Raw genomic sequence first — 112,678 nt, 5'->3', positions numbered from 1 at the left:
CTTGGCTAATGTGTCTTGGCTAAGGTGTCTTGGCTAAGGTGTCTTGGCTAATGTGTCTTGGCTAAAGTGTTTTGGCTAATGTGTCTTGGCTAAGGTGTCTTGGCTAATGTGTCTCGGCTAAGGTGTCTTGGCTAAGGTGTCTTGGCTAAGGTGTCTTGGCTAATGTGTCTCGGCTAAGGTGTCTTGGCTAAAGTGTCTTGGCTAATGTGTCTCGGCTAAGGTGTCTTGGCTAAGGTGTCTTGGCTAAGGTGTCTTGGCTAAGGTGTCTTGACTAAGGTGTCTTGGCTAAGGTGTCTTGGCTAAGGTGTCTTGGCTAAGGTGTCTTGGCTAATGTGTCTTGGCTAAAGTGTCTTGGCTAATGTGTCTTGGCTAAGGTGTCTTGGCTAATGTGTCTCGGCTAAGGTGTCTTGGCTAAGGTGTCTTGGCTAAGGTGTCTTGGCTAATGTGTCTCGGCTAAGGTGTCTTGGCTAAAGTGTCTTGGCTAATGTGTCTCGGCTAAGGTGTCTTGGCTAAGGTGTCTTGGCTAAGGTGTCTTGGCTAAGGTGTCTCTGCTAATGTGTCTCGGCTAAGGTGTCTTGGCTAATGTGTCTCGGCTAAGGTGTCTTGGCTAAGGTGTCTTGGCTAAGGTGTCTTGGCTAAGGTGTCTTGGCTATTGTGTCTTGGCTAATGTGTCTCGGCTAAGGTGTCTTGGCTAAGGTGTCTTGGCTAAGGTGTCTTGGCTTATGTGTCTCGGCTAAGGTGTCTTGGCTAATGTGTCTTGGCTAATGTGTCTCGGCTAAGGCTAAGGTGTCTTGGCTAATGTGTCTTGGCTAAGATGCTTGGCTAAGGTGTCTTGGCTAAGGTGTCTTGGCCAAGGTGTCTTGGCTAAGGTGTCTTGGCTAATGTGTCTCGGCTAATGTGTCTCGGCTAAGGTGTCTTGGCTATTGTGTCTTGGCTAATGTGTCTTGGCTAATGTGTCTTGGCTAATGTGTCTTGGCTAAGGTGTCTAGGCTAAGGTGTCTTGGCTAATGTGTCTTGGCTAAGGTGTCTTGGCTAAGGTGTCTTGGCTAATGTGTCTCGGCTAATGTGTCTTGGCTAATGTGTCTTGGCTAATATGTCTTGGCTAATGTGTCTCGGCTAAGGTGTCTTGGCTAATGTGTCTTGGCTAATGTGTCTCGGCTAAGGCTAAGGTGTCTTGGCTAATGTGTCTTGGCTAAGATGCTTGGCTAAGGTGTCTTGGCTAAGGTGTCTTGGCTAAGGTGTCTTGGCTAAGGTGTCTTGGCTAATGTGTCTCGGCTAATGTGTCTCGGCTAAGGTGTCTTGGCTATTGTGTCTTGGCTAAGGTGTCTTGGCTAATGTGTCTTGGCTAAGGTGTCTTGGCTAAGGTGTCTTGGCTAAGGTGTCTTGGCTAATGTGTCTTGGCTAAAGTGTCTTGGCTAAGGTGTCTTGGCTAAGGTGTCTTGGCTAATGTGTCTCGGCTAAGGTGTCTTGGCTAATGTGTCTTGGGTAATGTGTCTTGGCTAATGTGTCTTGGCTAAGGTGTCTTGGCTAAGGTGTCTTGGCTAAGGTGTCTTGGCTAAGGTGTCTTGGCTAAGGTGTCTTGGCTAATGTGTCTTGGCTAATGTGTCTTGGCTAAGGTGTCTTGGCTAAGGTGTCTTGGCTAATGTGTCTCGGCTAAAGTGTCTTGGCTAAGGTGTCTTGGCTAAGGTGTTTTGGCTAATGTGTCTCGGCTAAGGTGTCTTGGCTAATGTGTCTTGGCTAATGTGTCTTGGCTAAGGTGTCTTGGCTTATGTGTCTTGGCTAAGGTGTCTTGGCTAATGTGTCTCGGCTAAGGTGTCTTGGCTAATGTGTCTTGGCTAATGTGTCTCGGCTAAGGCTAAGGTGTCTTGGCTAAGGTGTCTTGGCTAAGATGCTTGGCTAAGGTGTCTTGGCTAAGGTGTCTTGGCTAAGGTGTCTTGGCTAATGTGTCTTGGCTAAGGTGTCTTGGCTAAGGTGTCTTGGCTAAGGTGTCTTGGCTAATGTGTCTCGGCTAATGTGTCTCGGCTAAGGTGTCTTGGCTATTGTGTCTTGGCTAAGGTGTCTTGGCTAATGTGTCTTGGCTAAGGTGTCTTGGCTAAGGTGTCTTGGCTTAGGTGTCTTGGCTAATGTGTCTTGGCTAAAGTGTCGTGACTAATGTGTCTTGGCTAAGGTGTCTTGGCTAATGTGTCTCGGCTAAGGTGTCTTATCTAAGGTGTCTTGGCTAAGGTGTCTTGGCTAATGTGTCTCGGCTAAGGTGTCTTGGCTAAAGTGTCTTGGCTAATGTGTCTCGGCTAAGGTGTCTTGGCTAAGGTGTCTTGGCTAAGGTGTCTTGGCTAAGGTGTCTTGGCTAAGGTGTCTTGGCTAAGGTGTCTTGGCTAAGGTGTCTTGGCTAAGGTGTCTTGGCTAATGTGTCTTGGCTAAAGTGTCTTGGCTAATGTGTCTCGGCTAAGGTGTCTTGGCTAAAGTGTCTTGGCTAATGTGTCTCGGCTAAGGTGTCTTGGCTAAGGTGTCTTGGCTAAGGTGTCTTGGCTAAGGTGTCTTGGCTTAGGTGTCTTGGCTATTGTGTCTTGGCTAAGGTGTCTTGGCTAAGGTGTCTTGGCTAAGGTGTCTTGGCTAATGTGTCTTGGCTAAGGTGTCTTGGCTAATGTGTCTCGGTTAAGGTGTCTTGGCTAAGGTGTCTTGGCTAAGGTGTCTTGGCTAAGGTGTCTTGGCTAATGTGTCTTGGCTAAGGTGTCTTGGCTAATGTGTCTCGGCTAAGGTGTCGTGGCTAAGGTGTCTTGGCTAAGGTGTCTAGGCTAAGGTGTCTCGGCTAAGGTGTCTTGGCTAAGGTGTCTTGGCTAAGGTGTCTTGGCTATTGTGTCTTGGCTAATGTGTCTCGGCTAAGGTGTCTTGGCTAATGTGTCTCGGCTAAGGTGTCTTGGCTTAAGTGTCTTGGCTAATGTGTCTCGGCTAAGGTGTCTTGGCTAAGGTGTCTTGGCTAATGTGTCTTGGCTAAGGTGTCTTGGCTAATGTGTCTCGGCTAAAGTGTCTTGGCTAATGTGTCTTGGCTAAGGTGTCTTGGCTAATGTGTCTCGGCTAAGGTGTCTTGGCTAAGGTGTCTTGGCTAATGTGTCTTGGCTAAGGTGTCTTGGCTAATGTGTCTCGGCTAAGGTGTCTTGGCTAAAGTGTCTTGGCTAATGTGTCTCGGCTAAGGTGTCTTGGCTAAGGTGTCTTGGCTAAGGTGTCTTGGCTAAGGTGTCTTGGCTAAGGTGTCTTGGCTAATGTGTCTCGGCTAAGGTGTCTTGGCTAAGGTGTCTTGGCTAAGGTGTCTTGGCTAAGGTGTCTTGGCTAAGGTGTCTTGGCTAAGGTGTCTTGGCTAAGGTGTCTTGGCTAAGGTGTCTTGGCTAATGTGTCTCGGCTAAGGTGTCTTGGCTAAGGTGTCTTGGCTAAGGTGTCTTGGCTAATGTGTCTTGGCTAAGGTGTCTTGGCTAAGGTGTCTTGGCTAAGGTGTCTTGGCTAAGGTGTCTTTGCTAATGTGTCTCGGCTAAGGTGTCTTGGCTAAGGTGTCTTGGCTAAGGTGTCTTGGCTAAGGTGTCTTGGCTAAGGTGTCTTGGCTAATGTGTCTCGGCTAAAGTGTCTTGGCTAAGGTGTCTTGGCTAAGGTGTCTTGGCTAAGGTGTCTTGGCTAAGGTGTCTTGGCTAAAGTGTCTTGGCTAAGGTGTCTTGGCTAAGGTGTCTTGGCTAATGTGTCTTGGCTAATGTGTCTTGGCTAATGTGTCTTGGCTAAGGTGTCTTGGCTAAGGTGTCTTGGCTAAGGTGTCTTGGCTAATGTGTCTTGGCTAAGGTGTCTTGGCTAATGTGTCTTGGCTAATGTGTCTTGGCTAATGTGTCTTGGCTAAGGTGTCTTGGCTAATGTGTCTTGGCTAAGGTGTCTTGGCTAAGGTGTCTTGGCTAATGTGTCTCGGCTAAAGTGTCTTGGCTAAGGTGTCTTGGCTAAGGTGTCTTGGCTAAGGTGTCTTGGCTAATGTGTCTTGGCTAATGTGTCTTGGCTAATGTGTCTTGGCTAAGGTGTCTTGGCTAAGGTGTCTTGGCTAAGGTGTCTTGGCTAATGTGTCTTGGCTAATGTGTCTTGGCTAAGGTGTCTTGGCTAAGGTGTCTTGGGTAATGTGTCTTGGCTAATGTGTCTCGGCTAAGGTGTCTTGGCTATTGTGTCTTGGCTAAGGTGTCTTGGCTAAGGTGTCTTGGCTAAGGTGTATTGGCTAAGGTGTCTTGGCTAATGTGTCTCGGCTAAGGTGTATTGGCTAAGGTGTCTTGGCTAATGTGTCTTGGCTAAGGTGTCTTGGCTAATGTGTCTCGGCTAAGGTGTCTTGGCTAAGGTGTCTTGGCTAAGGTGTCTTGGCTAAGGTGTCTTGGCTAATGTGTCTCGGCTAAGGTGTTTTGGCTAAGGTGTCTTGGCTAAGGTGTCTTGGCTAATGTGTCTTGGCTAAGGTGTCTTGGCTAAGGTGTCTTGGTTTATGTGTCTCGGCTAAGGTGTCTTGGCTAATGTGTCTCGGCTAAGGTGTCTTGGCTAAAGTGTCTTGGCTAATGTGTCTCGGCTAAGGTGTCTTGGCTTAGGTGTCTTGGCTAAGGTGTCTTGGCTAATGTGTCTCGGCTAAGGTTTCTTGGCTAAGGTGTCTTGGCTAAGGTGTCTTGGCTAAGGTGTCTTGGCTAATGTGTCTTGGCTAAGGTGTCTTGGCTAATGTGTCTTGGCTAAGGTGTCTTGGCTAATGTGTCTTGGCTAAGGTGTCTTGGCTAAGGTGTCTTGGCTAATGTGTCTCGGCTAATGTGTCTTGGCTAAGGTGTCTTGGCTAAGGTGTCTTGGCTAAGGTGTCTTGGCTAAGGTGTCTTGGCTAAGGTGTCTTGGCTAATGTGTCTCGGCTAAGGTGTCTTGGCTAAAGTGTCTTGGCTAATGTGTCTCGGCTAAGGTGTCTTTGCTAATGTGTCTTGGCTAAGGTGTCTTGGCTAAGGTGTCTTGGCTAAGGTGTCTTGGCTAAGGTGTCTTGGCTAAGGTGTCTTGGCTAAGGTGTCTTGGCTAAAGTGTCTTGGCTATTGTGTCTTGGCTAAGGTGTCTTGGCTAAGGTGTCTTGGCTAAGGTTTCTTGGCTAAGGTGTCTTGGCTTAGGTGTCTTGGCTAAGGTGTCTTGGCTAAGGTGTCTTGGCTAAGGTGTCTTGGCTAAGGTGTCTTGGCTAAGGTGTCTTGGCTAATGTGTCTTGGCTAAGGTGTCTTGGCTAAGGTGTCTTGGCTAAGGTGTCTTGGCTAAGGTGTCTTGGCTAAGGTGTCTTGGCTAAGGTGTCTTGGCTAATGTGTCTTGGCTAAGGTGTCTTGGCTAAGGTGTCTTGGCTAATGTGTCTTGGCTAAGGTGTCTTGGCTAAGGTGTCTTGGCTAAGGTGTCTTGGCTAATGTGTCTTGGCTAAGGTGTCTTGGCTAAGGTGTCTTGGCTAAGGTGTCTTGGCTAAGGTGTCTTGGCTAAGGTGTCTTTGCTAAGGTGTCTTGGCTAAGGTGTCTTGGCTAATGTGTCTCGGCTAAGGTGTCTTGGCTAAGGTGTCTTGGCTAATGTGTCTTGGCTAAGGTGTCTTGGCTAATGTGTCTTGGCTAAGGTGTCTTGGCTAAGGTGTCTTGGCTAATGTGTCTTGGCTAAGGTGTCTTGGCTAAGGTGTCTTGGCTAAGGTGTCTTGGCTAAGGTATCTCGGCTAAAATGTCTTGGCTAAAATGTCTTGGCTAAGGTGTCTTGGCTAAGGTGTCTTGGCTAAGGTGTCTTGGCTAAGGTGTCTTGGCTAAGGTGTCTTGGCTAAGGTGTCTTGGCTAATGTGTCTCGGCTAAGGTGTCTTGGCTATTGTGTCTTGGCTAAGGTGTCTTGGCTAAGGTGTCTTGGCTAAGGTGTCTTGGCTAAGGTGTCTTGGCTAAGGTGTCTTGGCTAATGTGTCTCGGCTAAAGTGTCTTGGCTAAGGTGTCTTGGCTAAGGTGTCTTGGCTAAAGTGTCTTGGCTAAGGTGTCTTGGCTAAGGTGTCTTGGCTAATGGGTCTCGGCTAAAGTGTCTTGGCTAAGGTGTCTTGGCTAAGGTGTCTTGGCTAAGGTGTCTTGGCTAGGGTGTCTTGGCTAAGGTGTCTTGGCTAAGGTGTCTTGGCTAAGGTGTCTTGGCTAAGATGTCTTGGCTGATGTGTCTTGGCTAAGGTGTCTTGGCTAAGGTGTCTTGGCTTAGGTGTCTTGGCTAAGGTGTCTTGGCTAATGTGTCTTGGCTAAGGTGTCTTGGCTAAGGTGTCTTGGCTTATGTGTCTTGGCTAAGGTGTCTTGGCTAAGGTGTCTTGGCTAAGGTGTCTTGGCTAATGTGTCTTGGCTAATGTGTCTTGGCTAAGGTGTCTTGGCTAATTTGTCTTGGCTAAGGTGTCTTGGCTAATGTGTCTTGGCTAAGGTGTCTTGGTTAAGGTGACTTGGCTAATGTGTCTTGGCTAATGTGTCTTGGCTAAGGTGTCTTGGCTAATGTGTCTTGGCTAAGGTGTCTTGGCTTATGTGTCTTGGCTTATGTGTCTTGGCTAAGGTGTCTTGGCTAAGGTGTCTTGGCTAAGGTGTCTTGGCTTATGTGTCTTGGCTAAGGTGTCTTGGCTAAGGTGTCTTGGCTAATGGGTCTCGGCTAAAGTGTCTTGGCTAAGGTGTCTTGGCTAAGGTGTCTTGGCTAAGGTGTCTTGGCTAGGGTGTCTTGGCTAAGGTGTCTTGGCTAAGGTGTCTTGGCTAAGGTGTCTTGGCTAAGATGTCTTGGCTGATGTGTCTTGGCTAAGGTGTCTTGGCTAAGGTGTCTTGGCTTAGGTGTCTTGGCTAAGGTGTCTTGGCTAATGTGTCTTGGCTAAGGTGTCTTGGCTAAGGTGTCTTGGCTAAGGTGACTTGGCTAAGGTGTCTTGGCTAATGTGTCTTGGCTAATGTGTCTTGGCTAAGGTGTCTTGGCTAAGGTGTCTTGGCTAAGGTGTCTTGGCTAATTTGTCTTGGCTAAGGTGTCTTGGCTAATGTGTCTTGGCTAAGGTGTCTTGGTTAAGGTGACTTGGCTAATGTGTCTTGGCTAATGTGTCTTGGCTAAGGTGTCTTGGCTAATGTGTCTTGGCTAAGGTGTCTTGGCTTATGTGTCTTGGCTTATGTGTCTTGGCTAAGGTGTCTTGGCTAAGGTGTCTTGGCTAAGGTGTCTTGGCTTATGTGTCTTGGCTAAGGTGTCTTGGCTAAGGTGTCTTGGCTAAGGTGTCTTGGCTAATGTGTCTTGGCTAATGTGTCTTGGCTAAGGTGTCTTGGCTAAGGTGTCTTGGCTAATATGTCTTGGCTAATGTGTCTTAGCTAATGTGTCTTGGCTAATGTGTCTCGGCTAAAGTGTCTTGGCTAAGGTGTCTTGGCTAAGGTGTCTTGGCTAAGGTGTCTTGGCTAATGTGTCTTGGCTAATGTGTCTCGGCTAATGTGTCTTGGCTAATGTGTCTCGGCTAATGTGTCTCGGCTAAATTGTCTTGGCTAAGGTGTCTTGGCTAAGGTGTCTTGGCTAAGGTGTCTTGGCTAAGGTGTCTTGGCTAAGGTGTCTTGGCTAAGGTGTCTTGGCTAATGTGTCTCGGCTAAGGTGTCTTGGCTATTGTGTCTTGGCTAAGGTGTCTTGGCTAAGGTGTCTTGGCTAAGGTGTCTAGGCTAAGGTGTCTTGGCTAATGTGTCTTGGCTAAGGTGTCTTGGCTAAGATGTCTTGGCTAAGGTGTCTTGGCTAAGGTGTTTTGGCTAAGGTGTCTTGGCTAATGTGTCTTGGCTAATGTGTCTTGGCTAATGTGTCTTGGCTAAGGTGTCTTGGCTAAGGTGTCTTGGCTAAGGTGTCTTGGCTAATGTGTCTTGGCTAAAGTGTCTTGGCTAAGGTGTCTTGGCTAATGTGTCTCGGCTAAGGTGTCTTGGCTAAGGTGTCTTGGCTAAGGTGTCTTGGCTAAGGTGTCTTGGCTAAGGTGTCTTGGCTAAAGTGTCTCGGCTAAGGTGTCTTGGCTAAGGTGTCTTGGCTAAGGTGTCTTGGCTAATGTGTCTTGGCTAAGGTGTCTTGGCTAAGGTGTCTTGGCTAAGGTGTCTTGGCTAAGGTGTCTTGGCTAAGGTGTCTTGGCTAAGGTGTCTTGGCTAATGTGTCTCGGCTAAGGTGTCTTGGCTAAGGTGTCGTGGCTAATGTGTCTTGGCTAATGTGTCTTGGCTAAGGTGTCTTGGCTAAGGTGTCTTGACTAAGGTGTCTTGGCTAATGTGTCTTGGCTAAGGTGTCTTGGCTAATGTGTCTCGGCTTATGTGTCTTGGCTAATGTGTCTTGGCTAAGGTGTCTTGGCTAAGGTGTCTTGGCTAAGGTGTCTTGGCTAAGGTGTCTCGGCTATTGTGTCTTGGCTAATGTGTCTTGGCTAATGTGTCTTGGCTAAGGTGTCTTGGCTAAGGTGTCTTGGCTAAGGTGTCTTTACTAAGGTGTCTTGGCTAAGGTGTCTTGGCTAAGGTGTCTTGGCTAAGGTGTCTTGGCTAATGTGTCTCGGCTAAGGTGTCTTGGCTAATGTGTCTTGGCTAATGTGTCTTGGCTAAGGTGTCTTGGCTAAGTTGTCTTGGCTAAGGTGTCTTGGCTAAGTTGTCTTGGCTAATGTGTCTCGGCTTATGTGTCTTGGCTAAGGTGTCTTGGCTAAGGTGTCTTGGCTAATGTGTCTTGGATAATGTGTCTTGGCTAAGGTGTCTTGGTTAAGGTGTCTTGGCTAATGTGTCTTGGCTAAAGTGTCTTGGCTTAGGTGTCTTGGCTAATGTGTCTCGGCTAAGGTGTCTTGGCTAAGGTGTCTTGGCTAATGTGTCTTGGCTAAGGTGTCTTGGCTAAGGTGTCTTGGCTAATGTGTCTTGGCTAAAGTGTCTTGGCTAAGGTGTCTTGGCTAAGGTGTCTTGGCTAAGGTGTCTTGGCAAATGTGTCTCGGCTAATGTGTCTTGGCTAAAGTGTCTTGGCTTAGGTGTCTTGGCTAATGTGTCTCGGCTAAGGTGTCTTGGCTAAGGTGTCTTGGCTAATGTGTCTTGGCTAAGGTGTCTTGACTAAGGTGTCTTGGCTTATGTGTCTTGGCTAAGGTGTCTTGGTTAAGGTGTCTTGGCTAATGTGTCTTGGCTAAAGTGTCTTGGCTTAGGTGTCTTGGCTAATGTGTCTCGGCTAAGGTGTCTTGGCTAAGGTGTCTTGGCTAATGTGTCTTGGCTAAGGTGTCTTGGCTAAAGTGTCTTGGCTATTGTGTCTTGGCTAAGGTGTCTTGGCTAAGGTGTCTTGGCTAAGGTGTCTTGGCTAAGGTGTCTTGGCAAATGTGTCTCGGCTAATGTGTCTTGGCTAAGGTGTCTTGACCAAGGTGTCTTGGCTAATGTGTCTTGGCTAAGGTGTCTTGGCTAAGGTGTCTTGGCTAATGTGTCTTGGCTAAAGTGTCTTGGCTAATGTGTCTCGGCTAAAGTGTCTTGGCTAAGGTGTCTTGGCTAAGGTGTCTTGGCTAAGGTGTCTTGGCTAAGGTGTCTTGGCTAAGGTGTCTTGGCTAATGTGTCTCGGCTAAGGTGTCTTGGCTAAGGTGTCTTGGCTAAGGTGTCTTGGCTAATGCGTCTTGGCTAATGTGTCTTGGCTAAGGTGTCTTGGCTAAGGTGTCTTGGCTAAGTTGTCTTGGCTAAGGTGTCTCGGCTAATGTATCTTGGCTAAGGTGTCTTGGCTAAGGTGTCTTGGCTAATGTGTCTTGGCTAATGTGTCTTGGCTAAGGTGTCTTGGCTAAGGTGTCTTGGCTAATGTGTCTTGGCTAAAGTGTCTTGGCTTAGGTGTCTTGGCTAATGTGTCTCGGCTAAGGTGTCTTGGCTAAGGTGTCTTGGCTAATGTGTCTTGGCTAAGGTGTCTTGGCTAAGGTGTCTTGGCTAAGGTGTCTTGGCTAAGGTGTCTTGGCTAAGGTGTCTTGGCTAATGTGTCTCGGCTAATGTGTCTTGGCAAAGGTGTCTTGACCAAGGTGTCTTGGCTAATGTGTCTTGGCTAAGGTGTCTTGGCTAAGGTGTCTTGGCTAATGTGTCTTGGCTAAAGTGTCTTGGCTAATGTGTCTCGGCTAAAGTGTTTTGGCTAAGGTGTCTTGGCTAAGGTGTCTTGGCTAAGGTGTCTTGGCTAAGGTGTCTTAGCTAAGGTGTCTTGGCTAAGGTGTCTTGGCTAAGGTGTCTTGGCTAAGGTGTCTTGGCTAATGTGTCTCGGCTAAGGTGTCTTGGCTAAGGTGTCTTGGCTAAGGTGTCTTGGCTAATGTGTCTTGGCTAATGTGTCTTGGCTAAGGTGTCTTGGCTAAGGTGTCTTGGCTAAGTTGTCTTGGCTAAGGTGTCTCGGCTAATGTATCTTGGCTAAGGTGTCTTGGCTAATGTGTCTTGGCTAAGGTGTCTTGGCTAAAGTGTCTTGGCTAAGGTGTCTTGGCTAAGGTGTCTTGGCTAAGGTGTCTTGGCTAAGGTGTCTTGGCTAAGGTGTCTTGGCAAATGTGTCTCGGCTAATGTGTCTTGGCTAAGGTGTCTTGACCAAGGTGTCTTGGCTAATGTGTCTTGGCTAATGTGTCTTGGCTAAGGTGTCTTGGCTAAAGTGTCTTGGCTAAGGTGTCTTGGCTAAGGTGTCTTGGCTAAGGTGTCTTGGCTAAGGTGTCTTGGCTAAGGTGTCTTGGCTAATGTGTCTCGGCTAAGGTGTCTTGGCTAAGGTGTCTTGGCTAAGGTGTCTTGGCTAATGTGTCTTGGCTAATGTGTCTTGGCTAAGGTGTCTTGGCTAAGTTGTCTTGGCTAAGGTGTCTCGGCTAATGTATCTTGGCTAAGGTGTCTTGGCTAAGGTGTCTTGGCTAATGTGTCTTGGCTAATGTGTCTTGGCTAAGGTGTCTTGGCTAAGGTGTCTTGGCTAAGGTGTCTCGGCTAAGGTGTCTTGGCTTATGTGTCTTGGCTTATGTGTCTTGGCTAAGGTGTCTTGGCTAAGGTGTCTTGGCTAATGTGTCTCGGCTGAGGTGTCTTGGCTAATGTGTCTCGGCCAAGGTGTCTTGGCTAAAGTGTCTTGGCTAAGGTGTCTTGGCTAATGTGTCTTGGCTAATGTGTCTCGGCTAAGGTGTCTTGGCTATGGTGTCATGGCTAAGGTGTCTTGGCTAAGGTGTCTTGGCTAAGGTGTCTTGGCTAAGGTGTCTTGGCTAATGTGTCTCGGCTAAGGTGTCTCGGCTAAGGTGTCTTGGCTAAGGTGTCTTGGCTAAGGTGTCTTGGCTAAGGTGTCTTGGCTAATGTGTCTCGGCTAAGGTGTCTCGGCTAAGGTGTCTTGGCTAAGGTGTCTTGGCTAATGTGTCTTGGCTAATGTGTCTTGGCTAATGTGTCTCGGCTAAGGTGTCTTGGCTAATGTGTCTCGGCTAAGGTGTCTTGGCTAATGTGTCTCGGCTAAGGTGTCTTGGCTAATGTGTCTCGGCTAAGGTGTCTTGGCTAAGGTGTCTTGGCTAAGGTGTCTTGGCTAAGGTGTCTTGGCTAAGGTGTCTTGGCTAAGGTGTCTTGGCTAAGGTGTCTTGGCTAAGGTGTCTTGACTAATGTGTCTTGGCTAAGGTGTCTTGGCTAAGGTGTCTTGGCTAATGTGTCTCGGCTAAGGTGTCTTGGCTAAGGTTTCTTGGCTAATGTGTCTCGGCTAAGGTGTCTTGGCTAAAGTGTCTTGGCTAAGGTGTCTTGGCTAATGTGTCTTGGCTAATGTGTCTCGGCTAAGGTGTCTCGGCTAATGTGTCTCGGCTAATGTGTCTCGGCTAAGGTGTCTTGGCTAAGGTGTCTTGGCTAAGGTGTCTTGGCTAATGTGTCTTGGCTAAGGTGTCTTGGCTAAGGTGTCTTGGCTAAGGTGTCTTGGCTAATGTGTCTTGGCTAATGTGTCTCGGCTAAGGAGTCTTGGCTAATGTGTCTCGGCTAAGGTGTCTTGGCTAATGTGTCTTGGCTAATGTGTCTTGGCTAATGTGTCTTGGCTAAGGTGTCTTGGCTAAGGTGTCTTGGCTAATGTGTTTTGGCTAATGTGTCTTGGCTAAGGTATATTGGCTAATGTGTCTCGGCTAAGGTGTCTCGGCTAAGGTGTCTTGGCTAAGGTATCTTGGCTAATGTGTCTTGGCTAAGGTGTCTTGGCTAAGGTGTCTTGGCTAAGGTGTCTTGGCTAATGTGTCTCGGCTAAGGTGTCTTGGCTAAGGTGTCTTGGCTAATGTGTCTCGGCTAAGGTGTCTTGGCTAAGGTGTATTGGCTAAGGTGTTTCGGCTAATGTGTCTTGGCTAAGGTGTCTTGGCTAAGGTGTCTTGGCTAATGTGTCTTGGCTAAGGTGTCTTGGCTAAGGTGTCTTGGCTAAGGTGTCTTGGCTAATGTGTCTTGGCTAATGTATCTTGCCTAAAGTGTCTTGGCTAAGGTGTCTTGGCTAAGGTGTCTTGGCTAATGTGTCTTGGCTAATGTGTCTTGGCTAATGTGTCTCGGCTTAGGTGTCTCGGCTAATGTGTCTCGGCTAATGTGTCTCGGCTAAGGTGTCTTGGCTAAGGTGTCTTGGCTAAGGTGTCTTGGCTAATGTGTCTTGGCTAAGGTGTCTTGGCTAAGGTGTCTTGGCTAATGTGTCTCGGCTAAGGTGTCTCGGCTAAGGTGTCTTGGCTAAGGTGTCTTGGCTAATGTGTCTCGGCTAAGGTGTCTTGGCTAATGTGTCTTGGCTAATGTGTCTTGGCTAATGTGTCTCGGCTAATGTGTCTTGGCTAAGGTGTCTTGGCTAATGTGTCTTGGCTAATGTGTCTTGGCTAAGGTGTCTTGGCTAATGTGTCTTGGCTAAAGTGTCTTGGCTAAGGTGTCTTGGCTAAGGTGTCGTGGCTAAGGTGTCTTGGCTAATGTGTCTTGGCTTAGGTGTCTTGGCTAGTGTGTCTTGGCTAAGGTGTCTTGGCTAATGTGTCTCGGCTAAGGTGTCTTGGCTAATGTGTCTTGGCTAAGGTGTCTTGGCTAAGGTGTCTTGGCTAAGGTGTCTTGGCTAAGGTGTCTTGGCTAATGTGTCTTGGCTAAGGTGTCTCGGCTAAGGTGTCTTGGCTAAGGTGTCTTGGCTAATGTGTCTCGGCTAAGGTGTCTTGGCTAAAGTGTCTTGGCTAAGGTGTCTTGGCTAATGTTTCTTGGCTAATGTGTCTCGGCTTAGGTGTCTTGGCTAATGTGTCTTGGCTAATGTGTCTTGGCTAATGTGTCTCGGCTAAGGTGTCTTGGCTAAGGTGTCTTGCCTAAGGTGTCTTGGCTAATGTGTCTTGGCTAATGTGTCTCGGCTAAGGTGTCTTGGCTAATGTGTCTCGGCTAAGGTGTCTTGGCTAAAGTGTCTTGGCTAAGGTGTCTTGGCTAATGTGTCTCGGCTAAGGTGTCTTGGCTAAGGTGTCTTGGCTAATGTGTCTTGGCTAATGTGTCTCGGCTAATGTGTCTCGGCTAAGGTGTCTTGGCTAAGGTGTCTTGGCTAAGGTGTCTTGGCTAATGTGTCTTGGCTAAGGTGTCTTGGCTAAGGTGTCTTGGCTAAGGTGTCTTGGCTAAGGTGTCTTGGCTAATGTGTCTCGGCTAAGGTGTCTTGGCTAAGGTGTCTTGGCTAATGTGTCTCGGCTAAGGTGTCTTGGCTAAAGTGTCTTGGCTAAGGTGTCTTGGCTAATGTGTCTTGGCTAATGTGTCTCGGCTAAGGTGTCTTGGCTAATGTGTCTTGGCTAAGGTGTCTTGGCTAATGTGTCTCGGCTAAGGTGTCTTGGCTAAGGTGTCTTGGCTAAGGTGTCTTGGCTAATGTGTCTTGGCTAATGTGTCTCGGCTAAGGTGTCTTGGCTAATGTGTCTCGGCTAAGGTGTCTTGGCTAAAGTGTCTTGGCTAAGGTGTCTTGGCTAATGTGTCTCGGCTAAGGTGTCTTGGCTAATGTGTCTTGGCTAAGGTGTCTTGGCTAATGTGTCTTGGCTAATGTGTCTTGGCTAATGTGTCTTGGCTAAGGTGTCTTGGCTAAGGTGTCTTGGCTAATGTGTCTTGGCTAAGGTGTCTTGGCTAAGGTGTCTTGGCTAAGGTGTCTTGGCTAATGTGTCTTGGCTAATGTGTCTCGGCTAAAGTGTCTTGGCTAATGTGTCTTGGCTAAGGTGTCTTGGCTAATGTGTCTTGGCTAAGGTGTCTTGGCTAAGGTGTCTTGGCTAAGGTGTCTTTTCTAATGTGTCTCGGCTAAGGTGTCTTGGCTAATGTGTCTTGGCTAAGGTGTCTTGGCTAAGGTGTCTTGGCTAAGGTGTCTTGGCTAATGTGTCTTGGCTAAGGTGTCTTGGCTAATGTGTCTTGGCTAAGGTGTCTTGGCTAAGGTGTCTTTTCTAATGGGTCTTTGCTAAGGTGTCTTGGCTAAGGTGTCTTGGCTAATGTGTCTTGGCTAAAGTGTCTTGGCTAATGGGTCTTGGCTAAAGTGTCTTGGCTATTGTGTCTCGGCTAAGGTGTCTTGGCTAAGGTGTCTTGGCTAATGTGTCTCGGCTAAGGTGTCTTGGCTAAAGTGTCTTGGCTAAGGTGTCTTGGCTAATGTGTCTTGGCTAAGGTGTCTTTGCTAAGGTGTCTTGGCTAAGGTGTCTTGGCTAAAGTGTCTTGGCTAAGGTGTCTCGGCTAAGGTGTCTTGGCTAAGGTGTCTTGGCTAATGTGTCTTGGCTAATGTGTCTTGGCTAATGTGTCTCGGCTAAGGTGTCTTGGCTAATGTGTCTTGGCTAAGGTGTCTTGGCTAAGGTGTCTTGGCTAATGTGTCTTGGCTAAAGTGTCTTGGCTAATGGGTCTTGGCTAAAGTGTCTTGGCTAAGGTGTCTTGGCTAAGGTGTCTTGGCTAGAGTGTCTTGGCTAATGTGTCTTGGCTAAGGTGTCTTGGCTAATGTGTCTTGGCTAAGGTGTCTCGGCTAAGGTGTCTTGGCTAATGTGTCTTGGCTAATGTGTCTCGGCTAAGGTGTCTTGGCTAAGGTGTCTTGGCTAATGTGTCTCGGCTAAGGTGTCTTGGCTAAAGTGTCTTGGCTAAGGTGTCTTGGCTAATGTGTCTTGGCTAAGGTGTCTTTGCTAAGGTGTCTTGGCTAAGGTGTCTTGGCTAAAGTGTCTTGGCTAAGGTGTCTCGGCTAAGGTGTCTTGGCTAAGGTGTCTTGGCTAATGTGTCTTGGCTAAGGTGTCTTGGCTAATGTGTCTCGGCTAAGGTGTCTTGGCTAAGGTGTCTTGGCTAATGTGTCTTGGCTAAAGTGTCTTGGCTAATGGGTCTTGGCTAAAGTGTCTTGGCTAATGTGTCTTGGCTAATGTGTCTTGGCTAAAGTGTCTTGTCTAATGAGTCTTGGCTAAGGTGTCTTGGCTAAGGTGTCTTGGCTAAGGTGTCTTGGCTAAGGTGTCTTGGCTAAGGTGTCTTGGCTAAGGTGTCTCGGCTAAAGTGTCTTGGCTAAGGTGTCTTGGCTAAAGTGTCTCGGCTAAGGTGTCTTGGCTAAGGTGTCTTGGCTAATGTGTCTTGGCTAAGGTGTCTTGGCTAAAGTGTCTTGGCTAATGTGTCTTGGCTAAGGTGTCTTGGCTAATGTGTCTCGGCTAAAGTGTCTTGGCTAATGTGTCTTGGCTAATGTGTCTTGGCTAAGGTGTCTTGGCTAATGTGTCTCGGCTAAGGTGTCTTGGCTAAGGTGTCTTGGCTAATGTGTCTTGGCTAAAGTGCCTTGTCTAAGGTGTCTTGGCTAATGTGTCTTGGCTAAGGTGTCTTGGCTAAAGTGTCTTGGCTAATGTGTCTTGGCTAAGGTGTCTTGGCTAATGTGTCTCGGCTAAGGTGTCTTGGCTAAGGTGTCTTGGCTAAGGTGTCTTGGCTAAGGTGTCTTGGCTAAAGTGTCTTGGCTAATGTGTCTTGGCTAAGGTGTCTTGGCTAATGTGTCTCGGCTAAGGTGTCTTGGCTAAGGTGTCTTGGCTAAAGTGTCTCGGCTAAAGTGTCTTGGCTAAGGTGTCTTGGCTAAAGTGTCTCGGCTAAGGTGTCTTGGCTAAGGTGTCTCGGCTAAGGTGTCTTGGCTAAGGTGTCTTGGCTAATGTGTCTCGGCTAAGGTGTCTTGGCTAAGGTGTCTTGGCTAAAGTGTCTCGGCTAAAGTGTCTTGGCTAAGGTGTCTTGGCTAAAGTGTCTCGGCTAAGGTGTCTTGGCTAAGGTGTCTTGGCTAATGTGTCTTGGCTAAGGTGTCTTGGCTAAAGTGTCTTGGCTAATGTGTCTTGGCTAAGGTGTCTTGGCTAATGTGTCTCGGCTAAGGTGTCTTGGCTAAGGTGTCTTGGCTAATGTGTCTTGGCTAAGGTGTCTTGGCTAATGTGTCTCGGCTAAGGTGTCTTGGCTAAGGTGTCTTGGCTAATGTGTCTTGGCTAAAGTGTCTTGGCTAATGGGTCTTGGCTAAAGTGTCTTGGCTAATGTGTCTTGGCTAATGTGTCTTGGCTAAAGTGTCTTGTCTAATGAGTCTTGGCTAAGGTGTCTTGGCTAAGGTGTCTTGGCTAAGGTGTCTTGGCTAAGGTGTCTTGGCTAAGGTGTCTTGGCTAAGGTGTCTCGGCTAAAGTGTCTTGGCTAAGGTGTCTTGGCTAAAGTGTCTTGGCTAATGTGTCTCGGCTAAGGTGTCTTGGCTAATGTGTCTTGGCTAAGGTGTCTTGGCTAAAGTGTCTTGGCTAATGTGTCTTGGCTAAGGTGTCTTGGCTAATGTGTCTCGGCTAAGGTGTCTTGGCTAATGTGTCTTGGCTAATGTGTCTTGGCTAATGTGTCTTGGCTAAGGTGTCTTGGCTAATGTGTCTCGGCTAAGGTGTCTTGGCTAAAGTGTCTTGGCTAAGGTGTCTTGGCTAATGTGTCTCGGCTAAGGTGTCTTGGCTAATGTGTCTTGGCTAAGGTGTCTTGGCTAATGTGTCTCGGCTAAGGTGTCTTGGCTAAGGTGTCTTGGCTAAGGTGTCTTGGCTAATGTGTCTTGGCTAATGTGTCTCGGCTAAGGTGTCTTGGCTAATGTGTCTTGGCTAAGGTGTCTTGGCTAAAGTGTCTTGGCTAATGTGTCTTGGCTAAGGTGTCTTGGCTAATGTGTCTCGGCTAAAGTGTCTTGGCTAATGTGTCTTGGCTAATGTGTCTTGGCTAATGTGTCTTGGCTAAGGTGTCTTGGCTAATGTGTCTCGGCTAAGGTGTCTTGGCTAAAGTGTCTTGGCTAAGGTGTCTTGGCTAATGTGTCTCGGCTAAGGTGTCTTGGCTAATGTGTCTTGGCTAAGGTGTCTTGGCTAATGTGTCTCGGCTAAGGTGTCTTGGCTAAGGTGTCTTGGCTAAGGTGTCTTGGCTAAGGTGTCTTGGCTAAGGTGTCTTTTCTAATGGGTCTTTGCTAAGGTGTCTTGGCTAATGTGTCTTGGCTAAGGTGTCTTGGCTAAGGTGTCTTGGCTAATGTGTCTTGGCTAAGGTGTCTTGGCTAATGTGTCTTGGCTAAGGTGTCTTTTCTAATGGGTCTTTGCTAAGGTGTCTTGGCTAAGGTGTCTCGGCTAATGTGTCTTGGCTAAGGTGTCTTGGCTAAGGTGTCTTGGCTAATGTGTCTTGGCTAAGGTGTCTTGGCTAATGTGTCTAGGCTAAAGTGTCTTGGCTAATGTGTCTTGGCTAAGGTGTCTTGGCTAAGGTGTCTTGGCTAATGTGTCTTGGCTAATGTGTCTTGGCTAATGTGTCTCGGCTAAAGTGTCTTGGCTAAGGTGTCTTGGCTAATGTGTCTTGGCTAAGGTGTCTTGGCTAAGGTGTCTTGGCTAAGGTGTCTTGGTTAAGGTGTCTTGGCTAATGTGTCTTGGCTAAGGTGTCTTGGCTAAGGTGTCTTGGCTAAGGTGTCTTGGCTAAGGTGTCTTGGCTAATGTGTCTTGGCTAATGTGTCTTTGCTAAGGTGTCTTGGCTAAGGTGTTTTGGCTAAGGTGTCTTGGCTAAGGTGTCTTGGCTAAGGTGTCTTGGCTAATGTGTCTTGGCTAAGGTGTCTCGGCTAAGGTGTCTTTTCTAATGGGTCTTTGCTAAGGTGTCTTGGCTAATGTGTCTTGGCTAAGGTGTCTTGGCTAAGGTGTCTTGGCTATTGTGTCTTGGCTAAGGTGTCTTGGCTAAGGTGTCTTGGCTAAGGTGTCTTGGCTAATGTGTCTTGGCTAAGGTGTCTTGGCTAAGGTGTCTTGGCTAATGTGTCTTTGCTAAGGTGTCTTGGCTAAGGTGTCTTGGCTAAAGTGTCTTGGCTAAGGTGTCTTGGCTAAGGTGTCTCGGCTAAGGTGTCTTGGCTAAGGTGTCTTGGCTAATGTGTCTTGGCTAAGGTGTCTTGGCTAATGTGTCTCGGCTAAGGTGTCTTGGCTAATGTGTCTTGGCTAAGGTGTCTTGGCTAATGTGTCTTGGCTAAGGTGTCTTGGCTAAAGTGTCTTGGCTAAGGTGTCTTGGCTAATGTGTCTTGGCTAAGGTGTCTTGGCTAATGTGTCTTGGCTAAGGTGTCTTGGCTAAGGTGTCTTGGCTAAGGTGTCTTGGCTAAGGTGTCTTGGCTAAGGTGTCTTTTCTAATGGGTCTTTGCTAAGGTGTCTTGGCTAATGTGTCTTGGCTAAGGTGTCTTGGCTAAGGTGTCTTGGCTCAAGTGTCTTGGCTAAGGTGTCTTGGCTAAGGTGTCTTGGCTAAGGTGTCTTGGCTAATGTGTCTTGGCTAAGGTGTCTTGGCTAAGGTGTCTTGGCTAATGTGTCTTTGCTAAGGTGTCTTGGCTAAGGTGTCTTGGCTAAAGTGTCTTGGCTAAGGTGTCTTGGCTAAGGTGTCTCGGCTAAGGTGTCTTGGCTAAGGTGTCTTGGCTAATGTGTCTTGGCTAAGGTGTCTTGGCTAATGTGTCTCGGCTAAGGTGTCTTGGCTAATGTGTCTTGGCTAAGGTGTCTTGGCTAAGGTGTCTTGGCTAATGTGTCTTGGCTAAAGTGTCTTGGCTAATGGGTCTTGGCTAAAGTGTCTTGGCTAATGTGTCTTGGCTAATGTGTCTTGGCTAAGGTGTCTTGGCTAATGTGTCTCGGCTAATGTGTCTTGGCTAAGGTGTCTTGGCTAAGGTGTCTTGGCTAAGGTGTCTTGGCTAATGTGTCTCGGCTAAAGTGTCTTGGCTAATGTGTCTTGGCTAAGGTGTCTTGGCTAATGTGTCTTGGCTAAGGTGTCTTGGCTAATGTGTCTTGGCTAAGGTGTCTTGGCTAAGGTGTCTTTTCTAATGGGTCTTTGCTAAGGTGTCTTGGCTAAGGTGTCTCGGCTAATGTGTCTTGGCTAAGGTGTCTTGGCTAAGGTGTCTTGGCTAATGGGTCTTGGCTAAAGTGTCTTGGCTAATCTGTCTTGGCTAAGGTGTCTTGGCTAAGGTGTCTTGGCTAATGTGTCTCGGCTAAGGTGTCTTGGCTAAGGTGTCTTGGCTAATGTGTCTCGGCTAAGGTGTCTTGGCTAAAGTGTCTTGGCTAAGGTGTCTTGGCTAATGTGTCTTGGCTAAGGTGTCTTTGCTAAGGTGTCTTGGCTAAGGTGTCTTGGCTAAAGTGTCTTGGCTAAGGTGTCTCGGCTAAGGTGTCTTGGCTAAGGTGTCTTGGCTAATGTGTCTTGGCTAAGGTGTCTTGGCTAATGTGTCTTGGCTAAGGTGTCTTGGCTAAGGTGTCTTGGCTAAGGTGTCTTGGCTAAGGTGTCTTGGCTAAGGTGTCTTGGCTAATGTGTCTTGGCTAAAGTGTCTTGGCTAATGGGTCTTGGCTAAAGTGTCTTGGCTAATGTGTCTTGGCTAATGTGTCTTGGCTAAGGTGTCTTGGCTAAGGTGTCTTGGCTAAGGTGTCTTGGCTAATGTGTCTTGGCTAAAGTGTCTTGGCTAATGGGTCTTGGCTAAAGTGTCTTGGCTAATGTGTCTTGGCTAATGTGTCTTGGCTAATGTGTCTTGGCTAAGGTGTCTTGGCTAATGAGTCTTGGCTAAGGTGTCTTGGCTAAGGTGTCTTGGCTAATGTGTCTTGGCTAAGGTGTCTTGGCTAATGTGTCTTGGCTAAAGTGTCTTGGCTAATGTGTCTTGGCTAAGGTGTCTTGGCTAATGTGTCTCGGCTAAGGTGTCTTGGCTAAAGTGTCTTGGCTAAGGTGTCTTGGCTAAAGTGTCTTGGCTAAGGTGTCTTGGCTAATGTGTCTTGGCTAAAGTGTCTTGGCTAAGGTGTCTTGGCTAAGGTGTCTTAGCTAAGGTGTCTTGGCTAAGGTGTCTTTTCTAATGTGTCTTTGCTAAGGTGTCTTGGCTAAGGTGTCTTGGCTAAGGTGTCTTGGCTAAGGTGTCTTGGCTAATGTGTCTTGGCTAAAGTGTCTTGGCTAATGGGTCTTGGCTAAAGTGTCTTGGCTAATGTGTCTTGGCTAATGTGTCTTGGCTAAGGTGTCTTGGCTAATGTGTCTTGGCTAAGGTGTCTTGGCTAAAGTGTCTTGGCTAATGTGTCTTGGCTAAGGTGTCTTGGCTAATGTGTCTTGGCTAAGGTGTCTTGGCTAAAGTGTCTTGGCTAATGTGTCTTGGCTAAGGTGTCTTGGCTAATGTGTCTCGGCTAAAGTGTCTTGGCTAATGTGTCTTGGCTAAGGTGTCTTGGCTAATGTGTCTTGGCTAATGTGTCTTGGCTAAAGTGTCTTGGCTAAGGTGTCTTGGCTAAGGTGTCTTAGCTAAGGTGTCTTGGCTAATGTGTCTTGGCTAAGGTGTCTTGGCTAAGGTGTCTTGGCTAATGTGTCTTGGCTAAAGTGTCTTGGCTAATGGGTCTTGGCTAAAGTGTCTTGGCTAATGTGTCTTGGCTAATGTGTCTTGGCTAAGGTGTCTTGGTTAATGAGTTTTGGCTAAGGTGTCTTGGCTAAGGTGTTTTGGCTAATGTGTCTCGGCTAATGTGTCTTGGCTAAGGTGTCTTGGCTAAAGTGTCTTGGCTAATGTGTCTTGGCTAAGGTGTCTTGGCTAATGTGTCTCGGCTAAGGTGTCTTGGCTAAAGTGTCTTGGCTAAAGTGTCTTGGCTAAGGTGTCTTGGCTAAGGTGTCTTAGCTAAGGTGTCTTGGCTAAGGTGTCTTTTCTAATGTGTCTTGGCTAAGGTGTCTTGGCTAAAGTGTCTTGGCTAAGGTGTCTCGGCTAAGGTGTCTTGGCTAAGGTGTCTTGGCTAATGTGTCTTGGCTAAGGTGTCTTGGCTAAGGTGTCTTGGCTAATGTGTCTCGGCTAAGGTGTCTTGGCAAATGTGTCTTGGCTAAGGTGTCTTGGCTAATGTGTCTCGGCTAAAGTGTCTTGGCTAATGTGTCTTGGCTAAGGTGTCTTGGCTAATGTGTCTTGGCTAAAGTGTCTTGGCTAAGGTGTCTTGGCTAATGTGTCTTGGCTAATGTGTCTTGGCTAATGTGTCTTGGCTAAAGTGTCTTGGCTAATGGGTCTTGGCTAAAGTGTCTTGGCTAATGTGTCTTGGCTAATGTGTCTTGGCTAAGGTGTCTTGGCTAATGAGTCTTGGCTAAGGTGTCTTGGCTAAGGTGTCTTGGCTAATGTGTCTTGGCTAAGGTGTCTTGGCTAAAGTGTCTTGGCTAATGTGTCTTGGCTAAGGTGTCTTGGCTAATGTGTCTCGGCTAAAGTGTCTTGGCTAATGTGTCTTGGCTAAGGTGTCTTGGCTAATGTGTCTTGGCTAAAGTGTCTTGGCTAAGGTGTTTTGGCTAATGTGTCTCGGCTAATGTGTCTCGGCTAAGGTGTCTTGGCTAAAGTGTCTTGGCTAAGGTGTCTTGGCTAAAGTGTCTTGGCTAAGGTGTCTTGGCTAATGTGTCTTGGCTAAAGTGTCTTGGCTAAGGTGTCTTGGCTAAAGTGTCTTGGCTAAGGTGTCTTGGCTAATGTGTCTTGGCTAAAGTGTCTTGGCTAAGGTGTCTTGGCTAAGGTGTCTTAGCTAAGGTGTCTTGGCTAAGGTGTCTTTTCTAATGTGTCTTTGCTAAGGTGTCTTGGCTAAGGTGTCTTGGCTAAGGTGTCTTGGCTAAGGTGTCTTGGCTAATGTGTCTTGGCTAAAGTGTCTTGGCTGATGGGTCTTGGCTAAAGTGTCTTGGCTAATGTGTCTTGGCTAATGTGTCTTGGCTAAGGTGTCTTGGCTAATGAGTCTTGGCTAAGGTGTCTTGGCTAAAGTGTCTTGGCTAATGTGTCTTGGCTAAGGTGTCTTGGCTAATGTGTCTTGGCTTAGGTGTCTTGGCTAAAGTGTCTTGGCTAATGTGTCTTGGCTAAGGTGTCTTGGCTAATGTGTCTCAGCTAAAGTGTCTTGGCTAATGAGTCTTGGCTAAGGTGTCTTGGCTAAAGTGTCTTGGCTAATGTGTCTTGGCTAATGAGTCTTGGCTAAGGTGTCTTGGCTAAAGTGTCTTGGCTAAGGTGTCTTGGCTAAGGTGTCTTAGCTAAGGTGTCTTGGCTAAGGTGTCTTTTCTAATGTGTCTTTGCTAAGGTGTCTTGGCTAATGTGTCTTGGCTTAGGTGTCTTGGCTAAGGTGTCTTGGCTAATGTGTCTCAGCTAAAGTGTCTTGGCTAATGAGTCTTGGCTAAGGTGTCTTGGCTAAAGTGTCTTGGCTAATGTGTCTTGGCTAATGAGTCTTGGCTAAGGTGTCTTGGCTAAAGTGTCTTGGCTAAGGTGTCTTGGCTAAGGTGTCTTAGCTAAGGTGTCTTGGCTAAGGTGTCTTTTCTAATGTGTCTTTGCTAAGGTGTCTTGGCTAATGTGTCTTGGCTTAGGTGTCTTGGCTAAGGTGTCTTGGCTAATGTGTCTTGGCTAAAGTGTCTTGGCTAATGGGTCTTGGCTAAAGTGTCTTGGCTAATGTGTCTTGGCTAATGTGTCTTGGCTAAGGTGTCTTGGTTAATGAGTTTTGGCTAAGGTGTCTTGGCTAAGGTGTTTTGGCTAATGTGTCTCGGCTAATGTGTCTTGGCTAAGGTGTCTTGGCTAAAGTGTCTTGGCTAATGTGTCTTGGCTAAGGTGTCTTGGCTAATGTGTCTCGGCTAAGGTGTCTTGGCTAAAGTGTCTTGGCTAAAGTGTCTTGGCTAAGGTGTCTTGGCTAAGGTGTCTTAGCTAAGGTGTCTTGGCTAAGGTGTCTTTTCTAATGTGTCTTGGCTAAGGTGTCTTGGCTAAAGTGTCTTGGCTAAGGTGTCTCGGCTAAGGTGTCTTGGCTAAGGTGTCTTGGCTAATGTGTCTTGGCTAAGGTGTCTTGGCTAATGTGTCTTGGCTAAGGTGTCTTGGCTAATGTGTCTCGGCTAAGGTGTCTTGGCAAATGTGTCTTGGCTAAGGTGTCTTGGCTAATGTGTCTCGGCTAAAGTGTCTTGGCTAATGTGTCTTGGCTAAGGTGTCTTGGCTAATGTGTCTTGGCTAAAGTGTCTTGGCTAAGGTGTCTTGGCTAATGTGTCTTGGCTAATGTGTCTTGGCTAATGTGTCTTGGCTAAAGTGTCTTGGCTAATGGGTCTTGGCTAAAGTGTCTTGGCTAATGTGTCTTGGCTAATGTGTCTTGGCTAAGGTGTCTTGGCTAATGAGTCTTGGCTAAGGTGTCTTGGCTAAGGTGTCTTGGCTAATGTGTCTTGGCTAAGGTGTCTTGGCTAAAGTGTCTTGGCTAATGTGTCTTGGCTAAGGTGTCTTGGCTAATGTGTCTCGGCTAAAGTGTCTTGGCTAATGTGTCTTGGCTAAGGTGTCTTGGCTAATGTGTCTTGGCTAAAGTGTCTTGGCTAAGGTGTTTTGGCTAATGTGTCTCGGCTAATGTGTCTCGGCTAAGGTGTCTTGGCTAAAGTGTCTTGGCTAAGGTGTCTTGGCTAAAGTGTCTTGGCTAAGGTGTCTTGGCTAATGTGTCTTGGCTAAAGTGTCTTGGCTAAGGTGTCTTGGCTAAAGTGTCTTGGCTAAGGTGTCTTGGCTAATGTGTCTTGGCTAAAGTGTCTTGGCTAAGGTGTCTTGGCTAAGGTGTCTTAGCTAAGGTGTCTTGGCTAAGGTGTCTTTTCTAATGTGTCTTTGCTAAGGTGTCTTGGCTAAGGTGTCTTGGCTAAGGTGTCTTGGCTAAGGTGTCTTGGCTAATGTGTCTTGGCTAAAGTGTCTTGGCTGATGGGTCTTGGCTAAAGTGTCTTGGCTAATGTGTCTTGGCTAATGTGTCTTGGCTAAGGTGTCTTGGCTAATGAGTCTTGGCTAAGGTGTCTTGGCTAAAGTGTCTTGGCTAATGTGTCTTGGCTAAGGTGTCTTGGCTAATGTGTCTTGGCTTAGGTGTCTTGGCTAAAGTGTCTTGGCTAATGTGTCTTGGCTAAGGTGTCTTGGCTAATGTGTCTCAGCTAAAGTGTCTTGGCTAATGTGTCTTGGCTAAGGTGTCTTGGCTAATGTGTCTTGGCTAATGTGTCTTGGCTAAAGTGTCTTGGCTAAGGTGTCTTGGCTAAGGTGTCTTAGCTAAGGTGTCTTGGCTAAGGTGTCTTTTCTAATGTGTCTTTGCTAAGGTGTCTTGGCTAATGTGTCTTGGCTAAGGTGTCTTGGCTAAGGTGTCTTGGCTAATGTGTCTTGGCTAAAGTGTCTTGGCTAATGGGTCTTGGCTAAAGTGTCTTGGCTAATGTGTCTTGGCTAATGTGTCTTGGCTAAGGTGTCTTGGCTAATGAGTCTTGGCTAAGGTGTTTTGGCTAATGTGTCTCGGCTAAGGTGTCTTGGCTAAGGTGTCTTGGCTAATGTGTCTTGGCTAATGTGTCTTGGCTAAAGTGTCTTGGCTAATGTGTCTTGGCTAAGGTGTCTTGGCTAATGTGTCTCGGCTAAGGTGTCTTGTCTAAAGTGTCTTGGCTAAGGTGTCTTGGCTAAGGTGTCTTGGCTAATGTGTCTCGGCTAAGGTGTCTTGGCTAAAGTGTCTTGGCTAAGGTGTGTTGGCTAAGGTGTCTTAGCTAAGGTGTCTTGGCTAAGGTGTCTTGGCTAATGTGTCTTTGCTAAGGTGTCTTGGCTAAGGTGTCTTGGCTAAAGTGTCTTGGCTAAGGTGTCTCGGCTAAGGTGTCTTGGCTAAGGTGTCTTGGCTAATGTGTCTTGGCTAAGGTGTCTTGGCTAATGTGTCTTGGCTAAGGTGTCTTGGCTAATGTGTCTCGGCTAAGGTGTCTTGGCTAATGTGTCTTGGCTAAGGTGTCTTGGCTAATGTGTCTTGGCTAAAGTGTCTTGGCTAATGTGTCTTGGCTAATGTGTCTTGGCTAATGTGTCTTGGCTAAGGTGTCTTGGCTAAAGTGTCTTGGCTAATGGGTCTTGGCTAAAGTGTCTTGGCTAATGTGTCTTGGCTAATGTGTCTTGGCTAAGGTGTCTTGGCTAATGAGTCTTGGCTAAGGTGTCTTGGCTAATGTGTCTTGGCTAAGGTGTCTTGGCTAAAGTGTCTTGGCTAATGTGTCTTGGCTAAGGTGTCTTGGCTAATGTGTCTCGGCTAAAGTGTCTTGGCTAATGTGTCTTGGCTAAGGTGTCTTGGCTAATGTGTCTTGGCTAAAGTGTCTTGGCTAAGGTGTTTTGGCTAATGTGTCTCGGCTAATGTGTCTTGGCTAAGGTGTCTTGGCTAAAGTGTCTTGGCTAATGTGTCTTGGCTAAGGTGTCTTGGCTAATGTGTCTCGGCTAAGGTGTCTTGGCTAAAGTGTCTTGGCTAAGGTGTCTTGGCTAAGGTGTCTTTTCTAATGTGTCTTTGCTAAGGTGTCTTGGCTAAGGTGTCTTGGCTAAAGTGTCTTTGCTAAGGTGTCTCGGCTAAGGTTTCTTGGCTAAGGTGTCTTGGCTAATGTGTCTTGGCTAAGGTGTCTTGGCTAATGTGTCTTGGCTAAGGTGTCTTGGCTAAGGTGTCTTGGCTAAGGTGTCTTGGCTAATGTGTCTTGGCTAAGGTGTCTTGGCTAATGTGTCTTGGCTAAGGTGTCTTGGCTAAGGTGTCTTGGCTAATGTGTCTTGGCTAAAGTGTCTTGGCTAAGGTGTCTTGGCTAATGTGTCTTGGCTAATGTGTCTTGGCTAATGTGTCTTGGCTAAGGTGTCTTGGCTAATGAGTCTTGGCTAAGGTGTCTTGGCTAATGTGTCTTGGCTAATGTGTCTTGACTAAGGTGTCTTTTCTAATGGGTCTTTGCTAAGGTGTCTTGGCTAATGTGTCTCGGCTAAGGTGTCTTGGCTAATGTGTCTTGGCTAATGTGTCTTGGCTAAGGTGTCTTTGCTAATGTGTCTCGGCTAAGGTGTCTTGGCTAATGTGTCTTGGCTAAGGTGTCTTGGCTAATGTGTCTTGGCTAAGGTGTCTTGGCTAAAGTGTCTTGGCTAATGTGTCTTGGCTAAAGTGTCTTGGCTAAGGTGTCTTGGCTAATGTGTCTTGGCTAAGGTGTCTTGGCTAATGTGTCTTGGCTAAGGTGTCTTTTCTAATGGGTCTTTGCTAAGGTGTCTTGGCTAAGGTGTCTTGGCTTATGTGTCTTGGCTAAGGTGTCTTGGCTAATGTGTCTCAGCTAAGGTGTCTTGGCTAATGTGTCTTGGCTAAAGTGTCTTGGCTAAGGTGTCTTGGCTAATGTGTCTTGGCTAAAGTGTCTTGGCTAAGGTGTCTTGGCTAATGTGTCTCGGCTAAGGTGTCTTGGCTAATGTGTCTTGGCTAAGGTGTCTTGGCTAATGTGTCTTGGCTAAGGTGTCTTGGCTAATGTGTCTTGGCTAAGGTGTCTTGGCTAATGTGTCTTGGCTAAGGTGTCTTGGCTAAGGTGTCTTTTCTAATGGGTCTTTGCTAAGGTGTCTTGGCTAAGGTGTCTTGGCTAATGTGTCTTGGCTAATGTGTCTTGGCTAAGGTGTCTTGGCTAATGTGTCTCGGCTAAGGTGTCTTGGCTAATGTGTCTTGGCTAAGGTGTCTTGGCTAATGTGTCTCGGCTAAGGTGTCTCGGCTAATGTGTCTTGGCTAAGGTGTCTTGGCTAATGTGTCTCGGCTAAGGTGTCTTGGCTAAAGTTTCTTGGCTAATGTGTCTCGGCTAATGTGTCTCGGCTAAAGTGTCTTGGCTAAGGTGTCTTGGCTAAGGTGTCTTGGCTAATGTGTCTTGGCTAATGTGTCATGGCTAATGTGTCTTGGCTAAGGTGTCTTGGCTAATGTGTCTTGGCTAAGGTGTCTTGGCTAATGTGCCTTGGCTAAAGTGTCTTGGCTAATGTGTCTTGGCTAAAGTGTCTTGGCTAATGTGTCTTGGCTAATGTGTCTTGGCTAAGGTGTCTTGGCTAATGAGTCTTGGCTAAGGTGTCTTGGCTAATGTGTCTTGGCTAAGGTGTCTTGGCTAAGGTGTCTTTTCTAATGGGTCTTTGCCAAGGTGTCTTGGCTAATGTGTCTCGGCTAAAGTGTCTTGGCTAAGGTGTCTTTTCTAATGTGTCTCGGCTAAGGTGTCTTGGCTAATGTGTCTTGGCTAATGTGTCTCGGCTAAGGTGTCTTGGCTAATGTGTCTTGGCTAATGTGTCTTGGCTAAGGTGTCTTGGCTAATGTGTCTCGGCTAAGGTGTCTTGGCTAATGTGTCTTGGCTAAGGTGTCTTGGCTAAGGTGTCTTGGCTAATGTGTCTTGGCTAAAGTGTCTTGGCTAATGGGTCTTGGCTAAAGTGTCTTGGCTAATGTGTCTTGGCTAATGTGTCTTGGCTAAGGTGTCTTGGCTAATGAGTCTTGGCTAAGGTGTCTTGGCTAAAGTGTCTTGGCTAATGTGTCTTGGCTAAGGTGTCTTGGCTAATGTGTCTTGGCTAAGGTGTCTTGGCTAAAGTGTCTTGGCTAATGTGTCTTGGCTAAGGTGTCTTGGCTAATGTGTCTCGGCTAAAGTGTCTTGGCTAATGTGTCTTGGCTAATGTGTCTTGGCTAATGTGTCTCGGCTAAGGTGTCTTGGCTAATGTGTCTCGGCTTAGGTGTCTTGGCTAAAGTGTCTTGGCTAAGGTGTCTTGGCTAATGTGTCTCGGCTAAGGTGTCTTGGCTAATGTGTCTTGGCTAAGGTGTCTTGGCTAATGTGTCTCGGCTAAGGTGTCTTGGCTAAGGTGTCTTGGCTAAGGTGTCTTTTCTAATGGGTCTTTGCTAAGGTGTCTTGGCTAAGGTGTCTCGGCTAATGTGTCTTGGCTAAGGTGTCTTGGCTAAGGTGTCTTGGCTAATGTGTCTTGGCTAAGGTGTCTTGGCTAAGGTGTCTTGGCTAAGGTGTCTTTTCTAATGGGTCTTTGAACAGCTTCGCGAAATTTCGGATCGATTTTTTGTTGCGATATTTACCAAACAGGTTGTAGTTTTTCGAGGTTCCAAAATGTAAGAGGATTTATTCCATTTTTCTAGCCCTATTTATAAGTTTTTTCATGAGTGTTCCTATCGTGAGAGACCATCTCACTACTCACTATTTTCTCACTACTCACTTGACGAAACTAGCTTTCGTCAAATGGCCCTCTTGACGTCTACGCGTCAACATACTCCCCCCCATGACAGAACGTCATAAAGAAAACAAAACAAGTTACACGTGCTACTAAGCAGACGGCTTCGCAACAGGTAACAGACAAATTTTAGTTACTGGACGCGTAATTATACCTTTCGCCGTTTTCAGCTTCACTACACGCGTAAGCTGATCCTCTCCGGGATGTATTTCGACAATGCGTGCGAGGGGCCATCGGGTGATGGGAAGCGAATCGTCCACTAGGATGACCAGTCTGCCAGGTACTATCTCACTACGATTCACCACCTTGTTATCCTTCTGCATCTCCTGCAGATATTCTGTTGCCCAATGCTTCCAGAAGCGTTGAACAAGCAATTGCCAGCTCTGCAATTCGTCTAACGTGTAGGCCTTCAAGCGGGTGTAGTCGGGAACAGGCACCGCATGCATCGACGTGCCAATAAGGAAGTGCGCAGGAGTAAGCGCCGCCAGATCATTCGGGTCATCCGTCAGCGGCAACAAAGGACGCGAGTTCATTGCCGCTTCTATCTGCTGCAGAATGGTGCAGTACCCTTCATACGACAGCCTCGAACTGCCTAGGTGCCGATAGAGATGTCGTTTGGCCGTCTTTACCGCGGCTTCCCACAATCCACCGAAATGTGGGGCCTTAGGTGGGGTAAAGTGCCAAGTGATACCCAAGTCGGAACATTTGGATGCGATGACGTTTTGTAGCTGTTCGTTCTGAAACAATTCAAACAGTTCATTAAGTTCGTGTGCTGCACCCTCAAAGTTTTTCCCATTATCCGAGTGTATATCAGATGGTAATCCGCGCCGGGATGTAAACCGATGCAAAGCGGCCAAGAATCCTGCAGTGGTGAGATCGCCAACCAGCTCCAGGTGAACCGCCTTGGTTGAAAAGCACACGAACACACACAAGTAACATTTAGTGGCAGCAGCTCTCTTGTGTGTTGGTTTGAGGTAAAACGGCCCGGCGTAGTCCACTCCGGTTACGGAGAACGGCCGGCTTGGGGTGATGCGTTGGTACGGGAGTTGTCCCGTTTGTTGTTGCGTAAGCGACGGATCTTGTCGTATGCAACGAAAACAATTCCTTACTATTCCTTTCACTAGACGTCGTCCGTCGAGTGGCCAATACTCCTCTCGTATCTGGGAAAGCAATAGTCTTCCCCCGCCATGCATAAGCTTTTCGTGGTAGTGGACTGCGATGAGATGAGCTAGCTTATGGTTCTTGGGGAGCACGATGGGATGCTTAGACTGGTAAGGAAGCTGTGCAAGCTTCAAACGCCCTCCCACTCGTACTATTCCTTCTTCGTCGAGAAATGGATTCAACCGTCTTAGAGGTGAGTGTTTTCCCACGGTTTCTCCTATTTTCAGTAGTCGGATTTCCGATGAAAACTCGTCTTGCTGCGCCAGTTTGCATAGTACGATTTTCGCTGCTTCGATGAACTTGGGTGTAATCGACAATGCAGCGGAGGTAAACGGTGCTGACGGTTGCGTACGTATCTTGTGTTTTGTGTTGTGTATAAAACGTGTGCAGTATGCGATTATGCGTAACAATTTGGTATATGACGACGACAAATTGAACCAAGGGTGAATGGTATGTATATTGGCGACTGCAGCACTCACCTGACGAGTTTCCATATCCGTTTCAGTAGCCAGTGATGGATTCGAAATAGGCCAGTTAGAGGCAGGTAAAGCCAACCAATCGGGACCACAACGCCACATCGAACTTTTCAGCATCTCAGCTGCGGACATCCCTCGGGACACCAGGTCTGCAGGATTCGATGTACCGGGAATGTGCTTCCATTGTCGGGGATGCGAATAATTCTGGATCTCAGCAACACGATTCGCCACGAATGTTTTCCAGGTGTTGGGTGGAGACGCAATCCAGTTTAGCGTCACAGTTGAATCCGACCAGAAAACCGATTCGGTCGCATCGATTTTCATCGCCCGTCGAACACGATGATGCAGATGTACTGCTAGCACGGCTGCGCAAAGCTCCAATCTCGGTAACGTAACACGTTTCAGTGGAGCCACCCGAGATTTCGACGCGAGCAGAGTCACTCGTACCTGTGCCTGCTGGTCCTCACAACGAGCGTAAATACAGGCACCATATGCAACCTCTGACGCGTCTGCAAATATATGGAACTGTATTTCAGAGTTAGGTAAAAGCACATAACGTTCACTTTTGAAGTCAGCCAAATCCTTCCAGTCGTCAGTAACCGATTTCCATTTGTTGCAGATATGTGCAGGAACCGGATCATCCCACCCGATTTTCTGCAGCCACAACTCCTGCATCAGCAGTTTCGCGCGTATGATGACTGGAGCGATCAACCCAAGAGGATCAAACATTCGAGCAATGTTTGACAATATGGACCGCATGGTGATGCTGGTGGTTTCCATTGTTACCGTCGACTCGAAACACAAAACGTCGAGTTCGGGCTTCCAAGCGATGCCAAGTGCCTTTACCGTCTCGTTCGGCGCAAACTGCAGCGATGACTGTGTGCCGATGTGTTCCACTGGTAAACCGGTAAGCAAGTCCAAACAGTTGGATGTCCACTTTCTGAGCTCAAACCCTCCCTTGGATAGCAACTCAGATAGCTGCTGACGAAGCTTGCGAGCTTCATCCACGCTGTTGGCTCCACCAATGAAGTCGTCAACGTAGAAATTGTGTTTCAGCGCAGGTGTAGCAAGTGGATAATCAGCACCTTCATCTTCCGCCAGCTGCAACAATGTACGAGTGGCCAAGAACGATGATGGAGACAAACCATATGTCACAGTATTCAACTCGTACAATTCAATCGGCGAATGCGGTGAGAAGCGGAAGAAGAGGCGAACCAATTTTCGATCATCGGGATGCAAAATGACTTGCCGATACATTTTTGCAATATCAGCTACAACAGCGATCTTGTAGGTACGAAAACGAAGAATGATGTCGATGAGTTCATCCTGAATTATGGGTCCAACCCGTAAAGCTTCATTCAGTGAATGTCCAGTCGACGTTTTAGCTGAGCCATCAAACACAACTCTAACCTTTGTAGTGGTACTTGATGCATTAAAAACTGGATGGTGTGGTAAATAATAAGCAGCTGTATCGTCACATTCAGTGCTTATACGAGACATGTGCCCCAGTTCCAAATACTCCTTCATGAACGTTTGATATGATTCTCGAAGTGCAGGATCGCGTTCCAATCTCCGCTCAAGAAGCTCGAAACGACGGATGGCCTGTAATCTAGAAAGGCCGAACTTTTGATCGAAGTCAGGCTGCTTTGGTAGGCGTACAATATATCTGCCGGTGTCGTCACGTTTGGTAGTGGTCTTGTAAAGGGTTTCACAATACCGTTCATCCGGTGAGTATGCGTCATTCACCGTTAAATCTTCTAATTGCCAAAATCGTTGTAGCGACTCCTCCAAAGATGCCATACAGACGACCCTATACGAAGCGTTGGAAACGGTTTTAGGTGCAGAACTTCCAACGGACGTTGCGCCGCTCACTACCCAACCAAAGACACTATTTATCATGACGGGTAGATGAGGTGCTGGATGGAACTGAGATGCATTCTCGAAAACTGTATGGTAATGACGAGCGCCAAGAATGATGTCAACGGGGGCAGCTTTATCGAACAACGGATCTGCTAAAGCGAAACCAGGTGGTATGGTCCAATCGTTGCGGTCAATATCGCGCGTCGGAATATTCGCAATCAAATTGTCTACGATCAACAACTCGGTGTTCACCGTAAACGAACTGGATCTAGAGACAATCTGGGCGTGTACGGATTCACGTACTGTTTTTGTAGATTGCCCAGCTCCAACAATAGTAATGTTCACATTACTTTTCTTTAAACGTAGCCGATGAGCGAGTCGATCGCTTATTAGATTCGGCTGCGATGCGCTGTCCAACAGCGCTCGCGCAGGATGAGCTATTCCGAAATCATCAATAATGTTGATCAACGCAGTTTGGAGTAAGACCTGCTCGGGTGCTTGCTGCAAAGCTGCTGCAAAAGTGCGTTGTGCGTTGTTGGTGGCTGTGTGATCTCTAGTGGTGTCGGGTGTGTGGTGCGGAAGTGCAGTAGTACTAGTGGTGTTGTGTACGTAGTGCAATTTCGTGTGGTGTGCCGCATTACAGTAACGGCATTTGTGCGGCGATGGGCAATCACGAGCCCTGTGATTCTCTCGCAGACAATTCAAACATAAACGCGCGGACATGGTAAAACGGTGACGCTCCTTCGGGTCCATCCCTTCGAATTGCGGGCATTTAAAAAGATAGTGCGCGGATTTGCATAACGTACAATTTGGCGTTTCATTTGATGTCGAAGCAAAACTGGCTTGGCGTGAAAAGGACATTCTCGGTGAGTGACTCAGGTCATGAACCTGTGACGTATGACGGTTGTTTACTAACAACGTCTCCAATACACGCATACGACGGTGAAGGAACGAAATTAAACTATCGTAACTCGGATCGGCGTTATTTGATGCGTGCTCTTCCCAATCGCGTAAGGTGATTATTGGGAGTTTAGTGCATAACAGATGCTCAAGAATGCTACCCCAAGTGTCCGTGTCTTCTCCCAAGTGCTGTAGAATCTTTTTATGCCGCTCAAATTCATCCACAAGATGGTGCAGTGTTGAAACGCTTTCCTTCTGGGCAGCAGGAATGGCAAACATTGCTTGCAAATGGCGTTTTCGCAGCAAATACTCGTTTGAGTATCGCTCGGTTAGCGTGTTCCATGCTAACTCATAATTAGCTGCACTTATGGTGATAGATTCTATCACTTGAGCCGCTTCACCTTTAACCGCGGCGCGCAAATAATGGAACTTTTGTATTGCCGGCAAATCTATGTTTGCGTGTATCAGGCACTCAAAGGTATCGCGGAATGTCAACCATTGCATATAATCTCCCGTGAATTCGGGCAGTGCAATAGTGGGTAGTTTGATGCCCTTTAACGGATTCAATCCGGTGCTCGTTTGTGGGATCGGAACTTGTTCTGATGGTAACTTAATCTGTAACTGCGATTGTACGTAGATCAGCCTATTCTCGAAATTCTCCCTTAGAGCAGCATTTTGCGCTATTTCTTCTGCAGTGGCAGCAGAATCTTCCAAACCTTGCTGAACACTTTCTAGATCAAGGCATAGCTTCTCGAACCTTTTTACACGTATTTCCACCTCTGCTTGGTCCCGTTCAGGAACGAAATCCTCCAAAAACTTCTCGTACCGCGAAAGAGACACCAACAAAATTGTCCGTCGGGACGCCAAGACAACGGGTTGCACGGGCATTGCGTAAGTGACTATGAGTGCGTGGGATTGACAGTGTTTTGCGTGCGGCGGCAAAATCAGCTGTGCGTTTCACAAAATCACGACGAATGTGATACGAAAGCAGGAAACGATGTTACGGTAACGGTGTGATGATCGAAATTCGCGATTAAAAACCAGGAGCAAGTACCATCCTGGTCACGGCACCATGAACAGCTTCGCGAAATTTCGGATCGATTTTTTGTTGCGATATTTACCAAACAGGTTGTAGTTTTTCGAGGTTCCAAAATGTAAGAGGATTTATTCCATTTTTCTAGCCCTATTTATAAGTTTTTTCATGAGTGTTCCTATCGTGAGAGACCATCTCACTACTCACTATTTTCTCACTACTCACTTGACGAAACTAGCTTTCGTCAAATGGCCCTCTTGACGTCTACGCGTCAACAGTCTTTGCTAAGGTGTCTCGGCTAAGGTGTCTTGGCTAAGGTGTCTTGGCTAAGGTGTCTTGGCTAAGGTGTCTTGGCTAATGTGTCTTGGCTAAGGTGTCTTGGCTAATGTGTCTCGGCTAAAGTGTCTTGGCTAATGTGTCTTGGCTAAGGTGTCTTGGCTAAGGTGTCTTGGCTAAGGTGTCTCGGCTAAGGTGTCTTGGCTAAGGTGTCTTTTCTAATGGGTCTTTGCTAAGGTGTCTTGGCTAATGTGTCTTGGCTAAGGTGTCTTGGCTAAGGTGTCTTGGCTAAGGTGTCTTGGCTAATGTGTCTTGGCTAAGGTGTCTTGGCTAACGTGTCTTGGCTAAAGTGTCTTGGCTAAGGTGTCTTTTCTAATGGGTCTTTGCTAAGGTGTCTTGGCTAAGGTGTCTCGGCTAATGTGTCTTGGCTAAGGTGTCTTGGCTAAGGTGTCTTGGCTAATGTGTCTTGGCTAAGGTGTCTTGGCTAATGTGTCTCGGCTAAAGTGTCTTGGCTAATGTGTCTCGGCTAAAGTGTCTTGGCTAATGTGTCTTGGCTAAGGTGTCTTGGCTAAGGTGTCTTGGCTAATGTGTCTTGGCTAATGTGTCTTGGCTAATGTGTCTCGGCTAAGGTGTCTTGGCTAAGGTGTCTTGGCTAAGGTGTCTTGGCTAATGTGTCTCGGCTAAGGTGTCTTGGCTAAAGTGTCTTGGCTAAGGTGTCTTGGCTAATGTGTCTTGGCTAAGGTGTCTTTGCTAAGGTGTCTTGGCTAAGGTGTCTTGGCTAAAGGGTCTTGGCTAAGGTGTCTCGGCTAAGGTGTCTTGGCTAAGGTGTCTTGGCTAATGTGTCTTGGCTAAGGTGTCTTGGCTAATGTGTCTCGGCTAAGGTGTCTTGGCTTATGTGTCTTGGCTAAGGTGTCTTGGCTAAGGTGTCTTGGCTAATGTGTCTTGGCTAAAGTGTCTTGGCTAATGGGTCTTGGCTAAAGTGTCTTGGCTAATGTGTCTTGGCTAATGTGTCTTGGCTAAGGTGTCTTGGCTAATGAGTCTTGGCTAAGGTGTCTTGGCTGAAGTGTCTTGGCTAATGTGTCTTGGCTAAGGTGTCTTGGCTAATGTGTCTTGGCTAAGGTGTCTTGGCTAAAGTGTCTTGGCTAATGTGTCTTGGCTAAGGTGTCTTGGCTAATGTGTCTTGGCTAAGGTGTCTTGGCTAATGTGTCTTGGCTAAGGTGTCTTGGCTAATGTGTCTTGGCTAAAGTGTTTTGGCTAAGGTGTTTTGGCTAAGGTGTCTTGGCTAATGTGTGTTGGCTAATGTGTCTTGGCTAAAGTGTCTTGGCTAATGTGTCTTGGCTAAGGTGTCTTGGCTAATGTGTCTCGGCTAAGGTGTCTTGGCTAAAGTGTCTTGGCTAAGGTGTCTTGGCTAAAGTGTCTTGGCTAAGGTGTCTTGGCTAATGTGTCTTGGCTAAAGTGTCTTGGCTAAGGTGTCTTGGCTAAGGTGTCTTAGCTAAGGTGTCTTGGCTAAGGTGTCTTTTCTAATGTGTCTTTGCTAAGGTGTCTTGGCTAAGGTGTCTTGGCTAAGGTGTCTTGGCTAAGGTGTCTTGGCTAATGTGTCTTGGCTAAAGTGTCTTGGCTAATGGGTCTTGGCTAAAGTGTCTTGGCTAATGTGTCTTGGCTAATGTGTCTTGGCTAAGGTGTCTTGGCTAATGTGTCTTGGCTAAGGTGTCTTGGCTAAAGTGTCTTGGCTAATGTGTCTTGGCTAATGTGTCTTGGCTAATGTGTCTTGGCTAAGGTGTCTTGGCTAAAGTGTCTTGGCTAATGTGTCTTGGCTAAGGTGTCTTGGCTAATGTGTCTCGGCTAAAGTGTCTTGGCTAATGTGTCTTGGCTAAGGTGTCTTGGCTAATGTGTCTTGGCTAATGTGTCTTGGCTAAAGTGTCTTGGCTAAGGTGTTTTGGCTAAGGTGTCTTAGCTAAGGTGTCTTGGCTAATGTGTCTTGGCTAAGGTGTCTTGGCTAAGGTGTCTTGGCTAAGGTGTCTTGGCTAAAGTGTCTTGGCTAATGGGTCTTGGCTAAAGTGTCTTGGCTAATGTGTCTTGGCTAATGTGTCTTGGCTAAGGTGCCTTGGTTAATGAGTCTTGGCTAAGGTGTCTTGGCTAAGGTGTTTTGGATAATGTGTCTCGGCTAATGTGTCTTGGCTAAGGTGTCTTGGCTAAAGTGTCTTGGCTAATGTGTCTTGGCTAAGGTGTCTTGGCTAATGTGTCTCGGCTAAGGTGTCTTGGCTAAAGTGTCTTGGCTAAAGTGTCTTGGCTAAGGTGTCTTGGCTAAGGTGTCTTAGCTAAGGTGTCTTGGCTAAGGTGTCTTTTCTAATGTGTCTTTGCTAAGGTGTCTTGGCTAAGGTGTCTTGGCTAAAGTGTCTTGGCTAAGGTGTCTCGGCTAAGGTGTCTTGGCTAAGGTGTCTTGGCTAATGTGTCTTGGCTAAGGTGTCTTGGCTAATGTGTCTTGGCTAAGGTGTCTTGGCTAATGTGTCTCGGCTAAGGTGTCTTGGCAAATGTGTCTTGGCTAAGGTGTCTTGGCTAATGTGTCTTGGCTAATGTGTCTTGGCTAAGGTGTCTTGGCTAATGTGTCTTGGCTAAAGTGTCTTGGCTAAGGTGTCTTGGCTAATGTGTCTTGGCTAATGTGTCTTGGCTAATGTGTCTTGGCTAAAGTGTCTTGGCTAATGGGTCTTGGCTAAAGTGTCTTGGCTAATGTGTCTTGGCTAATGTGTCTTGGCTAAGGTGTCTTGGCTAATGAGTCTTGGCTAAGGTGTCTTGGCTAAGGTGTCTTGGCTAATGTGTCTTGGCTAAGGTGTCTTGGCTAAAGTGTCTTGGCTAATGTGTCTTGGCTAAGGTGTCTTGGCTAATGTGTCTCGGCTAAAGTGTCTTGGCTAATGTGTCTTGGCTAAGGTGTCTTGGCTAATGTGTCTTGGCTAAAGTGTCTTGGCTAAGGTGTTTTGGCTAATGTGTCTCGGCTAATGTGTCTCGGCTAAGGTGTCTTGGCTAAAGTGTCTTGGCTAAGGTGTCTTGGCTAAAGTGTCTTGGCTAAGGTGTCTTGGCTAATGTGTCTTGGCTAAAGTGTCTTGGCTAAGGTGTCTTGGCTAAAGTGTCTTGGCTAAGGTGTCTTGGCTAATGTGTCTTGGCTAAAGTGTCTTGGCTAAGGTGTCTTGGCTAAGGTGTCTTAGCTAAGGTGTCTTGGCTAAGGTGTCTTTTCTAATGTGTCTTTGCTAAGGTGTCTTGGCAATTGTGTCTTGGCTAAGGTGTCTTGGCTAAGGTGTCTTGGCTAATGTGTCTTGGCTAAAGTGTCTTGGCTAATGGGTCTTGGCTAAAGTGTCTTGGCTAATGTGTCTTGGCTAATGTGTCTTGGCTAAGGTGTCTTGGCTAATGAGTCTTGGCTAAGGTGTCTTGGCTAAAGTGTCTTGGCTAATGTGTCTTGGCTAAGGTGTCTTGGCTAATGTGTCTTGGCTAAGGTGTCTTGGCTAAAGTGTCTTGGCTAATGTGTCTTGGCTAAGGTGTCTTGGCTAATGTGTCTCAGCTAAAGTGTCTTGGCTAATGTGTCTTGGCTAAGGTGTCTTGGCTAATGTGTCTTGGCTAATGTGTCTTGGCTAAAGTGTCTTGGCTAAGGTGTCTTGGCTAAGGTGTCTTAGCTAAGGTGTCTTGGCTAAGGTGTCTTTTCTAATGTGTCTTTGCTAAGGTGTCTTGGCTAATGTGTCTTGGCTAAGGTGTCTTGGCTAAGGTGTCTTGGCTAATGTGTCTTGGCTAAAGTGTCTTGGCTAATGGGTCTTGGCTAAAGTGTCTTGGCTAATGTGTCTTGGCTAATGTTTCTTGGCTAAGGTGTCTTGGCTAATGAGTCTTGGCTAAGGTGTTTTGGCTAATGTGTCTCGGCTAAGGTGTCTTGGCTAAGGTGTCTTGGCTAAAGTGTCTTGGCTAATGTGTCTTGGCTAAGGTGTCTTGGCTAATGTGTCTCGGCTAAGGTGTCTTGGCTAAAGTGTCTTGGCTAAGGTGTCTTGGCTAAGGTGTCTTGGCTAATGTGTCTCGGCTAAGGTGTCTTGGCTAAAGTGTCTTGGCTAAGGTGTCTTGGCTAAGGTGTCTTAGCTAAGGTGTCTTGGCTAAGGTGTCTTTTCTAATGTGTCTTTGCTAAGGTGTCTTGGCTAAGGTGTCTTGGCTAAAGTGTCTTGGCTAAGGTGTCTCGGCTAAGGTGTCTTGGCTAAGGTGTCTTGGCTAATGTGTCTTGGCTAAGGTGTCTTGGCTAATGTGTCTTGGCTAAGGTGTCTTGGCTAATGTGTCTCGGCTAAGGTGTCTTGGCTAATGTGTCTTGGCTAAGGTGTCTTGGCTAATGTGTCTTGGCTAAAGTGTCTTGGCTAATGTGTCTTGGCTAATGTGTCTTGGCTAATGGGTCTTGGCTAAAGTGTCTTGGCTAATGTGTCTTGGCTAATGTGTCTTGGCTAAGGTGTCTTGGCTAATGAGTCTTGGCTAAGGTGTCTTGGCTAAGGTGTCTTGGCTAATGTGTCTTGGCTAAGGTGTCTTGGCTAAAGTGTCTTGGCTAATGTGTCTTGGCTAAGGTGTCTTGGCTAATGTGTCTCGGCTAAAGTGTCTTGGCTAATGTGTCTTGGCTAAGGTGTCTTGGCTAATGTGTCTTGGCTAAAGTGTCTTGGCTAAGGTGTTTTGGCTAATGTGTCTCGGCTAATGTGTCTTGGCTAAGGTGTCTTGGCTAAAGTGTCTTGGCTAATGTGTCTTGGCTAAGGTGTCTTGGCTAATGTGTCTCGGCTAAGGTGTCTTGGCTAAAGTGTCTTGGCTAAGGTGTCTTGGCTAAGGTGTCTTTTCTAATGTGTCTTTGCTAAGGTGTCTTGGCTAAGGTGTCTTGGCTAAAGTGTCTTTGCTAAGGTGTCTCGGCTAAGGTGTCTTGGCTAAGGTGTCTTGGCTAATGTGTCTTGGCTAAGGTGTCTTGGCTAATGTGTCTTGGCTAAGGTGTCTTGGCTAAGGTGTCTTGGCTAAGGTGTCTTGGCTAATGTGTCTTGGCTAAGGTGTCTTGGCTAATGTGTCTTGGCTAAGGTGTCTTGGCTAAGGTGTCTTGGCTAATGTGTCTTGGCTAAAGTGTCTTGGCTAAGGTGTCTTGGCTAATGTGTCTTGGCTAATGTGTCTTGGCTAATGTGTCTTGGCTAAGGTGTCTTGGCTAATGAGTCTTGGCTAAGGTGTCTTGGCTAATGTGTCTTGGCTAATGTGTCTTGACCAAGGTGTCTTTTCTAATGGGTCTTGGCTAATGTGTCTTGGCTAATGTGTCTCGGCTAAGGTGTCTTGGCTAATGTGTCTTGGCTAATGTGTCTTGGCTAAGGTGTCTTTGCTAATGTGTCTCGGCTAAGGTGTCTTGGCTAATGTGTCTTGGCTAAGGTGTCTTGGCTAATGTGTCTTGGCTAAGGTGTCTTGGCTAAAGTGTCTTGGCTAATGTGTCTTGGCTAAAGTGTCTTGGCTAAGGTGTCTTGGCTAATGTGTCTTGGCTAAGGTGTCTTGGCTAATGTGTCTTGGCTAAGGTGTCTTTTCTAATGGGTCTTTGCTAAGGTGTCTTGGCTAAGGTGTCTTGGCTTATGTGTCTTGGCTAAGGTGTCTTGGCTAATGTGTCTCAGCTAAGGTGTCTTGGCTAATGTGTCTTGGCTAAAGTGTCTTGGCTAAGGTGTCTTGGCTAATGTGTCTTGGCTAAAGTGTCTTGGCTAAGGTGTCTTGGCTAATGTGTCTCGGCTAAGGTGTCTTGGCTAATGTGTCTTGGCTAAGGTGTCTTGGCTAATGTGTCTTGGCTAAGGTGTCTTGGCTAATGTGTCTTGGCTAAGGTGTCTTGGCTAATGTGTCTTGGCTAAGGTGTCTTGGCTAAGGTGTCTTTTCTAATGGGTCTTTGCTAAGGTGTCTTGGCTAAGGTGTCTTGGCTAATGTGTCTTGGCTAAAGTGTCTTGGCTAAGGTGTCTTGGCTAATGTGTCTCGGCTAAGGTGTCTTGGCTAATGTGTCTTGGCTAAGGTGTCTTGGCTAATGTGTCTCGGCTAAGGTGTCTCGGCTAATGTGTCTTGGCTAAGGTGTCTTGGCTAATGTGTCTCGGCTAAGGTGTCTTGGCTAAAGTTTCTTGGCTAATGTGTCTCGGCTAATGTGTCTTGGCTAAAGTGTCTTGGCTAAGGTGTCTTGGCTAAGGTGTCTTGGCTAATGTGTCTTGGCTAATGTGTCATGGCTAATGTGTCTTGGCTAAGGTGTCTTGGCTAATGTGTCTTGGCTAAGGTGTCTTGGCTAATGTGCCTTGGCTAAAGTGTCTTGGCTAATGTGTCTTGGCTAAAGTGTCTTGGCTAATGTGTCTTGGCTAATGTGTCTTGGCTAAGGTGTCTTGGCTAATGAGTCTTGGCTAAGGTGTCTTGGCTAATGTGTCTTGGCTAAGGTGTCTTGGCTAAGGTGTCTTTTCTAATGGGTCTTTGCTAAGGTGTCTTGGCTAATGTGTCTCGGCTAAAGTGCCTTGGCTAAGGTGTCTTGGCTAATGTGTCTTGGCTAAGGTGTCTTGGCTAAGGTGTCTTGGCTAATGTGTCTTGGCTAAAGTGTCTTGGCTAAGGTGTCTTGGCTAATGTGTCTTGGCTAATGTGTCTTGGCTAATGTGTCTTGGCTAAGGTGTCTTGGCTAATGAGTCTTGGCTAAGGTGTCTTGGCTAATGTGTCTTGGCTAATGTGTCTTGACCAAGGTGTCTTTTCTAATGGGTCTTGGCTAATGTGTCTTGGCTAATGTGTCTCGGCTAAGGTGTCTTGGCTAATGTGTCTTGGCTAATGTGTCTTGGCTAAGGTGTCTTTGCTAATGTGTCTCGGCTAAGGTGTCTTGGCTAATGTGTCTTGGCTAAGGTGTCTTGGCTAATGTGTCTTGGCTAAGGTGTCTTGGCTAAAGTGTCTTGGCTAATGTGTCTTGGCTAAAGTGTCTTGGCTAAGGTGTCTTGGCTAATGTGTCTTGGCTAAGGTGTCTTGGCTAATGTGTCTTGGCTAAGGTGTCTTTTCTAATGGGTCTTTGCTAAGGTGTCTTGGCTAAGGTGTCTTGGCTTATGTGTCTTGGCTAAGGTGTCTTGGCTAATGTGTCTCAGCTAAGGTGTCTTGGCTAATGTGTCTTGGCTAAAGTGTCTTGGCTAAGGTGTCTTGGCTAATGTGTCTTGGCTAAAGTGTCTTGGCTAAGGTGTCTTGGCTAATGTGTCTCGGCTAAGGTGTCTTGGCTAATGTGTCTTGGCTAAGGTGTCTTGGCTAATGTGTCTTGGCTAAGGTGTCTTGGCTAATGTGTCTTGGCTAAGGTGTCTTGGCTAATGTGTCTTGGCTAAGGTGTCTTGGCTAAGGTGTCTTTTCTAATGGGTCTTTGCTAAGGTGTCTTGGCTAAGGTGTCTTGGCTAATGTGTCTTGGCTAAAGTGTCTTGGCTAAGGTGTCTTGGCTAATGTGTCTCGGCTAAGGTGTCTTGGCTAATGTGTCTTGGCTAAGGTGTCTTGGCTAATGTGTCTCGGCTAAGGTGTCTCGGCTAATGTGTCTTGGCTAAGGTGTCTTGGCTAATGTGTCTCGGCTAAGGTGTCTTGGCTAAAGTTTCTTGGCTAATGTGTCTCGGCTAATGTGTCTCGGCTAAAGTGTCTTGGCTAAGGTGTCTTGGCTAAGGTGTCTTGGCTAATGTGTCTTGGCTAATGTGTCATGGCTAATGTGTCTTGGCTAAGGTGTCTTGGCTAATGTGTCTTGGCTAAGGTGTCTTGGCTAATGTGCCTTGGCTAAAGTGTCTTGGCTAATGTGTCTTGGCTAATGTGTCTTGGCTAATGTGTCTTGGCTAATGTGTCTTGGCTAAGGTGTCTTGGCTAATGAGTCTTGGCTAAGGTGTCTTGGCTAATGTGTCTTGGCTAAGGTGTCTTGGCTAAGGTGTCTTTTCTAATGGGTCTTTGCTAAGGTGTCTTGGCTAATGTGTCTCGGCTAAAGTGCCTTGGCTAAGGTGTCTTGGCTAATGTGTCTCGGCTAAGGTGTCTTGGCTAATGTGTCTTGGCTAATGTGTCTCGGCTAAGGTGTCTTGGCTAATGTGTCTTGGCTAATGTGTCTTGGCTAATGTGTCTTGGCTAATGTGTCTCGGCTAAGGTGTCTTGGCTAATGTGTCTTGGCTAAGGTGTCTTGGCTAAGGTGTCTTGGCTAATGTGTCTTGGCTAAAGTGTCTTGGCTAATGGGTCTTGGCTAAAGTGTCTTGGCTAATGTGTCTTGGCTAATGTGTCTTGGCTAAGGTGTCTTGGCTAATGAGTCTTGGCTAAGGTGTCTTGGCTAAGGTGTCATGGCTAAAGTGTCTTGGCTAATGTGTCTTGGCTAAGGTGTCTTGGCTAATGTGTCTTGGCTAAGGTGTCTTGGCTAAAGTGTCTTGGCTTATGTGTCTTGGCTAAGGTGTCTTGGCTAATGTGTCTCGGCTAAAGTGTCTTGGCTAATGTGTCTTGGCTAATGTGTCTTGGCTAATGTGTCTCGGCTAAGGTGTCTTGGCTAATGTGTCTCGGCTTAGGTGTCTTGGCTAAAGTGTCTTGGCTAAGGTGTCTTGGCTAATGTGTCTCGGCTAAGGTGTCTTGGCTAATGTGTCTTGGCTAAGGTGTCTTGGCTAATGTGTCTCGGCTAAGGTGTCTTGGCTAAGGTGTCTTGGCTAAGGTGTCTTTTCTAATGGGTCTTTGCTAAGGTGTCTTGGCTAAGGTGTCTCGGCTAATGTGTCTTGGCTAAGGTGTCTTGGCTAAGGTGTCTTGGCTAATGTGTCTTGGCTAAGGTGTCTTGGCTAAGGTGTCTTGGCTAAGGTGTCTTTTCTAATGGGTCTTTGCTAAGGTGTCTCGGCTAATGTGTCTTGGGTAAGGTGTCTTGGCTAAGGTGTCTTGGCTAAGGTGTCTTGGCTAATGTGTCTTGGCTAAGGTGTCTTGGCTAATGTGTCTCGGCTAAAGTGTCTTGGCTAATGTGTCTTGGCTAAGGTGTCTTGGCTAAGGTGTCTTGGCTAAGGTGTCTCGGCTAAGGTGTCTTGGCTAAGGTGTCTTTTCTAATGGGTCTTTGCTAAGGTGTCTTGGCTAATGTGTCTCGGCTAAGGTGTCTTGGCTAAGGTGTCTTGGCTAAGGTGTCTTGGCTAATGTGTCTTGGCTAAGGTGTCTTGGCTAACGTGTCTTGGCTAAGGTGTCTTGGCTAAGGTGTCTTTTCTAATGGGTCTTTGCTAAGGTGTCTTGGCTAAGGTGTCTCGGCTAATGTGTCTTGGCTAAGGTGTCTTGGCTAAGGTGTCTTGGCTAATGTGTCTTGGCTAAGGTGTCTTGGCTAATGTGTCTCGGCTAAAGTGTCTTGGCTAATGTGTCTCGGCTAAAGTGTCTTGGCTAATGTGTCTTGGCTAAGGTGTCTTGGCTAAGGTGTCTTGGCTAAGGTGTCTTGGCTAAGGTGTCTTGGCTAATGTGTCTCGGCTAAGGTGTCTTGGCTAAAGTGTCTTGGCTAAGGTGTCTTGGCTAATGTGTCTTGGCTAAGGTGTCTTGGCTAAGGTGTCTTGGCTAAGGTGTCTTGGCTAAAGGGTCTTGGTTAAGGTGTCTCGGCTAAGGTGTCTTGGCTAAGGTGTCTTGGCTAATGTGTCTTGGCTAAGGTGTCTTGGCTAATGTGTCTCGGCTAAGGTGTCTTGGCTAATGTGTCTTGGCTAAGGTGTCTTGGCTAAGGTGTCTTGGCTAATGTGTCTTGGCTAAAGTGTCTTGGCTAATGGGTCTTGGCTAAAGTGTCTTGGCTAATGTGTCTTGGCTAATGAGTCTTGGCTAAGGTGTCTTGGCTGAAGTGTCTTGGCTAATGTGTCTTGGCTAAGGTGTCTTGGCTAATGTGTCTTGGCTAAGGTGTCTTGGCTAAAGTGTCTTGGCTAAGGTGTCTTGGCTAAGGTGTCTTGGCTAAAGTGTCTTGGCTAATGTGTCTTGGCTAAGGTGTCTTGGCTAAGGTGTCTCGGCTAATGTGTCTTGGCTAAGGTGTCTTGGCTAAGGTGTCTTGGCTAATGTGTCTTGGCTAAGGTGTTTTGGCTAATGTGTCTCGGCTAAGGTGTCTTGGCTAAGGTGTCTTGGCTAAGGTGTCTTTTCTAATGGGTCTTTGCTAAGGTGTCTCGGCTAATGTGTCTTGGGTAAGGTGTCTTGGCTAAGGTGTCTTGGCTAAGGTGTCTTGGCTAATGTGTCTTGGCTAAGGTGTCTTGGCTAATGTGTCTCGGCTAAAGTGTCTTGGCTAATGTGTCTCGGCTAAGGTGTCTTGGCTAAGGTGTCTTGGCTAAGGTGTCTTGGCTAAGGTGTCTTTTCTAATGGGTCTTTGCTAAGGTGTCTCGGCTAATGTGTCTTGGGTAAGGTGTCTTGGCTAAGGTGTCTTGGCTAAGGTGTCTTGGCTAATGTGTCTTGGCTAAGGTGTCTTGGCTAAGGTGTCTTGGCTAAGGTGTCTTTTCTAATGGGTCTTTGCTAAGGTGTCTCGGCTAATGTGTCTTGGGTAAGGTGTCTTGGCTAAGGTGTCTTGGCTAAGGTGTCTTGGCTAATGTGTCTTGGCTAAGGTGTCTTGGCTAATGTGTCTCGGCTAAAGTGTCTTGGCTAATGTGTCTTGGCTAAGGTGTCTTGGCTAAGGTGTCTTGGCTAAGGTGTCTCGGCTAAGGTGTCTTGGCTAAGGTGTCTTTTCTAATGGGTCTTTGCTAAGGTGTCTTGGCTAATGTGTCTCGGCTAAGGTGTCTTGGCTAAGGTGTCTTGGCTAAGGTGTCTTGGCTAATGTGTCTTGGCTAAGGTGTCTTGGCTAACGTGTCTTGGCTAAGGTGTCTTGGCTAAGGTGTCTTTTCTAATGGGTCTTTGCTAAGGTGTCTTGGCTAAGGTGTCTCGGCTAATGTGTCTTGGCTAAGGTGTCTTGGCTAAGGTGTCTTGGCTAATGTGTCTTGGCTAAGGTGTCTTGGCTAATGTGTCTCGGCTAAAGTGTCTTGGCTAATGTGTCTCGGCTAAGGTGTCTTGGCTAATGTGTCTTGGCTAAGGTGTCTTGGCTAAGGTGTCTTGGCTAATGTGTCTTGGCTAATGTGTCTTGGCTAATGTGTCTCGGCTAAGGTGTCTTGGCTAAGGTGTCTTGGCTAAGGTGTCTTGGCTAATGTGTCTCGGCTAAGGTGTCTTGGCTAAAGTGTCTTGGCTAAGGTGTCTTGGCTAATGTGTCTTGGCTAAGGTGTCTTGGCTAAGGTGTCTTGGCTAAGGTGTCTTGGCTAAAGGGTCTTGGCTAAGGTGTCTCGGCTAAGGTGTCTTGGCTAAGGTGTCTTGGCTAATGTGTCTTGGCTAAGGTGTCTTGGCTAATGTGTCTCGGCTAAGGTGTCTTGGCTAATGTGTCTTGGCTAAGGTGTCTTGGCTAAGGTGTCTTGGCTAATGTGTCTTGGCTAAAGTGTCTTGGCTAATGGGTCTTGGCTAAAGTGTCTTGGCTAATGTGTCTTGGCTAATGTGTCTTGGCTAAGGTGTCTTGGCTAATGAGTCTTGGCTAAGGTGTCTTGGCTGAAGTGTCTTGGCTAATGTGTCTTGGCTAAGGTGTCTTGGCTAATGTGTCTTGGCTAAGGTGTCTTGGCTAAAGTGTCTTGGCTAAGGTGTCTTGGCTAAGGTGTCTTGGCTAAAGTGTCTTGGCTAATGTGTCTTGGCTAAGGTGTCTTGGCTAAGGTGTCTCGGCTAATGTGTCTTGGCTAAGGTGTCTTGGCTAAGGTGTCTTGGCTAATGTGTCTTGGCTAAGGTGTTTTGGCTAATGTGTCTCGGCTAAGGTGTCTTGGCTAAGGTGTCTTGGCTAAGGTGTCTTTTCTAATGGGTCTTTGCTAAGGTGTCTCGGCTAATGTGTCTTGGGTAAGGTGTCTTGGCTAAGGTGTCTTGGCTAAGGTGTCTTGGCTAATGTGTCTTGGCTAAGGTGTCTTGGCTAATGTGTCTCGGCTAAAGTGTCTTGGCTAATGTGTCTTGGCTAAGGTGTCTTGGCTAAGGTGTCTTGGCTAAGGTGTCTCGGCTAAGGTGTCTTGGCTAAGGTGTCTTTTCTAATGGGTCTTTGCTAAGGTGTCTTGGCTAATGTGTCTCGGCTAAGGTGTCTTGGCTAAGGTGTCTTGGCTAAGGTGTCTTGGCTAATGTGTCTTGGCTAAGGTGTCTTGGCTAACGTGTCTTGGCTAAGGTGTCTTGGCTAAGGTGTCTTTTCTAATGGGTCTTTGCTAAGGTGTCTTGGCTAAGGTGTCTCGGCTAATGTGTCTTGGCTAAGGTGTCTTGGCTAAGGTGTCTTGGCTAATGTGTCTTGGCTAAGGTGTCTTGGCTAATGTGTCTCGGCTAAAGTGTCTTGGCTAATGTGTCTCGGCTAAAGTGTCTTGGCTAATGTGTCTTGGCTAAGGTGTCTTGGCTAAGGTGTCTTGGCTAATGTGTCTTGGCTAATGTGTCTTGGCTAATGTGTCTCGGCTAAGGTGTCTTGGCTAAGGTGTCTTGGCTAAGGTGTCTTGGCTAATGTGTCTCGGCTAAGGTGTCTTGGCTAAAGTGTCTTGGCTAAGGTGTCTTGGCTAATGTGTCTTGGCTAAGGTGTCTTGGCTAAGGTGTCTTGGCTAAGGTGTCTTGGCTAAAGGGTCTTGGCTAAGGTGTCTCGGCTAAGGTGTCTTGGCTAAGGTGTCTTGGCTAATGTGTCTTGGCTAAGGTGTCTTGGCTAATGTGTCTCGGCTAAGGTGTCTTGGCTAATGTGTCTTGGCTAAGGTGTCTTGGCTAAGGTGTCTTGGCTAATGTGTCTTGGCTAAAGTGTCTTGGCTAATGGGTCTTGGCTAAAGTGTCTTGGCTAATGTGTCTTGGCTAATGTGTCTTGGCTAAGGTGTCTTGGCTAATGAGTCTTGGCTAAGGTGTCTTGGCTGAAGTGTCTTGGCTAGTGTGTCTTGGCTAAGGTGTCTTGGCTAATGTGTCTTGGCTAAGGTGTCTTGGCTAAAGTGTCTTGGCTAAGGTGTCTTGGCTAAGGTGTCTTGGCTAAAGTGTCTTGGCTAATGTGTCTTGGCTAAGGTGTCTTGGCTAAGGTGTCTCGGCTAATGTGTCTTGGCTAAGGTGTCTTGGCTAAGGTGTCTTGGCTAATGTGTCTTGGCTAAGGTGTTTTGGCTAATGTGTCTCGGCTAAGGTGTCTTGGCTAAGGTGTCTTGGCTAAAGTGTCTTGGCTAATGTGTCTTGGCTAATGTGTCTTGGCTAATGTGTCTCGGCTAAGGTGTCTTGGCTAAAGTGTCTTGGCTAAGGTGTCTTGGCTAAAGTGTCTTGGCTAAGGTGTCTTGGCTAAGGTGTCTTTTCTAATGTGTCTTTGCTAAGGTGTCTTGGCTAAGGTGTCTTTGCTAAAGTGTCTTGGCTAAGGTGTCTCGGCTAAGGTGTCTTGGCTAAGGTGTCTTGGCTAATGTGTCTTGGCTAAGGTGTCTTGGCTAATGTGTCTTGGCTAAGGTGTCTTGGCTTATGTGTCTCGGCTAAGGTGTCTTGGCTAATGTGTCTTGGCTAAGGTGTCTTGGCTAATGTGTCTTGGCTAATGTGTCTTGGCTAAGGTGTCTTGGCTAATGTGTCTTGGCTAAAGTGTCTTGGCTAATGTGTCTTGGCTAATGTGTCTTGGCTAATGTGTCTTGGCTAATGTGTCTTGGCTAATGTGTCTTGGCTAAAGTGTCTTGGCTAAAGTGTCTTGGCTAAGGTGTCTTGGCTAATGTGTCTTGGCTAAGGTGTCTTGGCTTATGTGTCTCGGCTAAGGTGTCTTGGCAAATGTGTCTTGGCTAAGGTGTCTTGGCTAATGTGTCTTGGCTAATGTGTCTTGGCTAAGGTGTCTTGGCTAATGTGTCTTGGCTAAAGTGTCTTGGCTAAGGTGTCTTGGCTAATGTGTCTTGGCTAAGGTGTCTTGGCTAATGTGTCTTGGCTAAGGTGTCTTGGCTAATGTGTCTCGGCTAAGGTGTCTTGGCTAATGTGTCTTGGCTAATGTGTCTTGGCTAAGGTGTCTTGGCTAAAGTGTCTTGGCTAAGGTGTCTCGGCTAAGGTGTCTTGGCTAAGGTGTCTTGGCTAATGTGTCTTGGCTAAGGTGTCTTGGCTAATGTGTCTTTGCTAAGGTGTCTTGGCTAAGGTGTCTTTGCTAAAGTGTCTTGGCTAAGGTGTCTTGGCTAATGTGTCTTGGCTAAAGTGTCTTGGCTAATGTGTCTTGGCTAATGTGTCTTGGCTAATGTGTCTTGGCTAATGTGTCTTTGCTAAGGTGTCTTGGCTAAGGTGTCTTTGCTAAAGTGTCTTGGCTAAGGTGTCTCGGCTAAGGTGTCTTGGCTAAGGTGTCTTGGCTTATGTGTCTCGGCTAAGGTGTCTTGGCAAATGTGTCTTGGCTAAGGTGTCTTGGCTAATGTGTCTTGGCTAATGTGTCTTGGCTAAGGTGTCTTGGCTAATGTGTCTTGGCTAAAGTGTCTTGGCTAATGTGTCTTGGCTAATGTGTCTTGGCTAATGTGTCTTGGCTAATGTGTCTTTGCTAAGGTGTCTTGGCTAAGGTGTCTTTGCTAAAGTGTCTTGGCTAAGGTGTCTCGGCTAAGGTATCTTGGCTAAGGTGTCTTGGCTTATGTGTCTCGGCTAAGGTGTCTTGGCAAATGTGTCTTGGCTAAGGTGTCTTGGCTAATGTGTCTTGGCTAATGTGTCTTGGCTAAGGTGTCTTGGCTAATGTGTCTTGGCTAAAGTGTCTTGGCTAAGGCGTCTTGGCTAATGTGTCTTGGCTAAGGTGTCTTGGCTAATGTGTCTTGGCTAAGGTGTCTTGGCTAATGTGTCTCGGCTAAGGTGTCTTGGCTAATGTGTCTTGGCTAAGGTGTCTTGGCTAAGGTGTCTTGGCTAATGTGTATTGGCTAAAGTGTCTTGGCTAATGGGTCTTGGCTAAAGTGTCTTGGCTAATGTGTCTTGGCTAATGTGTCTTGGCTAAGGTGTCTTGGCTAATGAGTCTTGGCTAAGGTGTCTTGGCTGAAGTGTCTTGGCTAATGTGTCTTGGCTAAGGTGTCTTGGCTAATGTGTCTTGGCTAAGGTGTCTTGGCTAAAGTGTCTTGGCTAAGGTGTCTTGGCTAAGGTGTCTTGGCTAAAGTGTCTTGGCTAATGGGTCTTTGCTAAGGTGTCTTGGCTAAGGTGTCTCGGCTAATGTGTCTTGGCTAAGGTGTCTTGGCTAAGGTGTCTTGGCTAATGTGTCTTGGCTAAGGTGTTTTGGCTAATGTGTCTCGGCTAAGGTGTCTTGGCTAAGGTGTCTTGGCTAAAGTGTCTTGGCTAATGTGTCTTGGCTAATGTGTCTTGGCTAATGTGTCTCGGCTAAGGTGTCTTGGCTAAAGTGTCTTGGCTAAGGTGTCTTGGCTAAAGTGTCTTGGCTAAGGTGTCTTGGCTAAGGTGTCTTTTCTAATGTGTCTTTGCTAAGGTGTCTTGGCTAAGGTGTCTTTGCTAAAGTGTCTTGGCTAAGGTGTCTCGGCTAAGGTGTCTTGGCTAAGGTGTCTTGGCTAATGTGTCTTGGCTAAGGTGTCTTGGCTAATGTGTCTTGGCTAAGGTGTCTTGGCTTATGTGTCTCGGCTAAGGTGTCTTGGCAAATGTGTCTTGGCTAAGGTGTCTTGGCTAATGTGTCTTGGCTAATGTGTCTTGGCTAAGGTGTCTTGGCTAATGTGTCTTGGCTAAAGTGTCTTGGCTAATGTGTCTTGGCTAATGTGTCTTGGCTAATGTGTCTTGGCTAATGTGTCTTGGCTAAAGTGTCTTGGCTAATGGGTCTTGGCTAAAGTGTCTTGGCTAATGTGTCTTGGCTAATGTGTCTTGGCTAAGGTGTCTTGGCTAATGAGTCTTGGCTAAGGTGTCTTGGCTAAGGTGTCTTGGCTAATGTGTCTTGGCTAAGGTGTCTTGGCTAAAGTGTCTTGGCTAATGTGTCTTGGCTAAGGTGTCTTGGCTAATGTGTCTCGGCTAAAGTGTTTTGGCTAATGTGTCTTGGCTAAGGTGTCTTGGCTAATGTGTCTCGGCTAAAGTGTCTTGGCTAAGGTGTTTTGGCTAATGTGTCTCGGCTAAGGTGTCTTGGCTAAGGTGTCTTGGCTAAGGTGTCTTGGCTAATGTGTCTTGGCTAAGGTGTCTTGGCTAATGTGTCTCGGCTAAGGTGTCTTGGCTAAAGTGTCTTGGCTAAGGTGTCTTGGCTAAGGTGTCTTTTCTAATGTGTCTTTGCTAAGGTGTCTTGGCTAAGGTGTCTTGGCTAAAGTGTCTTGGCTAAGGTGTCTCGGCTAAGGTGTCTTGGCTAAGGTGTCTTGGCTAATGTGTCTTGGCTAAGGTGTCTTGGCTAATGGGTCTTGGCTAAAGTGTCTTGGCTAATGTGTCTTGGCTAATGTGTCTTGGCTAAGGTGTCTTGGCTAAGGTGTCTTGGCTAAGGTGTCTTGGCTAATGTGTCTTGGCTAAGGTGTCTTGGCTAATGTGTCTTGGCTAAGGTGTCTTGGCTAAGGTGTCTTGGCTAATGTGTCTTGGCTAAAGTGTCTTGGCTAAGGTGTCTTGGCTAATGTGTCTTGGCTAATGTGTCTTGGCTAATGTGTCTTGGCTAAGGTGTCTTGGCTAATGAGTCTTGGCTAAGGTGTCTCGGCTAATGTGTCTTGGCTAATGTGTCTTGACTAAGGTGTCTTTTCTAATGGGTCTTGGCTAAGGTGTCTTGGCTAATGTGTCTCGGCTAAGGTGTCTTGGCTAATGTGTCTTGGCTAATGTGTCTTGGCTAAGGTGTCTTTGCTAATGTGTCTCGGCTAAGGTGTCTTGGCTAATGTGTCTTGGCTAATGTGTCTTGACTAAGGTGTCTTTTCTAATGGGTCTTTGCTAAGGTGTCTTGGCTAATGTGTCTCGGCTAAGGTGTCTCGGCTAAGGTGTCTTGGCTAATGTGTCTTGGCTAATGTGTCTTGGCTAAGGTGTCTTTGCTAATGTGTCTCGGCTAAGGTGTCTTGGCTAATGTGTCTTGGCTAAGGTGTCTTGGCTAATGTGTCTTGGCTAAGGTGTCTTGGCTAAAGTGTCTTGGCTAATGTGTCTTGGCTAAAGTGTCTTGGCTAAGGTGTCTTGGCTAATGTGTCTTGGCTAAGGTGTCTTGGCTAATGTGTCTTGGCTAAGGTGTCTTTTCTAATGGGTCTTTGCTAAGGTGTCTTGGCTAAGGTGTCTTGGCTTATGTGTCTTGGCTAAGGTGTCTTGGCTAATGTGTCTCAGCTAAGGTGTCTTGGCTAATGTGTCTTGGCTAAAGTGTCTTGGCTAAGGTGTCTTGGCTAATGTGTCTTGGCTAAAGTGTCTTGGCTAAGGTGTCTTGGCTAATGTGTCTCGGCTAAGGTGTCTTGGCTGATGTGTCTTGGCTAAGGTGTCTTGGCTAATGTGTCTTGGCTAAGGTGTCTTGGCTAATGTGTCTTGGCTAAGGTGTCTTGGCTTATGTGTCTTGGCTAAGGTGTCTTGGCTAAGGTGTCTTTTCTAATGGGTCTTTGCTAAGGTGTCTTGGCTAAGGTGTCTTGGCTAATGTGTCTTGGCTAAAGTGTCTTGGCTAAGGTGTCTTGGCTAATGTGTCTCGGCTAAGGTGTCTTGGCTAATGTGTCTTGGCTAAGGTGTCTTGGCTAATGTGTCTCGGCTAAGGTGTCTCGGCTAATGTGTCTTGGCTAAGGTGTCTTGGCTAATGTGTCTCGGCTAAGGTGTCTTGGCTAAAGTTTCTTGGCTAATGTGTCTCGGCTAATGTGTCTCGGCTAAAGTGTCTTGGCTAAGGTGTCTTGGCTAAGGTGTCTTGGCTAATGTGTCTTGGCTAATGTGTCATGGCTAATGTGTCTTGGCTAAGGTGTCTTGGCTAATGTGTCTTGGCTAAGGTGTCTTGGCTAAGGTGTCTTGGCTCAGGTGTCTTGGCTAATGTGTCTCGGCTAAGGTGTCTTGGCTAATGTGTCTTGGCTAAGGTGTCTTGGCTAAGGTGTCTTGGCTTATGTGTCTTGGCTAAAGTGTCTTGGCTAATGTGTCTTGGCTAAAGTGTCTTGGCTAATGTGTCTTGGCTAATGTGTCTTGGCTAAGGTGTCTTGGCTAATGAGTCTTGGCTAAGGTGTCTTGGCTAATGTGTCTTGGCTAAGGTGTCTTGGCTAAGGTGTCTTTTCTAATGGGTCTTTGCTAAGGTGTCTTGGCTAATGTGTCTCGGCTAAAGTGTCTTGGCTAAGGTGTCTTGGCTAATGTGTCTCGGCTAAGGTGTCTTGGCTAATGTGTCTTGGCTAATGTGTCTCGGCTAAGGTGTCTTGGCTAATGTGTCTTGGCTAATGTGTCTTGGCTAATGTGTCTTGGCTAATGTGTCTCGGCTAAGGTGTCTTGGCTAATGTGTCTTGGCTAAGGTGTCTTGGCTAAGGTGTCTTGGCTAATGTGTCTTGGCTAAAGTGTCTTGGCTAATGGGTCTTGGCTAAAGTGTCTTGGCTAATGTGTCTTGGCTAAGGTGTCTTGGCTAAGGTGTCTTGGCTAATGAGTCTTGGCTAAGGTGTCTTGGCTAAAGTGGCTTGGCTAATGTGTCTTGGCTAAGGTGTCTTGGCTAAGGTGTCTTGGCTAATGTGGCTTGGCTAATGTGTCTTGGCTAATGTGTCTCGGCTAAGGTGTCTTGGCTAATGTGTCTCGGCTAAGGTGTCTTGGCTAAAGTGTCTTGGCTAAGGTGTCTTGGCTAATGTGTCTCGGCTAAGGTGTCTTGGCTAATGTGTCTTGGCTAAGGTGTCTTGGCTAATGTGTCTCGGCTAAGGTGTCTTGGCTAAGGTGTCTTGGCTAAGGTGTCTTTTCTAATGGGTCTTTGCTAAGGTGTCTTGGCTAAGGTGTCTCGGCTAATGTGTCTTGGCTAAGGTGTCTTGGCTAAGGTGTCTTGGCTAATGTGTCTTGGCTAAGGTGTCTTGGCTAAGGTGTCTTGGCTAAGGTGTCTTTTCTAATGGGTCTTTGCTAAGGTGTCTTGGCTAATGTGTCTTGGCTAAGGTGTCTTGGCTAAGGTGTCTTGGCTAAGGTGTCTTGGCTAATGTGTCTTGGCTAAGGTGTCTTGGCTAATGTGTCTCGGCTAAAGTGTCTTGGCTAATGTGTCTTGGCTAAGGTGTCTTGGCTTAGGTGTCTTGGCTAAGGTGTCTTGGCTAAGGTGTCTTTTCTAATGGGTCTTTGCTAAGGTGTCTTGGCTAATGTGTCTTGGCTAAGGTGTCTTGGCTAAGGTGTCTTGGCTAAGGTGTCTTGGCTAATGTGTCTTGGCTAAGGTGTCTTGGCTAATGTGTCTTGGCTAAGGTGTCTTGGCTAAGGTGTCTTTTCTAATGGGTCTTTGCTAAGGTGTCTTGGCTAAGGTGTCTCGGCTAATGTGTCTTGGCTAAGGTGTCTTGGCTAAGGTGTCTTGGCTAATGTGTCTTGGCTAAGGTGTCTTGGCTAATGTGTCTCGGCTAAAGTGTCTTGGCTAATGTGTCTCGGCTAATGTGTCTTGGCTAATGTGTCTCGGCTAAGGTGTCTTGGCTAAGGTGTCTCGGCAAAGGTGTCTTGGCTAAAGTGTCTTGGCTAAGGTGTCTTGGCTAAGGTGTCTTGGCTAAGGTGTCTTGGCTAATGTGTCTTGGCTAAGGTGTCTCGGCTAATGTGTCTTGGCTAAGGTGTCTTGGCTAAGGTGTCTTGGCTAAGGTGTCTTGGCTAATGTGTCTTGGCTAATGTGTCTTGGCTAAGGTGTCTTGGCTAATGTGTCTTGGCTAAAGTGTCTTGGCTAATGGGTCTTGGCTAATGTGTCTTGGCTAAGGTGTCTTGGCTAAGGTGTCTTGGCTAATGTGTCTTGGCTAAAGTGTCTTGGCTAATGGGTCTTGGCTAAAGTGTCTTGGCTAATGTGTCTTGGCTAATGTGTCTTGGCTAAGGTGTCTTGGCTAATGAGTCTTGGGTAAGGTGTCTTGGCTGAAGTGTCTTGGCTAATGTGTCTTGGCTAAGGTGTCTTGGCTAATGTGTCTTGGCTAAGGTGTCTTGGCTAAAGTGTCTTGGCTAATGTGTCTTGGCTAAGGTGTCTTGGCTAATGTGTCTTGGCTAAGGTGTCTTGGCTAATGTGTCTTGGCTAAGGTGTCTTGGCTAATGTATCTTGGCTAAAGTGTCTTGGCTAAGGTGTTTTGGCTAATGTGTCTCGGCTAAGGTGTCTTGGCTAAGGTGTCTTGGCTAAAGTGTCTTGGCTAATGTGTCTTGGCTAATGTGTCTTGGCTAATGTGTCTCGGCTAAGGTGTCTTGGCTAAAGTGTCTTGGCTAAGGTGTCTTGGCTAAAGTGTCTTGGCTAAGGTGTCTTGGCTAAGGTGTCTTTTCTAATGGGTCTTTGCTAAGGTGTCTTGGCTAATGTGTCTTGGCTAAGGTGTCTTGGCTAAGGTGTCTTGGCTAAGGTGTCTTGGCTAATGTGTCTTGGCTAAGGTGTCTTGGCTAATGTGTCTTGGCTAAGGTGTCTTGGCTAAGGTGTCTTTTCTAATGGGTCTTTGCTAAGGTGTCTTGGCTAAGGTGTCTCGGCTAATGTGTCTTGGCTAAGGTGTCTTGGCTAAGGTGTCTTGGCTAATGTGTCTTGGCTAAGGTGTCTTGGCTAATGTGTCTCGGCTAAAGTGTCTTGGCTAATGTGTCTCGGCTAATGTGTCTTGGCTAATGTGTCTCGGCTAAGGTGTCTTGGCTAAGGTGTCTCGGCAAAGGTGTCTTGGCTAAAGTGTCTTGGCTAAGGTGTCTTGGCTAAGGTGTCTTGGCTAAGGTGTCTTGGCTAATGTGTCTTGGCTAAGGTGTCTCGGCTAATGTGTCTTGGCTAAGGTGTCTTGGCTAAGGTGTCTTGGCTAAGGTGTCTTGGCTAAGGTGTCTTGGCTAAGGTGTCTTGGCTAATGTGTCTTGGCTAAAGTGTCTTGGCTAATGTGTCTCGGCTAAGGTGTCTTGGCTAATGTGTCTTGGCTAAGGTGTCTTGGCTAAGGTGTCTTGGCTAATGTGTCTTGGCTAAAGTGTCTTGGCTAATGGGTCTTGGCTAAAGTGTCTTGGCTAATGTGTCTTGGCTAATGTGTCTTGGCTAAGGTGTCTTGGCTAATGAGTCTTGGGTAAGGTGTCTTGGCTGAAGTGTCTTGGCTAATGTGTCTTGGCTAAGGTGTCTTGGCTAATGTGTCTTAGCTAAGGTGTCTTGGCTAAAGTGTCTTGGCTAATGTGTCTTGGCTAAGGTGTCTTGGCTAATGTGTCTTGGCTAAGGTGTCTTGGCTAATGTGTCTTGGCTAAGGTGTCTTGGCTAATGTATCTTGGCTAAAGTGTCTTGGCTAAGGTGTTTTGGCTAATGTGTCTCGGCTAAGGTGTCTTGGCTAAGGTGTCTTGGCTAAAGTGTCTTGGCTAATGTGTCTTGGCTAATGTGTCTTGGCTAATGTGTCTCGGCTAAGGTGTCTTGGCTAAAGTGTCTTGGCTAAGGTGTCTTGGCTAAAGTGTCTTGGCTAAGGTGTCTTGGCTAAGGTGTCTTTTCTAATGTGTCATTGCTAAGGTGTCTTGGCTAAGGTGTCTTGGCTTAAGTGTCTTGGCTAAGGTGTCTCGGCTAAGGTGTCTTGGCTAAGGTGTCTTGGCTAATGTGTCTTGGCTAAGGTGTCTTGGCTAATGTGTCTTGGCTAAGGTGTCTTGGCTAATGTGTCTCGGCTAAGGTGTCTTGGCAAATGTGTCTTGGCTAAGGTGTCTTGGCTAATGTGTCTTGGCTAATGTGTCTTGGCTAAGGTGTCTTGGCTAATGTGTCTTGGCTAAAGTGTCTTGGCTAATGTGTCTTGGCTAATGTGTCTTGGCTAATGTGTCTTGGCTAATGTGTCTTGGCTAATGTGTCTTGGCTAAAGTGTCTTGGCTAATGGGTCTTGGCTAAAGTGTCTTGGCTAATGTGTCATGGCTAATGTGTCTTGGCTAAGGTGTCTTGGCTAATGAGTCTTGGCTAAGGTGTCTTGGCTAAGGTGTCTTGGCTAATGTGTCTCGGCTAAAGTGTTTTGGCTAATGTGTCTTGGCTAAGGTGTCTTGGCTAATGTGTCTCGGCTAAAGTGTCTTGGCTAAGGTGTTTTGGCTAATGTGTCTCGGCTAAGGTGTCTTGGCGAAGGTGTCTTGGCTAAAGTGTCTTGGCTAATGTGTCTTGGCTAAGGTGTCTTGGCTAATGTGTCTCGGCTAAGGTGTCTTGGCTAAAGTGTCTTGGCTAAGGTGTCTTGGCTAAGGTGTCTTTTCTAATGTGTCTTTGCTAAGGTGTCTTGGCTAAGGTGTCTTGGCTAAGGTGTCTTGGCTAAGGTGTCTCGGCTAAGGTGTCTTGGCTAAGGTGTCTTGGCTAATGTGTCTTGGCTAAGGTGTCTTGGCTAATGTGTCTTGGCTAAGGTGTCTTGGCTAAGGTGTCTTGGCTAAGGTGTCTTGGCTAATGTGTCTTGGCTAAGGTGTCTTGGCTAATGTGTCTTGGCTAAGGTGTCTTGGCTAAGGTGTCTTGGCTAATGTGTCTTGGCTAAAGTGTCTTGGCTAAGGTGTCTTGGCTAATGTGTCTTGGCTAATGTGTCTTGGCTAATGTGTCTTGGCTAAGGTGTCTTGGCTAATGAGTCTTGGCTAAGGTGTCTTGGCTAATGTGTCTTGGCTAATGTGTCTTGACTAAGGTGTCTTTTCTAATGGGTCTTTGCTAAGGTGTCTTGGCTAATGTGTCTCGGCTAAGGTGTCTTGGCTAATGTGTCTTGGCTAATGTGTCTTGGCTAAGGTGTCTTTGCTAATGTGTCTCGGCTAAGGTGTCTTGGCTAATGTGTCTTGGCTAAGGTGTCTTGGCTAATGTGTCTTGGCTAAGGTGTCTTGGCTAAAGTGTCTTGGCTAATGTGTCTTGGCTAAAGTGTCTTGGCTAAGGTGTCTTGGCTAATGTGTCTTGGCTAAGGTGTCTTGGCTAATGTGTCTTGGCTAAGGTGTCTTGGCTAATGTGTCTTGGCTAAGGTGTCTTTTCTAATGGGTCTTTGCTATGGTGTCTTGGCTTAGGTGTCTTGGCTTATGTGTCTTGGCTAAGGTGTCTTGGCTAATGTGTCTCAGCTAAGGTGTCTTGGCTAATGTGTCTTGGCTAAAGTGTCTTGGCTAAGGTGTCTTGGCTAATGTGTCTTGGCTAAAGTGTCTTGGCTAAGGTGTCTTGGCTAATGTGTCTCGGCTAAGGTGTCTTGGCTAATGTGTCTTGGCTAATGTGTCTTGGCTAATGTGTCTTGGCTAAGGTGTCTTGGCTAATGTGTCTTGGCTAAGGTGTCTTGGCTAATGTGTCTTGGCTAAGGTGTCTTGGCTAAGGTGTCTTTTCTAATGGGTCTTTGCTAAGGTGTCTTGGCTAAGGTGTCTTGGCTAATGTGTCTTGGCTAAAGTGTCTTGGTTAATGTGTCTTGGCTAATGTGTCTCGGCTAAGGTGTCTTGGCTAATGTGTCTTGGCTAATGTGTCTTGGCTAAGGTGTCTTGGCTAATGTGTCTCGGCTAATGTGTCTTGGCTAAGGTTTCTTGGCTAAGGTGTCTTGGCTAATGTGTCTTGGCTAAAGTGTCTTGGCTAATGTGTCTTGGCTAAAGTGTCTTGGCTAAGGTGTCTTGGCTAATGTGTCTTGGCTAAGGTGTCTTTTCTAATGGGTCTTTGCTAAGGTGTCTTGGCTAAGGTGTCTTGGCTTATGTGTCTTGGCTAAGGTGTCTTGGCTAATGTGTCTCAGCTAAGGTGTCTTGGCTAATGTGTCTTGGCTAAAGTGTCTTGGCTAAGGTGTCTTGGCTAATGTGTCTCAGCTAAGGTGTCTTGGCTAATGTGTCTTGGGTAATGTGTCTCAGCTAAGGTGTCTTGGCTAATGTGTCTTGGCTAAAGTGTCTTGGCTAAGGTGTCTTGGCTAATGTGTCTCAGCTAAGGTGTCTTGGCTAATGTGTCTTGGCTAATGTGTCTTGGCTAAAGTGTCTTGGCTAATGTGTCTTGGCTAAAGTGTCTTGGCTAAGGTGTCTTGGCTAATGTGTCTTGGCTAAGGTGTCTTTTCTAATGGGCCTTTGCTAAGGTGTCTTGGCTAAGGTGTCTTGGCTTATGTGTCTTGGCTAAGGTGTCTTGGCTAATGTGTCTCAGCTAAGGTGTCTTGGCTAATGTGTCTTGGCTAAAGTGTCTTGGCTAAGGTGTCTTGGCTAATGTGTCTCAGCTAAGGTGTCTTGGCTAATGTGTCTTGGCTAAAGTGTCTTGGCTAAGGTGTCTTGGCTAATGTGTCTTGGCTAAAGTGTCTTGGCTAAGGTGTCTTGGCTAATGTGTCTCGGCTAAGGTGTCTTGGCTAATGTGTCTTGGCTAAGGTGTCTTGGCTAATGTGTCTCGGCTAAGGTGTCTTGGCTAATGTGTCTTGGCTAAGGTGTCTTGGCTAATGTGTCTTGGCTAAGGTGTCTTGGCTAAGGTGTCTTTTCTAATGGGTCTTTGCTAAGGTGTCTTGGCTAAGGTGTCTTGGCTAATGTGTCTTGGCTAAAGTGTCTTGGCTAAGGTGTCTTGGCTAATGTGTCTCGGCTAAGGTGTCTTGGCTAATGTGTCTTGGCTAAGGTGTCTTGGCTAATGTATCTCGGCTAAGGTGTCTCGGCTAATGTGTCTTGGCTAAGGTGTCTTGGCTAATGTGTCTCGGCTAAGGTGTCTTGGCTAAAGTTTCTTGGCTAATGTGTCTCGGCTAATGTGTCTCGGCTAATGTGTCTTGGCTAAGGTGTCTTGGCTAAGGTGTCTTGGCTAATGTGTCTTGGCTAATGTGTCATGGCTAAGGTGTCTTGGCTAAGGTGTCTTGGCTAATGTGTCTTGGCTAAGGTGTCTTGGCTAAGGTGTCTTGGCTCAGGTGTCTTGGCTAATGTGTCTCGGCTAAGGTGTCTTGGCTAATGTGTCTTGGCTAAGGTGTCTTGGCTAAGGTGTCTTGGCTAATGTGTCTTGCCTAAAGTGTCTTGGCTAATGTGTCTTGGCTTATGTGTCTTGGCTAATGTGTCTTGGCTAATGTGTCTTGGCTAAGGTGTCTTGGCTAATGAGTCTTGGCTAAGGTGTCTTGGCTAATGTGTCTTGGCTAAGGTGTCTTGGCTAAGGTGTCTTTTCTAATGGGTCTTTGATAAGGTGTCTTGGCTAATGTGTCTCGGCTAAAGTGTCTTGGCTAAGGTGTCTTGGCTAATGTGTCTCGGCTAATGTGTCTTGGCTAATGTGTCTTGGCTAATGTGTCTCGGCTAAGGTGTCTTGGCTAATGTGTCTTGGCTAATGTGTCTTGGCTAATGTGTCTTGGCTAATGTGTCTTGGCTAAGGTGTCTTGGCTAATGTGTCTTGGCTAAGGTGTCTTGGCTAAGGTGTCTTTTCTAATGGGTCTTTGCTAAGGTGTCTTGGCTAATGTGTCTCGGCTAAAGTGTCTTGGCTAAGGTGTCTTGGCTAATGTGTCTCGGCTTATGTGTCTTGGCTAATGTGTCTCGGCTAAGGTGTCTTGGCTAAAGTGTCTTGGCTAAGGTGTCTTGGCTAAGGTGTCTTTTCTAATGTGTCTTGGCTAAGGTGTCTTGGCTAAGGTGTCTTGGCTAATGTGTCTTGGCTAATGTGTCATGGCTAAGGTGTCTTGGCTAAGGTGTCTTGGCTAATGTGTCTTGGCTAAGGTGTCTTGGCTAAGGTGTCTTGGCTCAGGTGTCTTGGCTAATGTGTCTCGGCTAAGGTGTCTTGGCTAATGTGTCTTGGCTAAGGTGTCTTGGCTAAGGTGTCTTGGCTAAGGTGTCTTGGCTAATGTGTCTTGGCTAAAGTGTCTTGGCTAAGGTGTCTTGGCTAATGTGTCTCGGCTAAAGTGTCTTGGCTAAGGTGTCTTTTCTAATGGGTCTTTGCTAAGGTGTCTTGGCTAAGGTGTCTTGACTAATGTGTCTCGGCTAAGGTGTCTTGGCTAATGTGTCTCGGCTAAGGTGTCTTGGCTAATGTGTCTTGGCTAAGGTGTCTTGGCTAATGTGTCTTGGCTAATGTGTCTTGGCTAATGTGTCTTGGCTAAAGTGTCTTGGCTAATGTGTCTTGGCTAATGTGTCTTGGCTAAGGTGTCTTGGCTAATGAGTCTTGGCGTAGGTGTCTTGGCTAATGTGTCTTGGCTAAGGTGTCTTGGCTAAGGTGTCTTTTTAAATGGGTCTTTGCTAAGGTGTCTTGGCTAATGTGTCTCGGCTAAAGTGTCTTGGCTAAGGTGTCTTGGCTAATGTGTCTCGGCTAAGGTGTCTTGGCTAATGTGTCTTGGCTAAGGTGTCTTGGCTAATGTGTCTTGGCTAAGGTGTCTTGGCTAAGGTGTCTTGGCTAAGGTGTCTTGGCTAATGTGTCTTGGCTAAGGTGGCTTCGCTATTGTGTCTCGGCTAAAGTGTCTTGGCTAATGTGTCTTGGCTAAGGTGTCTTGGCTAAGGTGTCTTGGCTAAGGTGTCTTGGCTAAGGTGTCTTGGCTAATGTGTCTTGGCTAAGGTGTCTTGGCTAATGTGTCTTGGCTAAGGTGTCTCGGGTAAAGTGTCTTGGCTAAGGTGTCTTGGCTAAGGTGTCTTGGCTAATGTGTCTTGGCTAAGGTGTCTCGGCTAAGGTGTCTTGGCTAATGTGTCTTGGCTAAGGTGTCTTGGCTAAGGTGTCTTGGCTAATGTGTCTTGGCTAAAGTGTCTTGGCTAAGGTGTCTTGGCTAAGGTGTCTCGGCTAATGTGTCTTGGCTAAGGTGTCTTGGCTAATGTGTCTTGGCTAATGTGTCTTGGCTAATGTGTCTTGGCTAAGGTGTCTTGGCTAAGGTGTCTTGGCTAATGTGTCTCGGCTAAGGTGTCTTGGCTAATGTGTCTTGGCTAAGGTGTCTTGGCTAAGGTGTCTTGGCTAATGTGTCTCGGCTAATGTGTCTTGGCTAATGTGTCTTGGCTAATGTGTCTTGGCTAATGTGTCTTGGCTAAGGTGTCTTGGCTAAGGTGTCTTGGCTAAGGTGTCTTGGCTAAGGTGTCTTGGCTAAGGTGTCTTGGTTAATGTGTCTTGGCTAAGGTGTCTTGGCTAATGTGTCTCGGCTAAAGTGTCTTGGCTAATGTGTCTTGGCTAAGGTGTCTTGGCTAAGGTGTCTTGGCTAAGGTGTCTTGGCTAAGGTGTCTTGGCTAATGTGTCTCGGCTAAGGTGTCTTGGCTAATGTGTCTTGGCTAAGGTGTCTTGGCTAAGGTGTCTTTTCTAATGTGTCTTTGCTAAGGTGTCTTGGCTAAGGTGTCTTGGCTAATGTGTCTTGGCTAAAGTGTCTTGGCTAAGGTGTCTCGGCTAAGGTGTCTTGGCTAAGGTGTCTTGGCTAATGTGTCTTGGCTAAGGTGTCTTGGCTAAAGTGTCTTGGCTAAGGTGTCTTGGCTAATGTGTCTCGGCTAAGGTGTCTCGGCTAAGGTGTCTTGGCTAATGTGTCTTGGCTAAGGTGTCTTGGCTAAGGTGTCTTGGCTAATGTGTCTTGGCTAAAGTGTCTTGGCTAAGGTGTCTTGGCTAATGTGTCTCGGCTAAGGTGTCTTGGCTAAGGTGTCTTGGCTAAGGTGTCTTGGCTAATGTGTCTTGGCTAAGGTGTCTTGGCTAAGGTGTCTCGGCTAAGGTGTCTTGGCTAATGTGTCTTGGCTAATGTGTCTTGGCTAAGGTGTCTTGGCTAAGGTGTCTTGGCTAATGTGTCTTGGCTAATGTGTCTTGGCTAATGTGTCTTGGCTAATGTGTCTTGGCTAAGGTGTCTTGGCTAATGTGTCTCGGCTAAAGTGTCTTGGCTAAGGTGTCTTGGCTAATGTGTCTCGGCTTAGGTGTCTTGGCTTATGTGTCTTGGCTAAGGTATCTTGGCTAAGGTGTCTTGGCTAATGTGTCTCGGCTAAGGTGTCTCGGCTAAGGTGTCTTGGCTAAGGTGTCTTGGCTAAGGTGTCTTTTCTTATGTGTCTTTGCTAAGGTGTCTTGGCTAAGGTGTCTTGGCTAATGTGTCTTGGCTAAAGTGTCTTGGCTAAGGTGTCTTGGCTAATGTGTCTCGGCTAATGTGTCTTGGCTAAGGTGTCTTGGCTAAGGTGTCTTGGCTAATGTGTCTCGGCTAAAGTGTCTTGGCTAATGTGTCTCGGCTAATGTTACTTGTCTAAGGTGTCTTGGCTAATGTGTCTTGGCTAAGGTGTCTTGGCTAATGTGTCTTGGCTAATGTGTCTTGGCTAATGTGTCTTGGCTAAGGTGTCTTGGCTAAGGTGTCTTGGCTAAGGTGTCTTGGCTAATGTGTCTCGGCTAAGGTGTCTCGGCTAAGGTGTCTTGGCTAAGGTGTCTTGGCTAAGGTGTCTTGGCTAATGTGTCTTGGCTAAGGTGTCTTGGCTAAGGTGTCTCGGCTAAGGTGTCTTGGCTTATGTGTCTTGGCTAATGTGTCTTGGCTAAGGTGTCTTGGCTAAGGTGTCTTGGCTAAGGTGTCTTGGCTGATGTGTCTTGGCTAATGTGTCTTGGCTAATGTGTCTTGGCTAATGTGTCTTGGCTAAGGTGTCTTGGCTAATGTGTCTCGGCTAAAGTGTCTTGGCTAAGGTGTCTTGGCTAATGTGTCTCGGCTTAGGTGTCTTGGCTTATGTGTCTTGGCTAAGGTGTCTTGGCTAATGTGTCTTGGCTAATGTGTCTTGGCTAAGGTGTCTTGGCTAAGGTGTCTTTTCTAATGTGTCTTTGCTAAGGTGTCTTGTCTAAGGTGTCTTGGCTAATGTGTCTTGGCTAAGGTGTCTTGGCTAATGTGTCTTGGCTAAGGTGTCTTGGCTAAGGTGTCTTGGCTAACGTGTCTTGGCTAAGGTGTCTCGGCTAAGGTGTCTTGGCTAATGTGTCTTGGCTAAGGTGTCTTGGCTAAGGTGTCTCGGCTAAGGTGTCTTGGCTAAGGTGTCTTGGCTAATGTGTCTTGGCTAAGGTGTCTTGGCAATTGTGTCTTGGCTAAGGTGTCTTGGCTAAGGTGTCTTGGCTAAGGTGTCTTTACTAATGTGTTTTGGCTAAGGTGTCTTGGCTAAGGTGTCTTGGCTAAGGTGTCTTGGCTAAGGTGTCTTGGCTAATGTGTCTTGGCTAAGGTGTCTTGGCTAATGTGTCTTGGCTAAAGTGTCTTGGCTAAGGTGTCTTGGCTAAGGTGTCTTGGCTAAGGTGTCTTGGCTAATGTGTCTTGGCTAAGGTGTCTTGGCTAATGTGTCTTGGCTAATGTGTCTTGGCTAAGGTGTTTTGGCTAAGGTGTCTTGGCTAAGGTGTCTTGGCTAAGGTGTCTTGGCTAAGGTGTCTTGGCTAAGGTGTCTTGGCTAAGGTGTCTTGGCTAATGTGTCTTGGCTAAGGTGTCTCGGCTAAGGTGTCTTGGCTAATGTGTCTTGGCTAAGGTGTCTTGGCTAAGGTGTCTTGGCTAATGTGTCTTGGCTAAAGTGTCTTGGCTAAGGTGTCTTGGCTAATGTGTCTCGGCTAAGGTGTCTTGGCTAATGTGTCTTGGCTAAGGTGTCTTGGCTAATGTGTCTTGGCTAAGGTGTCTTGGCTAAGGTGTCTTGGCTAAGGTGTCTTGGTTAATATGTCTTGGCTAAGGTGTCTTGGCTAAGGTGTCTTGGCTAAGGTGTCTTGGCTAATGTGTCTTGGCTAATGTGTCTTGGCTAAGGTGTCTTGGCTAAGGTGTCTTGGCTAAGGTGTCTTGGCTAATGTGTCTTGGCTAAGGTGTCTTGGCTAAGGTGTCTTGGCTAATGTGTCTTGGCTAAGGTGTCTTGGCTAATGTGTCTTGGCTAAGGTGTCTTGGCTAAGGTGTCTTGGCTAAGGTGTCTTGGCTAATGTGTCTCGGCTAAGGTGTCTTGGCTAAGGTGTCTTGGCTAATGTGTCTTGGCTAAGGTGTCTTGGCTAATGTGTCTTGGCTAATGTGTCTTGGCTAAGGTGTCTTGGCTAATGTGTTTTGGCTAAGGTGTCTTGGCTAAGGTGTCTTGGCTAAGGTGTCTTGGCTAAGGTGTCTTGGCTAATGTGTCTCGGCTTAGGTGTCTTGGCTAATGTGTCTTGGCTTATGTGTCTTGGCTTAGGTGTCTTGGCTAATGTGTCTTGGCTAATGTGTCTTGGCTAATGTGTCTTGGCTAAGGTGTCTTGGCTAATGTGTCTTGGCTAATGTGTCTCGGCTAAGGTGTCTTGGCTAAGGTGTCTTGGCTAAGGTGTCGTTTCTAAGGTGTCTTGGCTAAGGTGTCTTGGCTAATGTGTCTTGGCTAAGGTGTCTTGGCTAAGGTGTCTTGGCTAAGGTGTCTTGGCTAATTTGTCTTGGCTAAGGTGTCTTGGATAAGGTGTCTTGGCTAATGTGTCTCGGCTAAGGTGTCTTGGCTAATGTGTCTTGGCTAAGGTGTCTTGGCTAAGGTGTCTTGGCTAAGGTGATTGGCTAATGTGTCTTGGCTGAAGTGTCTTGGCTAATGTGTCTTGGCTAAGGTGTCTCGGCTAAGGTGTCTTGGCTAATGTGTCTTGGCTAAGGTGTCTTGGCTAAGGTGTCTTGGCTAATGTGTCTTGGCTAAGGTGTCTTGGCTAATGTGTCTTGGCTAAGGTGTCTTGGCTAATGTGTCTTGGCTAAGGTGTCTCGGCTAAGGTGTCTTGGCTAATGTGTCTTGGCTAAGGTGTCTTGGCTAAGGTGTCTTGGCTAATGTGTCTTGGCTAATGTGTCTCGGCTAATGTGTCTTGGCTAAGGTGTCTTGGCTAAGGTGTCTCGGCTAAGGTGTCTTGGCTAATGTGTCTTGGCTAATGTGTCTCGGCTAATGTGTCTTGGCTAAGGTGTCTTGGCTAAGGTGTCTTGGCTAATGTGTCTTGGCTAAGATGCTTGGCTAAGGTGTCTTGGCTAATGTGTCTTGGCTAAGGTGTCTTGGCTAATGTGTCTCGGCTAAGGTGTCTTGGCTAAAGTGTCTTGGCTAAGGTGTCTTGGCTAATGTGTCTCGGCTAAGGTGTCTTGGCTAAGGTGTCTTGGCTAAGGTGTCTTGGCTAAGGTGTCTTGGCTAAGGTGTCTTGGCTAAGGTGTCTTGGCTAAGGTGTCTTGGATAATGTGTCTTGGCTAATGTGTCTTGGCTAAGGTGTCTTGGCTAAGGTGTCTTGGTTAATGTGTCTTGGCTAAGGTGTCTCGGCTAATGTGTCTTGGCTAAGGTGTCTTGGCTAAGGTGTCTTGGCTAAGGTGTCTTGGCTAATGTGTCTTGGCTAATGTGTCTTGGCTAATGTGTCTTGGCTAATGTGTCTTGGCTAAGGTGTCTTGGCTAATGTGTCTCGGCTAAGGTGTCTTGGCTAAGGTGCCTTGGCTAAGGTGTCTTTGCTAATGTGTCTTGGCTAAGGTGTCTTGGCTAATGTGTCTTGGCTAATGTGTCTTGGCTAAGGTGTCTTGGCTAATTTGTCTTGGCTAAGGTGTCTTGGCTAAGGTGTCTCGGCTAAGGTGTCTTGGCTAATGTGTCTTGGCTAATGTGTCTTGGCTAAGGTGTCTTGGCTTAGGTGTCTTGGCTAATGTGTCTTGGCTAATGTGTCTTGGCTAAGGTGTCTTGGCTAAGGTGTCTTTGCTAAAGTGTCTTGGCTAATGTGTCTTGGCTAAGGTGTCTTGGCTAATGTGTCTTGGCTAATGTGTCTTGGCTAATGTGTCTTGGCTAAGGTGTCTTGGCTAAGGTGTCTTGGTTAAGGTGTCTTGGCTAAGGTGTCTTGGCTAAGGTGTCTTGGCTAAGGTGTCTTGGCTAAGGTGTCTTGGCTAATGTGTCTTGGCTAATGTGTTTTGGCTAATGTGTCTTGGCTAAGTTGTCTTGGCTAATGTGTCTCGGCTAAGGTGTCTTGGCTAAGGTGTCTTGGCTAATGTGTCTTGGCTAAGGTGTCTTGGCTAAGGTGTCTTGGCTAAGGTGTCTTGGCTAAAGTGTCTTGGCTAATGTGTCTCGGCTAAGGTGTCTTGGCTAATGTGTCTTGGCTAATGTGTCTTGGCTAATGTGTCTTGGCTAAGGTGCCTTGGCTAATGTGTTTCGGCTAAGGTGTCTTGGCTAAGGTGTCTTGGCTAATGTGTCTTGGCTAAGGTGTCTTGGCTAAGGTGTCTTGGCTAATGTGTCTTGGCTAATGTGTCTTGGCTAAGGTGTCTTGGCTAAGGTGTCTTGGCTAATGTGTCTTGGCTAATGTGTCTTGGCTAAGGTGTCTTGGCTAAGGTGTCTTGGCTAAGGTGTCTTGGCTAATGTGTCTTGGCTAATGTGTCTTGGCTAAGGTGTCTTGGCTAAGGTGTCTTGGCTAAGGTGTCTTGGCTAAGGTGTCTTGGCTAAGGTGTCTTGGCTAATGTGTCTCGGCTAAGGTGTCTTGGCTAAAGTGTCTTGGCTAATGTGTCTCGGCTAAGGTGTCTTGGCTAATGTGTCTCGGCTAAGGTGTCTCGGCTAATGTGTCTTGGCTAAGGTGTCTTGGCTAAGGTGTCTTGGCTAAGGTGTCTCGGCTAAGGTGTCTTGGCTAAGGTGTCTTGGGTAAGGTGTCTTGGCTAAGGTGTCTTGGCTAATGTGTCTCGGCTAAGGTGTCTTGGCTAAGGTGTCTTGGCTAATGTGTCTCGGCTAAGGTGTCTCGGCTAATGTGTCTTGGCTAAGGTGTCTTGGCTAAGGTGTCTTGGCTAAGGTGTCTCGGCTAAGGTGTCTTGGCTAAGGTGTCTTGGCTAATGTGTCTCGGCTAAAGTGTCTTGGCTAAGGTGTCTCGGCTAAGGTGTCTTGGCTAATGTGTCTTGGCTAAGGTGTCTTGGCTAAGGTGTCTTGGCTAAGGTGTCTTGGCTAAGGTGTCTTGGCTAATGTGTCTTGGCTTAGGTGTCTTGGCTAATGTGTCTTGGCTAAGGTGTCTTGGCTAATGTGTCTTGGCTAAGGTGTCTCGGCTAAGGTGTCTTGGCTAAGGTGTCTTGGCTAAGGTGTCTTGGCTAAGGTGTCTTGGATAAGGTGTCTTGGCTAAGGTGTCTTGGCTAATGTGTCTCGGCTAAGGTGTCTTGGCTAAGGTGTCTTGGCTAAGGTGTCTTGACTAAGGTGTCTTGGCTAAGGTGTCTTTGCTAATGTGTCTTGGCTAAGGTGTCTTGGCTAATGTGTCTTGGCTAATGTGTCTTGGCTAATGTGTCTTGGCTAATGTGTCTTGGCTAAAGTGCCTTGGCTAAGGTGTCTTTGCTAATGTGTCTTGGCTAAGGTGTCTTGGCTAATGTGTCTTGGCTAATGTGTCTTGGCTAAGGTGTCTTGGCTAATGTGTCTTGGCTAAGGTGTCTTGGCTAAGGTGTCTCGGCTAAGGTGTCTTGGCTAATGTGTCTCGGCTAATGTGTCTTGGCTAAGGTGTCTTGGCTGAGGTGTCTTGGCTAATGTGTCTTGGCTAAGGTGTCTTGGCTAAGGTGTCTTGGCTAAGGTGATTTGGCAAAAGTGTCTTGGCTAATGTGTCTTGGCTAAGGTGTCTTGGCAAAAGTGTCTTGGCTAATGTGTCTCGGCTAAGGTGTCTTGGCTAATGTGTCTTGGCTAATGTGTCTTGGCTAATGTGTCTTGGCTAAGGTGTCTTGGCTAATGTGTCTTGGCTAATGTGTCTCGGCTAAGGTGTCTTGGCTAAGGTGTCTTGGCTAATGTGTCTTGGCTAAGGTGTCTTGGCTAATGTGTCTTGGCTAATGTGTCTTGGCTAAGGTGTCTTGGCTAAGGTGTCTTGGCTAAGGTGTCTTGGCTAATGTGTCTTGGCTAAGGTGTCTTGGCTAATGTGTCTTGGCTAATGTGTCTTGGCTAAGGTGTTTTGGCTAAGGTGTCTTGGCTAAGGTGTCTTGGCTAAGGTGTCTTGGCTAAGGTGTCTTGGCTAAGGTGTCTTGGCTAAGATGTCTTGGCTAATGTGTCTTGGCTAAGGTGTCTCGGCTAAGGTGTCTTGGCTAATGTGTCTTGGCTAAGGTGTCTTGGCTAAGGTGTCTTGGCTAATGTGTCTTGGCTAAAGTGTCTTGGCTAAGGTGTCTTGGCTAATGTGTCTCGGCTAAGGTGTCTTGGCTAATGTGTCTTGGCTAAGGTGTCTTGGCTAATGTGTCTTGGCTAAGGTGTCTTGGCTAAGGTGTCTTGGCTAAGGTGTCTTGGTTAATATGTCTTGGCTAAGGTGTCTTGGCTAAGGTGTCTTGGCTAAGGTGTCTTGGCTAATGTGTCTTGGCTAATGTGTCTTGGCTAAGGTGTCTTGGCTAAGGTGTCTTGGCTAAGGTGTCTTGGCTAATGTGTCTTGGCTAAGGTGTCTTGGCTAAGGTGTCTTGGCTAATGTGTCTTGGCTAAGGTGTCTTGGCTAATGTGTCTTGGCTAAGGTGTCTTGGCTAAGGTGTCTTGGCTAAGGTGTCTTGGCTAATGTGTCTCGGCTAAGGTGTCTTGGCTAAGGTGTCTTGGCTAATGTGTCTTGGCTAAGGTGTCTTGGCTAATGTGTCTTGGCTAATGTGTCTTGGCTAAGGTGTCTTGGCTAATGTGTTTTGGCTAAGGTGTCTTGGCTAAGGTGTCTTGGCTAAGGTGTCTTGGCTAAGGTGTCTTGGCTAATGTGTCTCGGCTTAGGTGTCTTGGCTAATGTGTCTTGGCTTATGTGTCTTGGCTTAGGTGTCTTGGCTAATGTGTCTTGGCTAATGTGTCTTGGCTAATGTGTCTTGGCTAAGGTGTCTTGGCTAATGTGTCTTGGCTAATGTGTCTCGGCTAAGGTGTCTTGGCTAAGGTGTCTTGGCTAAGGTGTCGTTTCTAAGGTGTCTTGGCTAAGGTGTCTTGGCTAATGTGTCTTGGCTAAGGTGTCTTGGCTAAGGTGTCTTGGCTAAGGTGTCTTGGCTAATTTGTCTTGGCTAAGGTGTCTTGGATAAGGTGTCTTGGCTAATGTGTCTCGGCTAAGGTGTCTTGGCTAATGTGTCTTGGCTAAGGTGTCTTGGCTAAGGTGTCTTGGCTAAGGTGATTGGCTAATGTGTCTTGGCTGAAGTGTCTTGGCTAATGTGTCTTGGCTAAGGTGTCTCGGCTAAGGTGTCTTGGCTAATGTGTCTTGGCTAAGGTGTCTTGGCTAAGGTGTCTTGGCTAATGTGTCTTGGCTAAGGTGTCTTGGCTAATGTGTCTTGGCTAAGGTGTCTTGGCTAATGTGTCTTGGCTAAGGTGTCTCGGCTAAGGTGTCTTGGCTAATGTGTCTTGGCTAAGGTGTCTTGGCTAAGGTGTCTTGGCTAATGTGTCTTGGCTAATGTGTCTTGGCTAATGTGTCTTGGCTAAGGTGTCTTGGCTAAGGTGTCTCGGCTAAGGTGTCTTGGCAAATGTGTCTTGGCTAATGTGTCTCGGCTAAGGTGTCTTGGCTAATGTGTCTTGGCTAAGGTGTCTTGGCTAAGGTGTCTCGGCTAAGGTGTCTTGGCTAAAGTGTCTTGGCTAAGGTGTCTTGGCTAATGTGTCTCGGCTAAGGTGTCTTGGCTAAGGTGTCTTGGCTAAGGTGTCTTGGCTAAGGTGTCTCGGCTAAGGTGTCTTGGCTAAGGTGTCTTGGCTAAAGTGTCTTGGCTAAGGTGTCTTGGCTAATGTGTCTCGGCTAAGGTGTCTTGGCTAATGTGTCTTGGCTAAGGTGTCTTGGCTAATGTGTCTTGGCTAAGGTGTCTTGGCTAATGTGTCTTGGCTAATGTGTCTTGGCTAATGTGTCTTGGCTAATGTGTCTCGGCTAAGGTGTCTTGGCTAGTGTGTCTTGGCTAAGGTGTCTTGGCTAATGTGTCTTGGCTAAGGTGTCTTGGCTAAGGTGTCTTGGCTAAGGTGTCTTGGCTAATGTGTCTAGCCTAAGGTGTCTTGGCTAATGTGTCTTGGCTAAGGTGTCTTGGCTAATGTGTCTCGGCTAAGGTGTCTCGGCTAATGTGTCTTGGCTAAGGTGTCTTGGCTAATGTGTCTTGGCTAAGGTGTCTTGGCTAATGTGTCTCGGCTAATGTGTCTTGGCTAATGTGTCTTGGCTAAGGTGTCTTGGCTAATGTGTCTTGGCTAATGTGTCTTGGCTAAGGTGTCTTGGCTAATGTGTCTCGGCTAAGGTGTCTCGGCTAATGTGTCTTGGCTAAAGTGTCTTGGCTAATGTGTCTTGGCTAAAGTGTCTTGGCTAATGTGTCTTGGCTAATGTGTCTCGGCTAAGGTGTCTTGGCTAATGTGTCTTGGCTAAGGTGTCTTGGCTAATGTGTCTTGGCTAAGGTGTCTCGGCTAAGGTGTCTTGGCTAAAGTTTCTTGGCTAATGTGTCTCGGCTAATGTGTCTCGGCTAAAGTGTCTTGGCTAAGGTGTCTTGGCTAAGGTGTCTTGGCTAATGTGTCTTGGCTAATGTGTCATGGCTAAGGTGTCTTGGCTAAGGTGTCTTGGCTAATGTGTCTTGGCTAAGGTGTCTTGGCTAAGGTGTCTTGGCTCAGGTGTCTTGGCTAATGTGTCTCGGCTAAGGTGTCTTGGCTAATGTGTCTTGGCTAAGGTGTCTTGGCTAAGGTGTCTTGGCTAATGTGTCTTGGCTAAAGTGTCTTGGCTAATGTGTCTTGGCTAAAGTGTCTTGGCTAATGTGTCTTGGCTAATGTGTCTTGGCTAAGATGTCTTGGCTAATGAGTCTTGGCTAAGGTGTCTTGGCTAATGTGTCTTGGCTAAGGTGTCTTGGCTAAGGTGTCTTGGCTAAGGTGTCTTGGCTAAGGTGTCTTGGCTAATGTGTCTCGGCTAAGGTGTCTCGGCTAAGGTGTATTGGCTAAGGTGTCTTGGCTAAGGTGTCTTGGCTAATGTGTCTTGGCTAAGGTGTCTTGGCTAAGGTGTCTCGGCTAAGGTGTCTTGGCTAATGTGTCTTGGCTAATGTGTCTTGGCTAAGGTGTCTTGGCTAAGGTGTCTTGGCTAAGGTGTCTTGGCTAATGTGTCTTGGCTAATGTGTCTCGGCTAATGTGTCTTGGCTAATGTGTCTTGGCTTAGGTGTCTTGGCTAATGTGTCTCGGCTAAGGTGTCTTGGCTAATGTGTCTTGGCTAAGGTGTCTTGGCTAATGTGTCTCGGCTAAGGTGTCTTGGCTAAAGTGTCTTGGCTAAGGTGTCTTGGCTAATGTGTCTCGGCTAAGGTGTCTTGGCTAAGGTGTCTTGGCTAAGGTGTCTTGGCTAAGGTGTCTTGGCTAAGGTGTCTTGGCTAAGGTGTCTTGGCTAAGGTGTCTTGGATAATGTGTCTTGGCTAATGTGTCTTGGCTAAGGTGTCTTGGCTAAGGTGTCTTGGTTAATGTGTCTTGGCTAAGGTGTCTCGGCTAATGTGTCTTGGCTAAGGTGTCTTGGCTAAGGTGTCTTGGCTAAGGTGTCTTGGCTAAGGTGTCTTGGCTAATGTGTCTTGGCTAATGTGTCTTGGCTAATGTGTCTTGGCTAATGTGTCTTGGCTAAGGTGTCTTGGCTAATGTGTCTCGGCTAAGGTGTCTTGGCTAAGGTGTCTTGGCTAAGGTGTCTTTGCTAATGTGTCTTGGCTAAGGTGTCTTGGCTAATGTGTCTTGGCTAATGTGTCTTGGCTAAGGTGTCTTGGCTAATTTGTCTTGGCTAAGGTGTCTTGGCTAAGGTGTCTCGGCTAAGGTGTCTTGGCTAATGTGTCTCGGCTAATGTGTCTTGGCTAAGGTGTCTTGGCTTAGGTGTCTTGGCTAATGTGTCTTGGCTAATGTGTCTTGGCTAAGGTGTCTTGGCTAAGGTGTCTTTGCTAAAGTGTCTTGGCTAATGTGTCTTGGCTAAGGTGTCTTGGCTAATGTGTCTTGGCTAATGTGTCTTGGCTAATGTGTCTTGGCTAAGGTGTCTTGGCTAAGGTGTCTTGGTTAAGGTGTCTTGGCTAAGGTGTCTTGGCTAAGGTGTCTTGGCTAAGGTGTCTTGGCTAAGGTGTCTTGGCTAAGGTGTCTTGGCTAATGTGTCTTGGCTAATGTGTCTTGGCTAAGTTGTCTTGGCTAATGTGTCTCGGCTAAGGTGTCTTGGCTAAGGTGTCTTGGCTAATGTGTCTTGGCTAAGGTGTCTTGGCTAAGGTGTCTTGGCTAAGGTGTCTTGGCTAAAGTGTCTTGGCTAAGGTGTCTCGGCTAAGGTGTCTTGGCTAAAGTGTCTTGGCTAAGGTGTCTTGGCTAAGGTGCCTTGGCTAATGTGTTTCGGCTAAGGTGTCTTGGCTAAGGTGTCTTGGCTAATGTGTCTTGGCTAAGGTGTCTTGGCTAAGGTGTCTTGGCTAATGTGTCTTGGCTAATGTGTCTTGGCTAAGGTGTCTTGGCTAATGTGTCTTGGCTAATGTGTCTTGGCTAATGTGTCTTGGCTAAGGTGTCTTGGCTAAGGTGTCTTGGCTAAGGTGTCTTGGCTAAGGTGTCTTGGCTAATGTGTCTTGGCTAATGTGTCTTGGCTAAGGTGTCTTGGCTAAGGTGTCTTGGCTAATGTGTCTTGGCTAAGGTGTCTTGGCTAAGGTGTCTTGGCTAATGTGTCTCGGCTAAGGTGTCTTGGCTAAAGTGTCTTGGCTAATGTGTCTCGGCTAAGGTGTCTTGGCTAATGTGTCTCGGCTAAGGTGTCTCGGCTAATGTGTCTTGGCTAAGGTGTCTTGGCTAAGGTGTCTTGGCTAAGGTGTCTCGGCTAAGGTGTCTTGGCTAAGGTGTCTTGGGTAAGGTGTCTTGGCTAAGGTGTCTTGGCTAATGTGTCTCGGCTAAGGTGTCTTGGCTAAGGTGTCTTGGCTAATGTGTCTCGGCTAAGGTGTCTCGGCTAATGTGTCTTGGCTAAGGTGTCTTGGCTAAGGTGTCTTGGCTAAGATGTCTCGGCTAAGGTGTCTTGGCTAAGGTGTCTTGGCTAATGTGTCTCGGCTAAGGTGTCTTGGCTAAGGTGTCTTGGCTAAGGTGTCTTGGCTAAGGTGTCTTGGCTAAGGTGTCTTGGCTAAGGTGTCTCGGCTAAGGTGTCTTGGCTAAGGTGTCTTGGGTAAGGTGTCTTGGCTAAGGTGTCTTGGCTAATGTGTCTCGGCTAAGGTGTCTCGGCTAATGTGTCTTGGCTAAGGTGTCTTGGCTAAGGTGTCTTGGCTAAGATGTCTCGGCTAAGGTGTCTTGGCTAAGGTGTCTTGGCTAATGTGTCTCGGCTAAGGTGTCTTGGCTAAGGTGTCTTGGCTAAGGTGTCTTGGCTAAGGTGTCTTGGCTAAGGTGTCTTGGCTAATGTGTCTTGGCTTAGGTGTCTTGGCTAAGGTGTCTTGGCTAATGTGTCTTGGCTAAGGTGTCTTGGCTAAGGTGTCTTGGCTAAGGTGTCTCGGCTAAGGTGTCTTGGCTAAGGTGTCTTGGCTAAGGTGTCTTGGCTAAGGTGTCTTGGGTAAGGTGTCTTGGCTAAGGTGTCTTGGCTAATGTGTCTCGGCTAAGGTGTCTTGGCTAAGGTGTCTTGGCTAAGGTGTCTTGACTAAGGTGTCTTGGCTAAGGTGTCTTTGCTAATGTGTCTTGGCTAAGGTGTCTTGGCTAATGTGTCTTGGCTAATGTGTCTTGGCTAATGTGTCTTGGCTAATGTGTCTTGGCTAAAGTGCCTTGGCTAAGGTGTCTTTGCTAATGTGTCTTGGCTAAGGTGTCTTGGCTAATGTGTCTTGGCTAATGTGTCTTGGCTAAGGTGTCTTGGCTAATTTGTCTTGGCTAAGGTGTCTTGGCTAAGGTGTCTCGGCTAAGGTGTCTTGGCTAATGTGTCTCGGCTAATGTGTCTTGGCTAAGGTGTCTTGGCTGAGGTGTCTTGGCTAATGTGTCTTGGCTAAGGTGTCTTGGCTAAGGTGTCTTGGCTAAGGTGATTTGGCAAAAGTGTCTTGGCTAATGTGTCTTGGCTAAGGTGTCTTGGCTAAAGTGTCTTGGCTAATGTGTCTCGGCTAAGGTGTCTTGGCTAATGTGTCTTGGCTAATGTGTCTTGGCTAATGTGTCTTGGCTAAGGTGTCTTGGCTAATGTGTCTTGGCTAATGTGTCTCGGCTAAGGTGTCTTGGCTAAGGTGTCTTGGCTAATGTGTCTTGGCTAAGGTGTCTTGGCTAATGTGTCTTGGCTAATGTGTCTTGGCTAAGGTGTCTTGGCTAAGGTGTCTTGGCTAAGGTGTCTTGGCTAATGTGTCTTGGCTAAGGTGTCTTGGCTAATGTGTCTTGGCTAATGTGTCTTGGCTAAGGTGTTTTGGCTAAGGTGTCTTGGCTAAGGTGTCTTGGCTAAGGTGTCTTGGCTAAGGTGTCTTGGCTAAGGTGTCTTGGCTAAGGTGTCTTGGCTAATGTGTCTTGGCTAAGGTGTCTCGGCTAAGGTGTCTTGGCTAATGTGTCTTGGCTAAGGTGTCTTGGCTAAGGTGTCTTGGCTAATGTGTCTTGGCTAAAGTGTCTTGGCTAAGGTGTCTTGGCTAATGTGTCTCGGCTAAGGTGTCTTGGCTAATGTGTCTTGGCTAAGGTGTCTTGGCTAATGTGTCTTGGCTAAGGTGTCTTGGCTAAGGTGTCTTGGCTAAGGTGTCTTGGTTAATATGTCTTGGCTAAGGTGTCTTGGCTAAGGTGTCTTGGCTAAGGTGTCTTGGCTAATGTGTCTTGGCTAATGTGTCTTGGCTAAGGTGTCTTGGCTAAGGTGTCTTGGCTAATGTGTCTTGGCTAAGGTGTCTTGGCTAAGGTGTCTTGGCTAATGTGTCTTGGCTAAGGTGTCTTGGCTAATGTGTCTTGGCTAAGGTGTCTTGGCTAAGGTGTCTTGGCTAATGTGTCTCGGCTAAGGTGTCTTGGCTAATGTGTCTCGGCTAATGTGTCTTGGCTAAGGTGTCTTGGCTGAGGTGTCTTGGCTAATGTGTCTTGGCTAAGGTGTCTTGGCTAAGGTGTCTTGGCTAAGGTGATTTGGCAAAAGTGTCTTGGCTAATGTGTCTTGGCTAAGGTGTCTTGGCAAAAGTGTCTTGGCTAATGTGTCTCGGCTAAGGTGTCTTGGCTAATGTGTCTTGGCTAATGTGTCTTGGCTAATGTGTCTTGGCTAAGGTGTCTTGGCTAATGTGTCTTGGCTAATGTGTCTCGGCTAAGGTGTCTTGGCTAAGGTGTCTTGGCTAATGTGTCTTGGCTAAGGTGTCTTGGCTAATGTGTCTTGGCTAAGGTGTCTTGGCTAAGGTGTCTTGGCTAATGTGTCTTGGCTAAGGTGTCTTGGCTAATGTGTCTTGGCTAATGTGTCTTGGCTAAGGTGTTTTGGCTAAGGTGTCTTGGCTAAGGTGTCTTGGCTAAGGTGTCTTGGCTAAGGTGTCTTGGCTAAGGTGTCTTGGCTAAGGTGTCTTGGCTAATGTGTCTTGGCTAAGGTGTCTCGGCTAAGGTGTCTTGGCTAATGTGTCTTGGCTAAGGTGTCTTGGCTAAGGTGTCTTGGCTAATGTGTCTTGGCTAAAGTGTCTTGGCTAAGGTGTCTTGGCTAATGTGTCTCGGCTAAGGTGTCTTGGCTAATGTGTCTTGGCTAAGGTGTCTTGGCTAATGTGTCTTGGCTAAGGTGTCTTGGCTAAGGTGTCTTGGCTAAGGTGTCTTGGTTAATATGTCTTGGCTAAGGTGTCTTGGCTAAGGTGTCTTGGCTAAGGTGTCTTGGCTAATGTGTCTTGGCTAATGTGTCTTGGCTAAGGTGTCTTGGCTAAGGTGTCTTGGCTAATGTGTCTTGGCTAAGGTGTCTTGGCTAAGGTGTCTTGGCTAATGTGTCTTGGCTAAGGTGTCTTGGCTAATGTGTCTTGGCTAAGGTGTCTTGGCTAAGGTGTCTTGGCTAAGGTGTCTTGGCTAATGTGTCTCGGCTAAGGTGTCTTGGCTAAGGTGTCTTGGCTAATGTGTCTTGGCTAAGGTGTCTTGGCTAATGTGTCTTGGCTAATGTGTCTTGGCTAAGGTGTCTTGGCTAATGTGTTTTGGCTAAGGTGTCTTGGCTAAGGTGTCTTGGCTAAGGTGTCTTGGCTAAGGTGTCTTGGCTAATGTGTCTCGGCTTAGGTGTCTTGGCTAATGTGTCTTGGCTTATGTGTCTTGGCTTAGGTGTCTTGGCTAATGTGTCTTGGCTAATGTGTCTTGGCTAATGTGTCTTGGCTAAGGTGTCTTGGCTAATGTGTCTTGGCTAATGTGTCTCGGCTAAGGTGTCTTGGCTAAGGTGTCTTGGCTAAGGTGTCGTTTCTAAGGTGTCTTGGCTAAGGTGTCTTGGCTAATGTGTCTTGGCTAAGGTGTCTTGGCTAAGGTGTCTTGGCTAAGGTGTCTTGGCTAATTTGTCTTGGCTAAGGTGTCTTGGATAAGGTGTCTTGGCTAATGTGTCTCGGCTAAGGTGTCTTGGCTAATGTGTCTTGGCTAAGGTGTCTTGGCTAAGGTGTCTTGGCTAAGGTGATTGGCTAATGTGTCTTGGCTGAAGTGTCTTGGCTAATGTGTCTTGGCTAAGGTGTCTCGGCTAAGGTGTCTTGGCTAATGTGTCTTGGCTAAGGTGTCTTGGCTAAGGTGTCTTGGCTAATGTGTCTTGGCTAAGGTGTCTTGGCTAATGTGTCTTGGCTAAGGTGTCTTGGCTAATGTGTCTTGGCTAAGGTGTCTCGGCTAAGGTGTCTTGGCTAATGTGTCTTGGCTAAGGTGTCTTGGCTAAGGTGTCTTGGCTAATGTGTCTTGGCTAATGTGTCTTGGCTAATGTGTCTTGGCTAAGGTGTCTTGGCTAAGGTGTCTCGGCTAAGGTGTCTTCGCAAATGTGTCTTGGCTTATGTGTCTCGGCTAAGGTGTCTTGGCTAATGTGTCTTGGCTAAGGTGTCTTGGCTAAGGTGTCTCGGCTAAGGTGTCTTGGCTAAAGTGTCTTGGCTAAGGTGTCTTGGCTAATGTGTCTCGGCTAAGGTGTCTTGGCTAAGGTGTCTTGGCTAAGGTGTCTTGGCTAAGGTGTCTCGGCTAAGGTGTCTTGGCTAAGGTGTCTTGGCTAAAGTGTCTTGGCTAAGGTGTCTTGGCTAATGTGTCTCGGCTAAGGTGTCTTGGCTAATGTGTCTTGGCTAAGGTGTCTTGGCTAATGTGTCTTGGCTAAGGTGTCTTGGCTAATGTGTCTTGGCTAATGTGTCTTGGCTAAAGTGTCTTGGCTAATGTGTCTCGGCTAAGGTGTCTTGGCTAGTGTGTCTTGGCTAAGGTGTCTTGGCTAATGTGTCTTGGCTAAGGTGTCTTGGCTAAGGTGTCTTGGCTAAGGTGTCTTGGCTAATGTGTCTAGCCTAAGGTGTCTTGGCTAATGTGTCTTGGCTAAGGTGTCTTGGCTAATGTGTCTCGGCTAAGGTGTCTCGGCTAATGTGTCTTGGCTAAGGTGTCTTGGCTAATGTGTCTTGGCTAAGGTGTCTTGGCTAATGTGTCTCGGCTAATGTGTCTTGGCTAATGTGTCTTGGCTAAGGTGTCTTGGCTAATGTGTCTTGGCTAATGTGTCTTGGCTAAGGTGTCTTGGCTAATGTGTCTCGGCTAAGGTGTCTCGGCTAATGTGTCTTGGCTAAAGTGTCTTGGCTAATGTGTCTTGGCTAAAGTGTCTTGGCTAATGTGTCTTGGCTAATGTGTCTCGGCTAAGGTGTCTTGGCTAATGTGTCTTGGCTAAGGTGTCTTGGCTAATGTGTCTTGGCTAAGGTGTCTCGGCTAAGGTGTCTTGGCTAAAGTTTCTTGGCTAATGTGTCTCGGCTAATGTGTCTCGGCTAAAGTGTCTTGGCTAAGGTGTCTTGGCTAAGGTGTCTTGGCTAATGTGTCTTGGCTAATGTGTCATGGCTAAGGTGTCTTGGCTAAGGTGTCTTGGCTAATGTGTCTTGGCTAAGGTGTCTTGGCTAAGGTGTCTTGGCTCAGGTGTCTTGGCTAATGTGTCTCGGCTAAGGTGTCTTGGCTAATGTGTCTTGGCTAAGGTGTCTTGGCTAAGGTGTCTTGGCTAATGTGTCTTGGCTAAAGTGTCTTGGCTAATGTGTCTTGGCTAAAGTGTCTTGGCTAATGTGTCTTGGCTAATGTGTCTTGGCTAAGATGTCTTGGCTAATGAGTCTTGGCTAATGTGTCTTGGCTAATGTGTCTTGGCTAAGGTGTCTTGGCTAAGGTGTCTTGGCTAAGGTGTCTTGGCTAAGGTGTCTTGGCTAATGTGTCTCGGCTAAGGTGTCTCGGCTAAGGTGTCTTGGCTAAGGTGTCTTGGCTAAGGTGTCTTGGCTAAGGTGTCTTGGCTAATGTGTCTTGGCTAAGGTGTCTTGGCTAAGGTGTCTCGGCTAAGGTGTCTTGGCTAATGTGTCTTGGCTAATGTGTCTTGGCTAAGGTGTCTTGGCTAAGGTGTCTTGGCTAAGGTGTCTTGGCTAATGTGTCTTGGCTAATGTGTCTTGGCTAATGTGTCTTGGCTAATGTGTCTTGGCTTAGGTGTCTTGGCTTATGTGTCTTGGCTAAGGTGTCTTGGCTAATGTGTCTTGGCTAATGTGTCTTGGCTAAGGTGTCTTGGCTAAGGTGTCTTTTCTAATGTGTCTTTGCTAAGGTGTCTTGGCTAAGGTGTCTTGGCTAATGTGTCTTGGCTAAGGTGTCTTGGCTAATGTGTCTTGGCTAAGGTGTCTTGGCTAAGGTGTCTTGGCTAATGTGTCTTGGCTAAGGTGTCTCGGCTAAGGTGTCTTGGCTAATGTGTCTTGGCTAAGGTGTCTTGGCTAAGGTGTCTTGGCTAAGGTGTCTTGGCTAATGTGTCTTGGCTAAGGTGTCTTGGCTAATGTGTCTTGGCTAAGGTGTCTTGGCAAATGTGTCTTGGCTAATGTGTCTCGGCTAAGGTGTCTTGGCTAATGTGTCTTGGCTAAGGTGTCTTGGCTAATGTGTCTCGGCTAAGGTGTCTTGGCTAAAGTGTCTTGGCTAAGGTGTCTTGGCTAATGTGTCTCGGCTAAGGTGTCTTGGCTAAGGTGTCTTGGCTAAGGTGTCTTGGCTAAGGTGTCTCGGCTAAGGTGTCTTGGCTAAGGTGTCTTGGCTAAAGTGTCTTGGCTAAGGTGTCTTGGCTAATGTGTCTCGGCTAAGGTGTCTTGGCTAATGTGTCTTGGCTAAGGTGTCTTGGCTAATGTGTCTTGGCTAAGGTGTCTTGGCTAATGTGTCTTGGCTAAGGTGTCTTGGCTAAGGTGTCTTAGCTAAGGCGTCTTTTCTAATGGGTCTTTGCTAAGGTGTCTTGGCTAAGGTGTCTTGGCTAATGTGTCTTGGCTAAAGTGTCTTGGCTAAGGTGTCTTGGCTAATGTGTCTCGGCTAAGGTGTCTTGGCTAATGTGTCTTGGCTAAGGTGTCTTGGCTAATGTGTCTTGGCTAAGGTGTCTTGGCTAAGGTGTCTTGGCTAAGGTGTCTTGGCTAATGTGTCTTGGCTAAGGTGTCTTCGCTATTGTGTCTCGGCTAAAGTGTCTTGGCTAATGTGTCTTGGCTAAGGTGTCTTGGCTAATGTGTCTCGGCTAAGGTGTCTTGGCTAATGTGTCTTGGCTAAGGTGTCTCGGGTAAAGTGTCTTGGCTAATGTGTCTTGGCTAAGGTGTCTCGGGTAAAGTGTCTTGGCTAAGGTGTCTTGGCTAAAGTGTCTTGGCTAAGGTGTCTTGGCTAATGTGTCTCGGCTAAGGTGTCTTGGCTAATGTGTCTTGGCTAAGGTGTCTTCGCTATTGTGTCTCGGCTAAAGTGTCTTGGCTAATGTGTCTAGCCTAAGGTGTCTTGGCTAATGTGTCTTGGCTAATGTGTCTTGGCTAATGTGTCTCGGCTAATATGTCTTGGCTAAGGTGTCTTGGCTAAGGTGTCTTGGCTAATGTGTCTTGGCTAATGTGTCTTGGCTAAGGTGTCTTGGCTAATGTGTCTCGGCTAAGGTGTCTCGGCTAATGTGTCTTGGCTAAAGTGTCTTGGCTAATGTGTCTTGGCTAAAGTGTCTTGGCTAATGTGTCTTGGCTAATGTGTCTCGGCTAAGGTGTCTTGGCTAATATGTCTTGGCTAAGGTGTCTTGGCTAATGTGTCTTGGCTAAGGTGTCTCGGCTAAGGTGTCTTGGCTAAAGTTTCTTGGCTAATGTGTCTCGGCTAATGTGTCTCGGCTAAAGTGTCTTGGCTAAGGTGTCTTGGCTAAGGTGTCTTGGCTAATGTGTCTTGGCTAATGTGTCATGGCTAAGGTGTCTTGGCTAAGGTGTCTTGGCTAATGTGTCTTGGCTAAGGTGTCTTGGCTAAGGTGTCTTGGCTCAGGTGTCTTGGCTAATGTGTCTCGGCTAAGGTGTCTTGGCTAATGTGTCTTGGCTAAGGTGTCTTGGCTAAGGTGTCTTGGCTAATGTGTCTTGGCTAAAGTGTCTTGGCTAATGTGTCTTGGTTAAAGTGTCTTGGCTAATGTGTCTTGGCTAATGTGTCTTGGCTAAGGTGTCTTGGCTAATGAGTCTTGGCTAAGGTGTCTTGGCTAATGTGTCTTGGCTAAGGTGTCTTGGCTAAGGTGTCTTGGCTAAGGTGTCTTGGCTAAGGTGTCTTGGCTAATGTGTCTTGGCTAAAGTGTCTTGGCTAAGGTGTCTTGGCTAATGTGTCTCGGCTAAGGTGTCTTGGTTAATGTGTCTTGGCTAATGTGTCTCGGCTAAGGTGTCTTGGCTAATGTGTCTTGGCTAATGTGTCTTGGCTAATGTGTCTTGGCTAATGTGTCTTGGCTAAGGTGTCTTGGCTAATGAGTCTTGGCTAAGGTGTCTTGGCTAATGTGTCTTGGCTAAGGTGTCTTGGCTAAGGTGTCTTTTCTAATGGGTCTTTGCTAAGGTGTCTTGGCTAATGTGTCTCGGCTAAAGTGTCTTGGCTAAGGTGTCTTGGCTAATGTGTCTCGGCTAAGGTGTCTTGGCTAATGTGTCTCGGCTAAGGTGTCTTGGCTAAAGTGTCTTGGCTAAGGTGTCTTGGCTAAGGTGTCTTTTCTAATGTGTCTTGGCTAAGGTGTCTTGGCTAAGGTGTCTTGGCTAATGTGTCTTGGCTAATGTGTCATGGCTAAGGTGTCTTGGCTAAGGTGTCTTGGCTAATGTGTCTTGGCTAAGGTGTCTTGGCTAAGGTGTCTTGGCTCAGGTGTCTTGGCTAATGTGTCTCGGCTAAGGTGTCTTTTCTAATGTGTCTTGGCTAAGGTGTCTTGGCTAAGGTGTCTTGGCTAATGTGTCTTGGCTAAAGTGTCTTGGCTAAGGTGTCTTGGCTAATGTGTCTCGGCTAAAGTGTCTTGGCTAAGGTGTCTTATCTAATGGGTCTTTGCTAAGGTGTCTTGGCTAAGGTGTCTTGGCTAATGTGTCTTGGCTAAAGTGTCTTGGCTAAGGTGTCTTGGCTAATGTGTCTCGGCTAAGGTGTCTTGGCTAATGTGTCTCGGCTAAGGTGTCTTGGCTAATGTGTCTTGGCTAAGGTGTCTTGGCTAAGGTGTCTTGGCTAATGTGTCTTGGCTAATGTGTCTTGGCTAATGTGTCTTGGCTAAAGTGTCTTGGCTAATGTGTCTCGGCTAATGTGTCTTGGCTAAGGTGTCTTGGCTAATGAGTCTTGGCTAAGGTGTCTTGGCTAATGTGTCTTGGCTAAGGTGTCTTGGCTAAGGTGTCTTTTTAAATGGGTCTTTGCTAAGGTGTCTTGGCTAATGTGTCTCGGCTAAAGTGTCTTGGCTAAGGTGTCTTTTTAAATGGGTCTTTACTAAGGTGTCTTGGCTAATGTGTCTCGGCTAAAGTGTCTTGGCTAAGGTGTCTTGGCTAATGTGTCTCGGCTAAGGTGTCTTGGCTAATGTGTCTTGGCTAAGGTGTCTTGGCTAATGTGTCTTGGCTAAGGTGTCTTGGCTAAGGTGTCTTGGCTAAGGTGTCTTGGCTAAGGTGTCTTGGCTAAGGTGTCTTCGCTATTGTGTCTCGGCTAAAGTGTCTTGGCTAATGTGTCTTGGCTAAGGTGTCTTGGCTAAGGTGTCTTGGCTAAGGTGTCTTGGCTAAGGTGTCTTGGCTAATGTGTCTCGGCTAAGGTGTCTTGGCTAATGTGTCTTGGCTAAGGTGTCTCGGGTAAAGTGTCTTGGCTAAGGTGTCTTGGCTAAGGTGTCTTGGCTAATGTGTCTTGGCTAAGGTGTCTTGGCTAAGGTGTCTTGGCTAATGTGTCTTGGCTAAGGTGTCTCGGCTAAGGTGTCTTGGCTAATGTGTCTTGGCTAAGGTGTCTTGGCTAAGGTGTCTTGGCTAATGTGTCTTGGCTAAAGTCTCTTGGCTAAGGTGTCTTGGCTAATGTGTATCGGCTAATGTGTCTTGGCTAAGGTGTCTTGGCTAATGTGTCTTGGCTAATGTGTCTTGGCTAATGTGTCTTGGCTAAGGTGTCTTGGCTAAGGTGTCTTGGCTATGTGTCTCGGCTAAGGTGTCTTGGCTAATGTGTCTTGGCTAAGGTGTCTTGGCTAAGGTGTCTTGGCTAATGTGTCTCGGCTAATGTGTCTTGGCTAATGTGTCGTGGCTAATGTGTCTTGGCTAAGGTGTCTTGGCTAATGTGTCTTGGCTAAGGTGTCTTGGCTAATGTGTCTTGGCTAAGGTGTCTTGGCTAAGGTGTCTTGGCTAAGGTGTCTTGGTTAACGTGTCTTGGCTAAGGTGTCTTGGCTAATGTGTCTCGGCTAAAGTGTCTTGGCTAAGGTGTCTTGGCTAATGTGTCTTGGCTAATGTGTCTCGGCTAATGTGTCTTGGCTAAGGTGTCTCGGCTAAGGTGTCTTGGCTAATGTGTCTTGGCTAATGTGTCTCGGCTAATGTGTCTTGGCTAATGTGTCTTGGCTAAGGTGTCTTGGCTAATGTGTCTTGGCTTATGTGTCTCGGCTTATGTGTCTCGGCTAAGGTGTCTTGGCTAATGTGTCTTGGCTAAGGTGTCTTGGCTAATGTGTCTCGGCTAAGGTGTCTTGGCTAAAGTGTCTTGGCTAAGGTGTCTTGGCTAATGTGTCTCGGCTAAGGTGTCTTCGCTATTGTGTCTCGGCTAAAGTGTCTTGGCTAATGTGTCTTTGCTAAGGTGTCTTGGCTAAGGTGTCTTGGCTAATGTGTCTTGGCTAAAGTGTCTTGGCTAAGGTGTCTCGGCTAAGGTGTCTTGGCTAAAGTGTCTTGGCTAATGTGTCTTGGCTAAGGTGTCTTGGCTAAAGTGTCTTGGCTAAGGTGTCTTGGCTAATGTGTCTCGGCTAAGGTGTCTTGGCTAATGTGTCTTGGCTAATGTGTCTTGGCTAATGTGTCTTGGCTAAGGTGTCTTGGCTAAGGTGTCTTGGCTAAGGTGTCTTGGCTAAGGTGTCTTGGCTAATGTGTCTCGGCTAAGGTGTCTCGGCTAAGGTGTCTTGGCTAAGGTGTCTTGGCTAATGTGTCTTGGCTAAGGTGTCTTGGCTAAGGTGTCTCGGCTAAGGTGTCTTGGCTAATGTGTCTCGGCTAAGGTGTCTTGGCTTATGTGTCTTGGCTAAGGTGTCTTGGCTAAGGTGTCTTGGCTAAGGTGTCTTGTCTAAGGTGTCTTGGCTAATGTGTCTCGTCTAAGGTGTCTTGGCTAATGTGTCTTGGCTAAGGTGTCTTGGCTAATGTGTCTTGGCTAATGTGTCTTGGCTAAGGTGTCTTGGCTAAGGTGTCTTTTCTAATGTGTCTTTGCTAAGGTGTCTTGGCTAAGGTGTCTTGGCTAAGGTGTCTTGGCTAATGTGTCTTGGCTATAGTGTCTTGGCTAAGGTGTCTCGGCTAAGGTGTCTTGGCTAAGGTGTCTTGGCTAATGTGTCTTGGCTAAGGTGTCTTGGCTAAAGTGTCTTGGCTAAGGTGTCTTGGCTAAGGTGTCTTGGCTAAGGTGTCTTTACTAATGTGTCTTGGCTAAGGTGTCTTGGCTAAGGTGTCTTGGCTAATGTGTCTTGGCTAAGGTGTCTTGGCTAATGTGTCTTGGCTAAGGTGTCTTGGCTAATGTGTCTTGGCTAATGTGTCTTGGCTAAGGTGTCTTGGCTAAGGTGTCTTGGCTAAGGTGTCTTGGCTAAGGTGTCTTGGCTAAGGTGTCTTGGCTAAGGTGTCTTGGCTAATGTGTCTTGGCTAAGGTGTCTTGGCTAAGGTGTCTTGGCTAATGTGTCTTGGCTAAGGTGTCTTGGCTAAGGTGTCTTGGCTAATGTGTCTTGGCTAAGGTGTCTTGGCTAAGGTGTCTTGGCTAATGTGTCTTGGCTAAAGTGTCTTGGCTAAGGTTTCTTGGCTAATGTGTCTCGGCTAAGGTGTCTTGGCTAATGTGTCTTGGCTAAGGTGTCTTGGCTAATGTGTCTTGGCTAAGGTGTCTTGGCTAAGGTGTCTTGGCTAAGGTGTCTTGGTTAATATGTCTTGGCTAAGGTGTCTTGGCTAATGTGTCTCGGCTAAAGTGCCTTGGCTAATGTGTCTTGGCTAAGGTGTCTTGGCTAAGGTGTCTTGGCTAAGGTGTCTTGGCTAATGTGTCTTGGCTAATGTGTCTTGGCTAAGGTGTCTTGGCTAAGGTGTCTTGGCTAAGGTGTCTTGGCTAATGTGTCTTGGCTAAGGTGTCTTGGCTAAGGTGTCTTGGCTAATGTGTCTTGGCTAAGGTGTCTTGGCTAATGTGTCTTGGCTAAGGTGTCTTGGCTAAGGTGTCTTGGCTAAGGTGTCTTGGCTAATGTGTCTCGGCTAAGGTGTCTTGGCTAAGGTGTCTTGGCTAATGTGTCTTGGCTAAGGTGTCTTGGCTAATGTGTCTTGGCTATTGTGTCTTGGCTAAGGTGTCTTGGCTAATGTGTTTTGGCTAAGGTGTCTTGGCTAATGTGTCTTGGCTAAGGTGTCTTGGCTAAGGTGTCTTGGCTAATGTGTCTCGGCTTAGGTGTCTTGGCTAATGTGTCTTGGCTTATGTGTCTTGGCTAATGTGTCTTGGCTAATGTGTCTTGGCTAATGTGTCTTGGCTAATGTGTCTTGGCTAAGGTGTCTTGGCTAAGGTGTCTTGGCTAATGTGTCTTGGCTAATGTGTCTCGGCTAAGGTGTCTTGGCTAAGGTGTCTTGGCTAAGGTGTCGTTTCTAAGGTGTCTTGGCTAAGGTGTCTTGGCTAATGTGTCTTGGCTAAGGTGTCTTGGCTAAGGTGTCTTGGCTAAGGTGTCTTGGCTCATTTGTCTTGGCTAAGGTGTCTTGGATAAGGTGTCTTGGCTAATGTGTCTCGGCTAAGGTGTCTTGGCTAATGTGTCTTGGCTAAGGTGTCTTGGCTAAGGTGTCTTGGCTAAGGTGATTGGCTAATGTGTCTTGGCTGAAGTGTCTTGGCTAATGTGTCTTGGCTAAGGTGTCTCGGCTAAGGTGTCTTGGCTAATGTGTCTTGGCTAAGGTGTCTTGGCTAATGTGTCTTGGCTAAGGTGTCTTGGCTAATGTGTCTTGGCTAAGGTGTCTCGGCTAAGGTGTCTTGGCTAATGTGTCTTGGCTAAGGTGTCTTGGCTAAGGTGTCTTGGCTAATGTGTCTTGGCTAATGTGTCTCGGCTAATGTGTCTTGGCTAAGGTGTCTTGGCTAAGGTGTCTCGGCTAAGGTGTCTTGGCTAATGTGTCTTGGCTAATGTGTCTCGGCTAATGTGTCTTGGCTAATGTGTCTTGGCTAAGGTGTCGTGGCTAATGTGTCTTGGCTTATGTGTCTCGGCTAAGGTGTCTTGGCTAATGTGTCTTGGCTAAGGTGTCTTGGCTAATGTGTCTCGGCTAAGGTGTCTTGGCTAAAGTGTCTTGGCTAAGGTGTCTTGGCTAATGTGTCTCGGCTAAGGTGTCTTGGCTAAGGTGTCTTGGCTAAGGTGTCTTGGCTAAGGTGTCTCGGCTAAGGTGTCTTGGCTAAGGTGTCTTGGCTAAAGTGTCTTGGCTAAGGTGTCTTGGCTAATGTGTCTCGGCTAAGGTGTCTTGGCTAAGGTGTCTTGACTAAAGTGTCTTGGCTAAGGTGTCTTGGCTAAGGTGTCTTGGCTAATGTGTCTTGGCTAAGGTGTCTTGGCTAATGTGTCTTGGCTAATGTGTCTTGGCTAATGTGTCTTGGCTAAGGTGTCTTGGCTAATGAGTCTTGGCTAAGGTGTCTTGGCTAAGGTGTCTTGGCTAATGTGTCTTGGCTAATGTGTCTTGGCTAAGGTGTCTTGGCTAATGTGTCTTGGCTAATGTGTCTCGGCTAAGGTGTCTTGGCTAATGTGTCTTGGCTAAGGTGTCTTGGCTAATGTGTCTTGGCTAATGTGTCTTGGCTAAAGTGTCTTGGCTAAGGTGTCTTGGCTAAGGTGTCTCGGCTAAGGTGTCTTGGCTAAGGTGTCTTGGCTAAAGTGTCTTGGCTAAGGTGTCTTGGCTAATGTGTCTCGGCTAAGGTGTCTTGGCTAATGTGTCTTGGCTAAGGTGTCTTGGCTAATGTGTCTTGGCTAATGTGTCTTGGCTAAGGTGTCTTGGCTAAGGTGTCTTGGCTAAGGTGTCTTTTCTAATGGGTCTTTGCTAAGGTGTCTTGGCTAAGGTGTCTTGGCTAATGTGTCTTGGCTAAAGTGTCTTGGCTAAGGTGTCTTGGCTAATGTGTCTCGGCTAAGGTGTCTTGGCTAATGTGTCTTGGCTAAGGTGTCTTGGCTAATGTGTCTTGGCTAAGGTGTCTTGGCTAAGGTGTCTTGGCTAATGTGTCTTGGCTAATGTGTCTTGGCTAATGTGTCTTGGCTAAGGTGTCTTGGCTAAGGTGTCTTGGCTAATGTGTCTTGGCTAATGTGTCTCGGCTAAGGTGTCTTGGCTAATGTGTCTTGGCTAAGGTGTCTTGGCTAAGGTGTCTTGGCTAATGTGTCTTGGCTAAAGTGTCTTGGCTAAGGTGTCTTGGCTAATGTGTCTTGGCTAAGGTGTCTTGGCTAAGGTGTCTTGGCTAAGGTGTCTTGGCTAATGTGTCTCGGCTAAGGTGTCTTGGCTAAGGTGTCTTGGCTAATGTGTCTTGGCTAAGGTGTCTTGGCTAATGTGTCTTGGCTAATGTGTCTTGGCTAAGGTGTCTTGGCTAATGTGTTTTGGCTAAGGTGTCTTGGCTAATGTGTCTTGGCTAAGGTGTCTTGGCTAAGGTGCCTTGGCTAATGTGTCTCGGCTTAGGTGTCTTGGCTAATGTGTCTTGGCTTATGTGTCTTGGCTAAGGTGTCTTGGCTAATGTGTCTTGGCTAATGTGTCTTGGCTAATGTGTCTTGGCTAAGGTGTCTTGGCTAAGGTGTCTTGGCTAATGTGTCTTGGCTAATGTGTCTCGGCTAAGGTGTCTTGGCTAAGGTGTCTTGGCTAAGGTGTCTTGGCTAATGTGTCTTGGCTAAGGTGTCTTGGCTAATGTGTCTTGGCTAATGTGTCTTGGCTAATGTGTCTTGGCTAAGGTGTCTTGGCTAATGAGTCTTGGCTAAGGTGTCTTGGCTAAGGTGTCTTGGCTAATGTGTCTTGGCTAATGTGTCTTGGCTAAGGTGTCTTGGCTAATGTGTCTTGGCTAATGTGTCTCGGCTAAGGTGTCTTGGCTAATGTGTCTTGGCTGAAGTGTCTTGGCTAATGTGTCTTGGCTAAGGTGTCTCGGCTAAGGTGTCTTGGCTAATGTGTCTTGGCTAAGGTGTCTTGGCTAATGTGTCTTGGCTAAGGTGTCTTGGCTAATGTGTCTTGGCTAAGGTGTCTTGGCTAAGGTGTCTTGGCTAATGTGTCTTGGCTAATGTGTCTCGGCTAAGGTGTCTTGGCTAAGGTGTCTTGGCTAAGGTGTCTTGGCTAATGTGTCTTGGCTAAGGTGTCTTGGCTAATGTGTCTTGGCTAATGTGTCTTGGCTAATGTGTCTTGGCTAAGGTGTCTTGGCTAATGAGTCTTGGCTAAGGTGTCTTGGCTAAGGTGTCTTGGCTAATGTGTCTTGGCTAATGTGTCTTGGCTAAGGTGTCTTGGCTAATGTGTCTTGGCTAATGTGTCTCGGCTAAGGTGTCTTGGCTAATGTGTCTTGGCTGAAGTGTCTTGGCTAATGTGTCTTGGCTTATGTGTCTTGGCTAAGGTGTCTTGGCTAATGTGTCTTGGCTAATGTGTCTTGGCTAATGTGTCTTGGCTAAGGTGTCTTGGCTAAGGTGTCTTGGCTAATGTGTCTTGGCTAATGTGTCTCGGCTAAGGTGTCTTGGCTAAGGTGTCTTGGCTAAGGTGTCTTGGCTAATGTGTCTTGGCTAAGGTGTCTTGGCTAATGTGTCTTGGCTAATGTGTCTTGGCTAATGTGTCTTGGCTAAGGTGTCTTGGCTAATGAGTCTTGGCTAAGGTGTCTTGGCTAAGGTGTCTTGGCTAATGTGTCTTGGCTAAGGTGTCTTGGCTAATGTGTCTTGGCTAAGGTGTCTTGGCTAAGGTGTCTTGGCTAAGGTGATTGGCTAATGTGTCTTGGCTGAAGTGTCTTGGCTAATGTGTCTTGGCTAAGGTGTCTCGGCTAAGGTGTCTTGGCTAATGTGTCTTGGCTAAGGTGTCTTGGCTAATGTGTCTTGGCTAAGGTGTCTTGGCTAATGTGTCTTGGCTAAGGTGTCTCGGCTAAGGTGTCTTGGCTAATGTGTCTTGGCTAAGGTGTCTTGGCTAAGGTGTCTTGGCTAATGTGTCTTGGCTAATGTGTCTCGGCTAATGTGTCTTGGCTAAGGTGTCTTGGCTAAGGTGTCTCGGCTAAGGTGTCTTGGCTAATGTGTCTTGGCTAATGTGTCTCGGCTAATGTGTCTTGGCTAATGTGTCTTGGCTAAGGTGTCTTGGCTAATGTGTCTTGGCTTATGTGTCTCGGCTAAGGTGTCTTGGCTAAGGTGTCTTGGCTAATGTGTCTTGGCTAATGTGTCTCGGCTAAGGTGTCTTGGCTAAGGTGTCTTGGCTAAGGTGTCGTTTCTAAGGTGTCTTGGCTAAGGTGTCTTGGCTAATGTGTCTTGGCTAAGGTGTCTTGGCTAAGGTGTCTTGGCTAAGGTGTCTTGGCTCATTTGTCTTGGCTAAGGTGTCTTGGATAAGGTGTCTTGGCTAATGTGTCTCGGCTAAGGTGTCTTGGCTAATGTGTCTTGGCTAAGGTGTCTTGGCTAAGGTGTCTTGGCTAAGGTGATTGGCTAATGTGTCTTGGCTGAAGTGTCTTGGCTAATGTGTCTTGGCTAAGGTGTCTCGGCTAAGGTGTCTTGGCTAATGTGTCTTGGCTAAGGTGTCTTGGCTAATGTGTCTTGGCTAAGGTGTCTTGGATAAGGTGTCTTGGCTAATGTGTCTCGGCTAAGGTGTCTTGGCTAATGTGTCTTGGCTAAGGTGTCTTGGCTAAGGTGTCTTGGCTAAGGTGATTGGCTAATGTGTCTTGGCTGAAGTGTCTTGGCTAATGTGTCTTGGCTAAGGTGTCTCGGCTAAGGTGTCTTGGCTAATGTGTCTTGGCTAAGGTGTCTTGGCTAATGTGTCTTGGCTAAGGTGTCTTGGCTAATGTGTCTTGGCTAAGGTGTCTCGGCTAAGGTGTCTTGGCTAATGTGTCTTGGCTAAGGTGTCTTGGCTAAGGTGTCTTGGCTAATGTGTCTTGGCTAATGTGTCTCGGCTAATGTGTCTTGGCTAAGGTGTCTTGGCTAAGGTGTCTCGGCTAAGGTGTCTTGGCTAATGTGTCTTGGCTAATGTGTCTCGGCTAATGTGTCTTGGCTAATGTGTCTTGGCTAAGGTGTCTCGGCTAAGGTGTCTTGGCTTATGTGTCTCGGCTAAGGTGTCTTGGCTAATGTGTCTTGGCTAAGGTGTCTTGGCTAATGTGTCTCGGCTAAGGTGTCTTGGCTAAAGTGTCTTGGCTAAGGTGTCTTGGCTAATGTGTCTCGGCTAAGGTGTCTTGGCTAAGGTGTCTTGGCTAAGGTGTCTTGGCTAAGGTGTCTCGGCTAAGGTGTCTTGGCTAAGGTGTCTTGGCTAAAGTGTCTTGGCTAAGGTGTCTTGGCTAAGGTGTCTCGGCTAAGGTGTCTTGGCTAAGGTGTCTTGACTAAAGTGTCTTGGCTAAGGTGTCTTGGCTAAGGTGTCTTGGCTAATGTGTCTTGGCTAAGGTGTCTTGGCTAATGTGTCTTGGCTAATGTGTCTTGGCTAATGTGTCTTGGCTAAGGTGTCTTGGCTAATGAGTCTTGGCTAAGGTGTCTTGGCTAAGGTGTCTTGGCTAATGTGTCTTGGCTAATGTGTCTTGGCTAAGGTGTCTTGGCTAATGTGTCTTGGCTAATGTGTCTCGGCTAAGGTGTCTTGGCTAATGTGTCTTGGCTAAGGTGTCTTGGCTAATGTGTCTTGGCTAATGTGTCTTGGCTAAAGTGTCTTGGCTAAGGTGTCTTGGCTAAGGTGTCTCGGCTAAGGTGTCTTGGCTAAGGTGTCTTGGCTAAAGTGTCTTGGCTAAGGTGTCTTGGCTAATGTGTCTCGGCTAAGGTGTCTTGGCTAATGTGTCTTGGCTAAGGTGTCTTGGCTAATGTGTCTTGGCTAATGTGTCTTGGCTAAGGTGTCTTGGCTAAGGTGTCTTGGCTAAGGTGTCTTTTCTAATGGGTCTTTGCTAAGGTGTCTTGGCTAAGGTGTCTTGGCTAATGTGTCTTGGCTAAAGTGTCTTGGCTAAGGTGTCTTGGCTAATGTGTCTCGGCTAAGGTGTCTTGGCTAATGTGTCTTGGCTAAGGTGTCTTGGCTAAGGTGTCTTGGCTAATGTGTCTTGGCTAATGTGTCTTGGCTAATGTGTCTTGGCTAAGGTGTCTTGGCTAAGGTGTCTTGGCTAATGTGTCTTGGCTAATGTGTCTCGGCTAAGGTGTCTTGGCTAATGTGTCTTGGCTAAGGTGTCTTGGCTAAGGTGTCTTGGCTAATGTGTCTTGGCTAAAGTGTCTTGGCTAAGGTGTCTTGGCTAATGTGTCTTGGCTAAGGTGTCTTGGCTAAGGTGTCTTGGCTAAGGTGTCTTGGCTAATGTGTCTCGGCTAAGGTGTCTTGGCTGAGGTGTCTTGGCTAATGTGTCTTGGCTAAGGTGTCTTGGCTAATGTGTCTTGGCTAATGTGTCTTGGCTAAGGTGTCTTGGATAATGTGTTTTGGCTAAGGTGTCTTGGCTAATGTGTCTTGGCTAAGGTGTCTTGGCTAAGGTGCCTTGGCTAATGTGTCTCGGCTTAGGTGTCTTGGCTAATGTGTCTTGGCTTATGTGTCTTGGCTAAGGTGTCTTGGCTAATGTGTCTTGGCTAATGTGTCTTGGCTAATGTGTCTTGGCTAAGGTGTCTTGGCTAAGGTGTCTTGGCTAATGTGTCTTGGCTAATGTGTCTCGGCTAAGGTGTCTTGGCTAAGGTGTCTTGGCTAAGGTGTCGTTTCTAAGGTGTCTTGGCTAAGGTGTCTTGGCTAATGTGTCTTGGCTAAGGTGTCTTGGCTAAGGTGTCTTGGCTAAGGTGTCTTGGCTCATTTGTCTTGGCTAAGGTGTCTTGGATAAGGTGTCTTGGCTAATGTGTCTCGGCTAAGGTGTCTTGGCTAATGTGTCTTGGCTAAGGTGTCTTGGCTAAGGTGTCTTGGCTAAGGTGATTGGCTAATGTGTCTTGGCTGAAGTGTCTTGGCTAATGTGTCTTGGCTAAGGTGTCTCGGCTAAGGTGTCTTGGCTAATGTGTCTTGGCTAAGGTGTCTTGGCTAATGTGTCTTGGCTAAGGTGTCTTGGCTAATGTGTCTTGGCTAAGGTGTCTCGGCTAAGGTGTCTTGGCTAATGTGTCTTGGCTAAGGTGTCTTGGCTAAGGTGTCTTGGCTAATGTGTCTTGGCTAATGTGTCTCGGCTAATGTGTCTTGGCTAAGGTGTCTTGGCTAAGGTGTCTCGGCTAAGGTGTCTTGGCTAATGTGTCTTGGCTAATGTGTCTCGGCTAATGTGTCTTGGCTAATGTGTCTTGGCTAAGGTGTCTTGGCTAATGTGTCTTGGCTTATGTGTCTCGGCTAAGGTGTCTTGGCTAATGTGTCTTGGCTAAGGTGTCTTGGCTAATGTGTCTCGGCTAAGGTGTCTTGGCTAAAGTGTCTTGGCTAAGGTGTCTTGGCTAATGTGTCTCGGCTAAGGTGTCTTGGCTAAGGTGTCTTGGCTAAGGTGTCTTGGCTAAGGTGTCTCGGCTAAGGTGTCTTGGCTAAGGTGTCTTGGCTAAAGTGTCTTGGCTAAGGTGTCTTGGCTAATGTGTCTCGGCTAAGGTGTCTTGGCTAAGGTGTCTTGACTAAAGTGTCTTGGCTAAGGTGTCTTGGCTAAGGTGTCTTGGCTAATGTGTCTTGGCTAAGGTGTCTTGGCTAATGTGTCTTGGCTAATGTGTCTTGGCTAATGTGTCTTGGCTAAGGTGTCTTGGCTAATGAGTCTTGGCTAAGGTGTCTTGGCTAAGGTGTCTTGGCTAATGTGTCTTGGCTAATGTGTCTTGGCTAAGGTGTCTTGGCTAATGTGTCTTGGCTAATGTGTCTCGGCTAAGGTGTCTTGGCTAATGTGTCTTGGCTAAGGTGTCTTGGCTAATGTGTCTTGGCTAATGTGTCTTGGCTAAAGTGTCTTGGCTAAGGTGTCTTGGCTAATGTGTCTCGGCTAAGGTGTCTTGGCTAATGTGTCTTGGCTAAGGTGTCTTGGCTAATGTGTCTTGGCTAAGGTGTCTCGGCTAAGGTGTCTTGGCTAAGGTGTCTTGGCTAAGGTGTCTTGGCTAATGTGTCTTGGCTAAGGTGTCTTGGCTAATGTGTCTTGGCTAATGTGTCTTGGCTAAGGTGTCTTGGCTAAGGTGTCTTGGCTAAGGTGTCTTTTCTAATGGGTCTTTGCTAAGGTGTCTTGGCTAAGGTGTCTTGGCTAATGTGTCTTGGCTAAAGTGTCTTGGCTAAGGTGTCTTGGCTAATGTGTCTCGGCTAAGGTGTCTTGGCTAATGTGTCTTGGCTAAGGTGTCTTGGCTAATGTGTCTTGGCTAAGGTGTCTTGGCTAAGGTGTCTTGGCTAATGTGTCTTGGCTAATGTGTCTTGGCTAATGTGTCTTGGCTAAGGTGTCTTGGCTAAGGTGTCTTGGCTAATGTGTCTTGGCTAATGTGTCTCGGCTAAGGTGTCTTGGCTAATGTGTCTTGGCTAAGGTGTCTTGGCTAAGGTGTCTTGGCTAATGTGTCTTGGCTAAAGTGTCTTGGCTAAGGTTTCTTGGCTAATGTGTCTCGGCTAAGGTGTCTTGGCTAATGTGTCTTGGCTAAGGTGTCTTGGCTAATGTGTCTTGGCTAAGGTGTCTCGGCTAAGGTGTCTTGGCTAAGGTGTCTTGGCTAAGGTGTCTTGGCTAATGTGTCTTGGCTAAGGTGTCTTGGCTAATGTGTCTTGGCTAATGTGTCTTGGCTAAGGTGTCTTGGCTAAGGTGTCTTGGCTAAGGTGTCTTTTCTAATGGGTCTTTGCTAAGGTGTCTTGGCTAAGGTGTCTTGGCTAATGTGTCTTGGCTAAAGTGTCTTGGCTAAGGTGTCTTGGCTAATGTGTCTCGGCTAAGGTGTCTTGGCTAATGTGTCTTGGCTAAGGTGTCTTGGCTAATGTGTCTTGGCTAATGTGTCTTGGCTAAGGTGTCTTGGCTAATGTGTCTTGGCTAATGTGTCTTGGCTAATGTGTCTTGGCTAAGGTGTCTTGGCTAATGTGTCTTGGCTAATGTGTCTTGGCTAAGGTGTCTTGGCTAAGGTGTCTTGGCTAATGTGTCTTGGCTAAAGTGTCTTGGCTAAGGTGTCTTGGCTAATGTGTCTCGGCTAAGGTGTCTTGGCTAATGTGTCTTGGCTAAGGTGTCTTGGCTAATGTGTCTTGGCTAAGGTGTCTCGGCTAAGGTGTCTTGGCTAAGGTGTCTTGGCTAAGGTGTCTTGGCTAATGTGTCTTGGCTAAGGTGTCTTGGCTAATGTGTCTTGGCTAATGTGTCTTGGCTAAGGTGTCTTGGCTAAGGTGTCTTGGCTAAGGTGTCTTTTCTAATGGGTCTTTGCTAAGGTGTCTTGGCTAAGGTGTCTTGGCTAATGTGTCTTGGCTAAAGTGTCTTGGCTAAGGTGTCTTGGCTAATGTGTCTTGGCTAAGGTGTCTTGGCTAATATGTCTTGGCTAAGGTGTCTTGGCTAATGTGTCTTGGCTAATGTGTCTTGGCTAATGTGTCTTGGCTAAGGTGTCTTGGCTAATGTGTCTTGGCTAATGTGTCTTGGCTAAGGTGTCTTGGCTAAGGTGTCTTGGCTAAGGTGTTTTGGCTAAGGTGTCTTGGCTAAGGTGTCTTGGCTAAGGTGTCTTGGCTAAGGTGTCTTGGCTAAGGTGTCTTGGCTAAGGTGTCTTGGCTAAGGTGTCTTGGCTTATGTGTCTCGGCTAATGTGTCTTGGCTAAGGTGTCTTGGCTAAGGTGTCTTGGCTAAGGTGTCTTGGCTAATGTGTCTTGGCTAAGGTGTCTTGGCTAATGTGTCTTGGCTAAGGTGTCTTGGCTAAGGTGTCTTGGCTAAGGTGTCTTGGCTAAGGTGTCTTGGCTAATATGTCTTGGCTAAGGTGTCTTGGCTAATGTGTCTTGGCTAAGGTGTCTTGGCTAAGGTGTCTTGGCTAATGTGTCTCGGCTAAGGTGTCTTGGCTAATGTGTCTTGGCTAAGGTGTCTTGGCTAATGTGTCTTGGCTAAGGTGTCTTGGCTAATGTGTCTTGGCTAAGGTGTCTTGGCTAAGGTGTCTTGGCTAATGTGTCTCGGCTAAGGTGTCTTGGCTAATGTGTCTTGGCTAAGGTGTCTTGGCTAAGGTGTCTTGGCTAATGTGTCTCGGCTAAGGTGTCTTGGTTAATGTGTCTTGGCTAAGGTGTCTTGGCTAATGTGTCTTGGCTAATGTGTCTTGGCTAAGGTGTCTTGGCTAAGGTGTCTTGGCTAAGGTGTCTTGGCTAAGGCTAAGGTGTCTTGGCTAAGGTGTCTTGGCTAATGTGTCTTGGCTAAGGTGTCTTGGCTAATGTGTCTTGGCTAATGTGTCTTGGCTAAGGTGTCTTGGCTAAGGTGTCTTGGCTAAGGTGTCTTGGCTAATGTGTCTTGGCTAATGTGTCTTGGCTAAGGTGTCTTGGCTAAGGTGTCTTGGCTAATGTGTCTTGGCTAAGGTGTCTTGGCTAAGGTGTCTTGGCTAAGGTGTCTTGGCTAAGGTGTCTTGGCTAATATGTCTTGGCTAAGGTGTCTTGGCTAATGTGTCTTGGCTAAGGTGTCTTGGCTAAGGTGTCTTGGCTAATGTGTCTCGGCTAATGTGTCTTGGCTAATGTGTCTTGGCTAAGGTGTCTTGGCTAATGTGTCTTGGCTAATGTGTCTTGGCTAATGTGTCTTGGCTAAGGTGTCTTGGCTAAGGTGTCTCGGCTAATGTGTCTTGGCTAAGGTGTCTTGGCTAAGGTGTCTTGGCTAAGGTGTCTTGGCTTATGTGTATCGGCTAATGTGTCTTGGCTAAGGTGTCTTGGCTAAGGTGTCTTGGCTAAGGTGTCTTGGCTAAGGTGTCTTGGCTAAGGTGTTTTGGCTAAGGTGTCTTGGCTAAGGTGTCTTGGCTAAGGTGTCTTGGCTAAGGTGTCTTGGCTAAGGTGTCTTGGCTAAGTTGTTTTGGCTAAGGTGTCTTGGCTAAGGTGTCTTGGCTAAGGTGTCTTGGCTAAGGTGTCTTGGCTAAGGTGTCTTGGCTAAGGTGTCTTGGCTTATGTGTCTTGGCTAATGTGTCTTGGCTAATGTGTCTCGGCTAATGTGTCTTGGCTAATGTGTCTTGGCTAAAGTGTCTTGGCTAATATGTCTTGGCTAAGGTGTCTTGGCTAAGGTGTCTTGGCTAAGGTGTCTTGGCTAAGGTGTCTTGGCTAAGGTGTCTTGGCTAAGGTGTCTTGGCTTATGTGTCTTGGCTAAGGTGTCTTGGCTAATGTGTCTCGGCTAATGTGTCTTGGCTAATGTGTCTTGGCTAAGGTGTCTTGGCTAATATGTCTTGGCTAAGGTGTCTTGGCTAATGTGTCTTGGCTAATGTGTCTTGGCTAATGTGTCTTGGCTAAGGTGTCTTGGCTAAGGTGTCTTGGCTAATGTGTCTCGGCTAATGTGTCTTGGCTAAGGTGTCTTGGCTAAGGTGTCTTGGCTAAGGTGTCTTGACTAATGTGTCTTGGCTAAGGTGTCTCGGCTAATGTGTCTTGGCTAAGGTGTCTTGGCTAAGGTGTCTTGGCTAAGGTGTCTTGACTAATGTGTCTTGGCTAATGTGTCTTGGCTAAGGTGTCTTGGCTAAGGTGTCTTGGCTAAGGTGTCTTGGCTAAGGTGTCTTGGCTAAGGTGTCTTGGCTAAGGTGTCTTGGCTAATGTGTCTCGGCTAATGTGTCTTGGCTAAGGTGTCTTGGCTAAGGTGTCTTGGCTAAGGTGTCTTGACTAATGTGTCTTGGCTAATGTGTCTTGGCTAAGGTGTCTTGGCTAATGTGTCTTGGCTAATGTGTCTTGGCTAAGGTGTCTTGGCTAAGGTGTCTTGGCTAAGGTGTCTTGGCTAAGGTGTCTTGGCTAAGGTGTCTTGGCTAATGTGTCTTGGCTAATGTGTCTTGGCTGAGGTGTCTTGGCTAATGTGTCTTGGCTAAGGTGTCTTGGCTAATGTGTCTTGGCTAAGGTGTCTTGGCTAAGGTGTCTTGGCTAAGGTGTCTTGGCTAATGTGTCTTGGCTAAGGTGTCTTGGCTAAGGTGTCTCGGCTAATGTGTCTTGGCTAAGGTGTCTTGGCTAAGGTGTCTTGGCTAAGGTGTCTTGACTAATGTGTCTTGGCTAATGTGTCTTGGCTAAGGTGTCTTGGCTAATGTGTCTTGGCTAATGTGTCTTGGCTAAGGTGTCTTGGCTAAGGTGTCTTGGCTAAGGTGTCTTGGCTAATATGTCTTGGCTAAGGTGTCTTGGCTAATGTGTCTTGGCTAAGGTGTCTTGGCTAAGGTGTCTTGGCTAATGTGTCTTGGCCAAGGTGTCTTGGCTAATGTGTCTTGGCTGAGGTGTCTTGGCTAATGTGTCTTGGCTAATGTGTCTTGGCTAAGGTGTCTTGGCTAAGGTGTCTTGGCTATGGTGTCTTGGCTAAGGTGTCTTGGCTAATGTGTCTTGGCTAAGGTGTCTTGGCTAAGGTGTCTCGGCTAATGTGTCTTGGCTAAGGTGTCTTGGCTAAGGTGTCTTGGCTAAGGTGTCTTGACTAATGTGTCTTGGCTAATGTGTCTTGGCTAAGGTGTCTTGGCTAATGTGTCTTGGCTAATGTGTCTTGGCTAAGGTGTCTTGGCTAAGGTGTCTTGGCTAAGGTGTCTTGGCTAATATGTCTTGGCTAAGGTGTCTTGGCTAATGTGTCTTGGCTAAGGTGTCTTGGCTAAGGTGTCTTGGCTAATGTGTCTTGGCCAAGGTGTCTTGGCTAATGTGTCTTGGCTAAGGTGTCTTGGCTAAGGTGTCTTGGCTAATGTGTCTTGGCTTAGGTGTCTTGGCTAAGGTGTCTTGGCTAATGAGTCTTGGCTAAGGTGTCTTGGCTAAGGTGTCTTGGCTAATGTGTCTTGGCTAATGTGTCTTGGCTAATGTGTCTTGGCTAAGGTGTCTTGGCTAAGGTGTCTTGGCTAAGGTGTCTTGGCTAATGTGTCTTGGCTAAGGTGTCTTGGCTAAGGTGTCTCGGCTAATGTGTCTTGGCTAAGGTGTCTTGGCTAAGGTGTCTTGGCTAAGGTGCCTTGACTAATTTGTCTTGGCTAATGTGTCTTGGCTAAGGTGTCTTGGCTAATGTGTCTTGGCTAATGTGTCTTTGCTAAGGTGTCTTGGCTAAGGTGTCTTGGCTAAGGTTTCTTGGCTAAGGTGTCTTGGCTAAGGTGTCTTGGCTAAGGTGTCTTGGCTAATATGTCTTGGCTAAGGTGTCTTGGCTAATGTGTCTTGGCTAAGGTGTCTTGGCTAAGGTGTCTTGGCTAATGTGTCTTGGCTAAGGTGTCTTGGCTAATGTGTCTTGGCTAATGTGTCTTGGCTAAGGTGTCTTGGCTAAGGTGTCTTGGCTAATGTGTCTTGGCTAAGGTGTCTTGGCTAAGGTGTGTTGGCCAAGGTGTCTTGGCTAATGTGTCTTGGCTAAGGTGTCTCGGCTAATGTGTCTTGGCTAAGGTGTCTTGGCTAAGGTGTCTTGGCTAATGTGTCTTGGCTAAGGTGTCTTGGCTAAGGTGTCTTGGCTAAGGTGTCTTGGCTAAGGTGTCTTGGCTAATGTGTCTTGGCTAAGGTGTCTTGGCTAAGGTGTCTTGGCTAAGGTGTCTTGGCTAAGGTGTCTTGGCTAATGTGTCTTGGCTAATGTGTCTTGGCTAATGTGTCTTGGCTAAGGTGTCTTGGCTAAGGTGTCTTGGCTAAGGTGTCTTGGCTAAGGTGTCTTGGCTAAGGTGTCTTGGCTAAGGTGTCTTGGCTAAGGTGTCTTGGCTAATGTGTCTTGGCTTATGTGTCTTGGCTAATGTGTCTTGGCTAATGTGTCTTGGCTAATGTGTCTTGGCTAAGGTGTCTTGGCTAAGGTGTCTCGGCTAATGTGTCTTGGCTAAGGTGTCTTGGCTAAGGTGTCTTGGCTAAGGTGTCTTGACTAATGTGTCTTGGCTAATGTGTCTTGGCTAAGGTGTCTTGGCTAATGTGTCTTGGCTAATGTGTCTTGGCTAAGGTGTCTTGGCTAAGGTGTCTTGGCTAAGGTGTCTTGGCTAAGGTGTCTTGGCTAAGGTGTCTTGGCTAAGGTGTCTTGGCTAAGGTGTCTTGGCTAATGTGTCTTGGCTAATGTGTCTCGGCTAATGTGTCTTGGCTAAGGTGTCTTGGCTAATGTGTCTCGGCTAATGTGTCTTGGCTAAGGTGTCTTGGCTAAGGTGTCTTGGCTAAGGGGTCTTGGCTAAGGTGTCTTGGCTAAGGTGTCTTGGCTAAGGTGTCTTGGCTAAGGGGTCTTGGCTAATGTGTCTTGACTAAGGTGTCTTGGCTAAGGTGTCTTGGCTAAGGTGTCTTGGCTAAGGTGTCTTGGCTAATGTGTCTTGGCTAATGTGTCTCGGCTAATGTGTCTTGGCTAATGTGTCTTGGCTAATGTGTCTTGGCTAATGTGTCTTGGCTAAGGTGTCTTGGCTAAGGTGTCTTGGCTAAGGGGTCTTGGCTAATGTGTCTTGACTAAGGTGTCTTGGCTAAGGTGTCTTGGCTAAGGTGTCTTGGCTAAGGTGTCTTGGCTAATGTGTCTTGGCTAATGCGTCTCGGCTAATGTGTCTTGGCTAAGGTGTCTTGGCTAAGGTGTCTTGGCTAATGTGTCTTGGCTAATGTGTCTCGGCTAAGGTGTCTTGGCTAAGGTGTCTTGGCTAAGGTGTCTTGGCTAAGGTGTCTTGGCTAAGGTGTCTTGGCTAAGGTGTCTTGGCTAAGGTGTCTTGGCTAAGGTGTCTTGGCTAATATGTCTTGGCTAAGGTGTCTTGGCTAATGTGTCTTGGCTAAGGTGTCTTGGCTAAGGTGTCTTGGCTAATGTGTCTTGGCTAAGGTGTCTTGGCTAAGGTGTCTTGGCTAAGGTGTCTTGGCTAAGGGGTCTTGGCTAATGTGTCTTGGCTAAGGTGTCTTGGCTAAGGTGTCTTGGCTAAGGTGTCTTGGCTAAGGTGTCTTGGCTAAGGTGTCTTGGCTAAGGTAATGTGTCTTGGCTAATGTGTCTTGGCTAATGTGTCTTGGCTAAGGTGTCTTGGCTAATGTGTCTTGGCTAAGGTGTCTTGGCTAATGTGTCTTGGCTTAGGTGTCTTGGCTAATGTGTCTTGGCTAATGTGTCTCGGCTAATGTGTCTTGGCTAAGGTGTCTTGGCTAAGGTGTCTTGGCTAATGTGTCTTGGCTAATGTGTCTTGGCTAATGTGTCTTGGCTAAGGTGTCTTGGCTAAGGTGTCTTGGCTAAGGTGTCTTGGCTAAGGTGTCTTGGCTAAGGTGTCTTGGCTAATGTGTCTTGGCTTATGTGTCTTGGCTAAGGTGTCTTGGCTAAGGTGTCTTGGCTAAGGTGTCTTGGCTAAGGTGTCTTGGCTAAGGTAATGTGTCTTGGCTAAGGTGTCTTGGCTAATGTGTCTTGGCTAATGTGTCTTTGCTAAGGTGTCTTGGCTAAGGTGTCTTGGCTAAGGTGTCTTGGCTAAGGTGTCTTGGCTAAGGTGTCTTGGCTAAGGTGTCTTGGCTAATATGTCTTGGCTAAGGTGTCTTGGCTAATGTGTCTTGGCTAAGGTGTCTTGGCTAATGTGTCTTGGCTAAGGTGTCTTGGCTAATGTGTCTTGGCTAATGTGTCTTGGCTAAGGTGTCTTGGCTAAGGTGTCTTGGCTAATGTGTCTTGGCTAAGGTGTCTTGGCTAAGGTGTGTTGGCCAAATTGTCTTGGCTAATGTGTCTTGGCTAAGGTGTCTCGGCTAATGTGTCTTGGCTAAGGTGTCTTGGCTAAGGTGTCTTGGCTAATGTGTCTTGGCTAAGGTGTCTTGGCTAAGGTGTCTTGGCTAAGGTGTCTTGGCTAAGGTGTCTTGGCTAATGTGTCTTGGCTAAGGTGTCTTGGCTAAGGTGTCTTGGCTAAGGTGTCTTGGCTAAGGTGTCTTGGCTAAGGTGTCTTGGCTAAGGTGTCTTGGCTAAGGTTATGTGTCTTGGCTAATGTGTCTTGGCTAAAGTGTCTTGGCTAAGGTGTCTTGGCTAATGTGTCTTGGCTAATGTGTCTTGGCTAATGTGTCTTGGCTAAGGTGTCTTGGCTAATGTGTCTTGGCTAAGGTGTCTTGGCTAAGGTGTCTTGGCTAATGTGTCTTGGCTAATGTGTCTTGGCTAAGGTGTCTTGGCTAATGTGTCTTGGCTAATGTGTCTTGGCTAAGGTGTCTTGGCTAAGGTGTCTTGGCTAAGGTGTCTTGGCTAAGGTGTCTTGGCTAAGGTAATGTGTCTTGGCTAATGTGTCTTGGCTAAGGTGTCTTGGCTAAGGTGTCTTGGCTAATGTGTCTTGGCTAATGTGTCTTGGCTAATGTGTCTTGGCTAAGGTGTCTTGGCTAATGTGTCTTGGCTAAGGTGTCTTGGCTATTGTGTCTTGGCTAATGTGTCTTGGCTAAGGTGTCTTGGCTAAGGTGTCTTGGCTAAGGTGTCTTGGCTAAGGTGTCTTGGCTAAGGTGTCTTCGCTAATGTGTCTTGGCTAAGGTGTCTCGGCTAAGGTGTCTTGGCTAAGGTGTCTTGGCTAAGGTGTCTTGGCTAAGGTGTCTTGGCTAATGTGTCTTGGCTAAGGTGTCTTGGCTAAGGTGTCTTGGTTAATGTGTCTTGGCTAAGGTGTCTTGGCTAATGTGTCTCGGCTAAGGTGTCTTGGCTAATGTGTCTCGGCTAAGGTGTCTTGGCTATTGTGTCTTGGCTAAGGTGTCTTGGCTAAGGTGTCTTGGCTAAGGTGTCTTGGCTAATGTGTCTCGGCTAAAGTGTCTTGGCTAAGGTGTCTTGGCTAATGTGTCTTGGCTAAGGTGTCTTGGCTAAGGTGTCTTGGCTAAGGTGTCTTGGCTAAGGTGTCTTGGCTAAGGTGTCTTGGCTAAGGTGTCTTGGCTAAGGTGTCTTGGCTAAGGTAATGTGTCTTGGCTAATGTGTCTTGGCTAAGGTGTCTTGGCTAATGTGTCTTGGCTAATGTGTCTTGGCTAATGTGTCTTGGCTAAGGTGTCTTGGCTAAGGTGTCTTGGCTAAGGTGTCTTGGCTAAGGTGTCTTGGCTAAGGGGTCTTGGCTAATGTGTCTTGGCTAAGGTGTCTTGGCTAAGGTGTCTTGGCTAAGGTGTCTTGGCTAAGGTGTCTTGGCTAAGGTGTCTTGGCTAAGGTGTCTTGGCTAAGGTGTCTTGGCTAAGGTGTCTTGGCTAAGGTGTCTTGGCTAAGGTGTCTTGGCTAATGTGTCTTGGCTAATGTGTCTTGGCTAATGTGTCTTGGCTAAGGTGTCTTGGCTAAGGTGTCTTGGCTAAGGGGTCTTGGCTAATGTGTCTTGACTAAGGTGTCTTGGCTAAGGTGTCTTGGCTAAGGTGTCTTGGCTAATGTGTCTTGGCTAATGTGTCTCGGCTAATGTGTCTTGGCTAAGGTGTCTTGGCTAAGGTGTCTTGGCTAATGTGTCTTGGCTAATGTGTCTTGGCTAATGTGTCTTGGCTAAGGTGTCTTGGATAAGGTGTCTTGGCTAAGGTGTCTTGGCTAAGGGGTCTTGGCTAATGTGTCTTGGCTAAGGTGTCTTGGCTAAGGTGTCTTGGCTAAGGTGTCTTGGCTAAGGTGTCTTGGCTAAGGTGTCTTGGCTAAGGTAATGTGTCTTGGCTAATGTGTCTTGGCTAAGGTGTCTTGGCTAATGTGTCTTGGCTAATGTGTCTTGGCTAATGTGTCTTGGCTAAGGTGTCTTGGCTAAGGTGTCTTGGCTAAGGTGTCTTGGCTAAGGTGTCTTGGCTAAGGGGTCTTGGCTAATGTGTCTTGGCTAAGGTGTCTTGGCTAAGGTGTCTTGGCTAAGGTGTCTTGGCTAAGGTGTCTTGGCTAAGGTGTCTTGGCTAAGGTGTCTTGGCTAAGGTGTCTTGGCTAAGGTGTCTTGGCTAAGGTAATGTGTCTTGGCTAATGTGTCTTGGCTAATGTGTCTTGGCTAAGGTGTCTTGGCTAATGTGTCTTGGCTTAGGTGTCTTGGCTAATGTGTCTTGGCTAATGTGTCTCGGCTAATGTGTCTTGGCTAAGGTGTCTTGGCTAATGTGTCTTGGCTAATGTGTCTTGGCTTATGTGTCTTGGCTAAGGTGTCTTGGCTAAGGTGTCTTGGCTAAGGTGTCTTGGCTAAGGTGTCTTGGCTAATGTGTCTTGGCTTATGTGTCTTGGCTAAGGTGTCTTTGCTAAGGTGTCTTGGCTAAGGTGTCTTGGCTAAGGTAATGTGTCTTGGCTAATGTGTCTTGGCTAAGGTGTCTTGGCTAAGGTGTCTTGGCTAATGTGTCTTGGCTAATGTGTCTTGGCTAATGTGTCTTATCTAAGGTGTCTTGGCTAATGTGTCTTGGCTAAGGTGTCTTGGCTAAGGTGTCTTGGCTAATGTGTCTTGGCTAAGGTAATGTGTCTTGGCTAATGTGTCTTGGCTAAGGTGTCTTGGCTAAGGTGTCTTGGCTAAGGTGTCTTGGCTAAGGTGTCTTGGCTAAGGTGTCTTGGCTAATGTGTTTTGGCTAAGGTGTCTTGGCTAAGGTGTCTTGGCTAAGGTGTCTTGGCTAAGGTAATGTGTCTTGGCTAATGTGTCTTGGCTAATGTGTCTTGGCTAATGTGTCTTGGCTAAGGTGTCTTGGCTAAGGTGTCTTGGCTAATGTGTCTTGGCTAATGTGCTTGGCTAAGGTGTCTTGGCTAATGTGTCTTGGCTAAGGTGTCTTGGCTAAGGTGTCTTGGCTAATGTGTCTTGGCTAAGGTGTCTTGGCTAAGGTGTCTTGGCTAAGGTGTCTTGGCTAATGTGTCTTGGCTAATGTGTCTCGGCTAATGTGTCTTGGCTAAGGTGTCTTGGCTAATGTGTCTTGGCTAAGGTGTCTTGGCTAAGGTGTCTTGGCTAAGGTGTCTTGGCTAAGGTGTCTTGGCTAAGGTAATGTGTCTTGGCTAATGTGTCTTGGCTAAGGTGTCTTGGCTAAGGGGTCTTGGCTAAGGTGTCTTGGCTAAGGTGTCTTGGCTAAGGTGTCTTGGCTAAGGTAATGTGTCTTGGCTAATGTGTCTTGGCTAAGGTGTCTTGGCTAAGGGGTCTTGGCTAATGTGTCTTGGCTAAGGTGTCTTGGCTAAGGTGTCTTGGCTAAGGTGTCTTGGCTAAGGTGTCTTGGCTAAGGTGTCTTGGCTAAGGTGTCTTGGCTAAGGTGTCTTGGCTAAGGTGTCTTGGCTAAGGTAATGTGTCTTGGCTAATGTGTCTTGGCTAAGGTGTCTTGGCTAATGTGTCTTGGCTAAGGTGTCTTGGCTAAGGTGTCTTGGCTAAGGTGTCTTGGCTAATGTGTCTTGGCTAATGTGTCTCGGCTAATGTGTCTTGGCTAAGGTGTCTTGGCTAATGTGTCTTGGCTAAGGTGTCTTGGCTAAGGTGTCTTGGCTAAGGTGTCTTGGCTAAGGTGTCTTGGCTAAGGTGTCTTGGCTAAGGTAATGTGTCTTGGCTAATGTGTCTTGGCTAAGGTGTCTTGGCTAAGGGGTCTTGGCTAAGGTGTCTTGGCTAAGGTGTCTTGGCTAAGGTGTCTTGGCTAAGGTAATGTGTCTTGGCTAATGTGTCTTGGCTAAGGTGTCTTGGCTAAGGGGTCTTGGCTAATGTGTCTTGGCTAAGGTGTCTTGGCTAAGGTGTCTTGGCTAAGGTGTCTTGGCTAAGGTGTCTTGGCTAAGGTGTCTTGGCTAAGGTGTCTTGGCTAATTTGTCTTGGCTAAGGTGTCTTGGCTAAGGTGTCTTGGCTAAGGTGTCTTGGCTAAGGTAATGTGTCTTGGCTAATGTGTCTTGGCTAATGTGTCTTGGCTAAGGTGTCTTGGCTAATGTGTCTTGGCTAAGGTGTCTTGGCTAATGTGTCTTGGCTTAGGTGTCTTGGCTAATGTGTCTTGGCTAATGTGTCTCGGCTAATGTGTCTTGGCTAAGGTGTCTTGGCTAATGTGTCTTGGCTAATGTGTCTTGGCTAATGTGTCTTGGCTAAGGTGTCTTGGCTAAGGTGTCTTGGCTAAGGTGTCTTGGCTAAGGTGTCTTGGCTAAGGTGTCTTGGCTAATGTGTCTCGGCTTATGTGTCTTGGCTAAGGTGTCTTGGCTAAGGTGTCTTGGCTAAGGTGTCTTGGCTAATGTGTCTCGGCTAAGGTGTCTTGGCTGAGGTGTCTTGGCTAAGGTGTCTTGGCTAAGGTGTCTTGGCTAATGTGTCTTGGCTAAGGTGTCTTGGCTAATGTGTCTTGGCTTAGGTGTCTTGGCTAATGTGTCTTGGCTAATGTGTCTTGGCTAAGGTGTCTTGGCTAAGGTGTCTTGGCTAAGGTGTCTTGGCTAAGGTAATGTGTCTTGGCTAATGTGTCTTGGCTAAGGTGTCTTGGCTAAGGGGTCTTGGCTAATGTGTCTTGGCTAAGGTGTCTTGGCTAAGGTGTCTTGGCTAAGGTGTCTTGGCTAAGGTGTCTTGGCTAAGGTGTCTTGGCTAAGGTGTCTTGGCTAAGGTGTCTTGGCTAAGGTGTCTTGGCTAAGGTGTCTTGGCTAAGGTAATGTGTCTTGGCTAATGTGTCTTGGCTAAGGTGTCTTGGCTAAGGTGTCTTGGCTAAGGTGTCTTGGCTAAGGTGTCTTGGCTAAGGTGTCTTGGCTAATGTGTCTTGGCTAATGTGTCTCGGCTAATGTGTCTTGGCTAAGGTGTCTTGGCTAATGTGTCTTGGCTAAGGTGTCTTGGCTAAGGTGTCTTGGCTAAGGTGTCTTGGCTAAGGTGTCTTGGCTAAGGTGTCTTGGCTAAGGTAATGTGTCTTGGCTAATGTGTCTTGGCTAAGGTGTCTTGGCTAAGGGGTCTTGGCTAAGGTGTCTTGGCTAAGGTGTCTTGGCTAAGGTGTCTTGGCTAAGGTAATGTGTCTTGGCTAATGTGTCTTGGCTAAGGTGTCTTGGCTAAGGGGTCTTGGCTAATGTGTCTTGGCTAAGGTGTCTTGGCTAAGGTGTCTTGGCTAATGTGTCTTGGCTAATGTGTCTTGGCTAATGTGTCTTGGCTAAGGTGTCTTGGCTAAGGTGTCTTGGCTAAGGTGTCTTGGCTAAGGTGTCTTGGCTAAGGTGTCTTGGCTAAGGTAATGTGTCTTGGCTAATGTGTCTTGGCTAATGTGTCTTGGCTAAGGTGTCTTGGCTAATGTGTCTTGGCTAAGGTGTCTTGGCTAATGTGTCTTGGCTTAGGTGTCTTGGCTAATGTGTCTTGGCTAATGTGTCTCGGCTAATGTGTCTTGGCTAAGGTGTCTTGGCTAATGTGTCTTGGCTAATGTGTCTTGGCTAATGTGTCTTGGCTAAGGTGTCTTGGCTAAGGTGTCTTGGCTAAGGTGTCTTGGCTAAGGTGTCTTGGCTAAGGTGTCTTGGCTAATGTGTCTCGGCTTATGTGTCTTGGCTAAGGTGTCTTGGCTAAGGTGTCTTGGCTAAGGTGTCTTGGCTAATGTGTCTCGGCTAATGTGTCTTGGCTGAGGTGTCTTGGCTAAGGTGTCTTGGCTAAGGTGTCTTGGCTAATGTGTCTTGGCTAAGGTGTCTTGGCTAATGTGTCTTGGCTTAGGTGTCTTGGCTAATGTGTCTTGGCTAATGTGTCTCGGCTAATGTGTCTTGGCTAAGGTGTCTTGGCTAATGTGTCTTGGCTAATGTGTCTTGGCTAATGTGTCTTGGCTAATGTGTCTTGGCTAAGGTGTCTTGGCTAATGTGTCTTGGCTAATGTGTCTTGGCTAATGTGTCTTGGCTAATGTGTCTTGGCTAAGGTGTCTTGGCTAATGTGTCTTGGCTAATGTGTCTTGGCTAATGTGTCTTGGCGAATGTGTCTTGGCTAAGGTGTCTTGGCTAAGGTGTCTCGGCTAATGTGTCTTGGCTAAGGTGTCTTGGCTAAGGTGTCTTGGCTAAGGTGTCTTGGCTAATGTGTCTCGGCTAATGTGTCTTGGCTAAGGTGTCTTGGCTAATGTGTCTTGGCGAATGTGTCTTGGCTAAGGTGTCTCGGCTAATGTGTCTTGGCTAAGGTGTCTTGGCTAAGGTGTCTTGGCTAAGGTGTCTTGGCTAAGGTGTCTTGGCTAATGTGTCTTGGCTAAGGTAATGTGTCTTGGCTAATGTGTCTTGGCTAAGGTGTCTTGGCTAATGTGTCTTGGCTAAGGTGTCTTGGCTAAGGTGTCTTGGCTAAGGTGTCTTGGCTAATGTGTCTTGGCTTAGGTGTCTTGGCTAATGTGTCTTGGCTAATGTGTCTTGGCTAAGGTGTCTTGGCTAAGGTGTCTTGGCTAATGTGTCTCGGCTAAGGTGTCTTGGCTAAGGTGTCTTGGCTAATGTGTCTCGGCTAAGGTGTCTTGGCTAAGGTGTCTTGGCTAAGGTGTCTTGGCTAATGTGTCTCGGCTAAGGTGTCTCGGCCTAGGTGTCTTGGCTAATGTGTCTTGGCTAAGGTGTCTTGGCTAAGGTATCTTGGCTAAGGTGTCTTGGCTAAGGTGTCTTGGCTAATGTGTCTTGGCTAATGTGTCTTGGCTAATGTGTCTTGGCTAAGGTGTCTTGGCTAAGGTGTCTTGGCTAATGTGTCTTGGCTAATGTGTCTTGGCTAAGGTGTCTTGGCTAAGGTGTCTTGGCTAAGGTGTCTTGGCTAAGGTGTCTTGGCTAATGTGTCTTGGCTAATGTGTCTTGGCTAATGTGTCTTGGCTAAGGTGTCTTGGCTAAGGTGTCTTGGCTAATGTGTCTTGGCTTAGGTGTCTTGGCTAATGTGTCTTGGCTAATATGTCTTGGCTAAGGTGTCTTGGCTAATGTGTCTTGGCTAAGGTGTCTTGGCTAAGGTGTCTTGGCTAATGTGTCTTGGCTAAGGTGTCTTGGCTAAGGTGTCTTGGCTAATGTGTCTTGGCTAATGTGTCTTGGCTAATGTGTCTTGGCTAAGGTGTCTTGGCTAAGGTGTCTTGGCTAAGGTGTCTTGGCTAAGGTGTCTTGGCTAATGTGTCTTGGCTAAGGTGTCTTGGCTAAGGTGTCTCGGCTAATGTGTCTTGGCTAAGGTGTCTTGGCTAAGGTGTCTTGGCTAAGGTGTCTTGGCTAATGTGTCTTGGCTAAGGTGTCTCGGCTAATGTGTCTTGGCTAAGGTGTCTTGGCTAAGGTGTCTTGGCTAAGGTGTCTTGACTTATGTGTCTTGGCTAATGTGTCTTGGCTAAGGTGTCTTGGCTAATGTGTCTTGGCTAATGTGTCTTGGCTAAGGTGTCTTGGCTAAGGTGTCTTGGCTAAGGTGTCTTGGCTAATGTGTCTTGGCTAAGGTGTTTTGGCTAAGGTGTCTTGGCTAAGGTGTCTTGGCTAAGGTGTCTTGGCTAAGGTGTCTTGGCTAATGTGTCTTGGCTAATGTGTCTTGGCTAAGGTGTCTTGGCTAAGGTGTCTTGGCTAATGTGTCTTGGCTTAGGTGTCTTGGCTAATGTGTCTTGGCCCATATGTCTTGGCTAAGGTGTCTTGGCTAATGTGTCTTGGCTAATGTGTCTTGGCTAAGGTGTCTTGGCTAAGGTGTCTTGGCTAATGTGTCTTGGCTAAGGTGTCTTGGCTAAGGTGTCTTGGCTAAGGTGTCTTGGCTAAGGTGTCTTGGCTAATGTGTCTTGGCTAAGGTGTCTTGGCTAAGGTGTCTCGGCTAATGTGTCTTGGCTAAGGTGTCTTGGCTAAGGTGTCTTGGCTAAGGTGTCTTGGCTAATGTGTCTTGGCTAAGGTGTCTCGGCTAATGTGTCTTGGCTAAGGTGTCTTGGCTAAGGTGTCTTGGCTAAGGTGTCTTGACTAATGTGTCTTGGCTAATGTGTCTTGGCTAAGGTGTCTTGGCTAATGTGTCTTGGCTAATGTGTCTTGGCTAAGGTGTCTTGGCTAAGGTGTCTTGGCTAATGTGTCTTGACTAAGGTGTTTTGGCTAAGGTGTCTTGGCTAAGGTGTCTTGGCTAAGGTGTCTTGGCTAAGGTGTCTTGGCTAATGTGTCTTGGCTAATGTGTCTTGGCTAAGGTGTCTTGGCTAAGGTGTCTTGGCTAATGTGTCTTGGCTAAGGTGTCTTGGCTAAGGTGTCTTGGCTAATGTGTCTTGGCTAATGTGTCTTGGCTAAGGTGTCTTGGCTAAGGTGTCTTGGCTAAGGTGTCTTGGCTAAGGTGTCTTGGCTAAGGTGTCTTGGCTAATGTGTCTTGGCTAAGGTGTCTTGGCTAAGGTTTCTTGGCTAAGGTGTCTTGGCTAAGGTGTCTTGGCTAAGGTGTCTTGGCTAAGGTGTCTTGGCTAATGTGTCTTGGCTAATGTGTCATGGCTAAGGTGTCTTGGCTAAGGTGTCTTGGCTAAGGTGTCTTGGCTTATGTGTCTCGGCTAATGTGTCTTGGCTAAGGTGTCTTGGCTAAGGTGTCTTGGCTAAGGTGTCTTGACTAATGTGTCTTGGCTAATGTGTCTTGGCTAAGGTGTCTTGGCTAATGTGTCTTGGCTAATGTGTCTTGGCTAAGGTGTCTTGGCTAAGGTGTCTTGGCTAAGGTGTCTTGGCTAATGTGTCTTGGCTAAGGTGTCTTGGCTAAGGTGTCTTGGCTAAGGTGTCTTGGCTAAGGTGTCTTGGCTAATGTGTCTTGGCTAAGGTGTCTTGGCTAAGGTGTCTTGGCTAAGGTGTCTTGGCTAAGGTGTCTTGGCTAAGGTGTCTTGGCTAATGTGTCTTGGCTAAGGTGTCTTGGCTAAGGTGTCTCGGCTAATGTGTCTTGGCTAAGGTGTCTTGGCTAAGGTGTCTCGGCTAATGTGTCTTGGCTAAGGTGTCTTGGCTTATGTGTCTCGGCTAATGTGTCTTGGCTAAGGTGTCTTGGCTAAGGTGTCTTGGCTAAGGTGTCTTGACTAATGTGTCTTGGCTAATGTGTCTTGGCTAAGGTGTCTTGGCTAATGTGTCTTGGCTAATGTGTCTTGGCTAAGGTGTCTTGGCTAAGGTGTCTTGGCTAATGTGTCTTGGCTAAGGTGTCTTGGCTAAGGTGTCTTGGCTAAGGTATCTTGGCTAAGGTGTCTTGGCTAAGGTGTCTTGGCTAATGTGTCTTGGCTAAGGTGTCTTGGCTAAGGTGTCTTGGCTAAGGTGTCTTGGCTAATGTGTCTTGGCTAAGGTGTCTTGGCTAAGGTGTCTCGGCTAATGTGTCTTGGCTAAGGTGTCTTGGCTAAGGTGTCTTGGCTAAGGTGTCTTGACTAATGTGTCTTGGCTAATGTGTCTCGGCTAAGGTGTCTTGGCTATTGTGTCTTGGCTAATGTGTCTTGGCTAAGGTGTCTTGGCTAAGGTGTCTTGGCTAATGTGTCTTGGCTAAGGTGTCTTGGCTAAGGTGTCTCGGCTAATGTGTCTTGGCTAAGGTGTCTTGGCTAAGGTGTCTTGGCTAATGTGTCTTGGCTAATGTGTCTTGGCTAATGTGTCTTGGCTAAGGTGTCTTGGCTAAGGTGTCTTGGCTAATGTGTCTTGGCTAAGGTGTCTTGGCTAAGGTGTCTCGGCTAATGTGTCTTGGCTAAGGTGTCTTGGCTAAGGTGTCTTGGCTAAGGTGTCTTGACTAATGTGTCTTGGCTAATGTGTCTTGGCTAAGGTGTCTTGGCTAATGTGTCTTGGCTAATGTGTCTTGGCTAAGGTGTCTTGGCTAAGGTGTCTTGGCTAAGGTGTCTTGGCTAAGGTGTCTTGGCTAAGGTGTCTTGGCTAATATGTCTTGGCTAAGGTGTCTTGGCTAATGTGTCTTGGCTAAGGTGTCTTGGCTAAGGTGTCTTGGCTAATGTGTCTTGGCTAAGGTGTCTTGGCTAAGGTGTCTTGGCTAATGTGTCTTGGCTAAGGTGTCTTGGCTAAGGTGTCTTGGCTAATGTGTCTTGGCTAAGGTGTCTTGGCTAAGGTGTCTTGGCTAATGTGTCTTGGCTAATGTGTCTTGGCTAATGTGTCTTGGCTAAGGTGTCTCGGCTAATGTGTCTTGGCTAAGGTGTCTTGGCTAATGTGTCTTGGCTAAGGTGTCTTGGCTAAGGTGTCTTGGCTAAGGTGTCTTGGCTAAGGTGTCTTGGCTAAGGTGTCTTGGCTAAGGTGTCTTGGCTAATGTGTCTTGGCTAATGTGTCTTGGCTAATGTGTCTTGGCTAAGGTGTCTTGGCTAAGGTGTCTTGGCTAAGGTGTCTTGGCTAATGTGTCTTGGCTAAGGTGTCTTGGCTAAGGTGTCTCGGCTAATGTGTCTTGGCTAAGGTGTCTTGGCTAAGGTGTCTTGGCTAAGGTGTCTTGACTAATGTGTCTTGGCTTATGTGTCTTGGCTAAGGTGTCTTGGCTAAGGTGTCTTGGCTAAGGTGTCTCGGCTTATGTGTCTTGGCTAAGGTGTCTTGGCTAAGGTGTCTTGGCTAAGGTGTCTTGACTAATGTGTCTTGGCTAATGTGTCTCGGCTAAGGTGTCTTGGCTAATGTGTCTTGGCTAAGGTGTCTTGGCTAAGGTGTCTTGGCTAAGGTGTCTTGGCTAATGTGTCTTGGCTAAGGTGTCTTGGCTAAGGTGTCTCGGCTAATGTGTCTTGGCTAAGGTGTCTTGGCTAAGGTGTCTTGGCTAAGGTGTCTTGACTAATGTGTCTTGGCTAATGTGTCTCGGCTAAGGTGTCTTGGCTAATGTGTCTTGGCTAATGTGTCTTGGCTAAGGTGTCTTGGCTAAGGTGTCTTGGCTAATGTGTCTTGGCTAAGGTGTCTTGGCTAAGGTGTCTCGGCTAATGTGTCTTGGCTAAGGTGTCTTGGCTAAGGTGTCTTGGCTAATGTGTCTTGGCTAATGTGTCTTGGCTAATGTGTCTTGGCTAAGGTGTCTTGGCTAAGGTGTCTTGGCTAATGTGTCTTGGCTAAGGTGTCTTGGCTAAGGTGTCTCGGCTAATGTGTCTTGGCTAAGGTGTCTTGGCTAAGGTGTCTTGGCTAAGGTGTCTTGGCTAATGTGTCTTGGCTAAGGTGTCTTGGCTAAGGTGTCTTGGCTAATGTGTCTTGGCTAAGGTGTCTTGGCTAATGTGTCTTGGCTAAGGTGTCTTGGCTAAGGTGTCTTGGCTAAGGTGTCTTGGCTAAGGTGTCTTGGCTAATGTGTCTTGGCTAATGTGTCTTGGCTAATGTGTCTTGGCTAAGGTGTCTTGGCTAAGGTGTCTCGGCTAATGTGTCTTGGCTAATGTGTCTTGGCTAAGGTGTCTTGGCTAAGGTGTCTTGGCTAAGGTGTCTTGGCTAAGGTGTCTTGGCTAAGGTTTTTTTTTTTTTTTTTTTTTTTTTATCTCTCCTTGAACCCTGTGCACCCTCCCACGGAATCACCTCGCGGTATTACTTCATGGGAGGGGCAGTGCTGTGGCACTCAGTCTGTCTTATGATACGCGCTAGCAACAAGCAACACTTTTGTTTGTTTTTTTTTTTTTTTTTTTTTTTCACAACACAACACAACACTGGACATCACATACACAGCACAGCACACACTCATGCGAGACCAAACCGTTGATCTTGTCGCCACTGTTTCTGCAGTTTCACCAGAATCGATCGCATCGCCGTTTCAGCTGCCTTCCACAGATCTGCACTCTGCAACATCACTTGCAGGATGTTCGACGCGTTCACTGCCGTTCCGCACTTGTCGCTCAATTGCCGGCGCTCCTCAGCGAATCTAGGACAGTAGAACAAAACGTGTTCAGCTGTCTCATCTACGTCCCCGCATGCTGGGCATCGTGGTGAAGCGGCATGTCGGAATCTATGCAGGTAGTTCCTGAAACAGCCATGACCGGAGAGAAATTGTGTGACGAAGAAGTTCACTTCGCCATGTTTCCTTCCCAGCCACGTTTCAACGTCGGGGATCAAGGAATAGGTCCATCTCCCTTTCGCCGAGTTGCTCCAAGCCACCTGCCATTTCCTCTTTGACTCCGACTTAACTGCTCCATCAGCAAGAGGTTCCCCCGAGCGTGCGTTGCGGAAGTTCTTCGCGTCTTCTTCAAGGGTGATGTAGAGCGGCATGATTCCCGCAATTACGCATACCGCATCATACGATATGGTACAATACGCACTGGTAACACGCATGACCAATCGTCTGTGTACCTTATCCACAGCTTTCCGGTTCTGCTTCGCCGACATGATGTGCGCCCACGCCGGGGCTCCGTACCTCACTACGGACGTAGCTACATTAGCGTGTAGGCGCCTAATGTTGCTGCTTGGTCCACCTATATTTGGCATGAATGTTGCCATCATATTTGCGGTCTTCATAGCCTTCCCACACACTTCTACGAGGTGCTGCTTGAAGTTCAGCCGATCATCGATTATGACTCCGAGATATTTTAGATATCTGGTAGACTCAATGTGGTGCGAGCCAACCAATATCGTAGCTTTCTGTACTTCCCTGTGGCTGCTGATGACTATAAACTTCGTCTTCGCGTGCTCAATTTGCAGCTTTACCCCTCTCATCCACCTATCAATCCTGTTGACTGCGTCCGTTGCCAGCATCTCGATCTCCTCAATCGTTTCGCCGGTTATTGTAAGGGCGATGTCATCTGCAAACCCGATCAATTGAGCTCCTGGTGGCAATGCGAGAGTCAGCACCCCGTCATACATGACGTTCCACAGAGTGGGTCCTAAAACTGATCCCTGTGGGACGCCTGCCGTAATCGAGGTTGTCCGGACTCCTTCCTCCGTGTCATATTGTAGCACCCGTCCTTGAAGATAATTACTCAAGAGCCTGCACAAGTACGGGGGAACCTCCATGCGCTCCAACGCAGCAGCAA

General features: G+C 47.2%; 2 long non-coding RNA genes across 2 annotated transcripts; both read left to right on the top strand.

Annotated features, from left to right (window-relative positions):
• The first annotated feature begins 61,061 nt into the window (after nt 1–61,061).
• Nucleotides 61,062–68,608, top strand: LOC125774591 (uncharacterized). The gene is made up of 3 exons (XR_007421074.1): nt 61,062–61,125; nt 66,500–66,653; nt 68,544–68,608. It is a non-coding gene; the product is annotated as an uncharacterized LOC125774591 (long non-coding RNA).
• A 1,864-nt stretch (nt 68,609–70,472) lies between these two features.
• Nucleotides 70,473–99,651, top strand: LOC125774589 (uncharacterized). Its single transcript, XR_007421072.1, has 3 exons — nt 70,473–70,670; nt 79,910–79,993; nt 99,562–99,651. It is a non-coding gene; the product is annotated as an uncharacterized LOC125774589 (long non-coding RNA).
• Nucleotides 99,652–112,678: the final 13,027 nt, after the last annotated feature.

This window comes from Anopheles funestus, unplaced genomic scaffold, assembly GCF_943734845.2.
Source record: "Anopheles funestus unplaced genomic scaffold, idAnoFuneDA-416_04 scaffold_34_ctg1, whole genome shotgun sequence".
Taxonomy (NCBI): Eukaryota; Metazoa; Arthropoda; class Insecta; order Diptera; family Culicidae; genus Anopheles; species Anopheles funestus.
Note: the sequence above shows the minus strand (reverse complement) of the source record. Positions and strands in the feature narration are given on the sequence as shown.